Genomic DNA, 144,179 nt, shown 5'->3' on the forward strand with positions numbered 1-144,179 from the left:
CCATCTGTGGTCTGATGACAATTTAGCTTTTTATTTATATTTATATACAGATACCTGCATGTAAGTGCAGCTAACAGTTTGTTCTTAGACGCTGTATCACAACTCCAACTCTTTTCTTGTTCTCAAGTTACTAGCTGGACTGTAAACAATGCAGCACACAGAAAAGGTCTTTATCACTAACTGCTGGCTACACTGGCAGCCTTGAAAAGTTGGCTGTCGCTCCCAGAAGCTACAATGCTAGATGATAGCGATGTAGCTTCTTCCAAAAGTGTTTAGCTGTGCCAAAACTGGCTAAACACCAACATGCTAGTGCTGTCATTTACCATATTCACACACTGGCCTTTTTCCTCAGATGTAATGCTCATGGTGGGAAGCTCAAATGCTATTATAATGTAATACTGCTGGTATCCAGGTTCTAAATAGTATGAGTTAAGGGTATCTGACTATTGTTATCATTTAACCACTTCTCGATTTAACTGTAAGTAAAGGAAAAAATCTGGAGGGAACTTTTGCCATGTCGCAAGAAAACAACACATTTGAAACTATTAGAACAGTTAGACAACAGCTAACGTTAGCATTCAGCAACTTGTTAGCTTACATTAGCCTACCATCACCTAGGAAGCAGTCATTTCAAGAGTCATTTGATAACCCATTACAACGGTGAGATAACAGCTAACGTTAGCATTCAGCAACTTATTAGCTTATATTAGCCTACCATCACCTAGGAAGCAGTCATTTCAAGAGTCATTTGATAACCCATTACAATGGTCAGATAACAGCTAACGTTAGCATTCAGCAACTTTTTAGCTTATATTAGCCTACCATCACCTAGGAAGCAGTCATTTCAAGAGTTATTTGATAGCCCACTAGAACGGTCAGACAACAGCTAACGTTAGCATTCAGCAGCTTGCTAGTAAGGGGTTATTGTAACCCGCCCAGGCATCCCTCCAGATATTCAATGTGTTACCTGAAGCTGTGATGACAAATGCCAGATACCCTTCATTTATAGGCTAAAACTTATAACCTGAAGCACAGCAGTACAACATTATAGCAACATTTGAGCTTCCCACTTCGATTGTAAGGTCAGAGGAAAATGGCCCTGGTCTGAAAAACTGTTATAATGTGTTATTGTGTTACAAGTATTTTTGCAATGTGTCCCTTTTCAGTCTAGGTAGTTCAATTAACTGGCTCCGAATAGCTATGTAAAGCTTAGAATCCCCTCACATATCAATGTCATTTGTAAGCTAAAATACATTAAATGCTGCCATACTTCATCAGTCATTTGACACTCCTGCTCAGTGGTCATAACTTGTGCGCAGACCTTTGCTACACCCAGTTTCCATGGTTACACCTTGCTGTGCATTGCTCTTGGCAGTCAGAAAGACATCCGAGAACTACACATGCATCATTTTTTAAGCTGACAGACAGGTGAGGCAAGGTGAGGCTTACACACACGCCATTAAAAGAAGAAAGAACAGAGGGATTTATATAGAGCTTAGTGAAAATGCTCTGCCTCCAGGACCACATGTCCTTGGCGTTCACTCTCTCCTCCTCATTAGTTGACAGTACAGACAGACATTTGCACACCAACATGTTATTTGTGAATAAGAATAGGATGGGGACAGTAAAACCACGTGCATTCACGAGCATGAGATCCTGTCTTTGAACTATACATCTGTTGAGCCCCTCTGCTGACCCCTGGGATGCAGCAGCCTCTCTCTCAGCATCTCTGGCCCTCTCCTCTATGGGTAGCCTGTTCCCCACTGGCTCAACCTCAGAGCAGATGCTGAGCTTATATGTCCCAGAGGTTAAATGTCCTCTGCTTTTCACAAGGTCAGGTTTACTGCAACAGCTTCAAAGGACAGTGTGGTTTAGAGGACAGTTTAGTATTTGTGGTAGAAAGAGGAAGATAGTCTCAGCACATGATTTTAAATGCACTGGGGGAAAATATAAAGGATGATGCCCTCTTTCATGGAAACAGATAAAGGTTCACAGGATGAGAGGACCTGGTCACATTTGACTGCAGGTGTGTATCTTCTCTGGGGAACATGAGCTAGAAGAAAGAGAAAAAAACGATCCCCGGGGCCGTGTGACATCAAAACGCGTTACCGCTGATGACCTAGAAATGGAGCGTGCGTATAAGTGCGTAAGCAACAGTGGGCTTTTGTGGCACATGGCTCAGGCAGCTGCTTACGTTGTTGATTGCGTATCAAAAAAAGCATTGCAATTGGATCGATATTTGCTCAAACGCCCGCGCGACTCATACTTTAGGAATTAATTAAATGTCAAACAGTCGAGTAGATGAAATAAATGAATGGTAGCTCCTCGCGCTCATTCACCGTTTCATTGTCTCGAGTCACAATGCGCGCTCAAGCACGACGATAAATCCATGAACAAGACAAATATCCTGCTTTCATCACCGTGTGAAAGGACAACTGCATTTCCAACATGTCAAAAGCAGCAGGCACGACCTTTTTTAACCGACCGGCGATATTAAACGATTAAAAAGGCGCGTGCCAAATAGAGGGGAGCTCTCGTGTCCCTGCGCGCGCGCGCTGGCCTCGCAAAATCCACACAATAATAATTTGATTGGAGTCGCCGTGCGTGCGGTAGGCGGGACCCGGACACTCTTTGCATCCCACTTTTGAGAAGATTACGGGGACAATTTAGTGTGAAACACATGACATTACGGCTGTGTGGAGGGAAGGCGGACGGACGAAGAGGGACAGAGGCAGGACGAAGCGACGCGGGTCGAGGCAAAGACAAGCACCGAGAGGAGGGAAGATCTGTGTGGAGATATTTGGAGTTGGATGAGGACTCTGATAACGTCACTTCTCTGGTAAGGCTTTCAAAGGCTGCTGTGTGTTTGACATCTTACCCTTAAAGCGTATTTAAACTTGTTAACGAGCATGTTTATCCCACACATGGGGATATTAGAATTAATGTAGCTTAAACACTAAACAACGCTCTTTGTGCGCATATTCAGCAACAACAACCTGCTTGTTAAGTCCGCGTGCGACATTGAGGGACCAAACGGGAGTTAAATGCCAAGTGAATTCTAGTCATTTAAGCGGCATTCAAGGTCCCCTCGGTCGCCAGATAACCAGCCGTAGACAGAGGTGACATTACAAACGTGCTACACTTGATCCTCATGTGTAGCTGGGTTGCATAGCTACACTATGGAGATTCACTTCTCCCTTCTGGACCACACAGACTTCCTTTGTGGGTACTCCTACTTGGGGCTCATCTAAGAATCTATAGGAATGCTATACTACACAAATGTATCTGTGGGGATAACAGTTGAGAGTGAAACCTCTGATTAAAGCAGTTATCCCAGTGTCATCCTCTAACTGTCATGCTCAAGTGGCTTAGTGAAATCTAACCAAGCTGTGCATTGGAGATAGGCGCTGAAAGCTCGACCAAGACCATGTACATTCCCCTTTCATTTTTATTTCATGCCTCTAGTCCAAGAACACTTCAAACTGAATTATTTTCTCATTTAATTGCGTGGCTGACTAGATATGATGTGTTTTCAGCAATGCATGTTTCAAAGCATTCAATAACTGACATGCTACAAGGTTACATCTCCTGCAAATGCATCACACATTTTAAAGCTTCATTTTTGAATTGCTGCTTCTGTTTTCCTTTTTAATTTCATTTTAAGGTCTGCTAGTAAAGCCTCAATATCCGGCTGACACCAGGTCACAGTTTGCAACAGGTGTCATTCTATTATCATGTTGGGGATGTTGCCTTTTCTGAGGGCTGTAAAGCAGCTTTCAAGTTATGCTATACTTATTGTACAGATGAATATGTCTGATGTAGTTGGTAGTAGAAAATTCTGCTTTTAAGAATTACACAACTTGCTTACAGTCAACCATATTTCTCATAAAGATGGTAAGCATGTATTAAATGCCTTTCAGCAAATGTATCTATCCAGCTACCCTCGCAAAGCATCCCTCAGACTGGATAAAACTCTACCGCCAGTGTGGTTTCTGGAGTCACCTGCAGCAAGCATGGTGCCCTGTCAGTCACTCCTCCATGATGAGTCACTTCCAGGGCCTGTGGGCAGCTGGTGAGAGTGTGACTGCCGGACTTGACTGGCCAGAGCTGACGAGAGCTCATGTCTGGCCCGCTTGGCCTCTGTAGTTATAATTGACTGACTGGCTGGTCTTTGGGACCATGTGCTGCTTCTCTACTCCATACCAGAATGAAATCGCCGTGTGAGCAGACTGATCCAGCCTCAGCCGGTACTGGCCGTGCAGGGCTTTTTATGTGGTGTGCTATTTAACCCTGCATTTGAGACTGTATTTTTGTACAGTATTTGAATGGAAATGTATATGTTTAAAAAATGAATGGTTAAGAATATATTGTGATATAAATTAATCGGCCTCTCTGATTACAAAATGTATAGATTGATAGAAAAGTGGGGGAAAGTTTGCTGTAGTATCTGTATTAAAATCACAGCTCTTTCCAGTCTGTAGCCCTCACATGTAGCCAACAGAAAAGACGCTTTATTAAATTTTCTTCTCTTTTAATCTCAGTTTAGTGAAGGAGAAAAGTCCTTGGCTCCTTCTCCTGCGTCTTCTCCTCTTCACTATTGGAGGAGACGTAGACTCACAGACCCTCTTAACTTTCTATTTAATTTGATCAAAGCTCTGTGTCCATGTGAAATATCCTGCAGCAGTGTTGGTGTACCTCTGCAGGAATGAAAAGAAAACATGAAGGGATTGTTCGGTCTTAGACAGCAATGTAGTTCACTGTGAGAAGAAAGGGACACCCTGCTGGGACTTTGTCGTTGGTATTAAACTATGAAAGGACATCAGCTTCTGTCTGGCCTTGAGGTTTCACTGAGATTTGATTTAGGTCTTTTCAAAGGCACACAGAAGTCTTTTCTAATGTATTTTGTCTAAATACAAAGAGGCAATGTTGTATTTGCAGAGTCAAAATTTAATTTTCTTCGTCTTAAGTACTTTATGTTCTATAAAGACTATGGATAGAACATTTTAGGCCCTGGAAAAAAAGGAAAACTATTTTAAACAGTCGTATCACAATATTTCAACCTTTCTAAGTTCAGAATGGTTTATGAAAGACGGCACAAGAAGCAGATAAAGGCTAGATGAACTGAAGCATGAATAGGGTCATGCCACTTACAATAAATGAAAGCCTGTTGGCTAGGAGGAGCTCCAAGTAGGAGAAAATGATTGTATCCTCAACACTGTGCTGTCCACTAATCAGAAGCAGATTGAGAAGAGTCTCCAGTCCGTGTCTAAGGGGAACAGCTGCCTGATATCATTGAAAGTTCTTATTGGCTGAAAAATGTACAAGCACAATCTTATCTAACAGTGCATAATACCATTGCTACAATAGTGCAGTAGTTAGTTCAATTTGACCTGAATAGATAACACTATACTGTCATGTCAAATAGGAAAGATTACCAAAAGTACACAGAATTCTGTAAAGCAAGGTTTATTATTCCCAGTACCCAGGTTGGGAACCACTTGCCATTGGCCCTTTCTGATGGTCCCTCCACATAAGGAAGTCATCTACATCTACACCAGCCATAACATTATGACCACTGACGGGTGAAGTCAATAACATTGATTATCACGTAACAATGGCACCTGGCAGTAGAGGTCTTCACAGGTCTACCGGAGCCCAAGGACCCAGGACAGGTCGGGTTCGGCTCCACACATTACATGAGCAAACGGGTCCGGGTTGGTACTCGTTCTATAACCCCCGGTTCCGGGTCTGTTCAATATTATGTGTAATACCAGAGTGGATCTGGGAAGACCCGGCCGTGATTAGAAAGTGTTGGTCATGATTAAAGGTCTGTTTTTTCCGGTAATTTCTCGGTTCTGCACGGGTCTGGGTCCCAGCTTTCAAATAATAGACCAGTCTGGTTCGGTTCCGGGTCGCATATTTCCGGGTCTCTTTGAGTTCGTGGCACAAAATTTTGGACCAGTGAAGACCACTACCTGTCAGTGGGTGGGATATGTGCAGCAAGTGAACATTTTGTCCTCGAAGTTGATGAGTTGGAAGCAGGAAAAGTGGGCAAATGTAAGAATGTGAGTGACGAGGGCCAAATTGTGATGGCTGGACAACTGGGTCAGAGCATCTCTAAAACTGCAGCTCTTGCAGGAAAGAAAGAAAACCAGTTTACCGGTGACAGGGTCATGGGCGGTTGATGCACATGGGGAGTGAAGGCTGGCTCGTGTGGTCAGATCCTACAGAAGAGCTACTGAAGCTCAAACTGCTGAAAAAGTGAATGCTGGTTCTGATAGAAAGGTGTCAGAACAGAACTTGGATTGAATTGCCAAAGACCCATCAGAGAGACAGATAGAGGATGGTCTTCCCCTTTGACCATCTGACACACCCTGAACTCTGAATCCAATCTTCTGAACCTCAGCCACAGCTTTTTGCTCATTATCCATCGCTGGTCTGTTATACAATTCTCCGTTCTATAGAGGATTTGATACTTAAGCTGTACAATGATCAGCTTACAGTCGGTTCCTGCTGTGCTTGGGAGTTCTCTGTCAGTGGATTGGGATTTGGACTTCCATGGTGCTGCGGCATGTGACAGAGTCAGCAGTGCAGCATCCACCACGGTGGTCACACACTGCGTGAGTTGTACTTCCAGCCCAATGAATGCATCGGTCCTCATGATGCACTCCTTTCTTTTCTTTCGCTCTCCTCCCATGTGATGAGGAGGAAGCAGGAGGGAGACGGGTGGCAGATGCCAGGAGAGGATGGTACTTTGTTTGAGGGCGCATGATTGAGAGAAGACAGAGCTGGCATTGAACCGTTTGGTGTTGAGGGAGGACTGAGTGGACGGATGGCCCATTAACTGATTGTTCTGACTAATATACAGCTGGCATACGGTTTCCTCAATGAGGCCATGTCCTGAACTGTGTCACGGCAGTTCTTTATGATCAGTCCCGAGACAACCTGCTTTTGAACCTTGTGACAAAATGACTAGAGAAGTTCTGATATCAAATTTTAGACTCTGGCTATTGGCTGATTATTGCGATATAAATATATATCTATATTTTTGGGAAAACACTGATTTATGACATTTTGCTAGCTTTGGCTAACATTACACTCTCTAACAGCTCTACAATGTTGTTTGTTCCATTGAAAACCCAATAAATTACCTGAAACCAGGAGATTTTGGGGGCTTATTAGTTATGGTATTGGATCATTGAATTGACTAGTGTACTCACCAATTCACGCTTTCGCATTATAGGCAGTATCAGTATCAGGTCCACCACCAGGAAGTGACTAATATGCTGTCTTTTTTATACCCAGGAAAAACTGCTTGTAGCAGGCAGAGCCTCAAAAGTTCCTCGATCAATCAATGAAAAGAAAACAAATCCGCAACTCTCTCGATACTCATTTGACAATTGAAGTAATTTTAAAGCAAAACAGTCAAACATTTGATGATTGAAGTTAAAGAACATTTGATTCAATCTGATCTTGAATAGATTGACTCTATAACAGCCTTGCAGTGACACAAAACACGGGTCGGGTTGGACGCTGGTTTCTTGTTTACACATTGCTGACTTTAATTTGTCAGCAATTTCTCCACCACACAGCTCGTTACACTCCAAGAGTACAAAGTAAAGCAAGGACTGATTGTAGTCCTGAAAAAAGCAGATTAATGTTGGAGAAGTGGATTAAGTGGATTTTACGCTTCAGGAGCGGATTAAAGTGAAAAGGGTGTGCTAAGTTAAAAAAACAGATTGAAAGGAATGTAAAATATGTTTATCTCTGTTTTGGGATGATATTAATATTAACCAATTAATACTGGTCAATACATCATTGTCAATTTTTTAAAACACTCACTGTTTTTTGTCGTAAATCTTGATTGTCGTGGGAATCCATTTAAATTGGTGCAGGATTCATAAGTAGAAGTATTCCATACCAAACCATACATTTTCATGCGAGAAATTTTTGGTAGTATTCCCTTAAAGGAGCATCAATTGTTTTTTGGCCACAAGAGGGCAGAAAAACACCAAAACAAGCTTCATGACACAGTCGGCGTAATATACCATTGGTAACACCTTTCAAAAGGGACTTGAATGACTTACTTAACAATGGTTCTCAACCCTGATTACATGCTTAACGCGTTGCTTCCAGCTGTTGGACCAGATAACAGAGTTTTGAATATTATACCCAACATTTTTTTCATTTTAAGTGGAGCATCAAACATAAGGGTGTATTGTTCTTTATATGCGAGGTGTGTGGAGTGCATTGGTGCAGCCTCTTTGTTATGACAGTAGAGACACTTAAAAACCTCCATTTTGAAGGAACAGCTCTGAAAAGACAAAAATGGCATTTCCACCAGAGGATCTGTTTGCATCTTCAGCTTTCTAATCCACCTTAACTAATCAGGCAAATTGACTGACTAGTAACAAGCTCTTTCTTTAGCAACCACAGCCTGGGGTGCCTGCAGATAGCTGGTTGTTTGGAGGCTGCACACACATGGGAAGCTTGAACAGCATAATCCTACATTTATTCATCCAGCCACCTTTAAATATACATGTTTCCATTTGTGCCATGATGTTGTGTTTACCATTGACTGTCTGAGCCTGGTTTCCATTAGTATCACTGAGGAGCTGGCAAGATAGTACAAATATAGTTTTATTTGGTACGTTCATTAAAAGGACAGGCTTGCCAGCTAAACTTGTTAAAATGTTTGCACACATCATTCACAGTCAGTCCATCGTCACCTGCTGTGTGTCAGCAGCGTCAAGTGCTAGCTTGTTTTTCTCAGATATTTTTGGTTAACATTCATACAGCCTTACTAAAAACATCATGTTCGGAAGAGTGTGCAAATCTTGTCTGCTCTCAGCATGACTTGCAAGCTTCTTCTTCTTCTTCTGGCAGAGACTGTACCGCGCTGGCATTTGCTTCCAGTGCTGTCTTTGACAGCAGTAAGAGAAGAGGCCAAATTTGATTTGACATTAGCATGCCAGCGTTGTGTTACTGTTTAAGGCCAGAGCTCATCGCCATCATTTGATTCATTCAGATAAAATGAATGTGTGTAAATACATGGCCTCTTCTGGGAAAACACAAAATGCTGCTACGTTCAACAATCAGTCAGGCATCTTGTATTGAAACACCTTGTTTTTTTCACATGGATAGTGTACTGCATGTTAAATGTTTTAAGCTTTGCTTGTTAGCTAGCTCGGTGTTACAGTGTTCAGCGCAGAGGTGATGCAGACAGCTCGTGAGCCAGGCTCCAACATGGCTGACATCACATTCAAATCAAGTGAATAATTTGTTACTCATGCTCACTGTGCTGTTAGAACAGATGTCGGGCCGCACACAATCTTCATGACCTTTCACATATGAAGCATCTTATCACCTCAAGAGCAACATTTGACATCTTTGCTATAAACAGTAGTATTTGAATCCAAACCAGTGAATGCACTTTTATCTGCTGTAAGGTTACTAGTGTCATACATTAACTGCAATTTTAGTGGCTAATTATGTGCATTCTGCACCTTGAGGAGCTTTTGTGTTTAACATCAAACATGCTGACGGCCTGGAGCTGCAGTTTGACTGTAATTCAAGAGGAATGCAGATGTGTTAATGAAGGATTGTGCGAATAAGAGGAGGGAGGCTGCTTGATTACAGTCTCTGCTGAATTTTAAAACCTTCACACAGTTTGCAAGGACCAGTTTAGATTTGAAAACTCTCCAGACAGTTGTGCTCGGAGCTGTACTGTTTAAATCAATACTTTATATTTTATAGCTCCAAACAAAACATTTACATCCTCTCCATTGTATTCTTTGTCTGCATTGACCTCATCCTGTCCTCTAGTTGTCTTGTCTTCGGTGTGTGTAGCCATGTTAGTCGTTCTTTTTGTCAGCAGCTTGTTTAATGATTCTAGTTGCATTGTTTTTTTGTTTTCTTACAGTAATTAATTTGCACCCTGAAGCCCATCCTGCGTACTGTTTAACCATCACATCCTTCACTGTTTTAAAACTCCACAGAGGTGTGCTTCCTTTGCTGCTCTGCCGTCCCTTCCTGTCTGAGAGGTGTCCCGTGTTAGAGTTGAGCAAGAGTGACAGAAAGTGTCGCTTGATTCTATAAATAAATCATATTTTCAGTGAGTCACCAGGCTGCCGCTGCCACGTGGGCGTGTCACAAGACTCTTAAGACAATCCACGCTGCCTCCTGCCCCGCTCCTCTGTGGGTCCAGCCCAGCTTTGTAGTGAAGACATCCATCAGCCCCGAGCTTCAGAGCGGCAGTCAGACCAGGAGAGGAAAGTTTTCACAGAGATTACGCACAAATTTGAGTCATAGCTGAACAAACAATGTAGTCTTAAAGAGGAGATATATGAAATTGGATTTTGACGCCTACTCCTTTCTCACTCTGAATGTGCCTATCTGTCATGTGTTGCAAATACGGGCATGATTTCCTATCCATTTCCTTATGATGGCTGATGCTGCCGGTGTGTGGCTGTTGATAATTGCATAATTACATTCTGGGCTTCGTGGCTGACAGGAGAAAACATGCCAGTGTGGGCTAACGTTACCTTAATTATTTTTTATTTTAACTGCAGCTTAATACATTAAATGTAAAGATAGCTGCGTAACTCCTATACCAGTCTTTACGAGTCTCATGGTTACCTGTAAGACGTTTATTTTAAGGCCTGTCTTTGTCGTCAGTGATGTGAAAACATGAGATTTGCACACAGTCAGACAGACCGTGTGCTTCCTGCTCACATTCAGTTATAAAATCCCTGCGCTTCATGGAGCGTCTCTCCTGCCAGGCTGCTGACAGCGCTGTCAGCCCAAGAGTCAATCACTGTAAGAAGCACCAGAGCAGGTTGCAATGTAAAGAAAAGTAACCCCCATGTGAAAACTGAAAGTCACTGAGCGGAGACGTCGGAGCAGCAGACAGGCTGGAGTCCTGCTGCCATGCCGTACGCTGTCCGACGTCACGCTGACGCATTTTCGATTCCATCACAGTTATTTCAGTTTGGGGTCGTTTTTGAGATTGTGTTGGTAAAGTTGTCACGTTCAGAGATTCTACTGAGTGTAGCTGTTAACTCAGGTCACAGTTAGCATCTTTTTAAGCAATGCTATTTTATGTTCTTCAACAGTCAAACAGACATCAGTGGAGCAGCAACCAAAGCTTTTGCTGAGTTATAAAAAAATAGAAAAGTTAAATTTTTCACATATTTTCACGTCTTTTTTTCTGCATCAAATTACAGTATGTAGTATATATGTATATGGCATTTTTGCCTCTTTGGACAGTTGATAGTGTGGAGCCAGACAGGAATATTTAGTAGGAAAAAACAGATATAAGATAGAACCAAAGTCTCCTGCTGGAAAGGGGGACATACTGTAGGTGTCTATTAGAAAGATGTATCATTTATTTACACTCACGCAGTGTGTGATTTAGCCCTATAAATAGCAGCCAATCAAAAAATCCCCCAGGGAACTTTGAGACAAATAAATAACCCAACCTGTGCATCAGAGATCTCATCTATTATTGTATTAACTTAGATGATATTTATATTCTATTATATTAACAATTCCAGGTGTGTTGTTTGTATGAAGGACTATTAACAGCCCTGTTTTTATGAGCAAATATCTGATTTAAGAAGATACAGAGCTTCAGCATCCATCAATTTGTAAAGAAATGTAGGTTACCGAGTTATAAAACAAGATCGGAGAGCCAGTGATTGCAATTTTTTCTACCTTTTAAAAATCCAGAATAATCCAGATTACCGACTCTGTCTGAAACTGACTTGCTGTAGGATAATACCTTCCACCTCAGAGCGGATATTTAAATACACTGGCAAGCATGGAGCACATCCTACATCATTGTATGGTCTCTGACATAAGTATCTCACAGCCGCTTATAGAAACCCTGTAGATGAGGAGCATCTCAGAAGCTGACATAAAAAATCTCTTAGTCAGAAGTTAATCTCTTATTCTCCCTGCTGGGTAATCACTGTGGTACTCGGGGGGCCTGCAGCAGGGACAGAGAGAGAGAGAGAGGGAGGGACAGAGAGAGATGGAGAGATGGCAGGGAAACACTGTAGGGAAAGGATAGAAGAGGATACAGAGGCAAGTAGCAGACAGTCTAATAAGAGACCCCAAAACACGGTCAATAGTAAATGTTATAAAAAAGTTTTTGTAAAGGGTAAAACTCTAGCCAGCCTTAGCTCTTCTTACGGTCCAGTAAACCCACACAGGTGATTTTAATTACCTTAGTTGATTAGACCTCTTCTCTGTGTAGATGTGCAAACAGCTTCATTGACATTTTTCCTACCGTCCTGTAAACTTTTGTTAAGGAGAAATTATTATCCTGCTTTCCTTATCCCCTGTATAAAGTCGACAGGATATAATGAGAGACCTGGTGCGCGACGTGCAACAAATGTCCTCAGTCTCACTTGCTAATGTTTATTTGATGCACTTCATAGTTAGTGTCTTTAATCCCTGAGGCAACCCTGCCTTATCCCCTGTGTAGCTCTGCACAGCACAGCACAGGTGTAATTAGTGAGAATGATTGAAAACACCTGTGTGGGTCTGCAGAGCCTTAAATCACATCTGTCACACATCACACCAGGTTTAATTAAAGTGGTATTACCATGCTAACTTTGTCTGTGGACTTGAGGCCTGACATTATGTCCTTCACTCTGATACTCAGTGTTTCTTTACCTGTTGTTAATGCTGACCATGTTTACTGTTATCACAAAGGACTCCCTAAAACACAGCACTTCAGGGGCGGCGCCTCACGTCCTGCGTCACAACAAACAGTGCTGTGTGCATTATGCGCATTCTTGTTGGCTCACATTCGGTCATCATGTCACTTTTAGACAAGCTAGCAGACAAGTTTCCTCTACTAAGTTCTTTATTAACTACATTTTTGCCTTAACCCCCAAAAATAAACCTCCAGGAGAGCTCATGGCTAATTAAAACTTTAAACGGAGATCATACCCTAATCAATCCCTCCAGGAAGTTGCAAAGTTTGCCAGTGAATTCACGCAAATTCAGCCAATCCCTGCGACTTTTCGCGACCTTGCCATTTTTCGCCAATCTCCACAACTTTTCCGCAAATTTGACTGATGAACTTTCCCCCACAGGCATCACCAAACATTGATCTTCAAAGGTCTGTATTGTTGTATAAACGTCGGAGAGTATCGCTTACTCTGTCTTTAATATCTCCAGAACACTGTATGCTAGACTTACTTTTTTTTGCTGTCAGCCGAAAGCTGCGCCACTCTTATGAGGCTCCGATGCAATGTTAGCCATCGACTTAGCCACTTCCTGGTGCCTTTAACTTTCCACCAACCAGAGGCTCTGTCACAAATGTCAGTGTTGATCTCGAAGAGTGAGACAGTAATCACCGTCTCTTACACAGAAAATGCTGTGAAATCCTGGAGGGACTGCCTCATACTTGAAAATATATACCGTATGTAAATGGTGCTAAAATATATATTGACATTTAGATGGACTAAATTATGTCCGACAACAAAGATCTACCCAGATGGGATGATCTGTATTCTGATTTCAATGGCCTATAGATTTAGTTATAGGCACTATTTTAGCTTAAACTATGATCTTTTCTTGAACACAAACATAAAGTCATTATGGTGCCCAAACCAAACCAAACTCAGGTTGAGGAAATGATCCTGGATTTGGCTAAAATAACACATCACAGTTGTATGTTGGTGTCACAGGGCGATCAGAGGGCACTGTCTTACCTGAGACTGTCATGAGCTTAACGAAGCGTGCCCTTCGACATGTAGTAAAACCCTGCCAGTTAAATGAAGTGTTTCCTATCCTCAAGAACTCATCCAGGGTTACTCCCACTATTATTATCTGATAAGTTGCATTTTGCATTTTAAGTGCTTGTTGAATTCTCCTAAGAGTTGTAGATGTTAGTAAAAGTGTACTAACATGGAGGAAACAGCACCAGCACGTAGCATCTCCGTTATCTTCCTGTGGAACATTTTACAAACACTGTAATTCAACACTCATCTTCGTCACACATTTTGGTACTGATGATGGGTCCTTCCTCTGCCTGTGGCTGTTTGGCACGTTTCATCCATTCGACAAAAGCTCAACGTTTTCCCTTAATTGCACTGCATATGTCATTGTGTGTACGTGTGTGTGTCATCATGAGTATTTATGTGCATGTTCACCCGTGTGTGAAGAACCAGAATACAGACAGATGGTAGTTGGAAGCGTTTGCTGAGTGTTTACTGCTTACATGAGGCAGCTGCTGTGTTCAGTGGGACATACAGCAGCGGCAGCACTTAAACACAGCTTTGAGTGTGACATGATGTGGGGTTACAACCAGGCTTTTCACTCCTCTGCGGCTATTTTTAAACAGCAGCATGGCTGCACGGACTGACCCGAGCGGTTTGATCTTGATTTCCCGCGTGAGCGAGATGGACCCTAATCTGATCTATTCAATCATCCCCACTGTCAGAGGTCCAAAGACTTAACCCAGTGTTTCACAATATACCGTTCTATGATAGATCTATTAGCTGCTCATCAGTGAGATTGTGGGCTATGTATAATCTCTTAATCTGGAGGAAATCTCTTCCTGTTCATGAACAGAAAGGGATGATGAGGAATATGTTTTAAATGCTGTCTATCTTCTTCTCAGTAAAGGAACTATTAAAGAAAAGGCAAGAGACGTTTGGCAGCCAAAATGTAGGATATGGTGTTCGACAAAGGGCAAACATGCTGCAGTGACCCAAAAGATTTCATTAGGAGATAAAAATGGTCCAAAACAAATACAACAATGAAAATGGCCTGAAAATTTTTTGCAAAAACCCAAAACAAATGTGTTCACAATAAATGTGCTGCAAATACAAAAAATGTAACCAAAAAAAACAGGATTTCAACACTGAAATTTGGTCGAAAACAGGGTGAAATCGGGTCTGAACGTCTATTTCAACCATTTTTCAACCGGCTAAAAAAAGGTTACGACATCTACTTGTCACAAAACACATAATTTGTTCATTTAAGCTTGAATGGGTGACGAAAGTGACGATTGTTGCGTCATTTCTCCAAAATCATTTTGCAGCGGTGGGTTAAATCCCGTCTGCTTGAAGACGTAATTTTAAAACATTTTATTTTTCATACAAAAATCATGGCACATTATGGGCTGTGCGATGTTAACATGAAGGTTCAGAGACACCGTAAAGGTAGAAGTTTTTAAACATTCCCCACAGAAGAAGACTGCGCATGCCCTGGTACTTCGCTGACGTAGTTCATTAATACCTGACGGAAAGTCATTACCTCAGGTGATGAGTGCTGGGTTTGGGTGCAGGTGTCCACCCATGTATGCCAAGCATGGTGACTGTGATGCACTGCTCACAATCATTTTAGCTGCTATGCGACTTGAAAATTGCAGTCAATCTATGTGTGTGAACATGTGATGAATCTTGTGACAGAAGCAGGTGAAATCTGGTCGAAACATAAATGAGTCAAATAAAGAGAAAGCTATTTAAAAAGAAGATTTTGGGCCGCTAGAAGGACAACGTTTTCAGGCCTGTGGGGAAGACGCGGCCGGGCCCAGCAGAGGTCAGTTTGATGACGGGGGAATATAGCGAGGTGGGTTTCCTGCCAGGTTTTTCTCCTAGCACACCTGGGTTGACCTTGCCGATACAGGTCTCCGTAGATCAGCTCAAAGTGATCTCAGACATCTTTTTCAATCCTCTCCCATCCCTTTAATTTTGCCCCTTTCTCCTAATGGAAATCTTTTAGGCCGTTGCAGCACATTTGCCCTTGCCGGCCACTGTAATAATGCTAATGCTAACTCTTTAGCAAGTGATTTTTGGGGACATGGTTTGTTGTCTTTTTAAAGCATCTCCATGCTGTTATACTGCATGCATGGACCTGAGTATGAGTAAAAAAGAGGGAATGAAGCTCAGTGATTGTCCACATGCACTTCAGCAGATTAAGACTGTTTGAAAATTACACTTGAGTCTCAATTAAGAAAGCTTATGCCACCAGAGGCCTATGACAAAGTCATCAAGCAGTGACAGAGGAGGCAGTATTACAGTCAGAGATTACCCACTGTATAAACTACACACACTTAAAGCCGCACATGTAATTAAACACCAACAGAGCGAGCTGCAAACCCAAACGCACACACACGCAAAGCAAAAGAAAGCGGGTGAATCAGTATGCACAGGGTTGTTTGGTTCAGGTATCAGTCTAGGAATAACAATCAGCGATTGCCTCCTTGTGGGATGACGTCTCTCGGCAGAGTTGCTCACGTCAGACCCGGCGGACTGAGGCGCACACACTCGCTGTGTGTTGGCAAACTGAGGTGATGTTTTGGACGAGGGCTTGAATAAACATAGCCTCTGCTGTTGCTGTGAAAAGACTCATTTACTCCCACCAAGAGAAACACAATGTAGCTTTAACTCTTTCAGAGGGTTCGGAAGTTTGAGATCAGTGGGGATTTGAAGTGATAATCTTTTTTCCATGTGGCCCTGCTGCTTTTCATTCTTATTTACTTTTCTCCAATACTAATAATTCAGATTTTTTTCACATAATCTTTGTAAATATGTGCTGCTGCTTCTGAGAGGCGGGGTTTATTGGATTCTTTTGTGACAGATGGCACAATTAAACTGTAGAGGAAGATTGATTATCATCCTGTCGGCAGTGATGCTTTTGAAACAAGACAGTTGAGCAATGTTTCTTCTATGGACACAAGATGTATTGCTGTCTGAGTAAACTGTTTTCGCTCATGTACATAGTTGCACATGTGTTTTGGGATGACACAGTGTCTACAGACTACAGAACAGCACAGTTTTGGCTGAGCATTTCCTCGTGGATGGACAGTTCTTCCTCTGTTTCTTACCACAATGGTGCTCTGCTGACTGCTGTTCAAGCCTGGGGGGAACTGGACACCATTGTTTTGTGTGTTTGTTCTCATTTTCTTAGAAGGATTCTTTTTCATGCGGCTGGTGTTATTTAGATTTTTGTCAGTGCTTCAGTTTGACTCAATGTTTATACAATATTATGGCATAAACAGCATGTCGACAAATAAATGTTTGTGGGTTGTCCGTCCGTCCCATTCTTGTGAATGCCATGGCCGAGTTTCTTCAAATCTGGCACAATTGTCCACTTGGACTCAAGGATGAACTGATTATATTTTGGGGGTTAAAGGTCAAAGGTCAAGGTCACAGTGACCTCAAGTCCGTTCTATTCTTGTGAACGCGATATCTTAGGAACCCCTGGAGGGAATTTCTTAAGATTTTGCACAACTGGTCACTTGGAGTCAAGGATGAACTGATAAGATTTTGGTGCTCAAAGGTCAAGGCCACTGTGACCTCACAAAACACGTTTCTGGTTATAACTCAAGAATTCATACGCTAATTATAAGTTTCTAATAGCTTTAAAATGATAAAGTGTTGACATTTTATACCCAAAAGATGAAGACGGTCAAATTCACTATGCTTCATCACTCCAATCCAATTCTTATTGATTTACACCCCAAGGTATGAATCCACCCTTTTCACGTCCTCTCACTGGATGACAAACAGGACAGGGGGCCTCCTGTTCCTCTGGTAATCCACAACAAGCTCTTTGATCCAGCTAATATTGAACTTAAGGTGATGATAATTGCATCATGTGTCAAAGCTCTTTAACAGTACTCTTTCCTCCTCTGGAAACATAGTCTCTAAGTGAGGGCAGCATATTTCTCACTGGAAACTATACACTGGAATCATACATGTCGCTATAGTATTAACTTCCATTTCGCCAAAACATACACCTTTTGGTTAATAACTCCAACATCTAGAGTCCACACAGACAGAAATGTAACTTCATCTTGACTAGTTGGTGGAGGCATTCAACCGCAAGTTGGTGATTCTAGTTTCTTCCAATTGCTCCTTCAAATCCATCTGTATCATTTCAGGACAATTATCTTTATTTAGCAAACAATGCCTCTCCTCAGAATTAGAATTTCTGCTGCCAAAAACGTGTCCTACTTCTGAAAGAGCATTTCCCCCAAAGCGTCTGCAGCTACCTCCATCTCAGCCCAATTTGCTTCAAACTTGGAGAACAAGCTTTCTAAAAATACAATCTCTGACTGTGTTATTCTGTTTGCACTCAACTATGTCCAAGGATGTCATGTATTTCCTTTGTTATTGAACATAATGATTGTAGAACTCTGTCCAATCCGCTCTGCTGTTTCAGGCTCTGCTGCTCGAGGCCATTGAAGAGGCACCCTTGTGGCCGGACAGCCCATCGTGTATTGTCCTTGAATGGCTCCCTCCAACCTCTTCGTGATTTGTAGACTATCTGAGTGGCAGTGTGGTTCTGTGCGGTGATTTGTCCCACGAGATGGGGCCCTGCCTCTGCCATTGCTACCGTCAGCAACTCTGCTACAACTGTGCATGCATACAGGATACTGGCATTTGCTGAATTCAAGGTGGCGTCTTTTCAATTAGAGCCCAGTGAAATACCTTTTCAGCCCCTCGAGTGGCCTGGCGAACTACAGCCAAAGGGGGCCCCGGCTGTATAATGATGCCTGGCACAATAGCACCACTGTTCTCCAACCCGTTCCCAGGAAACCGCACAACATGTGCCATTGTGCACTGTGCTTTGCTGGCCAACCACGTTGCCTGGCTTTAGCCAGAGACACCGAGAGGCCTGGCCGTGCAGCGAAGCCCACAGCAGCGTGGTTGGTAGGTTCAGAGGGCTGCAAGATGAAGAGCAGGGTTTATTCACCTCACACTCGTTTGGCGTGTTAAAATAATATCGCACAAAGCTACTTTTAAAAGGGCGGGCTGTGAAGCGGAAGCAGCCTGAGGGAAAAGGGTCAGCTGAGTGGTTGCCAGGAATGGTAGTACAGAAACCCTGGGCATTGTTGCTCTGTTGAACCCTCCACAATAAAAGAGGAAACTAAGAGAAAAGTGACAAGCAGAAAAATGGAGGCACAAAGACGGCGAGAACTGGTTCTTAGCTGGTCCTAGCTGGTTCTTCCCTATTTATCTCAATGCTCAATCATTTGAATGTGTTTCTCCTCTGTGGCCCCCAATGTGCTCTCCATTATAGCCTCCAGTGCTGTTTATGCTGAAGAGCAAAGGAGGTCATTCAGAGCCAGCCAGATAGGGGGGCTTTGGTCGGAGGCATCCAGGAGATACATGTCATGGAGGGCCTCTCTGGGCCCCATAAGCCAGCTGGTCTGCTAAGGCACCACAACGGGAGACCCAGGAAATTGAGGCCTGACGCAAAGCCCAGTGTGTCACGGCGAACTGAAAGCTCTGCTTCCTCTGAGCGTAGACCTGTCAGCTGATGTGTCAATTATTGACGGAGTTTGCCAAAACATCAACACAATGTCAGCTCTATGTTTTGACAGAGTAGGAGTTGTTTTTTTCTGCTTTAGGTCTCTTTGGGCTTTTTGTTTCATCCAGTCAGATTTAAAGCAACAGGGTTTTATGACAAACAATTTTAATGTCCAATATTTCTCAAATTTTTCCGCTTCATCTTGACATCTCTGTTGTCATCTTCTCTGTCAGCACTCATAGAAGTGATTTGGAGTTCAGTCACGTCCCTGTTGGACCTAAAGGAAGACACAGACTCGCTTGATGCCCTCAGGGTGGCCTCCTTTATCTGACCACGTGGCTCCTACTGTTGGGGGAATATTGCTGGTGCCATTGCACTAATCTGTCTGTTTCTGATTGAGTTTGACTTCCTATTATTATTCAGAAAGGCCATTTTAATGGCTTTTCTATAAATCCATGTATCTCCAAAATATCAAGTTGCTAACGAGGATATGAATCACTTACATTTTGCGTCGACTAATGAATTTCACAGCTCTGCAGCCAGTGCTAGCTGCACTTTAAAACACAGTCACTACATGAGTCATGAAATAGGATATCCAAGATGATGCCCAGAGTTTGTTCCTGTGCTTTACTTGCACTGTGCGATCAGGGAAGTGCATTTAAAATGACAAAGGTTCTCCTTTCTTTTCTTCCACAGATCCCAGCATTGAATTAAAACCTTCACTCTCACAACGCTGACTTAACCTCAAGACATTAACACGTTCAAACAGACTGATTACTACTTACGAACCGAGGCACCAGAGCAGATATGAGTGAAGACAAACCAGCCGAGTCCGTGGAAACCGCTCCGGCCGAGTCCAACGCTATTCCTAACGGGAAAGGCCACGAGCCCGGGGAGGAGATCACAGCATCGGCAAAAACACCGCCTGCAGAGGACGGTGAAAAGTGAGTATACTCCTACATCAACAGTTAGTACTTATATGCTGTATAATTACCCTAATAATCCGACTGAGTACTGTGGTGTTTCCTAGCTTGAATTTAGGCCACAGGAATCTTAGCAGTTGTGAATTTAGGTAGAAATGTCGGTGAGTCTCGGGTCTCAAAAGCTCTCCAAAAAACAAACGATTGTTTTGGATGTACATGCAGTGACCTTTTCATTCATTCCAACAGGAGAACCCTAAATCAGAGATAAACAACCTGTCTGTTTAAGAATCTCTTTGATTTGAACATCGTGTCCTCCATTATAAGCCTGCTGACACTGTTTAAAACGCTGATTTGATTCAGCGGGTGCTTTTCCTTGTCGTCTTAACGTGTCACTTTCAGGAGCTCTCACATGTCCTCTCTCATGTATCACATCAAATTACACGCTGCGTGTTCATGTTCAGTAGGTGTCATGTGTAGCTTGCTTGTTCCTGTTTACTAATCAAGAGGAAAGCTCCATCCTAAACCTCACTGATCGAGGCGAGACTTGATGCGCTACATCAGTGAAAATGTTGGGAAGACCTCAATTCTTTAGGGAGGCGCCGTTTTGTGTTGTTATGAAACTGATAATCTCGCCCAGCTGCTGCCAGCTGAGCCCTGACACTAGATGCTCTTTCATAACTGCAGGTTTGTACCCACAATCCCTCCAAAACACTTTTGTTTGTGCTTAATAATGTAGCAAGCTTCATTGCCTAATTATCATGTCAGTGGTTGTCTAGCAATATTTTCGTGTCCTCGTTCCGCGTTATAGATGGTTTCATTAAAATGTCTCTCTCCCGGGTTCAGATGATCATTTATAGATGCTCCCGTCTCTGTTTTATTTGCCTTATTATGTTATGACTGAGGGTGTTGTTTTTCCACTTTGTGCTCTCGTTGGGTGATGGATGGCGTCTCTCTACGCTGCTTGTAGGGAAACTGTACCAAATAGTGCCCAGAATGCTAGGTACGTATGCCATAATGATGAACAGCTTGCTGTGCTATCTGTCACTGAGCCTGCTCTATAAAAAAAAAAGAATGGCATAGTTTGTGTTATTTGTTTTAGTTCTTTGACAGCATTTCTTTCCATTAGTCCACACAGAACTGAGAATGCAGAGGCCAACCTCCCGGAGAGCCAGGAGTTCTTATCGGGCGTGGAGGACAAGAAGACCCCGCGCTTTACAGATGTAAGCTCACACACCGACAGCACGATCTGAATTGCATCATATGTATAATGTCAACATGCACTGCTTCCAGGTACTGCTAGATGAACTTTATTTTTCCCTCTACTTTCATGCATCTTGACTAGTTTGAAGGGAAAACCTCATTCGGGATGTCCGTCTTCAACCTGGGCAATGCAATCATGGGAAGTGGAATCCTCGGGCTGGCCTACGCCATGGCCAACACGGGCGTCGTCCTGTTTCTGTAAGTCATTTTCTGCCACAGTTAATGTGTAACTCCGTGATCGGAAAAACCTCAGAATGAATGAACCTAGCTCACAGATGCGGTCTGACTCATTTTCTTCCCCTATTAAGTGTTTCTAGTGGAGGTCTGAGTCACACATGAACAGCACATCATTGTATTGTAATTGTCTTATATTAAGCAGGCAGCGGTCCATGTGTATAACAGAGACGCAGGGCGCATTCGTTTGATAAATAAAGGCTCAAATTATCACCATACTGGAAATGATTCATGTTCTTTAAAAGACTATTTCAATCACAGATAATTGTCTGCCTTGCACCAGTGGGTGTACGAACTGTTACATGTAACTTAACATTAAAAGCAGCTGCTGCAGCAGCGTCTATCAGGATACTGACGTCATAGCAGACTGCAGCTTACAGCTTGATCACTTGAATTTTTATGCAGTTGTTTTTACACCTGATTTAGATGCAATGGGAGCCTTCATACCTTGACTATCCATAAAATGACAGTGAAGCAGATTAGTCAAGCAAATGCTCTGTTAAACCCTGAAAGATAGTGTAGCCTTGTTTGGGATGCTGACGTGGATTATCAAGATCTTTTCTTCAAAGCAGTTAAAGATGGTCCCCAAATCATGCAGATATGTAGTTTCATTTTTTCATCAACAGTTTAACTAATAATCCTGGAACAGCTGGGCACTGTGTTTCTGAACAAACATTACGTAAACTGGCCTAAATAGTGTTTTTGTTTCGGGACTGTTTTCTGCAGTGGATTAACACACATTTGGTGCTTAAGTATTTATGGCACCAGGAGGGTGTACGCGGAAGTGACTTTACATAGTTATTAACAACAATGGAGCCCAATGGCAAAGAGAAACTTCGCCTACACAGACTAAACTTGTAGCATTAAAACAAGAGTTACGGATGTAACTACGGTTCTATGAATTCTGGATGACCACAAATGAAACACTGTTTTCTGGTCTTGTAATGGTTATTGTTGACAATAATAAAAACAAGAGTGATCCTTTTAACATTTCACTGGCAGTACCATTTATTCGTACGACTGTCATGTATTTAAGTGGCTTCATCATGGCCAGTTTTGGTGACCATCCGATTATTCACAGACTTTTCGTGCCTGAATCTGCTGCCATCAGTGAGAGAAGATCTAGTGTGCTAGATATTACTCACATCTCCTCCCATGATGGCAAACAGTGGTGAAAGCTTTGATTTATGTCGGCTGGATTCTGCACAAACGTGATGAAACTCCGGGGTGGAACAGACTGTGTGGTGGCCTAATGTTGGACTGACATGCTGTCAAAGCTTTACATGCTAATTTTAGTCGCACATGCATGTATATATTTCTTTGTTTTCCACGAACTGTAAGTCTGTTTTTTTTTGTTGTGGATTTCTCAAAAATGATCCGGGCGATGTTTCCAGGGGGTTATCTCACACCGCATTGCACCGGCAAAATCAACACTTCCTTCCTTGAGCTGCTTTGACACCTCTTCCTGACAGTGCTAGATTGCAAGGCAGCTGGTGCTGAAGCTGAGCAAAGTATTTTTCTGTGCAAGATTAAAGGACATTGCTGTAACCGCCAGAATCGTTTGTTAGTTTTTTTTATGGAACAAAAGGCAGCGTTGTTTATTTAACAAAGCATCCCCCAATAAAATGACATTGCAGAGCCTTGCAGTGAGAGGTGAAGGGAAGCTTTGGATGTTTTAGTGGGCTTGTAGCCGTAGTGGAACAATTAGATGTTCTCCCGCTTTGTAGGCCCGAGGCGGTTTGTTGACTTAACAGCAAACTGTACGGTAGAGTTGTGACAGCATATTAACATAAGAGTTCGAGATTGAAATCAACGGGAGAGAAGTATGAAGCTAGTTTTTGCTTGAGATGTTTTCATGTCTGCAGGATTTTCCCGTGTGTTGGAGAAAGCTTCTTAATGTGAGCTGAGTTGTGTGACTGCGGTTTTTCTGCTGTCTGGACTTGTTGAACAAAGCGTCACCGAACACCGAGGTCTTTGACACTTGGCTAGACAGGAGACGAAACGAACTCCAGCTGATTAGTCTACATTTCACTTTGATGAATGCACGCAATCGCGTGCAAATTAATATTACGTGACTGACCACAACAAAGAGCGAGTATGGAGATGAAAGGCCGTGTCATTGTGAGCATATCTGCACCATCTTGTTTCAAACAATAGAGCAGCGGCTGAGAAGTACAGGCAGGGGCAGTGGGACATATTTGGCAGAGGAAAAGTGGCATTTTTTTTCTGCGTTCCACATTAGACTCCAGAGATGGTGATCGCCTCAAAAAATATTTAATCTTTTTTCCTGGCAATGTGCAGCGTCTTTCTGAACCTGAGGTCCTGCTCCTGAAGGGGACAGGAGACCTGGAAATGCAGCGAGCATGTTCGCTCAAATAAGGGGAAGACAAAATAAATGACAGCAAGAAAAAGGTCTGTAGCTGCTCGTCCACTTCAACCTGCATGCTGATGTGGCGCCAGATTTATTTACACCTTTTTTAATAATAAATTATCTGTTCATTGATACCTGTAGTTATATAATTAAGAACCACTTATGATTCTTAGTCATATGGGATTTAAGTTCTGCGCTGATATTCTATCGTCTGGCCCGTGGAGATTTCCACCTCTACCAGTTAAGGTATTATATTTAATACTTCTTTGTGAATGTCCCGTGTTTCTGTGTCCCTTACAGCCCCATGATTCATATCACACAGATTTTAGTTGGCGGGTGCAGAGGCTTCAGCGGGTCAGTGGCCCCAGCCCGGGTAGGAATGCAGCGGGGTGGAAAGCTGAGAGCAGAGCTACAGTGACCCAAGTGTGTCAGTCTGTCTGACTGTCAGCAGATCTGTCCTCCCACTGCCACTTGACTGACTAAATCCTCCACAGCAAGTCAGCCCAGCATTCCTCCACATGCTCTGAAAAAAAGCCAAACGAGGAAGCAAAAAAAAAGAAAAGAAAAACCTTGCCAACAGTTGAAGTCAGGATGAAAGACGTGCAGCCTGGCTGTCCCTGAAAGGAGCGAATGGAGAGAGTGTGTGTGAGAGAGAAAGTTAGTGTCGCCAGCAGCAACGACAAAAGAGGAAGAAAATAGGAAATAGTTGGAATGAGGTGGAGTGGGTCAGGGAAAGTTAGTGGACCAGGGACTCATTCACAAATGTCCTACTGATGATACAAACAAATTACATATAAAATAAAAAAAATATATATAATAAATATCCTGCAGCTTGCATGCAGATAAGACAGCCTTAGTGTACATAGGAGCTTTCCCCAGTGGTCGTACAAATACAGAATTTCCACCACATCATTTGTGGATCTCAAATATTTGTTTGTTAAATGAAGCAATAAGAGCTCTTAGAGTCGTGCCTGCAGTGCCTGCATGTACCAGGATTCAGTTTGGTGGCAGTCACAGCCTCAGCCGCAGCCCATCTCCGATCAGGGGCGCTGGAAGTCACTCATAGCTGGAGGTGCTGAGAGAAAGTCAGTCTATATGATGATGTAATACATGTATGCTGCGCAGTTGTTGTTTTTTTTGCATCAGTTGAAATATCAAAGATTATTTATTTACAGCATTTTAAACTGAATCTTCCAGCGTTTTTTATTCTGCAACACATCAAACTTGACTGTGTATCAAAGCATGAACAAAAACAACAACAAACAACAACAAAAACAGAAGAATACTGCACAGAGAAGATCAGGGAGTGATAGAGAGTTTACACAGATGAGGCCTGTTCCTCATTCAGTATACAGCGCATGTATATAGTACAGTAGTACACATAGTACAGTGTGTCATTCCATACAGGAGACGAGTGACATGCAGACAGATGCAAATTCAGACCATGGTGAAGCCGTTCTCATATTAAATGAACTCCCAAAGGTCAACATTTGAAAGTAACGATTAGTTACTCTCCTTTACTGTGTAACTCACAGCCATAACCCCGTCACACATCCTGTTACACAGTGTCCATGTAAAGCTGCAGTGATTGAACTCACTGCTGTCTTCTTCTTATTTTCAGTTAAAAACTCTCTGAAACACATAAATGTTGCAAAGCTCTGCAGGAAGTATCATAAACTATTTAGATACTAGTGATAGCTAACAGATAAAAACCACACGCTCAGAGTTACGTCACCGTTTTATTAGCTGATGGTTTTTTATGTCTTCTGGTTGTAGGGGCTGCAGCACCCTCAGCACCATACCTCCTGTGCCCATGTCTCTGGTATATACTGCTGACCATCTCAGACAAACCCTGTAAATGTTTTCTCCTTTGAGCATCCTCTGCACTTTTCATTGTGTATTTTTGTAGCTAGTTTGTGATGCAAGAAAAGTGGGAGACTGGAAATCCAAGCTTAAATAGGCTGTCGTTCTTTTATGTCACTGATGAAGTAAATGACTGCGACGGTGACGAAAGAAGAACCGCGCCCCGAAGACACAGACAACATCAATACAACTGCTGACATGTTTTTTACTGAATACTTAACTTAGACTGCGGGACATAAGGTTGAAAATTGATGGAGTTTCCCTTTAAATAGTAGAAACTACCTGATCAGTGTATCAACAGGTCCAAGAAAGTGTCTAGTCGTAAAGCATATCGTGAACTCTTAATGTTAATTTGAAAAAATACCACATCCTCACCGACAATAACATTACTGATTAGCCTGCAGAGTTCCTTATAGGTTCTCATTTAGTCTACGGTTAATAATGAGGTCCTTCTTGGTGTAATATATAATTGACAGTGTCAGTAAATGCTTCTGATCTGTATTTTCAGAATGATTGGGAGTATTGCCCCAGGTTACTTCACTCAGGCCTCCCCAGATGTTTGCTCATATCCTCATCTTGACTGATTTTAATGAGAGATTTCGTAGAGGATTACAAACAGAGAAATCCGATGATGAGATAAAATAGATAGACGCTTGTTAAAACTGAACATGAGTCAGCAGAGAGCGAGAGAGAGAGAGCGTGATTGGAGGAGCTTTTACATAAAGTGTTGTTGTGAGTGAAGTGGGTTATTCCAGCACGGAGGAACAAAGACGAAGAAGATTAATGTGTGCAAAGGATTTTCCTCATTCTGTCAATCTCAGCACTGCGTTGGAAACGTTTCTTTTGAGAGTGTCCATCTGGTGTGCCTGTGATTACTTAGTGTGTCGGAGGGCAGGGGTGCTGACAGGGCAGCCTCCTCGGCTCAGCTTGAGTAACAATTGAGGGTAAAGAAGAGCCACAGGGACTCTGTTCGTCCAACACAATCTATGTACTGGCATGTAGAAAATGTATTCCTGTGCTGCAGCTGCATAAACAGCCTGCAGGGTGATGTAGAGTTCAAAAATGTACTTTACATGTCTGTCTTTGTGTGTCTGTTTCAGGGTACTTCTAACAGTGGTGGCGGTCCTCTCGTCATATTCCATCCATTTACTGCTAAAGTCATCTGGTATTGTAGGTGAGTATGTGCCTGACAATGTGCATCTTCTGATTCAAAGACGTCACCAGTACATGTCAATGTGGTGGAAAACGTAGGGTTACAATATTAACAAGTACGGATTGAAATAGGATGGATATGGAAAGCTCCATGTCATTGGCTTCCTGTGACCTGAAAAGTGGTGTCATCTGCAAAGAAGCAAAACTTCGGTTGCTCGGTGCAAAACGAAAACTCGCTAGTTTCTTGTTTCCCACCACTAATCCACAGGAAAATTCAGTCTATTTTCACATTAGTGCAGCTCTTCAACACAGACGAGGTCGGCGGGATGATCGAGGCGCTCCGTTACCCAAGGTGACTTATAAGTGAGACGACCTGGCACCTCGCCCCGGTGCTGGTTAATGCTGATCACGCTGATTACACCAACATTTCAACACCGTTAGAAATGACAGACACACTGTATAAATAACACAACTGCAGCCCACAAGTCTATTTGTATTTATGTTATAAAGAAACGTGTCGCTCCACCTGAACACTCTCTACTTGTTTATGTGGGTGTCAGAGTCTCTGAACCAAAAGTGATAAAAGTAGGAGAAGGGTTTTGTTTTGTTAGAAGAAAATAGACTTCACAGTCCCAAATAATAAATGATGAAACACATACATTCATCTGGTGCAATTCCCTGTATTTTTTAAAATCGCAATAAATATCACAAAACAAAACAATATCGCAATGTTGCTTTTTCCAGTATCGTGCCGCAAAAAGTCTTTGAACTGTGGTCATGTATACGCTTTATTATCTTTACAGTTTCTTTACAGTCCTCGACCTTGTTAAAACACATTTCACTCTGCTGTGTGTGACTCAGGTATTCGTGCGTATGAGCAGCTCGGTTACAGGGCCTTTGGGACCCCGGGGAAGATGGCGGCAGGTATCGCCATCACGCTGCAGAACATCGGAGGTGAGGTCACACCGACATCCGTCCTCACACTTACACATGTTTTTGCACACTGAGTTCTGGGACAACACGGTGCCATTTGTTGCTTGGGATTAACATGTGTATGTGTGAGGGTGCTTACATTGTAAAACTGTTCATAAGCCTCTTTGTAGTTACATTGATAAAAAAAAACTTGCTTGATCTATTCAAAATAAATTGAGGCAACTCACTCACTGGTTCGTTTCTATCTCCTTTCCACAGCCATGTCCAGTTACCTGTACATCGTCAAGTACGAGTTCCCCTTGGTCATCCAGGCCTTTCTGAAGGTGGACAAACCTGCAGGGTGAGTGGTCAATGCATGAGAGAAGAGTTTTCCATCATACCATGAGGTGACAAATGAGTGCCTTCAGTTCGAGGGAACATACACAGATCAGCCATAACATTACGACCACTGACAGGACAAGTAGATAACATTGTTTATCTCATTACAATGGCACCTGTCAGTGGGTGGGGTATGTTCGGCAGCAAGTGAACACTTTGTCCTCGATGTTGATGTGTTGGAAGCAGGAAAAATGGGCAACATAAGGATGTGAGAGACTTTGACAAGGGCCAAATTGTGATGGCTAGAAACTGCAGCTCTTGTGGGGTGTTTCCGGTCTGCAGGGAAACCTACAGATGCCATTCATGTGGATGTTGACACGTACCACCTTCCTAATCATTGTTGCACACCAAGTACACCCCTTCATGGAAACCGTATGCACCCTGCCTCACTGCAGAATGATTCAGGAAGGGTTTGAGGTAGTTCACGGTGTTGACTTGGCCTCTAAATCCCCCCAGATCTCAATCCAGTGGAGCATCCGTGGGATGTGCTGGACAAACAAGTCCGATCCATGGAGGCCCCACCTCACAACTTACAGGACTTAGAGGATCTGCTGCTAACGTCTTGGTGCCAGATACCTCAGCACACCTTCAGAGATCTAGTAGAGTCCTCTATGCCTTAATGGGTTAAGGCCTGTTTCTGCAGCAAAAGGGGGTCCTACACAATATTAGGCAGGTGGTCATATTGTTATGGCCAAATTGAGGCGGTACAAGTCTGATTTGTTTTTAAGAGGCTGTTGCTGAAAAAAAAAGCAGATTATGAATAGTAAAACTGTAATGGTGATTATTTTAGCACTTAAAATTGTACTGATGACTGTTGCGAAACACCTTAGAGTTGCCTGTGCGACACTAAATTCACCTATATACACAGAACTATCAGATCTTTTTATAATGAGAAGCGTGTTTCACCCTCCATATAAGAGTTGTGTTGGGCTGTGCCAGTTGGCGTTCCTGCTGCTGCTCTGGATGTTCGGAGCAGCTGGCGTGAGAACAGCTGTGATAGTGACCCTGGAGGAGGAGAGCAGCGCGGCCACAGAGAAACGCACACATCAAAACACAGCGAGACTCCATGGCCCAAAACGTAAACCATGGGATATCACTGGCCGGCGCAGGTGGCCTCAGAGACAAACAACACTCACTTCCTTGGGTGGGATTTGGAGTGTGTATTACCCCCTCACACCTTAACCCTTACCCCAGTTAGACTCTTTCCTCACCTACTCATCCGGTTTGAGAGATGTGAGTGAGTTACACAGCTCTGTGTCAACAGGCTGAGGTTTCATGGATTGAAATGACACTGCCACCATGTGTGCTCTTAAATTCAGACTGATAGAGTCCATACAGTCTATATAGAAGTGATATATTGTGACATCCACATTGTTTTCTGGTGCCACCTCTGTTTTCTGTGTGTAGCCATGCTTGGTGCTCTTGGCCGCGGTCAACAATCACAGTTGATTTGAAAGGACAGATAAGATTGTCCCGGTGGCTTTTCATCTCGTCAGTGGGCGTGTGTTTATTGCTAAACTGTACAGAGGGCGGACAAAATAACAGACAAATTACAATCCCATTCAATAGACTACATAGTTCGACAAGAAGTGCTACTTTGTTATAGAATTTAATGGTAATGTAATGATAGAACTGAATTACAGCTTAACTTGTGCAGTTTTCGATGGATCTATGGATCATTATTTTTGGATTTTATTAAGAAAGACATTAATCTAATCTTAATGTTCAAGCAATCTAAACCCAGACGAGAAAGCCTTCATATACAGGTGAAAATGAAATATTAGTGTAATTATTATTTGGCGCCAGTGTAGCTCAGCGGTTAAAAAATACAGAGGCTATAGTCGTCGATGCGGCGGCCCCGGGTGCAACTTCCACCCTCGGCCCTTTGCCGCATGTCATGCCCCCATTCTCTGTTCCCACTTTGTGATGTCACAAAGTGCAGCCTCAGCAGGCTTCGGAGAGCTGGCCAAGAAAGAAGAAGGAAGTGGGCTTGTAGGGGCTTGTAGAGGAAAAATGATGGATTTTTTTTTACTGCAAATTATGCTAAGCTACTGCACAGGTATCACATAGTGAAATATGAAGCTTGGAATTGGCATCATACCCCTCCCCCATTAATAAAGGCATAAAAGGCCAAAAAATTATCTTAAAAAAGTCTAATTATTAGAATTGACCTGATTTTTTTTAAATGTATATTTTTATGTGATTAAAAAGTAGAAAAATGTCACTGTCAGACTTGTACTGGCACAATGACAAAGGATAAACAAAACCTGAACATTTGAACCTTTACATTGATCGTTGTTGCTCGGCTCTCGTATTTTGATATATGTGTAATGTTCCTGTTTACTTCCCCACCCTCTTCTTGTGCACATGCATGGTTGTGTGTCAGTTTGTCTCTGCATGTGTGTTGTTTTTAACAAACACCACTCTGGTCTGCTCACACGCACAATCAATGAACACCTGAAGCTGCGTTTGTGTGCGTGCTTGTTCCACCAGTCAACTTATCAGAGGTCTAGTGTTGTGAGGAGAGTAACAACTGTTATCAAGTTTGTGTCACTCTTAGTGATTTTTGGTGATTTTCCAATTATGTGTTTGTGGAACACTCTACGTTTGTGTGTATCTGTGTGTATTTGTGTGCGTGTGTTGATGAGATATTGTGACCGTGGTCCAGATGGCCGGAGGGCAGGATGACAACGGGATAGAGTCTTTTTTGAGATGTGTGTGTTTGCGTGTGAGTGTGTGTGCGTGTGTATCCAGCAGATGTTGCATCTCTGCAGTGTCTCCCACCTGACAGAGGGCAAGAAATTAATCACCCCCACTGTGTTGATCTAAAAATAGCACATAGAGGTTTGCTTTGTATTCACGGCTGTGCATCAGACATTAACATATGGTGTGATGTTTCAGGGAAGACTTTGTTATACGTTTCATAAATTCTTGTAGTTCAGTCAAAATGGTGATTTGTGTAACTACGCAGCCTGTGCACGATGTTTACGTTGCGTGTCCTTCCTCTGCCCATGCTGGTTTCCTCTGGGTGCTCTGCTTTACTCCAGCAGTCTGAACACATTAGGTTGATTGGTGACTCTGGCTTACCTGTAGGTGTGAATGTGAAAGTGACCTGTGATTGGCTCATGACCTGCCCAGGGTGAACCCCGCCTCTCGCTGGGAATGTCTCCATCCCTGCCACGAGCCTTTAGAGTAGGTTAGTATTAGGGATGCACGATATTATCAGCAGGTTATCGGTATCGACCAACACGCCGATATCCGCCGATATAACTAGCCGATAAAATAATGGGCTGCTGCATACTTGATTACATGCCCGACCTTGGCGCAATGTCCCCGGCGCGAAGAAGACCTGTGCGGCGCAGCGTGATGACGTCACTGGTGCCTACCTGCAGCATGAGAGAGTTAGAAGCCAAAATGTCAGTGGTGTGGAAGTTTTTCAAAGTGTCTGAAATAGATAGCAAAACTGTTATTTGCCATGACTGCTCAGTTTCGGTGATGGGAGGAGGAGCCAAGGCAAAGTCTTTCAACACTACAAACTTGATTAACCATCTCAAGACCCGTCACCCCGACCGTTGTGACAGATGTGATAAGAGTATCACCATTATACTGTACGCTAATTCCAATACAGAAGAGAGTTGATGATCTCTGCAATTAGGTGTGCGGGAAAAAAATATCGGTATCGGTGAACGGCTAAATGAGTTGTAAAATATCGGCATATCGGATATCGGCAAAAAATCCAATATCGTGCATCCCTAGTTAGTATAGATCATGATGAGTAGTTGTATAATGTCAATTCTGGCAAAGCTTCAAATCAGTGACACTGATTGAAGACAGTGTTAGATTTTCATACAATTTAGGTGTCATTGTGATTAAGTACCCTGATTTATTAGGCAATTGTTTAGCCGAAAACATGTAATTATATCTGGTCATGTCCAGAAAATCAACTTTATTGTAACTCTTAATGTATAAAGGGTGGGTGTGGCTCAGAGGTACAGTGGGTTGACCTCCAATCTGAAGGCAGTTCAGCTCCTCCAGTCTACATGTCATAGTATCCTTGGGAATTGAAATGTATATGACTTGAGTGGTCCAGAGACTAGAAAGGCGCTATGTAAGGGTTAATTTACCATTTACTATGTAATTCATTGAAACTGCCATTAATTAACAGCGTATATGTATGCTTCAGTAGTACCGTCCACCATTCCGTTCATTATGATGCAAAGTTCCTCTCCAATACATTTTTGAATAAATGTCATCAAAAAAAGTCTTAAAAAATATTTAATATTTAAATTGTAACCAATAATTGTAATTTTATTTTTTTCATTTTACCACTCAGTTGGGTTTGATACTATCCCAAAGTTGAGTGTCAGTGCTGTTTTAATGTCTTCTTCACAATGCCACATTTCAAATACAAAGACACTATTCAATTAAAGAGGGGGTATGATGCTGTTTCACATTTTAAAACATATATATAATGTTGCAATGTTGGATGTCCAGACTAAACATGGGTGAAGTTTCAAATCTGTAGGTAAAAGTATGTTGGAGTAATCCCCAGGCTTCTCAGCTCAGTCTGCAGGCTGCTGTGAACGCCAGGTTTCTTACTTTTTTCGACACGCTGCATTTTGTGATGTCACAAAGTGCAGCCCTCAGAGAGCTGGCCAATCAGAAGAAAGTGGGATTGTAGGGGCGGGGTTTCTTAAAGGGACAGAGCTGACTGAGTCGTTTCAGGCAGAGGCTGTATGAGGGCCTGCATAGCACCAGTGTGAGAAAAAAAATTAAATTATGCTAAGCTACTCCACAGGTATCACAGAGTGACATATTAAGCTTGATATTAGCATAATACCCCCTCCTTTTACAATATTTTTTACTGTCACATCTAAAAAAGCAAACCACCATGTTTAATCTCAGTGCAATATTGACTTTTCTATGAACACTACAGAGAACATGCCCTCTGTGTGTCTGAGCTGAAGTCACAGTTCTCCGTGTCCAGAGGTACAGGGAGGAAATAGGCTTATTATTCCCCCTTGAGATATTTGATTTCGTGGCTTCCAGTTAAGTTTTGTTTTATTTCTTTTTGCTTTAAAAGAACTATTCAGCACAGTCTTAATAGGTTTAAATTAATCCTCAATCAGCACCTGTGCTTGTAAGCCTTATTTGTGTGAACCTCATTTTCTAGCTGTTCACACACTTTTCTCGCATTTCTTCCAAATCAATATCTGACTCGGTGCAAACGCTTAGCAGAATGGAGATCGAGGGGAGTGTTTGAGCAGAGCACTTCCAAATCAATACATTTAATTATCTGTATCTCTCTGCCTCTCTTTGCAGTGAATGGTACCTGAATGGAAATTACCTCGTGATCATAGTATCCATCGCGGTCATATTACCACTGGCTCTGATGAAACAGCTGGGTGAGTATGTGATGTCATGTCCCTCTGACAGTGGGTTACCCATGTCATTATTGTTCAAGTCTGGGTTTACTTCAGAAGCCTGCGTTGTGTTGTGTTTTGTTTTCCTTGATTTAATTAAAATGAAAGTATAATTTATATTTACCTTAAGTTTGCCTCATTAGCTAACATGCGAGGCTGCAGCAGCAAACCAACTGAGTGTGCTCGATGAAGCAGTGTGAATTAGCTTAATTCAATTTGAAGATAAAATGTGTTATTTGTTCTCTGAAAAATAACAAGCTGTAGCTTTTCTAAAAGATTTTCTTTGCTTGCCAACTTGCTCTTTCAAAAACGCTTGAATCATGAAAGGAGCTCGCAGGTTTTTTTACCTTGCAACTTGCTCAAGGACACTCGATACAAGAGGGATATTTTTCACCATCACAGCTTTAACCTTGGACTTGAATTCCCATTTGTTGAAGCACCCCTCAAACTTTGATGACCTCCTTAACACCTTCTCAATTTGAACTTTTGCCATACACTGTATTAAGATAAATTCAGGGGGGTATTGCAAAGATTATAGACGCACACATGGATTCTTTAGTGATTATTTTTTAACTCTAATAAGAACAAACTCCTACGCATAACGCAAACTGCCTCCAAAATAATTGGCCTCCTCACCCCGGACCTCACAGACCTCAACAGCAAAGCCATAACACACACAGAGCCCATGTCATTGCACATGACCCTTAACACCCCCTCAATTCAGCCTTCACACTGCTTCCATCAGGTCGCAGATATACTGTAGGTAAAAGGGCATGCTACGGCAGGAGCTTTGTTCCCTCCGCCATAGCATCATTAAACGCCACCTGGTAACTGAAGGGAGGGAAAATGCTGTTACAGTATGTGTATATGTGTCATGTTGTTATGTTACGTTCCTTTTGTATGTGTTATTTATGTCACCTATGTGTACAGACTGTAGCAACACATTTCCTGGATAGGAATATAAAGAATCTAATTTAAGGGCTTGTTAATTCCCACGTTGATATGCGCCTTTGTTTCGTTATGGTATAGAGAGGGTTTTCAGAGCTGGGCGAGCCTACTCCGTCTTCCTCATCCCCTCCTTTCTTTTTTGTCAGTGACAATTCCCTTTGTTGTCCTCCTGAGATGTCCCTGTATGCAATTGCGTAGTTATGTCCGTAAATTGTCAGCGCACTAAATTAACAAGACGTCGCTCACTTTTCGTTTTTGGCTCTTGTGACACAATTTAAATGCAATGTGTTTCACGAGGTTGCTTCGGTGTCTGCCTGCATCGCAGCACTTCAAACGAGCGAGTATGTGAAACAAGACAGATGGAAAGAAGAAGAAAAAGCAGGGAAAGCCAGTTTGAAAGTGAGAAAAGGAGGCGTATTGGCTGACCTCTTGTAAGAGTTCAGTCTCCTGCCGAGACATCAAAGACAAGTCGACCAAAGGCTTAGAGAACATGCAGCTGAAGAAAATGCTGCTTTCCCTCACTAGTGATTAGTTATTAGAGTAAAGCAGAGAGGGGGGATATTTTACACAGCTTACATTAGCATTTTCTCCATGTTAGCCCTGCAGTTATATATTTCAGAGAAATGCTAATGTGGCCTTTGTCTTTTAGGATACCTGGGATACACCAGTGGCTTCTCCCTGAGCTGCATGGTTTTCTTCCTCATTTCGGTATGTGTACCTACACAGACATGCTAACTACACATCGTTATCCTGCTTTTTTATTCTTGTCTGTTGGCAGAAACATCAATGCATAAAATTAAAATGCACTGGGATCAGTGTGGAACGAGATTTTCTTCCCACCTTCCCACCACCTCTTTAGTATTCCCTACTCTCTCCCCTCACTGCCACGGACTAATGTTTGCACGCTGCGGTTCCAGGCTGTGTTGGTTCTCTGTCTTTCTCTGACCTAGTTTTGCCTGTATGAGCTGTAATCCACACATTGCTCCCTCTCTCTCTCTTACTCTGCCCTCTCAGTGCTGTATTTTCTGCGTGCCTGTTAGCCTACTGTGTCCCACAGCCTTTGTTTCTACTTAACCACCTCTCCTCTGCACTGTACAGGTCATCTACAAGAAGTTCAATATCCCTTGTCCATTTGTGGACTTTGCGTTTAACAGCACCGCCAGCGTGCTGAATGTCACGGATCCTGGAGGCGAGCCCGATCCTGCCTGTATTCCCAAAATGGCCAACCTCAACTCGCAAGTAGGTTTATGCATGTCACTCAGTCTGCAAATCCACCTCCACTGCAATGAGCACTGACACACACCCACTTATGTCATAGTTATCCTCAGCATGTTGCCAGCGACAGCTCACAATCCAAGCATGGGAATCTCACTTGGTCTGAAGCACTCAGTTGCACTCAGGATGAGATTGTGGCGCTTGTCAAGCTGTTAATAAAAGAAAACAGTGTGCAGTTAATGTACGGCTCAGAGACGGACGGTGACCTCCGACCTGTCTGCCTCTGTAACAAGAACTATAAAAGTTGCTGTGGCATTTTCTTGATTTCAGTCAGACCATCTCGTTGCCCTTTGCGGGCTAAAGAGCTGGCTGATTGAAATGGGAACGACTTGACATTTCTTTAAGTAGCCTTATTTTTCACACACAGTGCATACTTACACAACAGGAGAGGACTCCTTAAAGACTCTTAATCACAGCTAGCTCACAGCCAGCTGCTTTAATCTGTTTGATTGTTTCAATAATATAAGTTATGTAATGTTAGTTTTCTCCAGAGCGTTCCTGTTTTTTATAAAATCTTATAGAGTCTTTATAAGCATCCCTCAAAGATGTATGAGACCATTCCTAAACCAGGCTAGTAAGACCAACCCCGGCTGCTTAGCAGCTCATAAGTAAGGCATTCTAAATAGGCTAAAGCTGGGCCGCAGCCAGCCCAAGTTAATCACAGCTAAACAATTAGGTCTCTGTAATGTGTCAGAGGGAGTAATGGGCAGTAAAGTGCGAGGTTGGTGGTAAAACGTCTGGGATGGCGCTGCTGTATCTATGGTGACCTGTTGGGGTTCATTTTCAGACGGCCTACACCATCCCCATCCTGGCGTTCGCCTTTGTGTGCCACCCCGAGGTCCTGCCCATCTACACAGAGCTGCGCAAGTATGTTCTTACGCTGGAGAGCTCCTGCTAACTTTTGGACGAGAGGAAAATGGTTGCATAACAGGAGAGAACAGCTACTATGTCTGATTTGTGCTTGGCTCATCATGACCTAGTCACGTGCACCGCTTTCACTTTATTTTGAAATGAGTTGGCCCCTGCTTGTACGATGTAGCATGTTGTAAGTTTAAATTTGTCATCCTGCTTTGAAGCCCTGTTGCTTGTTTTCCTAAGATGAACTGTGATGTGCTTTTTAAATCTTTGAGAAATATTCCCGCGGCAGACGTAGCCCCACAGCTGGAGATGATATTTAACAATAACTGGGCTACATGCTTTCTTATACGGGCCGATACGGTAAATTGTGTGTGTTTATGTTTGTTTGTGTGTGTGACATCACACGGCAATATCTTCTGATTTCAGTCCCACCAAGAAAAAGATGCAGCATGTGGCCAACATCTCCATTGCAGTCATGTACAGCATGTACTTCCTGGCTGCCCTTTTTGGATACCTAACTTTCTATGGTGAGGCCTGGTCCTCCTCCCAACGCAAAATATCTCTCTCTCTCTCTCTCTCTCTGTGTCTCTCTCTCTCTCTCTCTCTCTCTCCATCTATCTGTCTGTCTCTGTCTCTCTATCTATGCCACACTGCCTAATTTTGCTTCTTTGTTTCTTATTCATGCTTTTAATTAGTTAATTGTAGCAATGTCATGTATTTGTTTGTTTTCATATCAGCACATTATTTAGTCACAATAATCCTGGAGGCTGAAGCATCATGATGCATCTGCCCCCTCTAGTGGTCAGATCTTACAAACACCATTTATACTGTAAACATAATATACTGCCCTGAAAGTTCCCATCAGTTATACATTAAAAAAACATAAAGTAGTAAATTACAAAGTTATTTTTACGTTAATAAATAATACATATAATAAAGTATGTTAATAAATTAAAATGTCTGTTTTTGTTGTGATTTATACCAGATAATATCAATATTTAAATTGTGTTATAATTATATCCTTGCTTAATCTTAGTGCTAAAAACGATGTGTTGCAGAGGAGTTCTTAAACCTTCTCTATTTCCCTCTCAGGTGAAGTGGAAGCAGAGCTTCTTCACACCTACAGCCGCATCGACCCGTATGACACTCTGATTTTGTGTGTGCGTGTCGCTGTGCTCACTGCGGTCACACTCACCGTACCCATTGTCCTGTTCCCTGTGAGTATGGTTTTAGCACCTTAAGTTTACACTTTGGCTCGATCTGTGGATGACAGATATTTTTTAATACACCTTGTTGTTTTAAAATATGATGAAACGTTTTTTTAAATTATGATTAAAAGGTACGGAGAGCGATCCAGCAGATGATGTTTCCCAACAAGACCTTTAACTGGCCTCGTCACATCGCCATTGCTGTCGTTCTGCTCACGTTCATCAACCTTCTGGTCATCTTTGCCCCCAATATCCTGGGCATCTTTGGGATCATTGGTAGGTTAGAGCAACCCCGGGATAAGAGGGGTTTTGACACATGAAGAATAAACATTAAGACAGACTGAACTTCAATATGGCGAGACATGCAAAACTTGTATATAAAAAAGGAATTGATATTTTTAAAAGGTCTTTTTTAGGGTCCCTGGTCATTTTTGTTTCCATATAGTCGGTACAGTGCAATCAGACTGGCAGCAGCACTTGAAGAGGGACTTATAATTCATGGGGAATCAGATTCATGAATAATTTTGTGTTTTTTGTCTGCTTTCCAGGTGCCACATCTGCCCCCTGTCTCATCTTCATCTTCCCTGCAGTCTTCTACATTCGTATTGTTCCCAAAGAAGAGGAGCCGCTCCGCTCGGCCCCCAAAATCATGGTGAGCATCTCTGAGAACAACAGATAAATATTTTTAATTTTATACCCCTTTCCCACCTAAATTTAGCGTGGTGACACAGGTGTTTCAGACCAGCTTATAGATGCCGATTGTCTTCTTTCCCATTGCCAGTGGAGTGTACACCTGTTGGTCTCTTTTCTGCGGCGTCACAAACGCGCCCGCAACAGGGTTAGTAAACAGTGAAGATGTTACGATGGTTAGGTCTTTATAGTCTGTTTATTAAACTTGGCGTGAAAAATTTGGAACGATGTTCGCGCGCCGTTTGGACGGAGACGGGCGGATTTTGTAGCTGAGATGACGAGGAGTTGCAGAAGTTACTGACGGAGCATAGCATTGCGCCGGAAAGGGGTATGAGATTAGCGTGTTGACAGAGCCGAGGCGATAATTACCCGGGTCTACTGCAGAGTCATTCGACCCGGGTCTGAATGCCGATTGTGGCCTTTCCCATTAAGCAAAAAAGCCGGATGGTAGTGGGTGTTAGTCGGTTTTTTGACCCTAAGGAAAACGGCTTTAGTTAGATTTATTCAAGGTGAATTGAAGTTAATCTGTCTGAAAATGTGGCAGAAATATACCGTCAAAGGGCTGAGGAAGAAGCTCTGTGGATTGAAAATGACTCACAAGAAACAAAACAATTTTAAATAGATGCCGACAGCCAGACTGAAAATCTTTCTTCATGTTTTTTTTTCCAAGTCTGTTAACCTCTGACCACACCTAGCTTCACTGATGCTGGTGTGGGTGTCGGCTGGTCGTGGTCAGAAGTGTGCACCTGTAACCAGACCCAACAGTGAGGTCAAATAGTACTGAAACACCCTAGAGTTCACTGCTGCATCAATAGAACTAGTTCAAAAATGAAATTGGCCTTCAACAATATACCAGGAAAAAAGTTACTCTTATCTAAAAAAAAAATGTAATTCTCAAATATCAACATCTGTGTAATTCTCAAAATAACATTATAAAACAGTTAGTTCTAAACAAGCAATTTGATTGGACAAGAGCAATTCATGTGAGTGCTGATATAGAGTATAGCAGCACTGGGACTTTACTACTTTACTTATCAATCCCCTCAGGTGTTATATAATGTCACATAATGAACGTTACAGAAAACAGTCTTTGTTTTCATTAATCAAACACACAGGCTAACAAAGCACCTGTTGTAAGGACTCTTATTTCACTTTTTGCATGAGAATTTAAAACATACAGCTAAATGTACATAATAAAAGGTAGATGGTCTGCAGTAGAATGTATGTTCAAACTAACTAAACATTATTATCTGTTGTATCTTGTTACTATTTCCTATTTTATGCTGCTTATAGAACTGTATAAAAGTAATATCACACCTGAGGGTGTGCTGTTGTACTGAATATCAGCATGGCTGCGATTATCTTCGGCCATAAGTGATATGAATTATTATATTATTATAGTCCTATAAAATAATCACAGACGTGATATTCAGTACAACAGCACTCCTTCTCGTGTGGTCTTGTTTTATTAGGGAATTTCCCCTTATAGGAAGTAAGTCATTCATATATTCTTTGATATGCTAAGGAAGTTTCTGTTAAGATGTCATGATCTGAAAAAGATGCATCCAGTTAGTGTTCCTACATTGGTCTCTTTATCTGCTGTTCTCTCTCGCTCTATTTAACTCACTCCTTCTCTCCTCTAGGCTGCCTGTTTTGCTGGGATAGGCTTCCTGTTTATGATAATGAGTCTCAGCTTTATCATCATTGACTGGACATCAGGCAACAGCAAAGCCAGCAGTGGTCACTAGGCACCACCTTCCATTTCTTTTGGGGTTTTATACTGTAGAGTTAGACCTGTGTTGTAATGTTACGGTTTTTACTTTGAATCATGTTCTGTGTTCAAGATGCCCATTTCCATTAGAGAATATTGGCCACAGAGGAGCAGTGTGGAGTTTGGGTCTCTATTTCTCTGCAAAAAGCCACTTCCTGCCAAACAGTGACTGCAGATCCAGGCCAGTAGAGTGTGTTTGGAAAGCTGATAGATAATTTACTAAATAGGCCAGGTGCAAAGTTTGAAGTTGATACTGGAGGCTGTGCCTTGTGTGATGGATGTAAAAAAGAGAAAAGCAACTATTTAGAACGCTGCTGTCTTTATATCCCGTCCCTGTGTGGATTGAGCATCTCTGCCAACCCTTAATGATCTATCTGTAAACTTTGAGGCATCCTTCTTTTAATTGTTGAATGCCAGAAATGTTTTAATCATAGAAAATTATGTTATGATTTTTATTTCTATCATTATCATTATTATTATTATTATTCTAAGTTATTTTAATAACTGCGTCTTTGCAATTCTGTGCAAATACAGGGGAAAGCGGTAGCCGCACGGAAAGATAAGTTAAAGGAGTAGTTTAACATATTTGGAAACATTCTTCCTTACCTTGTTGCACAGAGTTAGATGAGAAGATTGATACCAATATTGTCTGTACAATAAACTTAAAGCCACAGCTAGCAGATGATTAGCTTAGTTTAGCTTAGCTTAGCTTAAAGACATGTTGAACTAAAGTGTTAAATGAGAAGATAAATATCACTATTGTCTGTACAATACATTTGAAGCTCCAGCTAGCAAATGCTTAGCTTAGCTTAGCATAAAGACATGTTAACAAAAGTGTTGAACTATTCCTTTAAGTTGTGCAGCCTTTAGCTCCTATTCCACTGAATCATGCTGCTGCTGTGAGGAGTTAACATCCTCACCTGCGACAGAGCAAGGGTGCAAAACCGCAGTCAGTATGTGGTATAGTGTTGTTTGCACATTTATCATAACATTCCTAAACAATATGACCTAGATGTATATTTTTATTATTAATCACTACCTGATGAAAACCTCAGAAGATGCAGTATGGACTGATGACATCATCCTCAGCTAGGTCTATCAGAGGCAGGAACAGTTTAAAAATGGTTCCTGGCTAGATCACTACACGAAGGACTGCCTGTATTATTCAGAGTTTTTTTTATTCAGTATCACTGTGCAAATGGCCGTGATAAATGGTACTGATGACCTCATTAGTTGGATTGTACAGATGAAAGTGATAAGTGAAAAGAGAAAAGCTACCGCACAGTGTTCTTAATCATCATGCAGGGATGATTTTTACCTGAAGATTTGATGTGTTGTTTCTGAACATTCACTGGAAGTAATCAGAGATAACCAAAACATGTATAAAAAGACAACAGGGTCACTTCGTTCAGTTGTTAGAAACAGTTTTGATGTCTGTAAATATGTCTGTGTCCAGCACAAGCTTGATCCCTAACAAGAACCACAGACATGGGATTACTGTCTTCTTTAACAATCTTGAATCTTGGTGGTTAGCAATAGCACTTTCCTTTGATAAGCACAACCTCTCGTAGCTCTGACTCAGTTGAAATGCAAGCAAATGATATCTGGAAAATTCACATATTTTATAGATGTGATTTAAGGGCATGTCCCTGTTGTATAACAAAGTCCTTGATAAATGGATCGGTCTAATGTAGATTATGAGAAATTAGCGATGTATTGATGGTAACATATGGATGTCTTCGCAAACACTACTTGAAATAATGTCAAAGTTGGCTTTCCTGTGAGCCTCTCCGATCATGCCTCCTCTGGTCCTTTCTGTAGATAAAACAAATAACTATTTGGATGTACTGTTGGAGGTTATTAAAGTGTCCATGTTTAACAAAAGAAAATACTGTATTTGAACTATAGTACCTATATGCATTTGTGTTGTTAAAGCGGGACCTGTACTCTGATGAGAAGAATAATATTCGTGTCCTACCATCCATGGATTAACAGTTTAAACTTCATGTTTAATGTTTATTCGGGCGTATCAGTTGAATCTGATTCAGTGATGGAAAACAGGTTGAAAAACCTGTGCATTTTTGTTTGTTTGTTATATTTGTCTGTTAAAGTCAGTGGTTTGTCATCAGTGGTATAGTTTGGTTCAATGCTGACTTCCTCGCTGCTTTGCAGCAGACTGTAACATACTAACTTGGACTTGAGCTGGTGTTCTTGCCTACATTTCATTATTTTTTAAATGACAACCTCCATTACACCAGACTACAGTATTGTCCTGTCAAGTAGTTACACAACAAACCTCTTTTGACCCCCATTTGTTTTTGTTATAACTAGATATATGATTGTTTTATGTGTCTGTATGCAGAGGGAATAATCTGGATCAGCCACTGGGGCATAACTTAGTGTTTGATGTTGTTTAACCAATGCAAGGGTTATATATACTGTATATCCCCCACTTCCTGTTCCTAGTGAAGTTATTGACTGTATGTTGATGAGTCATTTGGTAAATGAAATGAGTGTTTTTAACGGTGCACAATACAGAAACTTTTAAAAATCTCACAAAATGCAAAAAACGAAAAATAAGAGGCAACAAAGCGAGGGGATGTGTTGTAAGTGGCTGATGGAAGATGATCTCTGAGGACCTCTATTTAGATCTGACTGTCGTTAGTCTCCCTCTGTGTGATTTATTGAAGTGTGTATGATTGAAAAGTAACATATTAAATATTGACATCGGCCAGCATTTATAAATAATGTATATAAATGTATACCCTTTATATTCTATATGCATATCTAGTTTGTACAATGTAAATAGAATTAAAGTTTTAGTCCGATTAAAAATATAAATGTAATCATTTTCAAAGTGCTTTTAAACCTTGTCCTTCTATTCATGTCTATTTTCTTGTATCTCTATATATTTTAATATGTTGCTGGCAGTTATTGTACTGTAAACAATGTTGCAATAAAGATAATGAGGTAACAAAACTTTGATCTTCCATCATCTGTCAGATATCTGATATTTCTCCCCTCTTTCACACCATTCAGGGGGTCTATTGTAATCTGTTTTGCAGATTATGAGAGTGAATAAGAAGAATAAACAGCTTTAAATGGACCACTATGGCTGGGTGACCTGTAGGCAGTATGACCTGAAATTTTAAGCAAGTATATTTTGGTGATAAGAAGAAACACATGAAGTTGTATTTCATGCATCTCAATCCAACAATGTTTTCACAAATGTACTCTAATTCTTATTCATCAACGTTAAATAAGTAGCATATATCTCCTTGGCCCCCCCAAAAAGCGTAATAACATAAGATTTTGAGGAACAAAAACAATAAAATGAAAGGGCTTTTTCTCTTGAGGGTTAGGAGTTAGTCCACAAGGTGGCACTAAAAACCTGTGGTATGCCCAAGTTGTGGAGCTATGTCTCAATGTAACAATGTTTTATGTAGCAAAGCAGTTCTAAAAGTGTTATTTATCTAGTTTGTATTAAGCTTATTTTAAATCTTAGTTATAGTTCAATACCTATGTATAATCTTTACGGTCCAAAACCGCCGCCATTCTATTATATTGATTTTTTTTACAGTAGCCAAATGACAGTCTGCGGAGTCCATTTGTGGCGCAATACAGTGGTGGACAGTTAGTAAGGACATTTAATAATTAACTGTGGGCGTAAGTACAGTACTTGTACTTGACTTACTTAGATTTGATGCAGCTTGATTGTGCAATACTACAATGTGCTTTCATTTGGTTACATCATCATAATGCTACATGTAAATATCTATATCAATACAACATTTTCAGAGGGACTGTCCTGTATAGTGAGTACCATACTCTTTTGGTTGGCTACTTCAAATACACAATGAGAATACTCTTGTAGCCACCTCTCGTTGGCCTTAGTAAGATTTTTAATACAGTAGCATACTTTTAATTTGAATTATGTATTTTCAACATGGTAGGACGCTTCTACTTTTACCCAGGTAAACGTTTTAATTATGCCCCCCCCCCCCCCCCCCCCCCACACACACACACACTTTCTGTTCTTTTAAAATGAATAATTTGTTATTAAAATCTACAAAAGGCCTGTACCGTATATTAGTGCTAAATATTAGCCAGAAATGTAGGCTATTAAAATATAAGCAAACAAAAACATTTTATCTCTCTTCTCTTCAACTGAGGTATCCCAAATTTTTTCACTTGGGTCAGTAAATCATACGAATTGGCACAGCACAAAAGCAGGGAAATACTATCTTCAACGGTTTTTAAAGTAAGCAGTTGACTACATTTCCCATGAAGCACTGCGGGTGGGCGGTTTATTCCTTCTTCTGAAGGTTGGCTCTGCTGCTGTTGAGCTGGGAGGTGACGGCGCTGTCTGTCTCGCTGTTTGTCGGACGGAGGGGAACTTCACGGCGGCTACGGGTGTGGCTTCAAACGTGATAAATCTCAACGCGGGGGAAATAATGCGTAGCGGCAATTAGGACTAAAACAAACAAACAAAATATATGAAATACCAGAGACAGATAGCCTCGTAAAAGTGTTTGTGTGTGTCCGGTAGCCTGACTGGCAGGAATCCGTGTGCTCGGTTTTCAACAGCTGGAATACTTTTTTTTTTTGCTAACTTCGTGGCCCGTTTTCGTGTGTTTAACTTGCTCTTCGTGGGAACTGTAGCTTAAAGTCAACTCAAAGTTGCTTTAGCTTTTTTTCGGTCGCTGGACAACTTCTCCACTCTCATAAGAAAGCACCAATGCTGCTGGCCGATTGACTGTGAGTCTTTGGGAATTTCATACGTGAGAAAAACCAACTTCTCACCTCAGAAGGAAATCGTTTGTTTCTATGAGTTTCTTTCCCTCTCGCGGATGAACGGACTCCGTCACGTTTTTCGCCACTCAACAAAAAGTCTCCTTACTCAACTTAAACCCTTATTTTGTTAAATAAGGGTTTTTTTGCCACTCGGCCGTTAATTATTTTTTCCCAGGTGATATTTTCCCACTAAGCAGCAGTCCTGAAGCGCGCACTAGGAACCATGGGTTGTACGGTCAGTCAGGAAGATAAAGCGGCGGCCGAGAGGTCTAAAATGATTGATAAAAACCTGCGTGAGGATGGAGAGAAGGCGGCGAGAGAAGTGAAACTGCTCCTGCTGGGTGAGTAGTCTGGCTCCACAATGTTCCTTAGTTGCAAAATGTCCACATTGGTGGTTGCAGACGAATTGTGCAACAGCATGAAACACTTGAACGGACATGACACATGAGTAAAATAGGAAAAAAGTTCACTAATGCTATTAATAGTAACATTTTTGTGCCTTTAAAAATGTGGCCTTCATTCAAATCCTTCCCATTGTTGAGGTATTTTTGTAGCTGCACCATAACTTTAGTTTGTTAGTTAGTGACACTGCCACATGTTAAAAAGCAGCATGACCTTATTTAGCCCTACGCTTTTATCATTAAATAAGTTGTGGGAAGTTGAACCAGCACCCTGGAGAACATGTCCCCTCCAGCAAGGATGTGAGGGAATTTGTGAAATGCTAAACCCTGGATGTTGAGTGACATATCAGACCAGAGTGTTTTTTTTTCTTTATTTAGACAGTACAGCCAAAATAGGCAGTCTTAGGTTTGAGTGGTTTCCTCCCAGCGGGGCTGAACTTCGGGGTCTGCTTGATAATGAGTGGGCTACTGTTTGGACAGAGATGGTGAACTGTTCCCAGCACTGGATGAATAGAATTCACACACAAACTTATACATGCAACAACTGATTGAAAGTACTCCTCGGTAGCAAAGACAGAATTTCCCATGTCTCCTTTGTTATTTAACTTTCCGTTTGAGGGATTGAGTTATTCTGCTGCTCACATTCCTTTTAGGTGGTCCTACACCTTGTTCTATGCCTGCTTTCTCACGCAACAGGGCTCCTCTGAACTTTAAACCTCACTTCAAATGCAGCTCAGAGAAGAAAAAGAAAGTAAGCAGCAACGCTCACGTCTGCCGAAGGAATAGATTGCATGAATGAAATCAGTGAATTCCTGCATTGATGATGCGTCTCATCTCGTGCTCATTACACTCCTGGGGTTACTCCTGTTGATGCCTCAAAGGAATCGATGCAATTTCCCGAACGCGCAGTGTGTAATTTTCTGTGAATAGACAGTGATTTTATATTATTCATGACACCTTGCTGAAATTTGGCAACTTGGAGTCCTTTTTCTTCAGATGTTTGTTTATATGTCTTCAAAAATATGAGGAAAATTGACAATATGAAAGCGTTCTCTGTGTAAGTGGAACCTTTAGTTTCTCTTTTTGCAACATCTCAAATATACTTTCTTTTCTTTCTATAACTTGTTTAAATCTGAAATAATTTGGGTGATTTCGGTACATCCCGTGCAGTTTGTAACGAGTGACTGGTCATCTCCTCTCCTGACAGAAAGCCGAACATTGTGCTTGAATTGACAGTAAACACACAGAGAGTGTTTCTCTCCTGGCTCTTTGAAGAGACGGCTGGTTGTTAAGTTGTGCCCCTGGTTAGAAGGCTAATTACACACTCGGCTCTGTACAGCAGGTTGCATATCAGTAATTACCATCCACCGCCGTGCTTGGGGGTTGAAAGGAATTATAGGAGAGGTCTGAATATGAACCCAGGGTTCACGAATCTGTGCGTAAGTAAGAGCTGTACACTTTGAATTACCTGTAACAGCATGTGAAGGCTGCTTCTAGAGCTAAACCTGGTATGTATGGTTAAGGTTTCCTTTTATATGCAGTTGTTCATTAAAAAATATCGTATTTGGATACTTGATTTTACACTCCTTCTTTGAGGATGTAACCCATTGTCGAAAGGGTGCATTGTTACAGTTTGTAGCTGAAATCAAAATCCATCTATTGAATCCCAGAATGTGTGACAGAGGTGTGACATCCTTCCAGAGGTGCGACATCACGCCTCCAGCGATGCTTTCAGCACTCACATCTGCTGCCATGGTATCTGATGGAACAGCTGAGGAAAGCTTCCCTGCTTACTAAATAGACACACATGAAAAAGCAGTCTGTCCTGTGTGTCCATTGAAGCCTATCTTGTGTCGCTCCCAAAGCAAACAGGAGAGACTCTGAGATGAGGTTTAGGTTGAAAGATGAGCCTCGTTTCAGAGTCGTGAATGACGGATCTCCTTTTGAATCAGCTTTGAAGCACACACTTCCTGTAGCAAGCCGAGGAAGTCTCACACAAAACTGCATCAAAATCTAAGTGCTAAATATTTTACCTGCTTTAAACGAACAAATCCAGCAAGGAAATTCCACGGTAACAACTTTTCTCTAATAATGCCTCCCCAAAAAAAAGATGTCTACTCTGTATTAGATTGTTGTGTCTTGTTCGGCGTCCCCAGAGAAATCCATTAGTTAATGTAGCAGAGAGGACTTAAGCTTTCATTAACAGGAAGCACTCATTCACGGGCCTCCCTGCTGATTCTGCTCTTTGATTTACATTTAATCTCCTCCCCTTCGACAACAAAAAAATTGCTGCTCACTTCAGTTGATTTTCTCCTTTCTTTTGCTTACCAGCCCTTTTTCCCCCCGCTTAGCTCGAATGAAAAGTTTCTTCTTGGAAGCATGCTCTGCTTAGAGCAGCAGCCTGGTAGTAGGAAATATCTCTACATGATTCACACACACACACACGCACACACACACACACTTCAGTGTTAGTTGAACACATTTCGCTCAGAGGCATGACAGGCAGTGATGTTATGTAAATACATTGGCACACTCAATACATGCATGCAGCCTGTGGGCACAGTTTACTGGGACATTTACTTCTTACACGCTTATACGGACACAGATTTGACTAAAATATCTTGATGTGTGCACATTAAACTGCAGCACATACGTGTTTATATGTAGGGGAAAATGATTCTTAGAGGAGACACGACTTTATTTCAAGTCTTTACTGCAGCTGATATGGTGACATTGTGATTAATTCCCTTTTCTTTTATCGCTTGATATACAAGCATGCACTGCAGCACACGTGATAGACTCAGTTTATGACTTGGTCGATGCTACAGCGCAGAGTTGGCTTGGATTTCATTACACAGCTCCTCGTAGTCACCGCAGTGAGCCTGCCACATGTAACAATGTAAGGCTGACATACTGTGCAGCCTGCAGGCAGTTATACTCATGATCAAAGAATCAAACCGTTAATGTAAACCGAAGGAGGCCTCCATGTGACATTGCTCGCACCACGGGAAGGGAGATGTGCTGTTAATATTTCCTGGCTAAGAATATATCATGTCAGTGTAGACAGGGGATGTAAAGAGAGGCTTGTGTAACTCTTAACATGCTAAGAAGACGTGTTTTTTTCCACAGACAAGAGAGAAATAACCCACATGACATAAGACCAAGAGTCATTCTCTCTTCCTCCTTTATGTCTGGTTTCTGCAGTGTGCATGAGGATGCTCATGCTCATACATCTGCAGATTTTGCTAATGCTGTGGTCAGGATGGGGAAGTGGTATTCAAGTGAACATTACAGCAGTTATTGGGTGGTAAGAGCTTCAGCTAGAAATCCTGGTAGATACACTGTACCTGAAATAGTGGATTTATAAAAGTCAATCTTTTTTTTCTGCTGGGAAATTCACTCACAAAACACTTTAAACTTCACAAAGGAAGTGCCATACAGATCCCCAGAAGATCACAAGGTGGTTGGCAATGTAACACCTGCTTCTGATGCTATCGGGGAAACGCTTCCTGTTCGTTAAACACAAGTTATATGCTGTTTGTGGTAGCAACACGAGGTGTTTGTAGCAGTAAGAAAATGGCACAGGAAACAGAAACTTTTTGATCTCAACGCCACTCTTGGAGAAGTCTGTCTCGTCTTTAGCCAGCTTGTCTTTCTCTTACTCTATTATTTAACCAATACCCACATTTGTAATCACATGATATTGGGGAAATTGGTTATGTAGTCTGGTGGAGGTTTTCCAGGGCCCGTTGGAGAAGCGGATAGCGTCCTCTAAAGGCACAGAGCGAAACTGCATTTTTTTCCTACCATAATGGCATTAGCTCCCCGTAATAGCATGATAGGACTGAGGTTGAAAATTGGCGAACTGGCCCTTTAAGGGTCCGATACTGTGTTTGTGTTTGTATGATCTCACATTAAGCGCTATTTGCTGCTTCAAATGACAATCACTGTCACTCTGTAGCTTCCTGTTTTTGAAGGAAATGTTTACATAGCTCTCTGCTCGCCGTTCCATTGAGAATTTAAATTCACACATTGTTTCTTTTATGTCAAATGTTATGTAGTTATGAACTACCAGGTGTATCTAATGTAAACATTTATCCCGGGCAGATAACTGTGGGATTGAAGCCTGCCCATTTGCGTCACAAATGGATTTTCCTGGAAGTGTTTATCTTGTCTTGCAGTCGGTGTCACATCACCTGCACCGAGGTTTGACCACAGCCCCCATCAGATAAACTTCTGGTATGAAAATCATTGGAGGTTATCTTTTATACCCTTCTTTCATGTTATTCTACAGAGCTCCATTAAAGATGCATTCATTATTCTGTAAATTATAGACTTAAAACCATTAGATAGATTTATGTTTGTATTGTTAAATTTAATTTCCCTGTTGCAATAAAAGGCAGCTGCCAAACACTCCAGGGTATGAGTTAAGCTCACCTAGTTTTATTAGTTTGTAACTGCTGTCACACGTTTTAAAGGCAGTTTGTGGGCAGGAGAGCAAACGCCCACCTTTTTCACATTTCTCTTGCATGCTTTGATTAGAAACTTTCTCAAGGCTTAGCATTGCAGACATACTATTGATCAAAGAGAGAGAGAGAGCCTATCGACTAGCTCAGCCACTGCTGCTGTTTGTAAAAAGACATCAATCTTACATGTTGAGCTGAGCAGGAAACCTGAGCTAAAGCTACTGCAACAGTCGAGAGGCAGGGACCTCGGGCCTCCGACTCCGGTCTGATCCTGTTATTATCTTATTCTCGTTAGTGATTAGAGATGATTGACTGGTCTGAAAAATTCTGGATAGTTGCCCAAATCATTTCAATTGACTCTCATACCTGTCCATGATAAATAGGTGTGACAAAAGAGGAGTTAAACCTTTCAAATGAGGCTGCAGTACAACCTTAAAAACGGTTACATCGCTAAGCGTTTTCATAACACACAGGCGAATGTGTGCTGAATGAAAGACTAACCTTTGGGCTACAGCACGCTGCTAAAAAGCACAGTCATGTATTTACTGTAGATGCTCCTGTTTGATGTCAACACAAGGTGTTCTACTGCTGGTCAGCTGATGTGGTCAGTTGCTGCACAGACACCCAGTTCCCCCCTCCTATTAAAGTCAGTGTCTGACTTTTAGCGGGCGCCAGGTGTGATTACAGTCAGCTGATAATAGAGACGTGAGTTTCCCAGGCTGAACCGAGCCAGACTGATCTTTTTCCACAGGTAGAAACAGCTCTACCTCTGAGAGGACACTCGCAGCTCCAGGAGAAACCTCATCTCATCAGCTACTCTGGAACCGATCTTAACAACAAGCCCTTTTGGCAAAAATGTGCCAGTTCCATGAGATGTATCAAACGAGCTGCTGCCCTGTGTTTTAGGGTGATTTGGCTGTGTTTACTCAACAGTCTGCACCACACTGCTGCCCAATTAGCTGTATGACGCACTGGATGGCAGATCTGTGAGTGTGTATGTGAAGCAGCAGAATATCCTGCAATTACAGGGAGAGCTGTAAGATAAAAACCCGCTCCTGCAGACTGTGTGTCTCAGTGCGAGCCCTCTGGGACGAGGCTGCACTACTCTCTCCGCTCTGGAGATACTGATAGCTCAGAAAATCGGCTTCAGTCCCTAACTCTACAGACAGCTCATATCTTTATGTTTTATCCACTTTACTCCTGATGTGTCAAGAGACTCTAAACTAGCTCAGAGTTAGGTATTCTACTTATGAGAAAGTTAGTTTGTGGCTTTTTTTGTGTGTGTGTCTCGGTTTCCCAACGTGTCTTTTGCAGCCCTCTGTTCGGGTCACCACAGGGTGTGAAGATGCTTGACACAGGGACAGATCGAGAGTGATTCTCCGTGCACGCCCTCTGCCTCTGATAATGTGTGGGAAGGGGAAGTAGATACTGCAGCATGTGGGCCTGCAGACATGCACAGGAACTGTTGCAAAATGCAGAGCTGTGTGATTTAAGACAGAAGGATGACAACCAAGATTTTTTAAGAGTTTAGAAACTTAGATCTTATCCACTGAGGTTTGTACGGCCAAAATACATTGTTGACTGTCAACAAGGGCGGTAAGATCTCAGATGAGATCTACTGGACGTTGTTTGTGGATAGACATGCGGCCGAGGAGCTTTTTATGACGTGTTATTTATGGTGTTTTTCAGTGATGTGAGCACTGTAAATAACGTTATATCACCACCATTGCAAAAGAACTTTCAGTATTAGAGATGTAAGGATACCTGTTTAAATAAACCAAATGTATCCGCATGAGTAGAAACCATTAAGGGTAAGGGAGAGGACATGAACTGACTTACTCGAGCACATCACTCAGTAGTTTATCATGTCTTTCTTCCATGTTTCGCCCCAGGGCCAGAAAAGCCTTTATGCGCCAGTTTGAACACAAACGTGATTGACATCATTCTGTCCTGAAAAAACACAATTCACACCCTGAGTTCATGACCCCCCCCCACGCACACACACACACACACACACACACACACACTCACACTCACACTTTCCAAAGCACCACTAGAAAAGTCAAAGTTCCCCTCTTTATATTTCTTACATTTACAAGTGCCTTTGGGGACTTTGGCCTGGAGCTGGTGGGTGGTTGGGGCTTTCTTTGTCTGACCATGTCATTAAACACACATACAGCAAACCATTATCCCCTCTCTCCCCTCCCACTGTCCATTTCCCTGTTCTTGCTATTATAGGAAATGAGCTCACTTCACTTCCCCTCCATCCTCATCCCGTTATCCTGTCATTTTTTTCTGCCGTGGAAGGTCTAGTTCTCTAGGGGCTTCCCCCGGAGGCCGGCCTGCACTCTTGGCTTTGTGCATGTGAATATGTTGCAACCAGCTAAAGTGCACTGAGACATCCGGATGTTGAAATGTTACCAGCAGAATGAGTAATGGCTGAATGGGTACAATGAGAGACTTAATCTGTGACAAATAATGTGTAACTAAGTATGGAAGCAGAGGATGGCTTCACTAAACCACTAATATGCGGAGTCCGACAGATATATCGGTTGGCAGAGTTTATCGGGCCGATATGAGCCTTTCACCAGATATATCTGTATGAACTGTTTTCAGGTAAGTGCTGATTTGTACGTTTTTTTTTTTCAGAACTGCAGGAAACAGTTCTTGTTGTGACCCTGAAATGGCGTCATCGCTCTATTGTTTACAATATTTTCCGCTCTATCTGCAGCAGATCCAGCACAGCTGTCTGCTCAGCACTAGAATGTGCCAATTTGCCAGCCCAAACTTGATCTTAACAAAAGACATCATGATATCAGCTGCTGTATCGGTAACTGGTGAATTTTAGATCTAATATTGCTGTCACTGTCAAGCGTCCCATATCGGTCGCTTTTGCTCTCGTTCGCGGTGCAGTGATGGTTTGATCCACACAGTCTTTTCATTCCTCTGTTAGCATAGCAGCTGCTCAAATGTGTTCGAGGTGTATCCCTGTATCCACCTGTTTCTCTGTGTTTAGTAGCTCTTGGTAAGCAAACAGCAGAGGAACAGAAAGAAATGATCTCCCATATGTGCCCGTTCTCTCTTCCCCCTGTTCGCCCTTCTTCACATCTCTGAAGTCCTCCAGTATCATATTTAGCTTTATCTGGGACCTGGCTTGATGATCTGTCAACACCACCGGCTTTCAGCTGCTGCTGGCTCCTGCTGACGCTCATGTGAGTTGCATGCTGAGGAGAAAGTGCATCGAGTGAGGTGCCTGACATAACACGAGCAGCAGGGGCCCTTGTGAAGGTGATAGATGGTGGGAATAGTTTAGATGTCGCACTGGGTGAGCTGGTATGTTTGTTCCCCCCCGGGGACCCTGGGGTGATAATGTTATGACAGCTGCACTGTCAAGCCCGTAATTCAAAGGTCAATTTGTTACAGTTGTACTGCCTGTCGTCATCTCCTCTTTCTGATAACTGAACACAAACTTCATTGTCATCTCTGATCCCTATTTAGAGCTTTTGCCTGTAACTGGATGAGTCTCCTCCAATCATATTATCTCTGTGGAGCTCAAGATAAAGCCTTTTTCCACACAGTATCTGATTTACTAAACAACAAGACTGAAAAACACTTAATAAGGTGCCCTGGCATCATGCAATCGTTGGCTAAGTTCTCCCGACAAAAAAAAAAAGCTCAAAGCCTGGACAGGGTTTGTGCTTGTTGAGTTAAATCCCTTTAACAAAATCTTCTGAATACTGAGAGGTATTTTGTAGGCTCGTTTTGCTTTTAGCACTTCTTTCTCCTGGTTTTTAGCTGTATTTGCTGACACTTTCCCCCACATTTTTTTTCACGTCACATTCAATATCATAATGGGCCTTGGACAAGTGTTGCCACAGGTTTTTCAGACCTGGGAAGAGCCGCTATTAAATGCTGATCGTCTCTTTTCCCATTGCCAGTGAAGTATACTTCTTTCGGTCTCTTTTCTGCTGCGTCACCGTCTGACGTCACAAACGCGCCTGAAACAGGGTAAGTAAACAGTGAAGATGTTACAGTGGTTAGGTCATTATTGTATCTATCACTCTTTCAGTCTGTGTATCAAACTTGGCGCCGACAAATTTGGAACGATGTTCGAGCGCTGCTCGGACGGAGACGGCCAGAATTTGTAGCCGAGATGACAAGGAGTCGCAGAAGTTACCGACGGAGCATAGCATCGCGCTGGAAATGGGTAGGAGAGTGTACAGCAGTTAACAAAATAAGAAATATCTAATAAAAAATGTCTTAACTATTGCTTAAACGCATAATAGAATATTTATTCCAGGAACAATGCATTATTAATACATTTTTAAACGCTCAAATGACCCTGCGCTTGCCGTACTCTAAAATAATGCTGGTAGCCCGATTTGAGAAACACTGCAACAAGTCGCTGAGATGAAACCATACTGTTGCTTCTCCCATGTGGTTTGGTTTGTTTCAGCTAAACAATATAGTTCACCGGATCACTGCTGTACCATCACAGCCTTTTATAATGACCGTATTCATCAGAGGCAGTGTTCTGTTACACCCCGACAAGCAGTCGTAACTCGCATCGCATTCATGACCTTTCCAGACCCGTCTCAACAGGCAGTTGTCGGTGCTGTGGAGCCTGACGAGCTCAATGTATTTTTCTTATTGCTCCGGTTACATTTGCAGCTGCACGACCTCAGCTTTAATAACAACACCAAACGACTCAAGTTGGTGTTGCTGTGAAATCGATTCATGCCAAGAAATTACACTCGGGGGGTTTTTTGTAGGAAATGTAGGATTTCTTTTTTGACAAATGACGGTACAAAAAAAGCACTGTGTTCAATTTCCAAAACCAATCAGAGCTTCCTTCTGCTCTGCGAGTGATCCTCTGTGGGTACAAGCCATTTCACGGCCTCACAAATGAGAACAGCACGCAGAACATAGCCATCTCTTTTAAGCTCAGTTTAATCCTTACATTTCACCATATTCTGTCAATAAGGTTGGTTTCACTTCACACACTCTTAAATAAGTCACTATTAGGGTTGAGACGTCACTTTTAACTACCGTTTCCCCTTATTTTAAGGTCGTCTTATATCTTTTACCATTTTTGATCAGGATTGTTAACTGTGTGGCAGATGGAATTGATGTCATTTCCTGTTTCATCCCCCGCCTCCCTCCCCCTTCATCTCACACTTCCTTTTTCAGCTGGCTGCCTGTAAAAGGGAAGTAGATGCGGGTCTTTTGTTCAGCTGGTTGAGGAAACCAGCACACCCATCCTGTGTCAGTCGCTTGGTTCTGATCCTCACACTGTAGCCTCCACTGTCTGTCTCACACTCAACGCAACAATGAAGCCGTTAAACAAATCTGATTTAAAGCTTTTTCTTCTATCAACACCCTGCGCATATATCAAAGGAAAGCGGCCACCCTTCCTCTACTTTTTTGTCTCCTAAAAATGACAGCAGAGTTAACAATCCTCGTGTCAGTTTCACAGTGCAAGTAAGGGGAAATAAAGCACGAAAGTGACACACATACACACCCCTTATTCGGGTCAATAGCATGCTGTGTCTGCCTTCAATAACTAGAATTAAAAAAAGTGTTAGCTGGGAAACTCTGGGACTGTTATCCTCTGCACATAATACTCAGTCAGTATTATTATTTCCCTGAACACACCCCTCAAGCTCTAGAAGGATCTTTGGAAAGTACGAACTGGAGCCATAAAAAATGTTTGTACTTTAGTGTGTTGTTTTGTTTTCCACCCCATTAAAAAAAAAAAACTCCTCTTAAAGTTGCAGGGTACAGTGGAGAAATGTGTGTGTGTGTGAGACCCCATACCAAGCTCTCCAACTTTCAGGAAAACAAACCCATGGCAACGCAGGCTGGGTTGTGCCCCTTGTAATTTATGTGTGTGCGCATGTGTTGGTGTGGTGTATAATTTGGCATGTGGGAGGCGGGCTGACGCTCCTTCACATACGACACACGAGCGAGTTTTCGACTTAAAATCAGTTCAAAAGGCCTCTCCCATGAGGGGATTATGATTAGAAGGCACAGGGTTTAAAATAAAGCACATATTAAAATGCACAGTAGACGCCGGACATGAACAATAGAAGCATTTACTTCTTAATAGCCTCTGAGATTACGCTGTCGGTAGCCGTGACAGAATAATTGTCCCTTAGATGAAAAGTGAGTTATTAGTTTTGCATGCTCCCCCCTGCAAGGACTCGTCATGCACAGAATATAGAACACGTACCGGTGCATCTATTAAAAGCATGAGGTCTGAATGGTCCTGTATGAAACCTAAAGTGAACAACCAAAGCAGCACACACAGCGAGTAAAAACTCCATCACGTGTTTGAACTGCAGCCCAGAATCAGGGAGGTTTTTCTTCACAGGCAACTCTGCTCATAATCTCGTTGCTAACGTCAGCACAATCATATTTTTAGTGAACAGTTTGTGATGTTTGCTGCCACAGAACTATTTCTTTCCACAACACATACGCACACACACACGTACGCTAACACCAGGCTGTTAAAGGCCAATTTGTTAAGGAAGTGAGTTAGATAGGGAAGAAAGGCAGTTTGCTTTTATCACCTGTGTTTTCATGTTCGAGGCAACGAGGAAGAAAAACCCCTGACTCAGCTCCTGCCTCTCTCATTGACGGGGATTATGTCCTCCAGGAAGACTTTAATCAGACCTGCTGCCAACGTGGGTGCTGTTTTCACTTTGCTTCTGCTGCTGCGGGAGTGTGTTCCAGTATGTGTGTGTGTGTAGCTCATCTAACAGCTTTTTCTTTATGGTCACGGCAGTGCATTTTCAAGCCTATCATGTCTACATACACTAATTTGCATACATATGTGCTTATAGCGGGAAGGAAAGCACCTTATTAACTACATCCTGATTGGGTACCACCCTGGTTCCCTCTGTGCTTCTGTTCAGTGTTCAGCTGCAGACTTATGCTCAACACCAGCAATGACTTGGAGGTACAGAGCTTATAACTGTGGGAAATTCCCATGGGAAATGAGTTTATTGGATCCTTTAAAACAGGGTGTGTTTCCCTGAAATGATCTTCGTAGTAATTTTAAACACTTTGTTAACATGCCAGCTGAAAGAGGAATTCTTTTCTCCCTCAGTTCTGATAAACCAGCCTGCAGTAAGGTACTTGGACTATGTCCATAGCAGCTCAAGAATCTGAGTCTAAAAATGCTTTGGGCTCGAAATCATCATTCCTTATTTGAGGTTAACTCTGCGTATATCACTACGTATAGAGGAGTTTAGAGCGCTCCATAGTCAGCCTGAGGTCAGAAAATGTAATAAATGGAGCATATGATGGTCTCATCCACATTATTAAGAATTCCTTCCCACGGACAAGAGAGTTCATTGTGGTTCAAATGATACTTGTGTTTCCTGTAATCAGAGTAATTACACTCCGACAAAAGGAAACTAACTACAACAGCCAAGTCGATGAAGCAAAGACGGGAGCAAGAGAGAGAAAATGAGCAATAAACAATGTTTGACATCGAGTCACAGTTTAACTAGTGCCAAACGAGATATGGCCTGAAGCACGTAATCATAAAAATCACTGTCCGCTTTTATGAGCCTCCATTTTCACTGTTTGACCTTTGAACCTTTGGAGAAAAAACAAAAGCTTGTGCTACAGTGGTGACTGTATGACCGGATGATTATTGGTCGGTAACAGGACACAGAAGGAGAAAATAAAAACGGAAGTTACAATTTTGTCTAGTTTTTGTCTGTCTTTGTGAATTTAGTGAGAAGGATTGTGTTTTGTTTTTGGCTGACCGCCGGAGTCAGCCCTACACACGGGTCTGTATGTGACTGACTGAGTGACTGAGTGACGGTACTTTTAGAGCCATAGAGAGAGAGAGTTGCGACATCGCAATGGCGGATCATCGAGCATATTGGACCTCCACTGACGCGACTCCCTGTCTATATGGTTCCGGATACTTTGTTCGGGGAGTAGGCGGGGCTGCTCCTCCACTGCTTGTCCGCTATCCTCACCAATGTCCACAGGGCGCACCTGCCTTCAACACGTTGTCATCGGCCTCATAAGGACAGTCCTTGTAACAGCGCACATTGACCTGATGCTGTCAGCCACATACTAGGTTTTGACCTGGTCTTATTACTTTAGTGCCTGGTGTGGAGGTGGAAATAAGCTGTCTCTTCACTTAAAAAAGTAACTTAATTTATACAACAGGGGTCCTCCTATGACCTACAATCTTTACATAGTTCTTCCATGTTATAAAACTCTGAAGGGATCGTTTTCCTGAGTGAGCACTTCATTTTTTCCCCCATAATTAAATTTAAAATGTTTTGAAAACATGACTCGACGTCTGACCTACTTCATAAACAGTGCAGGCAAATCCAAATACATGCAGCATCCAGAAAATACAGGTTTTGTTACATTTTTGCATAGTTGTATCAAGTCGTGTAGTTCCCATGCATGTGTCCTTTCATTGGTTTTTCCGTGTGTCGGGTGTACAAGTCAAAGTCAGTCCTGCCCTCGGCTCCGTTTCTCTCTAATGATGGCAGTTTTGTCCGAGTGGCTCCCTGTTAAGGTGACCCTGATGTCAGACCACCGCCGATGCCCTGTAGGAATAATGGAACCATAATTGCATTTTAACTCGCAGGAGATTTGCCCCATATACTCGAGTGCGGCTTAATGATTGGCTCAGATTTGTTTGCTCAAAGCTGCAGCTTTAGCTCTGTATTAGACTGTAGTATTAGGCCTTTATTGCTTTGGCAGCAATCCTTCGCTAATAAAATCACAAATCTGCATTTCTGTTCAGCTCTTGCTCAGAAAGTAAACTTCTGATTCGCTCTGTATTAATGTGTAGTGAAAGTGATATCACTTTAACGTCCGTAGATGTGTCTCTCTGCCAGAGAGGCCCGTAGTGTCTAAGGTGACCGGGACAGGGGGGGAAGATTAAGATTTACAGCAGGGACAAGAGAAGGAGAGAGTGTTTAGGAGGGAGGGAACGAGGGGTTAGCAGACTGAAAGAAAGTGTTGGAGGAAGGCGGGGGCCGTGTAGCTGTATGCAAAAGCCTGGAGTTGGAGCGGAGCAGGGTGCAGCTGAGCCTCTGGCGGGGACACAGCACTGAGGGCTTTATTGTGATTTGTAATTATGTGGTTTTCTGTGGGGCCTCAGTTTGGTGCGCTCCCACACTGAGGCTCTTTTTAGCCGGGGAATACTGAGTAGGAGAACAGAGAGAGGGTGGGGCCGGGGTCACTGTTAACTATTTCTGTTAAACTAAGACATGGCTGGCAGCTCACTGGAGCGCAGAACTGGGGCAGTGACTCGGGTTTATATTTAAATCCAGACTTAACTTGTTGGAAAAATCTCCCATTTGAACACAAATCACGTTAAACTGTGGTGGGCTGAAATATCTTCATTCATGTTTTCCCTTGTTGTTGTTGTGAGATTACAACAAGCTGGTGGAGTTTGAAGAGCTGTCAGCCAGTCGTGCCTCCTCGCATGAGTGATGGTCTGTTCTGTAGTGGCGTCGTGTACAGACTGAGACCTGAATCTTTATTCCTGGCGGCCTCCGGAGACCGACAGAGAATCCCTTTTATAAAAATGCGGAACGGACAAATAGGGCGGCGGAGAGTGGAACAAATAAACAAAATAAAAAACAGTGGAAAAAGAGACGGGAAGTCGCAAAATGAGGTGTCGTCTAAGTGAACGTGGATAAAAATAAAGGGACTGATGGACGGGGCGGTGAAGGCAGAGGCTCGAGGGGAGAGCGGAGGTGATAACAAAGTGTAAGAGTGTTGAATTGCTGTTCTGCATGTTTGGCTGTCAGTCGGTGAAGTTGACGAGAGCAGACAGCTGGACTGAGATGAGTCTGGAAACAGGGCGGGAGGAGGACGCCTTCGTCGGAAGCCTCCCTCCCCTGCGCTCTGCCCACATGATGCCACTTTAATTGTAGAGCCTGCAGAGCCAGACGTTTATTACTGTAGGCTGCGTTTCTGAAATAGCCTACAAAGTCTGTTGTGATTTACTGAAGGCTGCGTGTTTTTAAGCAGTGAGTCTGAAAAGTTTTTAAATGCAGTTTACAGACAGTGAGTCACAGACGATTCTTTGTGTCTGTGTATCGATCAGTCTGCTCACAGTCACAGCTCTTTTAAAGCCGACCATGCATCGACTCAACTCTGCCCACAAAGTCTGCCAGCTGCAGCTCGTTGATTTCCTGTTTTTCTTCCTTTTTTTCAGCCCCTGTGAAACACTGCGCACATTTAGACGTGCCCTTCTCTGTGCATCCACACACAGAAATATGAGGTCAGATAAAGAGATAAATGTTGGTTAAATTCCGCCTGCTCTGTTATCTTTGATTCATACTTTATCACTTTATCTGGTAAAGTGAATTCACATTCTTTAACATTTTCAATGGCAGACTGAGGCCTGTGGTGAAAAATGGCCTGCCCTTTCCTCTCCAGTTTGATTAAAGACTGTGGGGGAAATGAGGCATTGAGACAATGGAGGATTCTGGGCTGCGGCGGCGTGGGGGAAGGGCCTCTTAACTATCTCTAGGGAACCCTAAATACAGCTTTTTTTTTTTCTCTTCAGCCTTTACAGGAAAACTGTTTAGTTAACATCACCACTTCTCAATTACAGCCCAGCTCAGCACAGGCGCATGTGTAATCCTGCAGTTTTCCAGGCTCTGCTTCTCAGCGTTTTCGTTGGCTCGGCCTCATATTGTGGTTCACGAGCTGAGACGAGGTAGTTTGGATCCGCAGTTTGTGGAGCGCTCGGCAGTCCCGAGCTCGTTACGAGCTGTTAAGTCTTTATATTCAATGTTTTTATGAAGGATGAAGTTTGTTCACCCTGTATCCACCCAGTGTAACGCGATGTTACCTAGATGAGTCGGTGATGTTTGAATTACTCTAAAGACGGGAAGAAAAAGGCATCTACTGGGGTAAACTGTGCTTGCGTGTGTGAGTGTTCGGGGAACAGGAAGGGCAGGGCGAGGGCTGTGCAGTGTGTTTCCTGTGAGGCAGGAAGTGAGCAGGGTCAGACCACGGAGCTCTGTGAGTTATTGCTCTGAGCCGCTGCTGCCAAAATCCAAAATAAACAATCCATTGGAGCCTCACTCTTCCTCTGATTTACTACTTTTGTTCTGATTAAGCTACGCGTTGGATGCTACAGGGAGAAACTGACTGACTGGTTCCTCATGAGGACGGATCGGACAGCTACAACAACCCCTTGTGTCTGATGTCTACCTGGAGTCTTGTATCATTCTGTCTTGTCAGATAGAAAACTGCAAAGGAATCCCTGTGGTCCCAATGCCTGGAAACACCTGTTGCTTTAGCCTCAGAATGTGTCATAAGGTCACACCAATAGAAAAGGGCTAATAGTATCAGTAATGCAGTATGAGGGAGGATGGCAGGCCAACATTTGCGAGGATCAAACTGTGACCTTTCACATGAAAAGAGAGGAGAATTAAAGCGGCGAAGAGGCCGATGGCTCTGCCTAGTCTCTTTAAGCTGAATTAAGTCCTGGATTAGATATGTGTCCCAATCTTCCCTCTTTCATAACATGCATACACATTTAAACACAAAGGCGTTAACACAGTTAGGAGTCTGTTGGAAGAGCAAACATTGAATACATTTTCACTTTTATATTATCAATTGACTAATGTACCAGCCTGCATGAACACACCACACCAACTTTGCAATGGGATTTCCTATTCTTAGAAATACACAACCAAAGTAAACACTCCCCGCATTGTTACGGAGTTGTGTAATGTTCTTTTATACCAAGCTTTGTCTAACTTCCCCTTTTGAAAACGTGATGCACTGATAAGCAAAAAAACAGTGTTTATTTGTTTGTTTTTTTAACAAAATATAGGTCACACTTTTCTGCATATATATGGTTTGACAAATGTAATCCTTTGGTTTGTGGATAAACCAAGAGAGGGCTGCTCTAGCAGTCCAGCTTTCCTCTGCTTGTTCTAAATTAGCATTGGAGTCCAAGACAAATTTCCTTAAGGGGACAATAAAGTGTATCGTATCGTAAATCACGTTTTACAATGTTCTGGCAAGGGCATGAATTTTGCATAAATATGGATATTCAGACATGTAAGCCCTTAGTTTGCAGGTTATTTCGGCCTTAATAACCATAATATTGCAAAAATTTGTAGGCAGTAAGCCCTGGGTCAGGTGTTTGCTACAGTGCCATTGAAAGGTTAAATGTAGGGCAATATATTGATACCCTTGAGACAAACCCTCTTGAGCAGAGCCTTCTTTTCTGTGCCAAGAGAACATTGCTGTGAGATTTTTTTTTTAACAACTTAGCAAACAGCCTACAGCTAGAGAAAATGTGGTATGACAGACCTATTGCAGAAAGCGTAAACCCCAGAAAACCACAGCATCAATAAAAATAAAAACGGCCCTTCAGGGTCAAGGAAGGGGCTTGGGTATGAGTGGAAGATGGATATAAAATAGAAAATATCAGCTTCTGCTTCTGTAAGTCTGCCGTTTCCAACTGAGAAAGAATGAAAAACATCTTTGTTGTATAAATGATTTATTTGCAGCCATGCAGTGCATGTGTACTGTCATTTTCAGTACAGTTAAGATGTCACAGTTAAAAATAATGCTGAGAATATAGTGTCTGTAAACAAGGTAACTTTTGGTTCTCCCTCTACTCTTACATCACCATAAACTTGTAATGCACACCGTTCTTGCAAGATCACAAGTGATGCAAAGAATGAGTATTCAGTAGAGAATCCCTTTGTTTTAAAGGTCAGTATATATGTATACACCTACATTAGGGTTTCTGTCAGAAACTGAATGTGAGCTGTCTTAATACACTCCTCTTGAACTCTGAACGGCCCCGGAATCAAAACTCTTAAGCTTAATACGAAAGCACATTTTCTCTATCTGCTTTGGTAGAGTGAAGAGAGTCAATGCAAAGCATGTGTCAGACCTGCATCAGATTTTACAGCAGAGGCCGGACAGTAAATTGCAGGCTGTTATCATTTATCACTGGCATTCCTTAAAACATTCTTCTCCTCCACTTCTCTTTCCAAGGTGTGCATTGCTTTAATGTTGAGCAGTGTTTGTGCTTGTTAGAAAGTACATAGAACCTAAGTTGTAATCTAGTTATTAGCTAGCTTTAGTTAGCTAGTTGTCATTTAGCTTTAGCTTGTAACTGGGACATATTAAGGAAAGAAGAAGAAAATACTGGGCACATGGCAGGTGATGAAAAAGCAGTCTGTCTTTTCCTGGTGCAAACGTCATACACCAAATGTGACGACACCCACAATTTGCTCCAGACCAGCATTTATTGCCTAACACAGGTCTAAGCCACAGACACTAGAACTGTGACAAAACCACCTGCAGAAATACATTTAGGTCGCAACTCCACCCTTTTCTGTATTTAACGATTGATGCTGCATTTGCATCAGCAGGAAGATCCTTTGCATTACACTCAAAGCTGCATCAACATCTGAGAGGAAGGCATTACACCGCAGAATGTGTGCAGGAAGCGTGAGCAGAAGCAAAAGACATCTTACTTAGGTGATGGAGACAAAGGGGGAACAAGGGGAACGAAAAAGAGGAACAACAACATTTAAAGTAATGAGTTGTAATCAAGGAAACCCGGATGGTGATTCTGAAACACCTTATCTTTCTGCTTCCTCTTGACCTGTCTGACATCCTGTAGACTGTCAGACAGAGGAAGGAGTTTAGCAGTATTGAGTCATTTCAAAGATGTTTTCTCTTCTTGCATTTGACACCAACTTATTTAGTCTTTTCTCATTAAGCTTGAAGGTCCATGAATGACTGTAAATGTAAGTTACATAAAAGTACTTTATGTAATAGTGAAACTAACGCGCATTTACAGACTGAAAGACAGTTGTGATTGAGAGGTTGTTAGAGATCTGGGCAGGGAAGTGAAAAAGCCACACTTGTATTTATGGAGGTGCCCTTGAGCAAGACCCCTGACTTCCCCACTGGTGCTCAGTGGGTCTTAGGTCAGACTGCAAAAGAGCGTCCATGCTCAGTGAAGCTCCACTGGATAAATACGGGTCAAAAACGGAAGAAAAAGTTATATGCACACATAAGAGATCTTATCATCTGCTTTTTGTGATGTCATCCCCCAGACACATCCAGAGGGCCCTGTCACCACGCTGCGTCATCAAGGAAATGTTTTCGCTGCTCCAGGTCGCGTCTCAGGCTTTGCTCCCAGCGCTGCAGTGTTAATGAGTTAATCTGCTGCGTCTGCTCATCTTTGACCCCGCGTTTGATGGCAGGTCCGCGCGCGTTGGCTTCAGCGAGCTATTGTTAACGTGAGAAAAAGGTCCGGACAGCTCGGGGTTTCAGCTCTCTGGTGGTTACTATGGTGATTATCACCGGAGCAGAGTGTGTTTTGAAAGCAAACAGGTCTGTTTTGGCACTAAAACCGGCCGGGTGGATGTCACTGACAGCAGTGAAGGTGACTGTGTGGTGGTGTCTTCATGTCTTTTACTCTCCTGCTTTCAGCCATTATTCCTGTCTGTTATAACAATGAAGGGATGGGGCATAAGTTATGATTTATGATCATGACTATTAGTTTGTAGTTTGTAGTGGCGCAAACTTTCCAGACCCTGGATGCGAATGTCATTAAACGCATTTACCGGATTCTCTAAAGGGCAGTTTGTCCCATTGGATAAGAATAGAAACACAAATGAACTTTTAAGTAGTGGTCAAATGTTCCCAACAGATAAAGTTTTAACATGCCTTTTCATTCTGAACTTTCTCGTAAATATTTAAGCATCTTTGTGCAAAAACGTGTGTGTTTATTTCAACCCCTTAACCTTTGCTGAGATAGAGCAGCTGCTGTAGTCCCTCTGATAGCTAGCTAGCAACAAACGCTGCCATAAATAGACTGTTTAGCAAAGAGAGGACTGATAAAAACTTGTTTGTGCTTGTTGGCACTTCCTGGTTTGAGACACCTGTGTGACTTAAACTTTGTATGTTAACCCTTGCGCTATCCTAAACCAGATCCTCCTCTGGCTTACATACATGGCAACCCACCAAATGCACAGAAAAAATCAGCTACAAAACCAACTTTATTTATCATCTGGCTCTCGCTCCTTGTCTGTCTTCCTGTCTGTCTGACCGTCTTTCCCTCAACAAGCCTCTTCCGCTCCCTCCTTTCGGAGCCCGGGGGTCTATCGCTCTGGTCAGCTGCAGAGAGAGGAACCTGAAAGGAAGTGGAATAAACAAAAGCAAAGACACACAAAGCTGAGACGATGCTTCGGTGGACTTGCTGGTTCAGGGGCAGTGTGCGCCCACAAAGAGCTCTCTGTGAGAGCGGTGGTGCTCCGTATTCCTGTGGAGTACTCACTCAGTCACACACATGCACACACACTACAATCACAGACACAGCAACAATCCACAGAGATAGCTAACCTTCAGCGTAACGACTCTTTTTGTGAACACGAATATGTGTCCATCAACAGTTCTTTCAGCCCCAAAGTGGAATTCATTCAAGCTGTGTTAGAGTTAAACCTTTAAACCCTCTGATGATTGTGGCTTTTTTTGTTCTTTTCAACTAAGTATCAAGGCTTCTGAACATGCTTGTGTTGGATAGACTTAGAGTGTCACACTGAATGCTTTCCTAAACTTTGGCCACGTTGGGCAGTGGTCTGTATCATAATGGTAGAAAAGGGATCAGCACCAGCGATGTTTAGTGAAGTGTGGGTTGGTGCATCGCTCTGTCTCTGCTAATGTGTTTTGTTGATTGCTTAAAGTGCAACCTGCAGGCCTGCATTGTGTCTCATGCAAGTAATGGAATACCAGGAATATCAAAGACAAATTTAAAGAGAAATCAATGACAGAGAAAGTGATCTTATTCTTTGACCTTACACTGCGTAGTATAATCATAACATCACATTTTTCTAAAAGCATCAATTGCCTTTTTAATAGTGCTGCAGAATCATTGACACCAAACATCTCCTGCACATGCTGCAAAAGGTCAGTTTCACACAGATGGTAGGTTATGCATGTTGTATTCACGTCCAATATACATGCATATCTCATGTAGCCTGTCCCTTATTATGTTGCAGCAATGCATGACTGTAGTGAACCATGAGATGGCCTGACATGCTGTAACAGCCTGAAAAGGTCAGTTACAGCAGTCTTACGACGGTAAGAGTTAACAAGACTGTAAAACAGCAAAGTGTGCAGGAGGTTGGGCCGACATTGTAAAGCAGTATTTATAAAACATTTAAATTACATGCAGAGGAAACAGGTTTACAGTCGCAGCACAATGAGTGTTGAGAAGAGTAAAAGGGTTATTGTGGTTGAGCCTTAAATATGTCAGTGAAATGAAAGTTGTCTTTGTACTGGGAGGCCCATGCTCAGGACTTTGCCCCTATCACTCATTTAACTTTTGTATTTTTAAGTTTAATGGCACTTTGTTTTAGAGAGAGTATTTCAAACCAACTTTTGGTTGAATTGGGATTTGAAAGCAAGTTTGATGGAATTGTAGTGGGATAGCAAGCGACAGTTTGACATTTCAGACGGAGAGTGGGGAATAAGAGAAAGAGAAAGAAAAGAACATCTGTCTATCAGCTACTAGGTTTGATTTATTTAGCGAGCAGGGCACATTTAATGAATCTGCAGAGGAGTGAAACTTTTTGCTGGACAGTGTTTTATCATGCCTTACTTGATAACTCAACATATTAATAGTGGACAGCTGACAGGTAGCCTAATGGCCCACAACTAGTGAGGACAACTCAAGGTTGATCATGGACAAGGTTCCTCGAGGCTAACATGTCATTAATGTACTGTCTTTGTGTGCAAGTTTGGATCCAGCCTAAAAAACCCCTTAGGAACAGGATGTTGTCATCTGCAAACTTGAGCACTCTAGTGAAACTAATCAGGCTTTTTGAATGAACTTAGGGTACTTCATGTCGTGTCTCTTTGAGAACCATTGTTGAATGAATACGGTATCTGTGGATAAGGACGGGTTAGCATACTCGGCTCAGTCTCTCAGGTGTGACTGGACCATAATTAAATTTAGGTAATGCACAGGGATAGCTTTTTTTAGATGCATCATGGTGCTGGATATAATCTTAATCCTTTATTGTTGTTTTTTTAATCTTCACCTAGTGTGGTTAATAGGTGGAATATTTGGATTGACTCATAAATCTAAATAAGCTTGTGTGATGTGATGAAAGCTGCTTATCTATGAACATGACAACAGCGGATATATACTTTATCACCTACAGCAGTGAGGACCGGAGGCAGCTGTTCAGTGGCTGGTTCAGGGCCAACAAGGGACTTTTGATTTGTCAAGCTCACTTCTCTACAAATCATTTCCTTGTCTAGAGAAACACATGGATGACTTCACAGAACTTTTGCGGTCAATAAATTGTGCTACTTGTTGGTTAGCTTCCTGAGTTTGTATAATACATTGCAGATGTAAAATATACTGTGTTCTACTGGTGACGTTGTGGCTGCTAAGCCTGTCAATCAGACGGGAGTTGAAACAGGGGGACTTTAACATCGTATGTGAACCAGAATGAAAGAGTTTAATTCACCAGCTACTCAAAACTCATTGTGTTTGTGTCCAGAAAATCTAAAACCATATTTGTAAGAAAGGTGAGATGAGAAACTCATTACACTTCATGACGTGGCAAGTCAATTTGAATTCTTTCATTTAGTTAAAGTGTCAGCACAGCAAGTCTCAGCTTGTACGCTCTAATGGAAATGTATGAACCGTTGAGAAACCTCCCTTTCCACCCCTCCTCTTTTCATTTCCTGTGCTTTTTTTTTTTTCAACATGCAAGTTCAGGTTGCTATAGCGACTCAGCGATGGAATAAACTTCCTGTCTGTTTCCTGTGGTTAATTGCATCTTCTTTTGGCTCCCCCCCCTCCCCCCTTTTTAAATCTATTGCTCACTACAGATGTGTTGATTCACATTATGCATCATGTCATAAAGATAATTATAGCACATGGTATGTTAGCAGATAGTGATGAGAAAACGTAACCATAACCTGGTTTGTGATTATCTTTCAAAAAGTATTTCTTTTCTTTTCTTTTCTTTTTTTTTTACTAAACTTTACCAAAATATAAAAAAATATATAGCTTTTTATCTGATGGGATCATTATCCTGTGGCAAAGTTGAGAAGTTTTAGTGTCATTGCAAACAAATCTTTAAATCTTCCCCAGACATTTAGACATTTTCTCTGAACTGTGTCTCTTAAAAGTCGACTCTTTTTTTGTCAGATAAACTGATAAACAGTTGTAGTTGTATTTGTAGTTTTTAGGTCGCCATAGGCTCATAAAATGCATCAAAGAGGGCTGCACAGTAGGTTGAGATTTTTAAAATTTATCATGAGTAGCTGCACATGATAATTAGTTTCAAAATACATACTGTCCATGAGTTTCACCACTTTCACAAAGTCAATTAAAGGCTAAAAAATTGTTCCATCCCAATTTCTCTCGCTTCAAACTGCTATTTTTGTATTGCAACCAAAGGTCGAAATCTCACAGACTATTCTTTCAACGTCATAAACGAAAAATAGCAGCAAATAATTACGTTGAACTAGTTAATTGTTTCTTTTTCTTTGAAAAGTTGTTCATTTTCAAAATAGTTGGCAATTTAGTTTCTTTCAATCGACTAATCGATTAATCGGCTAACTGTGGGAGCTCTGTTCGTAAGGTAAATCCTAAAAACATTTCCATCCTGTCCTTGAAGCCTTTAGATGCTTTTATTCAGGGCTACTTGCTTGTCCAAACTTTGTCAAATGTAAATAAATATATAACTTTTAAATGTTAAATTCTAAATGTAGTTCCTTTCAATCGACTAATCGATTAATCGGTTAACTGTGGGAGCTCTGTTCTTAAGGTAAATCCTAAAAACATTTCCATCCTTTCCTTGGAGCCTTTAGATACTTTTATTCAGGGCTACTTGCTTTCCAAACTTTGTCACATATAAATAAATATATAAGTTCTAAATGTTAAATTCTAATTGCTTTACTTAATATTGAGCTTCAAAGTTGACGTTGAAAGCGGACAGGTTTTATCTGCGAGTTAAAAAGTCCCTCACAGTGTCATTTAAAACTTGAAATGCTGAGCGACGGTGTTTGCTCTGGCCGTGTCAGGTGCATCGGTCTGCTCGGACCTTTCATGTCTGCAGGCTTCAAGGCCAGACAGCCTCTGATTTTCAGAACTGTGAGAAGGCCAGTCGTCTCAGGCGGCCTTGGTCGCCTCATCTGCTCTTTGATTGATGGCCTTTCAGTTTGGAGTAATTATCCCGGACCAGGCTGGGAGGCTGGTGACTTTGCGGGCTGCCAGGTCCACACGAACGTGCAAAGGCATAAAAAAATTCTTGGATCCACAGAGACTTCAGATTATTTCCAAAGGTCCACTGCCTGAAATTAATACCTCCTTTTGTTGGAAAACCACAACATAGTGCATTAAAGTGTCATCTGGTCTCAGCGAGTTTCAGCTGTTCCTTCACCACTTTCTATTTTTGAGTTTCAATATTTCCAAACATTTGATTTATTTGTGTTGTCAAAATAAACAAGTATACAACAGGGAATTAATCGCAGCTCATAAATGCCACCTGCAGCACAAAGACAGCTGAATAAATCACAATATTTGGGTTAAAAATGGTCCGTCAGGATTCTTTCAATATCATTACAGTTTAATGACTGTTGACTTTATTGGCATTTGAAATAACGCAGAGAAGCTGGAGGCGACTGGAAGTTTTCGACATCACTGATGCATGAGACATAATTGCCTGGAAGCCCTCATGTTTGGGTAACGTTTTCCCTGTCCACATTAAATACAAACACTATCAGATGAAGAGCCAGAAGTTTGAAGAGCTGTGGATGACTTCTCTTTGAGCTTACTTATCCATGTTTGATTGAAAAAATACTATAAAATAGTGACTAATACTTGTTGTAATATCCCAACTACCAAGCTGCTGTTTTCCCCTCACACTCCGGCTTTTCTTACTGAGCATGTTTTCATCCAAATGTTTATACCATGCATCTTCCACAGCTCACCTCCTATATTTTGACGCACCAATCCATAATTCATTGAACCCTTTTCCTCCATCCTCCTGTATGTGAGCCTGTACATGTGAGTGTGTTTGTGTGTCTGAGTACAAAGGTTGGTGCAGGAGGGGGGGGGCTGGTAATGGAGGCATGTATAATGCATCAGCACTGCATTTCCAGGCGTTCACCATGCAGCAGATACCTACACTGTGGTCGGGACCATAACACTCTGAGTCTGGTGATTAAAAAAGGGGTTTTCCTGCCATAATGTGCAGATGTGGAGGATCAGAAGAACAAATCCGTGTTATAAAGTTCATCAGCTGTAGCGCTCCTTAACGTGGGTCAGCTTCATCACCATCAAGAGGCTGCAGCTGTTGTGAATTCGGACTGCTAAGAGACGCTAAGCTCTCGGCTTTGTTCGCCGCTTGAAGTGAGACTGAAGCTCAAATATTGATTGTGTGGTGGAGTGGCTCCTCCTGTGAGTGTGAAGTGGCTTTCTGGGTGACACAGAAAGGGGCAAAGTGAACTATTATTGAGGGCTGAGAGCTGGGCATGGAGCCTGAAACATGCCAACTATTAACAGATATTTGTCAGCGATGTTGTTCAGCTGTTTTAATCGGTGGCAAACTTAGGCCTAGTCATTCATCCTAATCAGCTGTTGACACGTGTGATGGTGCGGATTGCTATATGGCAATTGTTTTGTCTCAAATGTTTGTGTCAGATACAAACTGTTGACTACTGAGTAGCTTAGCATAATTTACAGTAAATCACTGGTGCTCTGTGTAGGCCCTCATACAGCCTCTGCCGCCCCTACAAGCCCACTTTCTTCTGATTGGCCAGCTCTCCGAAGCCTGCTGAGGCTGCACTTTGCGATGTCACAAAGTGCAGCATGTAGAAAAAAGCAGCCTGCAGACTGAGCTGAGAAGCCTGGGGATTACGCCAACATACCTTTACCTACAGATTTGAAACTTCACCCAGGTTTAGTCTGAACATCCAACATAATTGTATATATGTTTTCGAATGTATACATGTCTAAAACAGTATTAGCAGAAACACAGTTTAAAATAAAAGACTTCTTATGTTACATAACATTACATTTATGCAAAGCACAGAACACACACACAAAAACTTAAAGCAAGGAAGGACGTGATGCAAAGAAAAAAGGAAGTGACCCAGAACCCGCAGCCCACATGATGTAAAAAGCACAGGAAATCATGTGACATTACATGTGTCAGTAGCAGGCGAAGGCGCCTTCTTTGTAGTGAAAAAAGCTGCTTCGTCCTTCCAAACAAGTGTTGTGTAAATTCTGCTCATCAACACAGACTGAGGTATTAAATCAGTGCCCTGACCCTGCTTTCGCCCCTGGGGCAGCTGTAGATGAAGTGTTTGTGTATGCAGAGGGATTGTCTTTCAATACAACCTTGACACCATCCCAGGTCTTTGTCTTTAGCGAGGTCGGCAGCGCGGAGTCAGAGGTCACGTAACACAATCCTAAACCTGACCTCGGCAGATGTCTGCAAGATGTAAGCTCTGATTAGATTATGTGGAAGCATGTGTCAACGGGAGCGGGGATGCTGGGACACAAATGCATTACCGCCTGCATTAGATGAATGGATGTAGCAAATCTTCTTTCTAGGCGGATGTACGCAGAGTTGCTCATATGTCATATATTAACTGGCTTGGAAATGATGAGGTTCACTTAAATAGCTGATATACAGACCATTTACCTGTTATCAGCTGCCAACACCTGTGTTAGAGGGAACAAACTTAATTTGAAAGGAATAAAGAAAAGTCTTATCAGTGTAGATCAGAGCTTGCTGGATGCTTTAAAGAAACAAAAAATGTGTTCAAATGAGCAGCTAAGTTTTCCACTTTAATGCAGTTTGCTGATTCCAAACATTTTGTCCTTCTAAAACCCCTGACCCCCAGCGACTACAGTATGTTAATCATCACAGTGCTTGAAGGTCATTCAGTATCGGGAAATCGGCTTGTTTATTTGCCTTCTAGTAGCAAAGTAAGGCCGAGGAGGCCCGCTCCAGATGTTACAAAAAGCTCCTAAGGCCGCACACTTTCAGCACCCCTCTCCTAGACGCCCCTTCATCACTGCAAACAGTTCAAAGATCGACATCAATTATGAATTCAGTCCATCTGGCGGGGCTGTGATTACGGCTCCTGGCCCTGTTACGGGCCTGATAGCCTGTCCTGCTCACAGCTCTGTCGAATGTTTTCACTCGTGGAATCCAGAGCTGATGAACTAAAGCAGGAGACACTTGGAGCGAAGCCAAGAGAGAAATAAGAGCGGGGGAGACTGCACATTACCTGTTTAGTTCCTCATCAGCAGTTTAAAGGAGCGTGATTGGGCCGTTTGTTATCAGTATTGACTCGCATTTATGAGCCATTGATTGGAGCGTCCCTGTTACATGTAGTTTCTGATATTTACTCGTCTTCTCGTCTTTGTTGTGAATTATGTCCCATCAGGGTCTTTAAATTCCATCTCTCTTCCTCTTCTTCTCTCCTCAGCTGAGCCCGTCCACTGTCTGCTACGATTAATGCTCAGCTCAGTCTCCCAGCATCGTCTTTGAGAACCCTCCCACTCTCGCTTCTCTTGACTTTGTTTCCCTCTTCACCTTCCTGCTACACTCCTGACTTCTCCTTTTGTGTCCGTAGACCGGATAGCAGGTGGTTTCGAGAGATATTACCTGCTCTACATCCCGTTTCTTCCCATCTATCCAATTAGTGAAGCATGTCATTTCTAAATTGGTTTATCAGACCTGTTTGTGTGCTTGCAGGCTGCGTGTGTAGAAAGGCCTCTAAGAGAGAAACTGTTGCAAGGGGAGTTGGCAAAGTTGATTCAAGACAGAGAAACTGAAATCTTCTCTCTTTGACTCTGCGAAGAAGATAGACAGAAGTTTGTCAGGTAATGGGGGTCCTGATCGCCTGTTTGATCACCTGTCAGGGTTTGCAAAAGTAAGACAGCACCTGCAGAGGGGATTGGAAGTGTAGAGAACACTAGCAAGAAGCTGTCAGTCTATCAAACAACCAGCTGCTGCTTCCGTCTTCTCTAAATCCCTCGGTGCAGGTGACAGAAGACATTTCGTTCCAGAGGTCCCAGTTGCGCTTTTACGTCTCGTCGACTTTCAAGACGAGTTCCTCAGACATATTTCAACATGATACGCCAGAGTTATTGCCCTCGCTTGTATTTGCGTTTCATCTTTCAGCATCCCTGTGTTTCAGTCTATTGACAGAGGGAGGATGTCTGTGCAGCATCCTGCCCTTCAAGGAAGACAGTGTGCTGCTAGTTTGTGTCTAACCTGTGTAATTATTCAATGTCTAAGGTCTGGAACCTGATACCAGTATAATACAGATACACACACAGAGAAAACCTACTTTTATTATTTCTAATTTATCACTAAATTGAGTTTTAATCTATGTTTTCTTATCAGTATCCTCCCTCCTTCTTCTCCCTCTTTTCTCCTCCTCATTTTCTGATATGAATTGGCTAATCTAGCTCGGGCTGGATGCGCGACACGTTGCGACTTCGCATATTGAAGCTGTGTGTTCTGGTCCGTGTAACTCTTCGTCTACCCACGCAATAAGGGTTGCTTTTCCTCAGAGGACAAACGTGCATTGTGTGTTGCAGAAGCTTTTAATGGTCATGCATGAATGAGTGTTTCTGTGGCTGATGATTGGTTGAGATAATTTGCACCTTCACTTACCAAATAGGAAGTGAATAAAATGTTCTACTCTTCTTAGAGGTGTCGGTTACGAGTTTCGTCACGATACAATATTATAAAGATTATGTGGACAAATGCACAATATTTGCTCTGCCTGCTCTAACCTTTGCCAGCCCTGTCTCACATTCCCTCCACATACATAGAGGAAGTAGATTTGGCCTTGTTGCCTCTCGTCGCTCTTCGCCTTGGCAGCAGTTGTCAGTGTGCCGTCCAGACTTGCTCTTTGCCTGAGGCATGGTAGCCATCTGTTGAAGGAGACTGTATCTCTCTGTCCCCGTCTTTAAAACCGAAATAAACGCTTATGTGTGTGTATGTCTGTGTGTGTTTTTTTTCCTTCTCGAGTGTACACATGTTCATGCAAGATGCTCCCGTTTTTCTCCTTGATTGGATCTCAGAATAGGAAGTGGCACATGTGTCTCTCGGAGGGCCTCTGGTCTCCAGTCTGGATTGGCACATTTCTTGACACGTAGCTGAGAAGAACAGGCGGCGTCGGGCCGCCTCCCGGCTGGTGTGTAGGCGGCCGAGGACAGCGGGAGGAAGGGTTTGAGAAATGATGGAAATTGAAATTAATTAGATTATAGAATAAAGAGAGAGCGCGGCATTGGAGAGATAAAGATGTGATTTATTATACTACATTATGTTGCACGTGAGATATCTTTGTGTGGCAGAAAGTTCAGCCTAATCTCTCTGGATCTCGCTGCAGGCTACAGTTGCCGACTCAGCACTTTTGTTGCTGCGTCTCTTCACACCTCTGTTTCCTTCAAATTCCATAGCTCCTTAACCACTTTCGTTACTCGTCTTGGCATGAAGACAAGCTGCCTCATCACTTTCCCCCTGTTTCCTTAGTTTACTTTTTAATAGAGGGAAGATCGTAAGAGTTCAAGCTTCTCTTTGTGTTATTTGCTCGAGTCTCGATGCGCCTCAGGCTGCTGAAAGTGAGAAAAGAGACTGCGAGAAGTCTCACTTCAGTGTCTGACACTGAGATGAGCCTCTCCTGCACTGTGACCAATATTTATCAGCTCACTAAGGAAGCAGGAGAAATCAAGTTAAAGTGAGCGAAACACTGTTCCCTTTCAGTTTCTATAAGTAAATATTGATTCGAAGCCTCGTGATACCCAATGTTTGCCTCTGCTGTCCTCAGAGTTGAGCTTTAAGGGCGGGTCAACCTGTCACCGAGGGGTCAGGTATTGATTAATTCAACAGGGAGGGAGGGACAGGAAGGAGCAGAGGGACATCACATTACAAACTAAGTGAACTGAGCCTTACTTTAAAGAAAATGTTCTCCATTTTTTAATTCAATGTTCTCCTTGTTTGTGAGGTAACTTTCTCCACATTCAGCAGCATAACAATCAGTCAATTAGAAGTCTCATTAAAGCGCCTGACGTTCATTTTTCACACAGCAGAGATGCTTTATTAATTTTTCAGTAAATTGTCGGCGTGCCTGAAGGTTCAGTGCTAATGGCTGCCACAATTACAACAGAGCACCTCAGTAATTACACAAAGGCTGCCAATCTAGCTTGTAAAAGTGTGTTAAAAAGAGGTCTGAAAATCGTATAATGAACACCTACAATTTGTTTACTTGTTTAATGTTTACTGTGAAAATGGCTCTGCTTTGTGAAGCCTTTAATGTTCTATTGTTTTTTTATTTTAATGCACTGGTTTTAATGTTATTATGCCCACACTCAGCAACAGTTTAGCCTAATGAGGGTGACAGTAGTCTGGAACAAAGCGCTGACAAATTGCCTCATCTTTTATTGTTTCTGTATAGTTTTCAAATGAATTTTTATTTACTTTTAACATCAAAATGTATCTTTTGAAAAGCTTGACCGATATCAGGTTTTCTAGACCAGTGCCGATTTTAGAGGGGAAAACTTTCAATCAGCAATTTTGCCACCTTTTCTATGAGGACTGTGACCTGATTTTGCACCCATATCACACGCCAGAGGCACTCAGAAGAAGGGGTCGGACATAATATTCATACGGCGATATATCAAACCCCAACTCGTGCAATACAATTATAATTTTGTTTTTAAATATAAGGCGCTCTAAACAGATTTCCCTGCAATTCTGACTCACTGCGTCACTACTTCATGTGCGGTGGTGCTTATGACGTGATTGAGGGTACGTTAGCGGAGAGTAATTGCCCGAAGAAGTTTATAAGATATATCAATATATGATTGTCTTGCGATATATATAAATTATCGCAGAATCGCTGTATCGTGATATTATCATTATCGCGGGCCGTGTATCGTTAGTTAACCTACGATTCCCATCATAAACATAATCAACCAATTGTATTGCAAACCTCTGTCTGCTCCGCTAAACTATGGAGAATGAGCTTTCTCTGCTGCACAAACTATGCAATGACATTAATTCCTAATCACTCTTAGCGTTGTTTTTTCCGTTATATGTTCTGTAAAAGAGAAGCGTCATTCGAGGCATGTTGGAAAACATATTTGCTGCTACTGATTTATCGGTAATAGGCCCCTATCGGCCCCGATATCGGCCGACGGATATATTAGTCAGGTTCTAGTCTTTTGTCATAGATTTTTCAATTACACTAATTACCAGTCATTTTCCTCTTCAAAGGAACAAGCCCTTACAGCCCTCATAACATCATCATAATAGTGTGAGGAAAGTTTGGAGTTGCTTCTCTGCTTCTTTTAAGTGGTTACCACCTCAACTAATTTTATGTTCCTCTCATCAGCAGTGAGATTTAACTTCAATCATCTCCCTTTCAAGCCGCCTCTCTCGCTAGAGTCCATAAAACGATTAGCTGTATCTGGCGAGGGCAGTTGTCTTGCTGACTGAAGGAGGCGGAGTCCTGTGAGTAACTGCTGCGAGCTGCAGCGCCGATTGGAACAGTCCAGCCGTAAACATCAACAGCGGGCCTGTGTTCTCAGCTCGCATGGACCCACACTGCTGCCTTTGTGTCCCGCTCCCAGTCCCCACCGGGATGGGTCACACTTGCTCCAAACACATGCACATTCATCCACACTCCGAGTAAAAGCACTAATGCCACAGGAGGCAGCCCTTTGAAACAGTTCACATATAAGGTTTAATGAAGCCGTGGCTGCAGGATGCTGATGCAACACACGTGCACTGTAAGAAGATAAAGAAATAATTTGACTGTATGAAGATGTTAATTCTAAGTCTCGACACAGAACAGTGGGAAGCACTCTTCATCTCTCCTCCTTTTATGTCTGGACTTGTCAGTTTCATCATGCTTCACTGAGTAACGAAACTCTAGAGACGGTGCGAGCATGCCAGGAATTCTCACAGAAGATCTGGCTGGCACACTTCTCCCTCTCATCCAGTCTCATCGCTGTTTAAATGTGAGAGTCAATCAAACATTGTCGGCTCTTTTCTCAGGTCCTTTTTCTGCTAAAGAATTTCCTTAATAGGTTGTAGGTTTTACGGTTAAACCTAAAAAATGCAAGAAATTAGAATTGGTGATCCTTTTTTCCAGCCCTCAGCAGATGTTTTGCTTTATTCTTGTGACCTCCAGTTAGTCAAAAAGCTTTATAGTGCTGATTTCCGGGAGCATGTGATATCTGAAGACCAAATACTAAGCCTAAAGTCAAGAAAATTCTAAGCAACCCTTTGAAATATAGCAACAAAGTTTGTAGAAATTGTAGAATAAAGAAATGTAGAATATGTAGGCGGGGATGTGGATTTTAGGGACGGCAAGTTTCCATTTGAACTACATTTAAGTGCATGTAGCAAGGATTAGCTGATTGGTCAGGTGAGTTAAATGTTCCCAGTAGAGATAGACCGATATGGTTTTTTCAGGGCCGATACCGATACCGATTATTAGTAGTCAAGAAGTCCGATAACCGATATTTGAAGCCGATATTCATTTGCAGTAAAAGTGAAAATATTGGCGTCAAAATTTTGAATAATACAAACTCTAACACTTAACTTTGTTTAAATGCCTTTAAGCATATGCATCAGAGCCAAAATAACCCAGTTTTAAATTGATCTCTTATCGGCCGTCGGATTAAAAAATAAAAAAATAATTAAAATTAAAAATGGCCGATGCCGATATGCGTCAAAATGCTGAATATCGGCACCGATAATCGGCCCGGCCGATAATGTGCTGATTCAGTGTAAATTAAGTTATGGAAGCAGTGTGGCATTGAAACACTAGCTATACATGTTTATAATGTTGGATTTGCAGCCTGTTACCTATGCTTGATAATTATACATTTGTCCTTAAACCGTGTTTGCACACAGTGGGAACAGGCTGATTTCGTCTCGTATAATAATGTTAATTGTATTTAATTCCCATGTGGCTGTAAGCTGCTCCCTGCTTATCTGCAAACAGAGGTAGATACCCAATTACACGTGTACTCATTTGAGTCCTAATGAAGTAGCAAACACTAAATTAGTGAGTCCAATGTTGTCTATAGGTACAAATGGTAGTAATCTCCTTATCAGCTTTCTAACAATTAAATAAATGAAACCATCGTGCACCGCAGGGGAGAACTGTCTTTGTGTTATTATGCTATCTAACCCAGAGGGATTCATGTGTTCTCTCCTGTTGTTGCAATTAGCAGAGGTTTGTTTTCCTTTGTATCCACATGGGACTCGATGAGAGCTGTCACTGTTTTTATGTGCACAGGGAATGCATCCAAAAAAGGTCTTCCTCTCTTACTGTGACACTGTCAATGACGACCTCCCCCCCCCCACCTGTGTGAACACAGTCCTTCCATCTTGGGTCAGGCCCAGGTTCTGTCCTTTTACCAGCTGGAGCCCTGTTAATCCCGCGCTGGGCTCCCTGGCACAGCTTCTCCTGGCACCCACCTCTGTGTTGGTTCTGACGCTCTGCCAGTCACATTGTAACCCATCGGTAATCAGGCAATTTCCTGAGTCTTGCTGGGAGAATTACAAACTCCCTGCTGCTTTCTCCCAGTGCTACATATCTTCATGCTAATACCTCCCTCATCCGCAACACACAAGCAGACAGATGAGCTGTTAGCATGCGCACCCTCTCTACATCTTTATTTGTAGTAGTCAGGGAGGAGGAATCGTCAGACATCAGAAGTTAATTCATCATATAATTAAGCAATATCACACTAAAGGGAGTGATGCTGTACTGAATGTCATCACAGCTGTGATCCGGTTAATAACAGCTGTGCTGATATTCAGTACAACATCGCTCCCTTTAGTGTGATTATACATTTATAAAGTTAAACAAGCAGGAAATTGTCGTAAACCGTAATAACCAACAACTGATTAATTTTTGCTTCACCAACCAAACTAGTTCCACAACTGAAACTGGACTTTTGTTGCCAAGCAACCCAAACATTCTCCTGCACTCTGTAGCTGTAGCTTTCGAAGGATGGGTCTACGGGGGATGCGTCATTCATAGCCCGCCCTACGTAAACCGTTAAAGCCGAACTACAATGAGACGGTCTGGTCCACGAAGGATTTCCTGTTTGCGTCACCAGCTGTTCTCGCCCTTACCCTTGCATTGCCAAACGCTGCTTCTGTTGCTTAGCAACAAGTAGCTAGTGGGCTAACTTGCTAGCATAACTAACATCACGTAACTTAACCTATTATTTTAAAGATAATTTGTTTTGATGGTCCTTTCGTTTTCTTAAACGTGTAAAGCTAACTATCCGATTGAAGTTGAAACCAAAAACGTTTACATTTAAAAGTTTATTCTTCGGCTGCGAAAGAGTCGCCATGTCGTTTGATTTGGCACACAGTGAACTTCAGGATATGTTGGGTGGCAAAGGGTGCACCCGATGGATCCTTGGTGGCCCGGGAAAAGAAGGACACATTTCTTGGCTGCATCTGAAGGAGGCTTCGAATTGGAACAGCCTTTGACACGTCGCTGTGACGCAATCAGCCTTCAAATACGACCCGGATTTGGACACAGCTACAGAGTGACAAGTCCCAGTGATGTTGTACTGTATATCAGCACTCATGGAATGTCTCGTGTCCAATCAGATTACTTGGATGGAACTAGCTGTTGTATAAAATGAATTTCGAGTCTGACCTGGCAGGCCTATTTTTCCCCACTCTGCCTTTTTTTCTCCACATTTTCCACAATGACTCAAACACAACCACAACTGTCGTACATGTTGCTCAGTTGCTAGGCAGTGGACTCTATTTATTTTCCTGCAAAGTCAACTTTTCTTCACCCCCCTGCTTTGCACAAACAGTCTGATTCTGCTCTCATTTCGTCAAATAGTTTTAGTTCACTTCATCTTCCTGACAGTTCAGTTTGTTTTTAGAGCAGATGGGCTCAAACTAAGTTTAGTTTGTTAGTCACCGAGTCCATCAGGTAGAGCTCAGTGTACAGAGAAGCTGTGCTGAGTCACACATTTTTTCCAAACAATCTTTGGAAAGCACCAGCATGAATAGGCCATGTGGCGATGACATGGTGTGTGTGTGTGTCCTGAGCCTCCATGTTCCAAAGGGAGATTTGGTGATAATACAACATCACCCACAGATCAGACAAAGTGTGTTGTGTAATAGCAACAGGATCAGTGGTTTATCAATCCAACCGTCCCTGCCACAGCTTCCCCCCCCACATCACCACCACTAACACATGCTTACTTACTGCCCGCATCTTTCCACTCGCGTCACGTCAGCTTCCTCTGTGAACGACCAGCAGTCCCAGCTGTCCTACTAAAAGTGTGTGTTTGTTTTATTCACTTCAGTTTTTATTAGTGGAGACAAAGTGTGTCCAGTCCTGTAGGAATTCTGCAAACCTTCTTATTAAAGCACACATGCTTGTAGGGTTGGTTGCAGCCTTTTTCTGCCAGCTGGCTGACATGAAATATTAAAGCAGAACAGGGCAGTGCAGGACTAACTTCCCTCTGCATATGCGTGTGTACAGTGTGATCGCTCAATTATAAATAATTGAGATTACAGTAAATTGTTCATCTTTTTTTGGGGTGTACATAAACCGCACTCCGATCAATCCAGCTTTCAGTTACGCACATTAACACCGCTGTGACGTATAATGAGAAGCAGACAGTATTTCAGAGGTGTAGTGTATTTGTGTTGTTTATATTGTACAGTTCAGAGAGCTGCTACTTATTTGTTAAGCAAAGCAGCAGTGGCACCGAAATGTGCGCCAGACTCCACCGCTCATTTCTAACTGCGAGCAGCCTCAGTTTCACTGGACAAACTCCAAAGGGCATGTTTACTACTCTCAGGAAAGTGTGTGTGTTTGATGAGAGAGAGGCCCACGAGGTCAGCCCAGGCCAGGCTTATCAGACTTTCTGGACCTGTGAGTCATTTTGTCATTTTGTCAGTGCAAAATGTTACAAATGTTACATTATTAGTTTCCTTTATTAGCGCTTAAACCTAAGAGGCTGTCTTATAATACAGTTACTGTGTGAAGGTTTAAGTGACCATTTTGTTTGCTGTTTGACTTGAAACCAATGTTGTTTTTTAGACAGATTTAATGCAACAAAGCTGGTTTTAAATGGCACAGAGGATGTAATCACGGCTCTCTGTTCCTTTCTCATTCTGACGAGATAACTTGCACACGCAGTTTTCCACTGAATCCTCATCTTAGTCATTTCCCGTTCTTCAGCTTGGAATCTGTTTACAGATTTCATGTCACACTAAGGTATGTAGCGAGCCAGAAGCCCAGTTCTACGCTGCCAGTTCAAGGTGGGATTCAAAGTGCCAGTTCGGGGCGAGGTCGTTCTGCCTCTGAGCCGGCATCTGAGGAAGTAACTGGGGATGCAGGGATATTATCTGCACGTTATCGGTATCTGCAGATAATGGCCTTGAAAATGACATATCGGCATCGACAGATATGTAATATTTCTGCCGATATTTTCTGCCGATAAAACAACGCTTTTCAATTCTAATTTTGCCTAAATGCTCGATGATTCCCTAAAAAAAGAAAAGAAACTGTACCAAACAAATATATATTGTATATTGCAAAACCTAAACGCGTGTGTGTGTGCGTGCGTGCGTGCGTGCGTGTGTGTGTATATGAAGCACACCCTGTCTGTTTACACCTTGCGCACGTTTACCTTCTGCAACGCCAAAATGCCATGTAAAAACACACACTGTGGCGCCTTTACGCCAGCGTTGCTTGGTCCAATGTTAAATAGCAAAGGTGGAATTGCAATGTGAGGGCTACTGGGAGCATTTCTTTCCTCTCTTTTCCTCCTACTTCACAATACGGCCTGCAGACTGTGCAGCAGATGGACGGGAGCTTCATCACAGTGTGATTTTTCCTATTGACTTGGTGGGGACTTCGGACAATATCAGCGTGTTTTGTTTGAACACACACTATTTTGGTCTTTGCATTTTCATTCCCATATTCAGCCTTAGCAGAAGGTCCATGAGGAGGAGACACCGTTATAACTCTCAAAATGTGTTTGATTTATGAAAACCTTCAAGGCAAACTGCACGTTCTGCTCCATTAGCCAGTCTGTGCATCTACACCACAGAGGAGAATTAGCTGACAGCTGTCTGTGGAAACTATCTTCAGCCATTCCCACCCAGGGGCGTCGCTGTGCATGTGCATGCTGGGTAGTAGTGTATTTTGAGGGTCATCCCTGAAAGACTTCACCCCGAGCGAGTATGATTGGAGATGTACTGACAGGCACCCCTGGGTGTCTGTGTGTGTGTACTGTTGGATTCCTTGTGGCAGATGAGCTCTCTCCGGTCGCCGCGGGTTGTGAGAATAAACATAGCAGTGGATAAGAAAAGCCCACATCCTGTCAGTGCGAGACGTTTCCATTAAAATGTTAACCAAGATAAAGTGACTCGTCCTGAAATAAAAAGAGAGGAATATGATGGCGGGTGGTTTCTGTCGCTTTGCGGCCGGGTTGTTCCCGCTGTGAAATTAAACACACCGCTTTAACACCACCTGACTGCAGATAGAGCTGCTCCCTGTAGGTGCACAGTGAGAGAAAACAGGAGACGGGTCCAGGATGAAAATGAGAGCTGAGATCTGTTTCCTAGCTGAAGCCAAAGCTGGGAGGTGAAGGGAAGGGGAGGGGGTGAAACGAGGGTCCAGATGTGAGACAGCCACACTGGCTGCCTGTTTACATTTCTCAGCTAACCGGAGTGTATTTTTAACCTCTGTCTGTTTTTGTTCTCTCTGCAGGTGCTGGAGAGTCGGGGAAGAGTACCATTGTGAAGCAGATGAAGTGAGTAGCTGCTCATTGTTTTGCTTTTCCTCACATCATCATCACACACACATTGATTCAGCATTAGTATTAATCCAATAACATCATATAAAGGTATAACACTTGTAAGAACTCCTTTACTGCATAATACTTAATCTTAAGGTATACTAAGTAGGATGTTTCCCTGCATTTTGTCAACAACACATCCAAACTGGGCCCCTCCTCCTGGCAGAGAACACGCCCACCCTGCCGAGCTAACACCGACAGCATCACGGTTACCTTTGTGCTAGCATTCTAACTGCTGGTTAGCCTGTCCTACCCAGTTTTAGGCACCTACCTGTCTCTCACAGAAAGAAGGCCAACTCTGCATCACTCTTTCACCATGTTCGCCGGTCTGAATGGGGCCTAGTTGCTAATTTGAACCACTCCCACACTCACCTTTACGCTGTGATTGGCTCAGGGAACCACAACAGTGCCCCTCCTGACAACATCCTGTGCAAAGCAAAACAACAGAATAGATGCAGAGGGAAGGGTCTCACAAGGGTCTGCACACACACTGACCAACACACGTGTATAGAGGCCCATAAGTGATGATTTATATTTTATTATATTTGTATATTTGTATATTTGATTTTCCTAGGAAAATCCTACTTATTATACCTTTACAGGTTTAAAAGCAGAACTTTAACTTGTACTGGAGTATTGTCACAGTGTAGTTTTAGTACTTTAATAGGTGAAGAATCTGAATCCTTCCTCCGTCACTACCCTCCTCTGATTAATGCAGTCGTCACGCCTGCTGATAATGTGAGTAATAAACAGAGTTTGCCCCAGTTAGCTTAGCACGCCTTGGATCAGAGCCATCGGCCCTAATATAGGTCATCAACAGGCACCAACCATCAGCATTTATCAGCAGCTGTATGAAGGCGGGACACGATCATTGTGATTGATCAAACCGATTGGGGAGTCGAGTCACAGATGCAGATAACTTTGCTACCTGTACTGCATCCTTCTGTGCCACACATAGATCACAGCAGGAACCAGGGTGTCACATGTTGGGTACATCTCATTCAGTGAAAATGCTTCCTGTCCAGTTTTGTATGTGCGCAATCCACAATTAACCTCCTAAAGAAAACCCACCGTTAGTTCTGTTTGACTATAAGCAAACTTACATGAAGTAAGACAGACATATTTTTATTCAGTCTCTACAAAATATGATTGACAGTATTCCTCTTCAATTTCCTGCACCTAGTTGGTCTAATCCATCCCACTAGACTGAACAGTTTTTGCTTTAGATTAAAGAAATGGAATAACACGGAAGCTGTTCTTGAATGTATTTGCTGCATCGTGGTTCCTTTTATCATCACCATGGAAGCTGTGTCTCTTGCTTTAATGATTGTTCCTGCTTCCAGCCATGGGTCGAACTGATTCTCAAAGGACAAAAAGTTTGTATGAAAAAACATTAAAGATTTAGTGACGATAAAGTGAAAAGCTCAGTGTGTTAAAGCTGATGTAATAAGAATAGGTTCATAAATAGTTTTGTTGAATACGAAGAGGAGGAGTCGAGCACTAGTTTTCATTGTCCCCGTACAGGCGTGGCTCTGATTACTGTGTATTAAAGCATAAATGGAACTGCTGGTTTCCCGGCTGTGTCTTTCAGCCTCCCTGAAACCCTCCCTACTTTTCCTGAAATAAGGGTTAAGGAAATGATCCTCTCAAACCTCTCAAATCTCTGAAGTCAGATGAATGAACATGTACTGGATACTTTAGACATGTCATTACCAAAAGCACCTGTCCACTCCTCAACATGTACCGTATGTAAATACTCTAAATGGAAAGATTACGTCTCTGCATACATTTTCGACAAGTTCTCGAGCCCTTTGAACTGAACAGAAGAGAGCACAACACCGATATCTTCTCTTCAGTCTTAGAGGAGTGGGAGTAAATTCTTTCTGCTGCCTAAAAATAGATACAAACATAACTCAAATGTAACTCCTTATTCCCACACTAGACTCCGAGTCATAAAGGCAGCATTTCACTTTGAAATCTATCAGCTGGAATTTATTTATTCATAATCCTGCCGACCAATGATGGCCTTTGATTTAATCTAGTGTTGGATTTGTTCAGAATGTTTCCCCCTGAATGACACTTGACTTACATGTTTTGATAAAAAATAGCATAATTGGGGTGCTGGTTTAGCTCAGTTTGTAGAGCAGGCGCCCCGTGTACAGAGGCAACAGTCCTCCACACACTGATCGCTGGCTTGTCTCCCAGGCTGCCATTTGGTGCATGTCATCCCCCGCTCTCTACCCCCCATATTTCCTGTCTCTCTTCAGCTGTACTATCAAATAAAGGCAAAAAGCCGAAACAATTAAAATACCATAATTCTGTTTTCCAAATTTGTGACATCAACTAGAAATCTTGGGATTTCAATTTAATCCACTTTCTGAGTTGACATATCCCCCTTTCAAGCCGGAGACATGCAGGTTCATTTTAACACAGAAGTAAATAGTTTGATTTGAAGGAAGCACTTTAAAGCACTAGTTCTCACCTGGTCTAGCCTCAGGACCCACCACCACCACCTTAATGACAAATCACGACCCAAATGTCTGAAATCTTTTAACCACTCAAATTTATTTAATAAAAAATGGTGCAGTTTGGATTAAACAGAAATAAAGTGCAACATAAATGCAACTACTGTAGGGCTAATGTAAATGTAGCTGTAGTCAGTGGATACATGGATTCTGAATAATCTACACTACTACTGCATGCACATGAAACCCGTGTCCTTCAAAATAAAAGCACAGCATAGACTTTTTGCCACAACTTCTTTTTTTGAAAAAGCACAACATTAGTGACCCACTGAAAACAGCTCTGCGACCCACTTTTGGGTCCCCACCCACCAGTTGAGAAGCTTTAAAGGATATCTGCAAAGTACTGAACAGATGATAGTATAATGTGATGTGAAGTTAGGCCTAGAAACGGATGACTTGTTTTTAGGGTTGAACAGTTCGTCCCCAGTTTTTAAGTATTATCCAGAACTCTATTTTCTATCATTACTAGAATATATTTGAAAGGTTTGTGCCTTTGGGAGGAATAAGCTCTGTGAGTGTTTTTTTACTCTTCTTAAAATGTGTAAACAGTTCATCTCTGTTAAATGTTGACGGAGACTCTACAGTTAAATTTGCATACAAACACTGATCGGATTCCCAAAGCAAGAGTTAGGCGACGCTTTGTGCCCGCATGATGTGAGATTACAATAAAATTACTACACAATATTTCAAGAAAATATAAATAAATAACTGACTATTCAGCTATGTTTCAAGTTTGCTTCACAATCCAGTCGATCAAAAGTGATTTTTATGGAATTAGCAGACTTATTGTTTGGCTGGAGGGGAAACACTGTGTGCTTTCAGTCCTCCTGCCTGTGACTCGCAGTGTTTCACAGCGGGCTCACTTGCATTTTAATGAGGTCCCATTCAGCACATCACACGTCCGCCGAGCATTCTGGCTGTGTGACTCTGTGTCTCTGTGCTGTGAGAGGCCAGGGGAGACGCTTCTGTTTGGTCTCTTACCCAGCAGCTCCTCTCTGAACCGCATGCCTTTCTTTCTCAGCAGCTCCAAAAGCAAGCAAATATTTGTTTATGTGTCCCTCAGCTGAGATACACAAATGACTGAATCCTTCCTGTAACAGAACTCGGTGTGGTCAGATACAAGCAGGACAGGCTTTATACACCACTAAATACATCAACATAGACCAGGTTTTAAGATGTATTCACGACCTGAAAAATGTGTATAGGTGTGATTTGTAGACATTCAGCTTGAGTCTTCTCTTCCCGTCCCTGCCTCTGTTTTCAGGATTATCCACGAGGATGGATACTCAGAAGAAGAGTGTAAGCAGTACAGAGCAGTCGTCTACAGCAACACCATCCAGTCCATCATGGCCATCATCAAAGCCATGGCCAACCTGAAGATCGACTACGAGGAAGCTACTAGAGCGGTAGGTGTCTGATGAAAACGTGTAACAAAAGCATTGACAGCCTGAGAGCTCCATCCAACTAAATGTGCCTGTTTTTCCTCCGTATAGATCATAAACCATGTATGAGCCTGATAGACAAACAATACAGACAGAGCTTTAAGTGCCGGATTGTTTCCGTGCCGATGAAACCTGTTGATAATAATAGAGAGCTGGTAGAGGAAGTAACAAAACCATCTGGGAACCGTTTAAAGTAAAGTGTAATATGGCTGCACTCAGGTTGGTGATTTCATCTCTACCCATCACCACCAAAGCCTCCACACTTCCTCCGTCCTCACCGCCAGATCTATCCTGGAGGATTTGAGGCTGCAGAAATTGTGCAGCTGAAGAATTTCTCTGGAGTGCAGTGAGACAGTTTGGACTTCAAATCAACTCTGGGTAGCAGATGCTTAGGACGGACTCCTGCAGTGCTGTGGATTTTCTGTCCCTGCCTGTTTGTGTGTGTGTGTGTGTGTGTGAGTGTGTGTGCTGTTAAAAGAAACAGTAAAGAGCTGCCTTTCAGCAGGGACCGCCCGGGGAGACGATAAGATCACAGAAATAAAATTCAGGCATTACTCACGCAAGGAGAAAATTATATTCCTCTTTTCTGTGGCGCATCTCGCAAATGTGATTCATATATTCTATTTCCACAAACCATTTGAAAGGAAACGTCTCGGTATGTTTAGTAACGAATGAATCGATCTGTCAACTGTTACATCAAAGGGAATTTGAAAGGCTGATGTTTGAATTGAGAGTCTTTTTACATCATTCTATTTAATGCAACATATTCCAACTCCACACTCGCTGCTATACGAGTGGACAAGGTTATTCTACAATGCAGCAATTAAAATGCAACAAGTAGTGTGACCTTCGTTCCACAGCTGTTGGATAAACCTGGTTTAATGTAAAAAGAGCGTTTTGACAGCCTGGTATATGTCAGGATTGGCGATGAGTTAGTTTATTTGTGTTGCACCCTCCTTCACACCCTGCAGAGAGCTTCAACTATCCTGGAACGATTTGCAGATTTCAATTAAAAAGACAATTTTCGTGTCACAGCCAGAAGGATGTGCAGCATCCAGCAATATTCTGAACTCAGCGTGTGCCTGAAATGTTTTGTCTCTTGGTTTATACTTATGGAATAAGCTGCTTTCATTGTTTGCCATCCGTTAAGTGTCCTTGGTACAATTAATATTTCTACAGACTATGAAACTCATTTCTCAGGACTGTAGCATTAAAAAATGTTGATTCTTTTTGAGCTGAACTGAGCCGATTCACGGCCAACATGGTGCATGTAAGCATGTAACTCCTTTAACCGAAAGCAAGGCCTGCATGGGTGTGCGAGTAGTGTAACGTTCCTAGAATAATGATGTCAGTAATGAATACTCGAGTATTCGTCCCCATCCCTAGTCTCCATCTGCTCTTGAAAATTGAGCCCAAAATGCCCCCGAGGCGGGCGCTGCCATCTTTCGCTGGTGACGTCATTTGGAGCCAGAGCTGCGCAGTAGAGATCAGCAGGTGGAGCCGCTGTAGCCACTTCTGGTAACCCAAACAGACACTTAACTTACCGGGGAAAAAAACGGCAAAGCAGAACAGCTTCTTGTGTTGGTCTGAAGCAGACGTTCACAGATATGGAAATGTCAACGACTGTAGTGATCGTTTTAGTTACGTTTCCTCTCACTGTTCCGCCTCTACTCTGCTTATCCAGAGCAGGAGCCAGATTTGTCAACAGAGCTGTCAATCATCCTTTTTACGGCATCAAATAACTAATTAAAACTTAACTTGAATGAAACTAAAAAATGAACACGACTAGAACTAACTATAATGACAGAAACCATGATTAAAAAATGTATTTGGCAACTACCACATGGCACACAGTCAGAGCTGCTAGAGTGGAGGGTCAGACAATGGTTAACTACTATATGAAAGTGTGCTGTCAATAGCTAACATCAAAAGTTTATGTAAAACCTTGTCTTGTGTCAAACTCCATGGAGGTGATGTAAGCGGTGGGTGATGCCCCTTACACAGACATCCACCACCACCAGTTGCCTGTATGCTTGGTGGCTTCCTGTCTCAGTCTGATGCCATTGTTGAACAATGTTCCCGCTGCTTGTAACTTTTATCTGCAACAAATTCAAAGCTAAACAGATGAAGATGTTTTTAAAGAGACAAGTTGAGCCATGTGGAATAAATAAAGCCCTGCAGTGTCTGATTTGCTTTGTGTAGTGAAAAGAAAATAATGAGGGTTAAATATGACGTCATGTTTAAAGAGACCTTCTCCATCTGACGTGTCTTTTCTTGACAGGATGATTCCCGCCAACTGTTTGCCCTGTCTGCAGCAGCAGAGGAGCAGGGCATCCTGCCAGAAGATCTGTCCAACGTCATCCAGCGACTGTGGTCTGACGGTGGCGTCCAGAGCTGCTTCACACGGGCCCGAGAGTACCAGCTCAACGACTCCGCTGCTTAGTGAGTGCATTAGTAGCATGAAGTAACATTAAGGCTATCATGTGACTATCACTACCTATCAGGTTGCCAACTTGCCAACGGCGACAGTGCTATCGTTTTGATCTTGATGTTTCCCTGTATGTCACCGCTCCTTTTAACTTCCTTCTCTCTGTACCTATTACACCAACACCACACACTTTTCTGCTCTAACAGTTAAACACAGAGCAGCCACTGTCGCGTTGCTAATCAGCAACATCACAGCAACCTCAGCCTCTGTCCGCGGGCCTTGATTACCTCAATTACCCTCATCTCTGAGTGTTCTGCTTGTTTGCCTCATCGTCATGCTGTTCCAAGGAGAGCATGAGGTAATGGTGAGAGGCTGCTGGTAGTAGGTGAGAGGTGGTTATCACAGTGACCCTCTGGGGGCGGGGGGGATGCACTGCTGGAATGGGCATCTAGAGAAAACAGAGCCCCTCAGAAACCAGGAATTAACCGCTCTGGTTTCTGTTTAACACACGCGCCGTTTGATAAGCTGTGACACCTCCACACTGTGCTGCAAACCGCCAGAGGAGTGTTAAGTGTTTCACAAATGATTGCCTTGCAGTCAAGGTAGCATTTAACTTCCAGGGGGAGTGATATTGTCCTGTGTTTGTGTTGGCCAGTGTAATCATAACTCCTCCACCTCTGCTAATGTTAAAGCTGAGGGGACCTGGAGACTAACGCCGCCTCGACGTTAGCCGCCGGGGAGAGGAGACAATGCTTCATCACGGCTTTGTACAGCGCCGAGATAGTCAGCTGCTATAAGAGACGGCTAAATGAGTCTGGCACTAGACCATAATCCATGTCTGAGCACCTGCTGAGAGCCAGAGAGAGAGAGAGGGAAGGAGAAAGAAAGACCTCCCTCTTCTCTCTCTCTGCTCTGATAGAAAGGGACATGTTCCGTACACTCTGAAATAACGCATCCTGCTGCTGTTATTGCGCCGTAATTGTCCCGTGTGCAGCAATATTTGCTGGCTTTAGGCTGCACAGGTTTATTATAGTTCCACTCTGGGCCCGTGGTAATCTTTCACACACCAGCGACAGGAACAAACATTTTGGGAAGGGTTTAAAATCCGCTGCGTAAAAATGACCGCTGACGATCCTCCGTCACACGACAGCAGAGAGCCTTTTCATATTGTAGTGTAAGCTCCACCAAATTCAATTAATCTTCAAGGCTTATAAACTCAACGGCCAACCCGGCGGTGTTACGATATCTGATGTGTGGACTACAAAAGCAGGCTCCAACCTCTGTGGGGAGCTGGATTATGATTAAACTGTCAGGCACGTGGCGTGAAGTAGTGCCGCGGAGGCTCCAGTATCTACACCCGGGCTGTGCTTTGTATAGGATTACTAACACTTCTGTCTGTTTTAATGCAGCTGAATGTTGTGATGAAAGACTGGCAGCCTTTGTGTGTCTCCTATTGTAACATTATGTGTGTGAACGTTGATCGTGGTCTCATATTTAGTGCTTGTATCATATAAATAAAAAGCAAAATGTCAACACAGATAAAATATTCTTTTATCGCAGTACATCAAAGGGTTTGAATAAAAGAGCCTGTTTGTTGTGTTTGTGCATGTGGATATAAAAAGACTCCCTTTGCAGGATTACGTGTTTCGTCACCGACCATAAAACACTTTTTAGATCACAAGAAGATTTAATCAGAAAAACATTTACTGGAACCTTTCCTTTCTAATCTTGTCCTTTTCATGTTGCAACTGGTGTTTAGAGGAAGCTTTCACACATTCTCTGTATGTATTATCTTTGCTGCATGTCACAAGGTCAGCGTGAGCCTGCTCTGTTCCTCTCATGTCTGTGTGAAGGAGCAGATGAGCCCTTTCTTTCTGATAACTGTCTAATAACCTCACACAGAGGAAGTTTCTCAGGCCGAGCTCGACGTAATGCCTGTGCCTGTGTCTCATCAGCTACCTGAACGACCTGGAGAGGATAGCCAAGCCAGATTACATCCCCACACAGCAAGACGTGCTGCGGACCCGAGTGAAGACCACCGGCATCGTGGAGACACATTTCACCTTCAAGGACCTGCATTTCAAGTGAGACGTCGCACCACCCCGACGCTTTCTCTTTCTCAGATATATTTAATGAAACACCTTTAAAGTTAAATCACCACATTGTTTATATTGTGCAGCTGCAGACGGCCCCTGAGTGCCCCTTTAGCCCATCACGTGGTGGACCTTCTACCTTCTCTGCTAACACATTTCCACGATCTAAAAATATCGGCGCCGATATTCGGCATTTTGATGCATATCGGAATCGGCCGTTCATTTCTTTGCTAATTTTATATAACTTTGTTTTATTTACTTAATAAGAAAGTAAGTAAACTTTATTTATATAGCACTTTTCGCAGATAAAATCACAAAGTTTATAAAACTTTAGGAAGTTATTTATTTATTTATTAAATTTTCAGTTAACTTTATAAGAGATGCTGCTGACCCTGGGAACTCCCTGCGCTTTTTGTTTGTTTGTTCCAATATTTTAACTTTTACTGCAAATGAATATCGGCTCCAAATATCGGTTATCGGCCTCCTTGACTACTACTAATCGGTATCGGCCCTGAAAAAAACATATCGGTCTATCTCTAATCACAATATGAAACCTTATGAATTACAAACAGCCGTCTTTCAACCATAACGATAGGAAAGTGTTAACTGAGATAAACTCACCTGCTTGTGAGTCACACATTTGTGTGTCATGTGAGATTGAGAGCACACGATGTTTCCCCTTTTTTAGTTTACAGAAAGGAACACGTGTTTTACTGCTTTGCGTAGTTGTAGTGGAGAAGCTGTCTCATCTCAGAAACTAAACTCAGGATATCTCTAACCTAAACAGCTCGCCCGCCTCCGTAATGTTACAGTGGGGACTCCTCACATCGGAAACAGCAGAGGGGAAAACCTTCAGTCAAGTGTAGAGAGATACTTTTACAAGCCCACACAAACTGTATACATGTGTGTGGGATATAACAGCTGGATGTTTATCATCCATACTTGTTATGAAAAAATGTAGGAAGGAAATCCGACTAATCGTTTCCTGTAGGTTGTCTCTGTTTTCAGCTTCTCAGAAACTCTTGTTTCTATGTAAATGTTCAGCCTTTGTGTTTGTGCACTCTGATGATGGTGTTTTCCTCTTGCAGATAATGAAGTGTGAGTTTGTAGTCGCCCTTGAAAACACACACAAACACATTATTCTTGATATGTGATGGAGGCATTAGTCACTGCTAACGCTCTGGAAGCAACAAAATATCACTGATTGAAACACAGACCTCCGCTGCTTCATCGCAGCAGTGAACGTGAAGAAGTAGCTCCTCTTCAGCGCCTGCTTTGCGTCCTTGTGTCACATTCACGTCTCATGTTTAAAGTCCTGATATTTATTTCTTCTGGAGAGACGAATCCAAGCAGCACATGTTTACCTTCAGAACCTCCTCCGTGCTGCTCTGCAGTGATATATTTAGCTTATGTAAGCAGCGCCGGAGATGAGCGCACTGTTGAAGTAAACAGTGTAAAGCGTGTCACTGTTATAATGAGCTCTGCTTACTCAGCCTAAAGCCGGCCGCGTTCTGCTCTAATGAACGCAATGCTGCAAAGTGAAAACTGCTTAGCGGGAGGAACGAGGTGTCGGGTGTAAAGTGTGTCACTCTGAGGTGACACACCGAGAAATCATCCTCTTAACAGTCCACACAGACTGCCCTCCATCATCAGTCTAAGTGAAGTCTAAGTGAAAGGCCTGCTGCCACCATGCAAACTTTAACTTTTTGTGTTGAACTTGCTGAGTTTATTGACAAATTGGCATTTTAGCACAGCTACACGGGATGAGTAAACTGCAAATATAAAGACAATGGAAGTGCTGGGAGTTTAAAAATAATCATCCTCTCCGCAAAATGCACTGCTGTCATTAAAGGAGCAGTTCTCCCCTGGAAAAAGCCACCATCAGTCAAAGCTGGTGTTCTCTGTAATCGTTAGAAGCAATAATATTTGAAATTAGGCGCCATAGCTGTGGAGAAAGTTGTACAAACAGCTCGTGGTTTCGCCCATTCTACATTCCTACAACACCCAGCGTGCATTGCGCACCTCCCTCTGAAAGGAACGGCCCAGCGAGAGACGCTGGAGTGAAATACTACCGTTTCGCTGCAGGCGATGGCTCAGAGCGGTACAGAATCAGAAATATGATGAGAATATACCGGAGGATCGTCTAAAACATATTCAGGTCTGCAGTCTACATTTCAAACCTGATGATTTTGAACGAGACATGACATCGGAGGCGGCGTCCTAGATTGAGGAAGTGTTGCTTAGCGAGCTCCCTGGCCTTTTTCAAGGGCCCATTGGAGAAGCGGATAGCGTCCTCCAAAGGCACAGAGCGAAAATTCATTTTTTTCCTACCATAATGGCATAAGCTCTACATAACAGCATGATAGGACTGAGGTTGAAAATTGGCGAACTGGCCCTTTAAAAGTAGTGCGCTAACAGCATTAAGGTAAGTAGCAGGATGGTTTAAATGTGGACTCTTTCAGTCGTGCAGTCTGGAGAGAGAGCAGGATGTGTACTGGAGCAGACAAAGCCTCACCTCATTTTAAGGCCACCCTGTTACCACAGCAACTGCACTGCACTAAAATGCCAACAAATGCCAGGAAAATGACAAGGCCTGTGCAGCGAAACACCCTGAAGAGAGAGGACGCGGCACACGTGTATTCAGTGGAAAGAAGGAGAGAGGCGCACACGCAGAGCGAGACCTTGAATCTTGCTCCGCTTGTCTGTCAGTGTGATAAAATGTTTTTTCTCCCGCACTCGGCCCCGCTCGCTCTCCATCAAAACAGCACGTTTACTCTGTGTGTGTCTGTGCAGGATGTTTGATGTGGGAGGCCAGCGGTCAGAGAGGAAGAAGTGGATCCACTGCTTCGAGGGAGTCACAGCCATCATCTTCTGCGTGGCCATGAGCGCTTACGACCTGGTGCTGGCCGAGGACGAGGAGATGGTGCGTTAAGCTCACATTCCCGGGATGGTTTGAAATGAGGAGGAGGGAGGCGGGGCGGGGTGGGGGTGTCAGGAATTCATTTCCTTTATGTGCCCTAGTTGTGTTCTCTAATAATCTCTTTATCTCCACATTTGTGCCCCGTCCTGCCCAGAACCGGATGCACGAGAGCATGAAGCTGTTTGACTCCATCTGCAACAACAAGTGGTTCACAGAGACGTCCATCATCCTCTTCCTCAACAAGAAGGACCTGTTCGAGGAGAAGATCGCCCACAGCCCTCTGACCATCTGCTTCCCCGAGTACAGCGGTACAGTTCCATCGTCTCAGTACACACACAGGAAACACTTGAGCCTCAGATTATGTGTTTTAGACGTTTTTGTAGCTGTTTGATTGATTAAAAATGCAGTTCAGCCTCAGATTAAACCTTGAAGTCAAAAAACATCCTGTCAATAGGATGTGACATGTAGTTAAGTTGTACTTTTTTATTACTGGAACAGAAAAATCATACAAGGCAAAATCCAGCTTCAGTTTGTGCCTCTTATGTTTCACCTTCACATTCATGTCAGAGACGAGCTGTGTTTTCTGTAAAAAATGATTTCCCAGCAGCCTCTGAAAAACAACATTAAGCACTTTTCAGGAAGTATTTCAGAAACTCTTAAAAACTAATCGAACCATCTTGATAAAATTGTCAAGGTGCCCTTGAGCAAGGCACCGAATCCCCCACTGCTCGGGGCGCATGTCCATGTGTAATGCATGTCTATAGAGTCCTGTTTGTGCATGTGTGTAGCACGTTTGTAAAAACAGAGTGAAAAGATTGAATTTCCCCTCAGGGATTAATAAAGTATATATTATTATGATTATTGTTATTATCATAATGCGATGTGAAAATAAAAAAATAATAAATATATAAATATAACTAGAGGGGGAACAAAGTATCGATAAGGCAGTATATCGTCGTCCTGGCTTGTGTAATACAATTATTGATAAGCTGGCACCAAGTATCAATATTTTCATGTAAGAGATGGCGCTCTGTGAGGGTAACGTGAACGGAAATTAATTGGCTGTGCAGTGAAAGCAGTGAAAAGAAGTTAAGAGATGCACCAGCCACTTTTCAAATCCAAAGTCTGAATTTGTTCAGTAGTTCTGTAAATTTAAAAACGTACGTTGTTTCATTTCAGTTTGTGTCAAACGCTGAGAAATTGACACCAAATTTCAGTGAATAAACACTTTAATCCTGCATTTGACCTTTTTAGGGACCTTTTGTACGTGATGTATCGTTATAGGATTGTCTTGCAATATATCAATTAGCGTGATCGTTATTGTGGGCCAGGCATCGCGTTTTATATTAAATCGTGAGTTACCCTGCGATTCCCAGCCCTACATAGAGTCAGAAACACAGAAGATGTGTCTTAATGTTCTTGTTTGGAAACAAGCTGGAAGAAAGTATATATAACCTAAGAAGGCTGAAAGCCTTTGAGGAATTTTGTATGCTTATATTTACACATACATATTTTATTGTCGTTACGTTTATTTTTCCTTTTATACATTTCGATCTTCTATAGTTAGTGTAGACTTATTTATCCTGTGCTGTGCCGATGTACCCCGAGCTTCCTTCCTTCCTTCTTTCTGGCTCTGTCAAACCTTGCTGGGAAGCTATTCTGCAGACATACAAATCCTTATCTTGTGACTCAAATGTAATGGTAACAAAATTACCATGATAAAGAAAATGACACATCATTAAAGGACCTGCTGAAACGAGTCCATACTGAGGTGTATTAAGTAAAACTGCCCGCACAGTCTCAGCATGCTCTCGCTCTCTCCCTCCCTCCTCAGGCCCCAACAAGTACGAGGAGGCTCAGGCGTACATCCAGACCAAATTCGAGGACCTGAACAAGAAGAAGGACACCAAGGAAATCTACACCCACTTCACCTGCGCCACCGACACCAAGAACGTGCAGTTTGTGTTCGATGCCGTCACTGACGTCATCATCAAGAACAACCTGAAGGACTGCGGCCTCTTCTAAAGAAAAGGCATTTGAGAGAGAGTCAAGGTGAGTTCAGGCGCAGGAAGTGATTCAGCTCTCTGATGCGTCACAATACGAAGTTTAAAATGTGTGTTTGTGTTTTATTAGATTACTTGAACAGTTCCGGTGACCACACAGAGAGAGAGAGAGAGAGAGAGGAGGATACACACACATCATGAATGACTGCACTGGCCCACCACCATATCTGCTTTGATCTGCTTTTTATAAAGACACCTAAGAGACTGAAACCTGACGAGCCTTGTGGAATTTCAACGATTGCTGATCCAGTCACTCGTGTTGTTAACTCTTTGGGCTATGACCACAAAAATCAACATTTATTATTGTATTTGTTTTTCTTTATTTTTGATTACTAGAGGAGGCAAAGGAAACTTTTTTATATAAATGCATTCATTTACTTTTAGAAATTCTGATGTGCAAATTATTCAACTTTTAATCACATGAAGCTTATTTTTTAAGAGATGAAGCACAGGCATGGACTCAAAATATGATCGATAAAGGAAAAGTGCTTTTTTTTTTTAAATAATGTTTACATAAGTTCATCATTCATAGCCAAGCCGTATATTGTTCTGCATGTCTCAACATGGCCAATATTAGCTCTGTAACCCTCACAAACGATCTAACATTCCTATAAAATAAAAATAAAAAAATATTAAAAGGTTAAAAAGAGGAAAAAAAAAAAAAAGCTTCACACGCAGGGGGAAACGATGGAGAAATTCTAACTGATATTTAAAGTCTGTGTTACCTAACACCCTCTCACTTTTTATAGCACCATCTCCATGTCTGTTGCAGTATGTTGTGCCTTGACTTTTGTTTACAACCGATTCCTAGTTATGCTTTCAGTACTGTTTGACCTACTGTGCGCCTATATATTTCTTCCATTTTTCTGCCTAGCACCTATGAATATATATAGTTATGATTAATGAAAGACGAAAATCTAATTCAGAAAAAGGTTAGTGTTTTTGGTAAATATTAAAATGCTTTCAAAGTCCTTTATGATTTAATTTAAATAAAAGTAGAGATCACCTGACTCTTGTACATTGTTTTTTCTCTCCACTTTGTTACGTTTCTTAACAAGCAGAAAACGATTATCCACAATAAAGCTGATTTGCTAGTTTGAAATCATAAAATGAACTACATCAGTGTTATAACGTTGGACAGTTTCAATCACAGAGGCTGTAAAGTTTGCAGGAAATGTCTCATCTTCAAACAGGAAACAGAACCAACATACAAATTAAGATGCTTTGGTGTTTGGCTGCAATAATTTAAAACAACTTGTATTATTGATGAGTAAATAGTTCTGTTTTTATAGTTGGTTGACCTGAGAAGGACACACAGCCCTTAACCTGCACATGAAACAGGTTTGTTTATGTTCTCTTCAACCTAAAAGTGAGACCTGAAGAGCAGCTCTATGACTACTTGTTTCGTGGTGTGGTAGTACAGATTTAACACAAATGTTAATGAAATTAACCAATCAATATATTTATTGTTGGCTAATATTAGCCACTTGAAATTATTGAACATAACAGACCAAGTAAAGCTGAAGCAGCAAAATTCTTATTCCAAAAACGTCATAGAATTACTTAAAGACGCCATTTTCTTTTTGTTATTCCTCGCCTTTATAAACTTTATAACAAACATGTTCGGTGTGATATTGACTCCGTTTAAAGCAAACAAGCACGCACAAAGAGCAACCTAACCACAACTTTAAGCTGCCTGACAGCGCCATCTAGTTGACACTTCTGCTATTACGCCTGCAGAGAAAAAGACCGTCTGTAGAAGCCGTAACACTGTCAACGTGCTCCTGGGTGCAAAAACCCCTCTGGTACTAACTCAGAGGAGCACAGTGATGATGAGTGAATAATACATGTTAACAAATGATGAACAAAGTTTCAACTTATTGATTCCCACCTCCATACCTACTTTTAACAATGACGTATCAACGTTTTCAGTTGTTTTTACAATAATATTAATTTGTATATTAAATTAAGAAGAGTCACGTGTATGGTTAAAAACCTTAGATGACAACCAGTTATTCAACATCAACGTTGCTTCACTGTGGAGTTTAGGTTAAAGTGAAGCTAATCAGAAACTCTGCACGTGTTTCAGAGGGTTTTGATCTCTTCAAATAAAACTCACCACTGGTATGCTTCAACTGGAATCTGTCTCCCAGTTTATTTGAGTCACAGTAAACTGTTTTCTGAGATGTCGAATGTTTCCAAGACAACTTCAGCTTAATCAACCAGGTTCAAAGACAGGATTATCACAGGTCATGAAACTACTGCAACAATCTATCGTAAAATAAAACAGTGTTCATATTCTTACATTCAAATGGAATATAACTAAAATGATCATAAAATAGATACATGTTAAAGATCAAGCCAAAAATTTAAACTCTGCATCCTGTGCAGAAAAAGTGTCTGACAGCAGCCCTTCCACCAGAGGGCGCTCTACTTCCATGTCTGAAAGACTACAAGTCCCACTTTGTCCACAGAGGAATGAAACATCTGGTTTACACCAAACCTTGGAACATTTCATTTATTATGTACCCAACAAAAATGAAAGTCTTTGCTCATGTTCTGTTGTGTTTGGCGTGGTAACGCGTTCAAAGTAATGGTTCATTCCCTAAAGCTCACAAAGGGCTTGATACAATGATGGAGGACATGTTCACATCCTTAATATCACACAAAAGTAAAGGTACTCGATTAAGTAAAATGTGCCTCAGCCTTAATGAACATCAACACTACAGTATTTCTGATTTTAATGTACAAAGAAATCTGACAACGAAACACAATTACATAATTATAAAATGAAGTCTTATAGAGACGGAGAGTAAACTCCTCACCTGTGACATTAATGTGTTCAAGTACCCTCTCCTGGAATGATTACACCCATTAGACTTTCAGAGAAGCAGAGACGCTGACAATGAGGGTCAGTCTGTGTAGGACATTCTAATAATCACATCTCCATTAGCAGCACGCTGTAATTACTTAATGCACAGTGTGGAGTGTGAGGGGCTGATGGAGGGCAGAGCGGGGGCCTTTTGTAGGCCACGTCCTTAATGGTGTTTTTTTTTATTAGAAACATAATGTTGGTTTACCTGAAAGAATGAGTTTTCAGGAACCTGCACTCAGTCAAATTACAATAGCCTATTTAATCTCCAACATGAGGCTGTACTGTAGCTTTTATTGAGCACTGAAGCTTTGTGTGAAAATGGAGGTTTTTTCTTCATTAAAGTGCTTAAAATCTCCCTCAAAGAGTTGGATTTGAACAGACAAGGAAGCTTTAAATGTGACCACCAGTCCATCACAAAGCTTGTGTTTTGCCGGGCAGGGTCATGTTGGTAAAGCAGGTTCGGACATGCCACGAGTACCTGTATGCTAATGCTGAACCTGCTGTGGACACGAATCTGCACTTGAACAGCCGGCCATCAGATCAGGGTTCAGCCTCTAACAGAGCTGAACACATTCATTCCTCTTAATCCGTCAGATTAGCATAAACATCCCCTCACTGAATAGTGTGAATGGATGCTCGAGTGCCAAATGACTGTCAGGGCTACAGGCCCAATTAGGCTGCAGATGATCGCATTTACATTAAGGTATTTTGTTTACACTGTGATTCGGTCGTTTACAGTGAGCCACCAGGAGGACGAGCTTTAAGTAAACTGCTGCTGCTTCTGCAGCCGGAGGACGGGCGCAGGGGCTGGGATTGTTTTTACTGTGTGACTCTAAAACACAAAACTGGCAGGAAATAAAAATATACACACACATGCGTCATAATTGAGCTGAAACAAATCAGCCAGTTCAAGAAAAAAATATTGCTTAAGTCACCTGTTTCCTTTCTAAAAATCTTACACTCTGTGAAATTGTACTTTTATTTAATGCAAAACACTTTATGACACAAATACAATTGTCTTGAAAGCATCTATAGATGATCAGAAACAGGCCAAGAATGATCAAATGTACACAGACTTTGACACTGGTGCTCTTTATTTAACACACAGATCCAAAAACAGATTACAGGAAGATACATACAGCTGTTAAACAACAACAACAAATGCATAAAAATATGTGTTTATATGAATATATACAGTATATATATATATAAAGCAACAATGGACAAGAATATAAAATCTCTTTATGCAAGTGCATTACAAAGATTTGAGCTTAAAGATGCAAAAATTAATTAAACAACATTAATTATCATTTCCTGTTTACTTTCCCCAAAAATAATCGAAACTTGTGTAAGATAATGTATATAATGTCTAAAAAGTCAGATTCAAATACGTCTAAAATACATTTCCTGGGGGTCTCCTGCAATTAAACTGAGCTAATGTCCAATATCGCAGTTGTTTGAGTGTAGACAAGCCCTGAGATTTCCCTGCGCTCTGATTGGCTCGTTCAGACTCGGCTCCCTGTGAGTGGCTGCAGCGCGCGCAGCTGTAAAAGGAGGCTAGCAGGGCTGAGCGTTTCACTCAGCAGCACATCTGCATCTGACTGTTCAGGAGGACGGAGTCTAGAGGAGTCAGGCTGCCTACTGGTGACAGTTTAGCCCGTAACACTTTCGGATTTTAATGAGAGCAGCTTTTTCTTCTTTACGGAGGCCGACACGCTAAAAGTGAGTTTGCTTGTCTTTGCTACTTTGACACGCTGCTGTGATTTCTTATGATTGTGTGGTCTTATTTTGAAAACTTCTTCTTCAATTTCCTTGCAGGGTCTGAGATTTACAGATGAGAGGAGAAAACATGGTGAGTTATCTTCTATTTTATACTTACTTTACTCTTTTGTAAACATTTTTTTACAAAGTCAGGCGTTTTTATTTTAGTTTACAAAATAAAAGCAGCCTAAACGCCAAACTTCATTTGGTAAAACCAGCCTTTTAGCCTTCCAAAATATCAGCCAGTGATGATCAGAAGCCTCTACAGTGTAAATTCAAAAGTTTGCATTGTTGGGGGAAAATAATAATGCAGCATTTCAGTGCGTTTAACAGTTTAACAGACTCTGTTTTTGGTGAGCAGGAAGGCAGTTTCTGATAAAATACCACATCACATACATCACAGCTGGATTTTTCAGATCGCTGTGTTGTTTCATGACTATACGCCTCGGCTTCTTTCTCAAGCTCTTGCAACATCTCGCAGAGTTATGATGAGAACCAAGCAGGGGCAGGAGGTCTTCCTCCAGGGTCAGACGCCTTAATGGACAGTGTAGAGTCAGAGCAGAGGGGTCGCACAGGTTCAGAGGTTAGTGTAGTGAAAGAAGTGTGCTTTATGTTGGATGTGACCTCTATGGAAACATATGAACCTGGATCCTGTGTGTTTCCTCCGCTTGTTGTGCTTACATTTCTCACCTCTCTGTCAGCTCAGTCTCTTATTTTTAAAGGCAGTGTTGCACTTTGCTGGAGGTCTTCATATAGGAAAGCAGTGCTGTGTTATAAACTCATACAGTTGCTAATCTATACTGTGTTTACAAAGAATATGGGGCCTCATCTTTTTACTTTTGCTCTAAGTCCTCTCTTAAACTCTCACACACTCCGTCACATGATCTCTCATACCCTGTTTGAGTTTGAGAGTGAGCCACCGCAGCTCACTGGCTGATTCCGACCAATCAGCACGCTGAGTCAGAGAGGAAACACGAGTATTATATCCCTCAGCGTGTCACTGGTGAATTTCATATTCAGGCATGCTGCACCCTTAAAGAGACAGGACCCCTGTAGCCAAATCCAGAGCCAGGTTACTCCTTGATATACTGCAGATGTTTTTACTCTGCTGCTGCTGGAGTTTGTAGACGAGTGGTTGGGGTTAGACATTAGTGCAGCTCTTTCTGTAATAACATCTGTCTGGCTGTTAGGCTGAATCATGCCTGAGTCAATGATTAAGGGCGTTCACTTTTGGCGTTGGTGTGGTCGAGAAAATTAACGGACAAATGAGTTTGCTTTTTGTTTCCATTGATGAAGCATGTTCTTTGATGTGCGGGTTTGTCCTTAAGGATTACAATAAGAGTAAATGTGTTCTTTTAATAGTCTCCTGCAAGTCAGAGCGTGCCCACAGAGCAGCTCCTGGGATGTTCTGTGTTTACTCAACTCTTGTTATTAGACGATAAAAGGCATTTGTGTTTGCTGGACCTCTAATTTCTTCTCTTTTGTCTCCTCAGCTCTGCCTACGTGACTCAAGCGACTGCTTGCGGGAGCAGATGCACTACATGATGAGGTCACTGCAGGACCTGAAACAACTGCGGAGAACGTGCCCCGCAGCCAGACGCCCCCTCTCTCCCATCAGCACCCAGCTCCCAGCTTTGGTGCGTCACTCTGCGTTAGCTCGTGCTTGTCAGCAGCGAGCACTGCAGCGAGAGCAGCGAACACGTCTGCGGATGTCTGACGCCAGCACGGCAAGTACGGCCAGTACCTACGACTCGGCTTGCTGCCTGTCGAGTCCACTGGAGGAGGAGGAGGACGAGGAGGAGGATGAAGACTCAGGCAGCCGGCTGGGCCTGAGCCTCAGGCTGGGCTTTGGCTCCCCTACTAGCCGGAAAAGTTTGGACTTGGACTCAGGCTACTCTGAGGCGTCATGGCAGGATGAAGCGGTGGTTCTGAGGAGGACGAGGAATGTGCGGGTGTCATCGTCAGCCTGCCTCCGCACAAACAGAGCTCCAAGCGGACGCATTCGACCCAAATCCACCTCTGACGCCTGCCTGGAGAGGTGGACATCCTTTGAGGTCAGCGACCCAGAGGACTGGACGAACTCTTTACTGACCAGAGGACGCAACCGCCAGCCTCTGGTGCTTGGCGACAACAGCTTTGCAGACCTCATACAGAACTGGATGGACTTGCCAGATTGTCCCGAGCCGGCTGAGCTGAAGCCGAATCAAAAACTTAGAACGGGGAGAGGTTTCTTTGTCAACATGAGGAGGAAACTGGCCGGGTTTTCTAAGAGCGTGGAGGACAGAGTGAGGATGAGATCTACAGACTCTGCTCATGTTAACAGAGCTGCAAACGCTCCTAAACGTCTGTCCTGTCCGGTTGTGGCGACGCAGCCCAAAGTGCCTTTTTTCCACCAGTCTCACTCGGGCATCAATGAGCTGGAGTCTGACTTTTACCACTTTGCAGCCCTGATGAAGTCAGGCAGCCGGCAGCCCATCATCTGCAAAGATATCATCGGTTACGTCTGACGCTGCAGACTTAGCCATGTACAGAGCGGACAATCATCAGAGTCACTTTATTTTTATAAGCTTGTTTTTTCACTTTTTATATGCTGTGCTTAAGCTAATGGAAATAAAGACCTTCTCATAAACTAAACTCTTCTTTATATCAATGTCTTGCATGTGACACAGGATATGTGGTTGGCTGAGTTTGTATCCGCAGGGTTGGTGTAAAAAAAGATAAACTGATGACATGATAATATCTCAGATGTGCAGGCTTGGAGTTGTTCCAGGACTAATAAGGACACTTAAAGTTTAAGATATTTTGCAGCACATTCATTCCCAATGGACAAAAAGGTTCTGTTCTTACTAAACAAAAAGTTGAGAGACTTTAAGCGGGACGACCGAGCTATTTACAGGCCAAAACCAGAGGCTGTATCAACACCGCGCTGTGTGCCCGATGAGGTCATTCCCCATGTGTCCGTGCAGGAAGAGGTGAAGAGAGGCGAAGCAGCTGGCTGCGGACGGAGCAGGAGTTTACTCTCCCCTCTGCTTTATGAAGCAGAACGTCTCACTAACAGCCCGCTGCCTCATTTAACTCAGACCCTGCTCTTATTGTGCGCTCGCACCAACTCAACCACAAACATTGGTTAATGGGACTATTAGTTCAAGGCCCACTGAGGAAAGGTATACATTAAAAGCACTGATACAAACGAGCACATGCACCAAGTTTACACAGATGCGTATTCCTCTAATAGGAAGATAAATAGCACCATGCGTTATAAAGATAAAGAATTCTCCAAAAAAGGTGTTTCCCATGCTCCCTGCTGCAGCCGGCCCCACCAATCATGTGTGCTATCAGGGCCACAGCAGTTCACAGAAGAGAGATGGTTCTTACTCGGTGTCGTTTATCTCGGGCCCTTAGTAGAAATGTCACTGCGCTCAGCTGGGATATAATGAACCCTTATCAGGACACAGCTGTAACTTTCACACTGCAGTGGAAGTTTGTCAAAGCGAGCGACAAGCCGTGATGGAAGAATGGAAAATCTCTGAACTTGGAGCACATAATGTTGATTTTCTTGAGCTGTCTCCAGCTTTTCTTCTTCTGATTTTCCTTTTTAGCACACGCCAGCTCCCAGCGCGCTGCAGCTGGATAAGAGCATCAATACATCACTTTCCCCAGCTGAGTCATTCAGGGAGAGGGGATGAGAGGAGAAGAGAGAGAGGAAGCAATGGATCCAAACCATTACTCATCTCAACAGTCTCCAGAGCATGGTCAGCAATGTGTCTCTGCAAGCTGGAGTGTCTGTCATGTTCTTTAAGTATTAAGAGCAGTGGACGAAAAGAAAGATTAATGGTTGGAAATTGATTCCTCACTACTGTAAACACATTTTACACAAATGTAAATCAAAATTATCAATCGCCTTAAGTGAACAGATGAAAATGCAAGATGCAAAGTCATAGCATTTATTGAAATTAGAATTAATCACCAAAATTCTGGAGACTGAGAAAATGACACCGATTCAGAGTTAGCTTTGATCCTGTGGTTGAAACTTGCGTCAGTGATTTGGACAGATGCAAGATGTTCTCAAGCTAACAAGCTAACATGCTAACAATGGATCAGTTTTAGGCTGGTGTGCACACTCACAAGTTGTTCAACCTTAAAGCCTTTAGACAACAGCTGCAGACAATTCAGTGATCCATTAAAGAGCCACTAAAAGCAATAAATATCATGCCTGCCCGTCAGGTTAAGTTTTATTTTATTTTTTCCTCATGTGTCTTGTCTGGTACTTCCTGTTTTATTTTGAAATCACTCACCACTGTCTCTGTTTCAGGTCTGTGCCCTCCCCTCCCCCGTCGTGTGCTCACCTGCTCCTGATTGTGCTCTCCCCAGCTGTGTCTCATCACCCTCATTACCTCATGTATTTTACCCCCTGTCTTCCCCTGTCTCGTTGCCAGTTCGTTTGTACCCTAGTGTCGCGTTCCAGCATTTTTGTTCCTAGCTCTCGTGTATGACCTCTGGTTCTGACCCTGTTTTGCCTTTTTACCTTGCCTTTTGCCTCACGTCTTTTGGATACCTTAACTTGATTTTGACTGCCTATTTTGTGTACCGAACCTTGCCCGGCATTAAATCTCTGAAATCTGTCCACTGGTCTGAATTTGCAATTGAGTCATTCTTGGTCCCCGGTTCATGACAATAAAAAGCTGTTAAATAAAGTTGTGGACCCAAATCAAGAACCCCTCTGTCCCAAATATTCTTGTAATAAAAATATTAAATATACAGACAGAGACATCAATCTGGCTGATATCCAGTAGAAAAGTTACTATAGTCATATTTTTTTTAATGTAACGCTCCAGTGACACGGGTGATGATGACCGTTGAACTTTGCTGCTTGTGCAGTTTGATTGCTGGATTTGCCGGCTATCAATTCATATGTGGTTGAATGTCTTGGACAGCGTAAACATGAAGTATGTTACCTTAACAGTTTCTAGTCCAGCAGTTAGTAAAAGAGTCAAATCTTTTCTGTGAAATACAACAAGTTTGCACTGATCAGCTGCTGGATCGCGATATATTTGTTAAACTGAGAGGAATGAATGTTGACGGTGGCATTGATCACATGCAATGAGGATGCTAATTGCTAACGTGGTAGATAACTGGGGGATATTGTGCACAATGAAGAGGACTGTTTGAATGAGCTGCATTAATACTGTAAGCAAGTGATGTGAGCTAAAAGTAAGCTACTTCTGTCACGTACTGTGTGTTTGGCTAACGTTAGCTAAAGTAGTGTGTGTCATGCTCACCGTTGAAAATGCTGCAGTTTAATGGAAGTAGCTATCTAGCTAACGTAACATACTCCACTTTCTACTTACTTTGTGGAAAGTTTCAAAGGATAAACCAATAAATAAGATAGTTTTGACCTTTTGCGTTAAGTTCGAGTTTAGCTAGCTGGCATTAGATAGCTAGTGTGAACATTTTTATCCTGTGATCCTGTCACCTTTACTTTGTTAGTGGGTCTCAAACACCCTTTAAAGGAAAACTGTTAAGAAGACAGAGAGGTAAGAAAGCTCCAGGAAGATTTCTCAGTGTGCTCTCCATCACAGATTTAAAAATTGACAAGGCCTAATCTTACCAACCATAAAGCAAAAAACGAGAGCTGCCACCCACAATTTGACTAAAGCACGTGAGACTCTGGCAGATATCAGTACCTGTTGCCATAAACAGTGTTCAAGACTCACACAGGATGATCTGCAGCAGATCTGCCGAGGCATCGCACGCTTTCAGGGTGGTCCAGTCGGGTGTGGTGGACACACAACAAATCTCCTGTTAATTACTGGACAGATTTTATTTCTCCTGCTCCTCTCTGACAGTTCTGCGTACCACTGTGGGCATGAGCTCATCCTCATTATTCCCCCTCTCCCAACACCCCATGTTGTAGTTATCCCCTCAGTAAATGGAGGAAAAGATGGGCCATGTGTTTGGGTTTGGCAAACTCTAGTGAATCTTGTGTGTTGGTAGAAACAAGCTTAAGTCAGGATTTTGCATTGTGTAGATTTCAGGTTATTTCTCTGCTTCAGTAGGATTTACTTTATGTTGATCTTGCAGTGGTATAAAACGTCTTCACTGCACTCATATAACGGTAAGGAACAATGTGAACAGAGCTACAGTGTATTTTGGTTTATGAGCTCAATGTTCTTCCAGGGGAACAAGAAGTTACATAAAGTCTTCAGATGTGAATGTGAGGGGAGCCACAAAGATCCGAGACTGAGACGCTATGAAGCCCGGTTAAAGGTAAATCACACAATTTGGTTATTTTGCTATTTTGCTGGAGCTCTGCATCATGTCATGTTTCCAGGGAAAGCAGGTTTCCATTTGAGAGAAGGAAACTGCAGGAGTGTGGTTGAAACTATGGCTGGAAAAAGTTCTTAAACGTTACACTGCGGTTCAATCTTGACACCAAGTAATGAGATATGGGCTGACGCATAACAAAATATATATATATGGTTTACTCTGAGTTCTGGATGAGATCCAGTTGGCCGATCAGCCAAGTTGCTTGCATAACATAGAAATTCCATTTTGCAGAAAGAGCATTAGGGCCTGTGTCCATTAATGCGCTGGCAGCGCCCACAACCTCAATTTCTTACTGTTGCTTACTGGACTAGGTTATGAAATTTGTCTGGCAGCATTTCCGCTTTCCTTGATAGTGACCGTTAAGTCCGAAATTGCTCTGTCTGAAATTTTACAAAGAAAACATAAACACAATGTAAAGGAATGTAAAGGAATCATGTCCTGGCATTTGCAGCAGCACTACACCCTTACACTATATTCAACTGTGTCCTCACGGTAACAGGAGGTGTAACGACATTTAGGAGTAGCTTTAGTAAACAAACATGCACGTGCATGAAGCTTTAAAATAGTTGAGTTATGCGTTGGGCAGATGCCCTGCAGGGTTTGGCTTCCATATTTATCCCATAAGCAAAAAAAAAGCTGGCAGCTGAACAGTCAATAAAATGCTCCATCCCAGAGAAGAGAATCCAGTTATCTCTGCATGTATAGTCTTTACAGGCTGAGGCACGCACACACACGAAGGCTAACTCTGTTTACCCATCAACTAGCAGAGAGTTGGACAGGAAGTGAAGTGCAGGGGGTGTTTATATCCTGCAGTCTGGTGAAGAATGAGTTTGATTAATGTCATTTTCTGTTTTCTCTTTTGGTTTTTTCTCTTTTTCTTTGGCTGACATGAGTGGGTAAAACTCCCACATTATAACCTGGAGAGTATTAAAAACTCATTTCCGGAGTCATTAATTCACTGCCCTCCCTGGTCTGATTCTCATACGGTTTAATTTAGTACAGACCAGAACTTCAAATTTCACATGAAGCTCTTCCTAAGTATAACCTTTCAAAATAAAACAGATAGAAATCCATTGTATCTAACTACCTATTATTAATTTCCTTTTCTAATGTCTAACGCACGTAAACATATGTCCAGTATCTAACATGGGAACATCCTCCTGAGCAGACGTGATTAAAGGGGAATCAGGAAATCCTCACACGAGCTTTATTTAGAAAGTGCACAGCTGCCTTCTTCTTCTGCTGACTATAAACCGGACCGAGAGGTTCATGGGAATCATAACAGACGGGATGACAAGGCCGAAGTATCCCAGAGGACTTTGCTTTGGTTCTCATGGCCAAACAGGGCCTCTGAGGTCAGATCCTACTTCCTCTGTGCAGTACAACACACAGATTTACAAGCAACGCCACAGCCCCGTAGTGTAAATAAACTGCCTCATTAGAGGCCAGAACAGCAGACGGATATGTGCTTATGGGCTTAATTGGTTGTTTGATTAATGTCATCAATGCTAAATCACTAAAGGCTTTAATACATGCACATTGAACCATTTGCTTGCTGCAAAATCAGCATACTTTTGCATCAATTTGGCTCCTTTCACTGCACAAAATCAACCCTTATCATATGCAGAGTAATAGTAATACTCGCTATGATCCCCCGTGTGCAACCACCACGTAATAACTCATCGTATGCAATTAGGGTTAACAGAAGTTTTCTTCCTGCTATGAAGCGATTTCTCAATCCCAGGGTCATTCCCAGGCTTGCAGATTTCTAAGCTTCAATAAACAACCACCATCTCTGGTATGCACTGCTATTCTTTGCCATCTATTTTTTTTTTTAATGGGAGTTATCCAAACGTGAGCGCAGACCTGCACCGTGTCATGTCCCAGTTCACCCACATTTGGCTCAGTCAGTGACACGAGCGCGGGGCCTCTGCCCGAGCCCGCAGGCTGCTGCAAACGTGATGTTTCCACACTCTGCAGAAAAAAAACAGCACAGTTAAGAGAACGGAAAAAACATTAGCAACTCTGGACACGATTAATGTTTTTTCTGTTTCTTGCAGGGAATCATGTTTCAGCACTAAAAAAAACTAGTGCACTGGGGGAAAGCTTTGTTTGAGACAATGAGAAAGAGGCGCTTATTTGTTTTTGTTTTTACAGATATATGAGGATTTAAATTTGACATAATGCAGCTCCACCTCACTTTGCAGAGCCAAAACTGCAACAAATACCACAAAGAAGGCCGAACAAAGCCTGTAGAAGATGCCAAAACCGCACACTCAACACAGTTTCAGGCCCCTGCTGTGGGAGGACGCAAGAATCAAAGTGTCTCTGGGCCTTCAGAGTCCATTCGCGACCACACGGCCCAGCGTGTGTTTATAGTCTCACAGGCCAAGCATCGGCTAAGTCAAACACACACTTTCACTGCCAAACACAAATATTCACACTCCCATACACACAAACATTGTCACTCTGTTTACCTTGATACAACAGACACAGAGGGTTACAGTCAATAAACCGGAATCTGCTCCGAGGAACTCGCCTGAACCCTGAAAACAGGAAGAGAACATGTTTCTAAAGATGCATTTACGCACACACACATATTTCAAACGTCTTCTGATTTAAGGGCATAATGGGGCCTTTTTCAAGCAAGCAAATGACCTTTAAATTGCTGATAAAACCTGACCATATTTGCATCATTCTTGGCTGAGACAAGCTCATGTGATTGACATTCAAAGCACGGGGAGGTAACCTCTATCTTGCCCAAGTATCGCAGACGCAGGAAGCATCACAGACTCCAGCAGTGTGGGAGAGCGGCTCGCCTGGCTAAAAGTCGGATGAACTCAAGGTGCGGAGAGATAAGAAGAGTAAGAGAGAAGAGATATAAATCGTGCAGCACGAGGAGGAGAGGGCGGGGGAGGAGCAAATGCAGAAGAGGAGAGGGATCAGAATGCGAGGCTGCGAGCTGCTCGGTCACACAATTGGTGATTCTGGTGGGCAGGAAACGGAGGTCAGAAGAGTGACCTTGATAAGTTGTCTTCCCGTGGTGCTCCACAGCAGGGTTGCGCCGCTAACTGTCCCTCTCCGCGGCTCCGGACAGAAACCCCCTCGCAGGACGGACGCACAATAGAGTCCTTCTCCAGTGTGAGATGGGCTGCGGACAGAAAGCAGACATTGTGTGGTCTCAAAGATCTCTCAGTCTCCCGCGTCCTCCAACTGACATTTTCACTTCCTGCCCCCTCTTCCCATCACTATCTTATGATGTCATTTCAATTCAGTGCAATCAAACTCATAAACTGTTTGCAGTATCACTTTGTCTTCGCTAAAAAGACCCCTGCAGGCTTTTGTCGGGGAAGATGCTCCGTTTGTCTGAGCAGACTTTGCTTTATCGCGCTGTCGAGCCGGTTGGTCACGGCCGACTTGCTCTCACACTGCGTCTGGCTATGGATCATTTGTTATGACGGCCGAGCTTGTTAAAGTGACCTCTTGTCCTGATGTGTGCCAGAGCAGGCTGAGAGTAAATAGAAATGTAGAGAAAAATGAGAGGAAACGTCAATGGAGGCCGTGAAGTCGCACACAAATTACATTCATAATGATGCTCGGCAGGATGTTTGTTTACTTTCTCACAGATTTATTTCTCACAGACTCTGCGACTGTGGCTCCAAATATTCACCCGACCGTCGGCCATCTTGGACCAGTTTAACCAACATGTAGAAATCTCTATTAAAAACACATGTGCATGCAGGCAGTGATTAAGCAATGTCTTTGAAACCCCTCCACCATTGTTTAATAAGCGCTTCATTTTTCAAGGAGACGGCCGCCGACTCAGAGCACAAGTTAAAAAGCCTCTTTCTTGTATAACCACAATCACATCACATGTCGCAGAGAATCATCGGGGTTGACGGAGGGTATAAGGGCATGTCGTCATGTGGGAACAGAGAGGGTCAGAGTGTGAAGTTATACGATCATGTGAGAGACCTGATGCCTCCATCCCAGAAGGCAACATCCCAGACGGGGAAATAAAACCAAAGCAGACGTGAGGCTGGGTCAACGCCCAGATTAAATACTCAACTTTACTGCAGAACATTGTTTGATATTTAATTGGAAAAATAAACATGTTTACTGCCTGGGACAAAAAAATAATTTCCAATCCCCGACAACTGTTAGACGGATCAATTTCAGCATTAGAGGGGTGCTGGTTTAGCTCTGTTGGTAGAGCAGGCGCCCCATGTGTAGAAGCTACAGTCCTTGTTGCACTGATTGCAGGTTCAATTCCCGGTCTGCTGGGCTACTTGGTGCATGTCATCCCCCACTCTCTACTCCTCACATTCCCTGTCTCTCTTCATCTGTCCTATGTAATACAGACAAAAAGCTGAAAGAAGTATTATCATATTTAAGCTTGCAGCATTGTATATCTGAGGCATGGCTGCTTTGAGTGACAGGTGAATGCCGCGAGCTGTCTTCTAGGCTTCACCTGAGCTAATTACAGTCATGGAACTTAAAGGTATACTAAGTAGGACTTTTCCTTGCATTTTGTCAACACCACATTCAAACTGAGCTCACTCTCTCTCTCTCGTGTGAGAACACGCCCACCCCGCCGAGCTAACACCGACAGCATCACGGTTACCTTTGAGCTAGCATGGTAACCGCCGGTTAGCTTGTCCTACCCGGTTTGAGGCACCTACCTGTCCAACAGAAAGAAGGCCGACTCTGCATCGCTCTTTCGCCATGTTCGCCGGTCTGAATGGGGCCCAGTTGCTAATTTGAATGACTCCCTCACTCACCTATACGCTGTGATTGGCTCAGGGAAGCACAACAGCGCCCCTCCTGAAATCGTCCCGTGCAAAGCAAAACAACAGAATAGACGCAGAGGGAAGGGTCTCACAAGGGTCTGTACACACACTCACCAACACACATGTATAGAGGCCCATACTTGATGATTTATATTATATTTGTAAAAGTCTATATTTTATTTTTCTAGGAAAATCCTACTTATTAAACTACAGCACAAACACTGCTGAGAGGTTGTCTTTTGGACACACACCGATCAGCCATAACATTATGACCACTGCCAGGAGAAGTGAATAACATTGATTATCTCGTTACAATGATACCTCAGCACACCTTCAGAGGTCTAGTGGAGTCCATGCCTCGACGATTCAGGGCTGTTTTGGCGACAAAAGGGGACCTACACAATATTAGACAGGTGGTCATAATGTTATGGCTGTTTGGTGTATATGGCTTACTGTGTTATTTAACAGGACATTGAAAGGGTCTGTGCCCTGCTTTTTCAGTGAGTGAAATTCTAATAGTATTTCTCACATATGTAAGCACCTATTAGGAGGTAGTGGTGTCTGAGGTGAACATACCAGCACTGGAGTCAGGACTGATGTTGGCTTTTCCTCTCAAAAGATGGCTGTTGTTGTAGGAGATCGGTTCTTTTAAGTGACCTGGTTTGTTGTGTTAGCCTGCCGCTCACTCTTCCACCTGGGACTTAGGCAAGTGAGCGTCTGTTTAACCCTTGCAAGATGGCGGCAGTCACAATGCCGAACGTGTGGCTTTAAAATGACAATCCAAAAACCAATGGATGCCGTTCCAGCAGCTCCTTCCACTTTATAAATAAAGCATGTTTCATTCTCAGCCAAGTTCACTGACAATATCATGAGAATGTGAGGAAACCAGGTGAAAGTGCAGGAAACGGTATCCTAACTTGGTCAATTACCAAATGCTTTTTACCTACATACCTAAGATGTTTAAAGCTCATGTGAATGTAAAGTACAGATATCAGTGACCAAATCTCCCAGCACAGCAGTTTTTTAACAGAGGTAAAGCTCCTGGCTGGCAGAGGCCGGCCTTTCTCCTGGCCTCTGTGTCAACAAACCCCCCAGTGGAGGTGGGTAACTACAGGCACCAGATGGCCGTCTGCCACACCTGGACTACTGTTGATTTTAAACAAAGCCGTCAGTTTTAATGCAGGACGCCTGACTGAGCGATCGCCTCTGTACCACTGATGGAGTCAAATATTAAACTTAGAGTAGGCCCCCATCAACCGCGTGAAGCTGACATACACTAGTTTTACAGCCCATGTTTTGTCCCACAAAAAGTCTGAAATAGAATAATTGAATTCAAAATTATATAAATAATTGGAAAACTTCCAATAAGACACAGATTGACAGATAATGGTGGTAGTTATAAATGAGTAAGTCAGAGTGAAACTAAACAACAACCTTTACGGTTACATAACCAGAATTACAGGCCTTTATTCAGCCTTTGACTTTTGTTGTTATCGGTTACCTGAGTCAACTGTTCACAAGACAGGGAGACAGGTTGGGTGACTTGTTACAAAAACACTTAATTGTACAGATTACTCATTCTGTGTCGGAACAGTTACTCCAACCGAGCGATCACTTTCATTTCACGATAACTCGACTCTTCCAGGCAGTGATCATTTTTTAAAGCAGGCACTTGAATGAGAGTCACACGTTTGTGTTGAGGAGGGCGGGAGAAGACAGACAGATGGACGGCAGCATGCGGTCATGTGGTTACTATTGTCTCTGATTGTTGACGTGCGACTACAGTATTTGAGAACTGATCAGGTTAACTCTGCCTGGCAGCAGTGAGCCTGTCACAAGACCAGACTTGTTCCCATACATTCAAACAGACAAAGACACATGAACATGACAGCAGTAATGGAGTGTTTCCACCACTGTTGGGGACAATAGCACTGTGCCACTGAGTTCATTACAGTTTAGTTGTTGTCTCCCTGCACGTGTTGGCGGAAAATTCAGCAACGTTGGCCTCATTGGCAGCAAGCCCTCTGAACCAAACTGCCACAGCAGATCAGTCCTAAAATAACCGGCTGTCACTCCTCTACCTGCCGCCACGCCCTCTGTCCCTTTGCGTGGATGTGAATGGCAGGATAAGAAGATTTGATTTGGATGATGAGTCAGGAAACGGGATGGATCACTACAACACCCAAGGCAGAGCAGTGTGGGAACTCGGATCACTGTAGACCGGCTGAACCAGCCTGTTAACAAGGGGAAATGTCTGGAGGATACAGCGTTGGAAATGTGTGACTGGTATCACTGTCACTCCTCTCTTGGATGCCAGCTGAAAGATCTGTGCTTAGAAAGAAATTTCCCCCAGAGTCCTGATGGATTAATTCAGTGTAGGAAGAGATTTTGCGATGCTAGCTGCATGGCTCTGGGAAGGGCAGTACAGGTCAGACAGCTCAACAACTAAACGGATCGCCATGAAACTAACATCCATGTTCCCCTTCATCCATGTTGAACTGTTGAGCTAGCATCATCATCAAGTCTACATTTCAGTACTCATTAAAAAGACGTAAGCATGCTAACATGCTATCAACATTTAACCTGCTAAAAATCAGCCTTACAGCATTGTCAACAGCGCGTCTTAGCATGCTAATGTTAGCATTCATTTCAAAGTACAGCTTTCCAAAATACAGCCACAGCTAGCATGGCGTGCTCGCGTGGCAAAAGATGTGACACGTGTGAACAACACCGTCAACACCACACACAACGTTCCACCTGCTTTCTCGTCAATACTGCTCTGCTACTAACAATCCTGCTGGATCAATGGCAGAACATCATCCTCCTGTTTTGATAATAGGAAATTTAGCCAATCATATAGCTGTGTCTCAATTCAGGGGCTGCATCCATCTACGAAGGATGCGTCGTATGCCTGCGTAGACCGCTAAGGCCAATCTGAAATGAGACGATCTGATCCACGGAGGATTTCCTGTTTGCGTTACCAGCTGTTCCTGCCCTTAACCTTGCGTCACCAAACGCGGCTCCTGTCGCCTAGCAACAGGTAGCTAGCGGGCTAACTAGCTATCATAACTAACATCAAGTAACTTCTATTATTTTAAACATTTGTATCGCTACCTATTCGAGTGAGTTGAAACGAAGGACTTTTACATTTAAAAGTGTACTCTTAGGCCGTTTAAGAGTTGGCCATCTTGTTTGAATTGGTGCGCAATGAACCTTGGGATACGTTGCATCGACTCCCTTCAAATACAGCCTTCGAAGGAAGCAGCCCCTGGATTGGGACACAGCATATATTTCCTAATATATAGTTTATGCAGTTAAAGCTAACATTTTCCTTTCTACAGTTTCAAAAATGGATTTGCAATGGTAGAATTATGAACACATTTTTTTTGGTATAGTCTTAAATTGGCACTATTGATGTCAGTGGTATGTTGCAATAATGTGGAATAACCATAAAGAGTTGAAATATCTTCTTTTATACATTTATAAAACCTGTTTTGGTGTGTTACATTATCACACTGGAGCCCCGAATTATTTTGGACTGCAATTTCTGCAAGCATCAGAACAACCTTCATTTGTCCAAAATTGGAGTGACCTGATTCTGACTTGAGCACGTGATCTATGACACAGAGACAAAGGAATACACACACAGGCACCCACACAATAACACACACACACACATTGAGTAATAAGCTTGTATTGTCGACCACTTTACGGCGGCTGCAGCCGCGCTGACCTGTGGCACCGCGGTGTCTGTGTAGCTGCAGGGCCGAACAGTACAGCAGCTTTTACATCTGACAACACAGACTGACCACTGTGCTGCTAATTACTCTGCTGTGGAGCTCTGTCACCTCTGTGCCCCCTTGTGACTTGTCACCACCCACCCAACACACAGTCATCAACCCTCCCCCAAACACAGAGTCTGACCCACGACAAAAGTGAAAGCCAGCTGAAGTCTGACTCAGAGCTGCGGCATGATGAAATATTCAGGAAAACCCTCTTACTTTTCGTTAAAGGACATATGACTGCTGAGTCTCCCTCTGCTGTCTCCTCGTCTCTATATCAGCTCACATTACAGCCCTCGTTGACCCTGCGGCATCTTATCAGCGCTATTAATCACATACACACAGTCTGATCTAATCAGGAGTCCATTTCTGTTCCATTTTGTTATCTGCGCTGCCTTTTCACCTTCTGTATTTGAATACAAACACATACATCAGCCACACTAGAGCAAATAAACCTCTGGCATTGCTCATGTTTACACAGTGAAGTCAGGCCGTGCTCTTGGCAGCATTTCAGTCATGTGTCGCTCTGCAAGGCGGAGTAATGCATGTCGCTTGGTACAGATCAAATACACTGCGGCAATTAACATCCACATTCCTACCGAGCGGTTAACCCACAGGCACGCTGTGATTGATTTTTTTACTGCGAGATCAGCTGAATCAGGCCAGGAATGGGTTTTCCTCTCCGTTCCAGATGAGATTCTTATTTTCCAGCTTTCAATCAAACTTGTTTTCTCAGGGTGGGGTGTTGGGTTAGGCTGACTGCTGCAGTTTGACAATGACTCCTGTGTTTCTTCAAAGGGATAGTACTAAATTTAGGGAAACACGAGGAGCAAAGATCTATTGCAGTCTCATGACAGTACGGTAAATATGATCGTACAGCTAGCAGACGGTTAGCTTAGCGTAAATCTGGCTCATAACCCTTCATAAAACCATAAATAGATCTTTGAATGGACTTCATAAACAAAATATAATAATATAATAATATAAATAATAATATATAAGATATTTTTGTAGGTGTGAGCTGGATTTTGTTCAAGCTGTCTACTATTGCTAACCGGCTGCAAGCAATAGCTTTATGTTTAGCATATAGACATGAGAGTAGTATTAGGGCCTGTGCCCACTAACGGTGCTTTTTGCGCTGGCAGCGCCCACGACCCCAATTTCGGAGCGCTTCTCACCGGCGCTTACTGTTGCTAGGTTACGCAAGTTGTCTGGTGGAACTTCCGCTTGCCTTGGTAGTGACCGTTAACTGTGTTGGTGTAAGTGTGTTCCTATTCAAGGAAATATGACAATGAAAACATAAAATAATTTAAAGGAATCGTGTCTTGCTATTAACAGCAGCTCGAGACCTGGAAAAAAACAAAAGGATTAGCTTCTCCTCCGCCATTGTTGTTGACAAAGTTGATATCGTAAGTCCCGCGATTTTCCAAAAGTTGAACTATCTTCTGAGAGCGCAGCGACAAAAAACGGCTGACACTGAGGGCGTTTTTGCGCTGAGGACACTGAGCGCTGAAAACGCTGAACTGCGCTGAACTGCGCTGGTTTTATATAGAAAATAGGCACTGCCAGCACAATAAGCGCCGCTAGTGGACACAGGCCCTAAATCTTCTCATCTTACTCTCTTTAAAAGAAAGAAATAAAAGTATTTTCCGAATTGTCCGACTTTTTAACAGCACATTTGCTGATGATAAGTGTACAGTGTGAGGTGTTGCGTCCTCCCCAGTAAGGCACAAGATTTGTTGTGTTTTCTTAAGCTAGTGTGAATGCTTAGTAAGTCACACTCCAACCTCCAGCTAAAGCTGAAAGGCAGAGGTGTTGATTGACAATTATCTTAAAATGAGGATATCAACTTGGGAATTGCCATCAATGTAAAGTCAGCAGGCCTTTCCCTCATTGGCCTGTAACAAAAAGGGTTTTATTTCCAGAGTAGGCCCTTCTTTTTTCCAAATCATGATGACAAAGAGTCAAATACCAGAGATGATGCTTCCTGTTTACCGCTCTGCCTCATTTCCTCCATTAGTCAAATAAGAAACCACGCCATCATCACAAGTATTAATGCGCATCATCTGCAGAGGAAGTGCTCCGTCTGAACTGATGCCTTTGATTACATGCTAATGTCATTATCACACTGGCATTTGAAACAGTCCTCTATCAGACCAAAGAAGTGAACACTGGGCTCCTTTGTTTGCAGCTGCTTTTCTCCACACGCTCTCTCCTAATAGGGTTGATGTGATCCCATTAGACAACAAACAAACACACACACACACACACACACACACACACACACACACGACCACAACTCTGCAACCACGTCCAGCCTCTGTTCAACTTTCAATTCATATGATCAGACCGCACCACCAGACTATACTTTCTTTCTCACATCCTCAGTGCACAGCTATTTCTGTCTCTCACTTTCTTTACCTTTCTCCGTCTCTGCTCTCCGACCCTCGGGGGACTTTCCACCGACCACAACAAACACAACGCTGACCCACAGAACGTCACAGAACCTCCAAAATAACTCCAAAATGAGCTGTATGTAATGGATCCTGACAGCAAAATTATGGGTGAACCGCATGTTTTGTGCTATCCTCGTCCTCGGACTGTTTTTGGAGAATTACCTTCACAAAGTTCATGAAATGTTTAGGTCTTAAAAATATTAACCAGTTACATTTTGACAGAGATTTTCCTCATTTAAGGTTTAGTCTTGTCAAGACCGTGCACGACATCACAATATTGTACATATTGTCATTTATAGATCTAACATGGGAATAAGTTTTCACATGGTCCATCACTTTATAATACACTGTACACATAAGTCTTCTAATGGGGTTGTTCTAATTGAAACCATAGCAGGAATGTCCGATACCTGGACGGATCCTTTCATTTGCACGAGTGCTTTACGTTAGCCGCTGACTTCTAAACCTTCCTCATGGGCCCATCAGTCTTCAGGTCACTTTTCAGTGACAGACTGCACCGAGGACTCTGTCAGGTGAAACATCTGGTTTGGGGTGATGCTCTTTGGTCTTTAATGGCCTCTGCGAGAGGCCACATCAATGGCAGGGATGATAAATCTGAACAATGGGAGAGCCAGTAAAGCAGACAGCAGGGGTTCCACGGCCGGGCTACAGGAAGTGTGGCTCCTCTTGACCCCTGACCCCTGAGGTGATGTGTGCCCTTCAGTCTGGGCTTAGATATCTGATGCCCATTTGTTCTACAGTACAGATGATGGGCTGCACTCAGTCATTTCTAATAGTTACCCAGCTAACCCAGTCAGCTATGGGCTAACAACTATCCACAATCTGACCCAGGAATAACCATGTGAAACACCTTAAACACTTAAACACATGAGATTTATTAAAGGACAATTAAACAACCAAATCATTAACAGAAAACCAACAAAATCACCAACGCGAAATCCCTGTATGAGAGGCAGAATCACAGCAGTCCCCACTCCAGAAGCATCTCTTCAGATCTCATGACTGGGGATTTTAAGCATCTAAGACCAGGGCAACCTCGTTGAGCACTCACCTGGGAAGAGCTGTGAAGACACAACAGGAGGGGGACAGGGACAAACAGAACAGGGAGCACATACAGCCCTAACAGAAGGTGGATGCAACTCTTACATCTGTACAGTAAACAAGTAGAGAGAGATATCCAGCTAACAGTTAGCCTAGCTTAACTAAGCTTAGCAAAAGTGAGTAAATAGAGTAAACTGAGTAAATAGTGCTGTACATGCAGGGCCGCCCATAAGGGAGTAAAAAGAGGAAAGCTAAGCATTGATAACTTATTCTTAATTTGAACAGAAATAAAAATGTAACATCCAACTTTCAAACAGCTTAGGAAGCTGCTCCTATAGCCCGGCTTTAGAGACAAACTATAGCCAGGAGGCTAACACTACAGCTAATCTGACTGGAGGTAGCTAGCGCCCGTGAGGCAGTTCACTACCACGCCTTCCTCTCAGAAAGGAGATGAGGTGGATCATTTCAATAATAGCAAAGACTTTATTCATCTTACCTTGGCTCTAATTTAGACCTGCTGTCTCTTCTGTGAATGATATTGGTGCCCCTGCCTGTGTAGCCACTATAACTTAGCAAGTCCCTCTCAGTTCATATGTGTTTAAACAGGAGAGAGCATGTCCAGATAGTGTGTGCATTCATTGATATGAAGACCTTTTCTGGAGCTCAGCCATTTCTGTGGGCGGGCCTGTGTACATGACCTGTGACAGCTTTCAGCTGTCGATGCTAAGCTAAATGGCTGCTGGCTCCAGCTACATAGGCTATTAAATAGACAGATATGAAAGTAGTATCAGTCTTCTTATCTAACTCTCAGCAAGAAAGCACAATGAGCGCATTTCCCCAAATTCTTGTTTTAAGAGTTAAAAAAACTCTTTATAGAGTCCTCCATAAGAAAAGATAAGGCCCAGTCACCCGATGAATCTTTATATTAAAATAAGAATAATTCACTTATTCTTTTATCTTGACTTCTTTTTGTACCTGTCTGGTGCCGGTCAGTAAACGACACAGACTTGTTAACACCATTGAGAGAATTAGTTTTACAACACTCGGGCACTATAATGGCTGACAGTCGTACACATGAAACTTCTCTCAATTAGTGCTGAGCAGATGTCGCAGTAGCTGGAGAAGATCAATAGGGTCAGTTGTGACAGACTGCTCCTTAGTTGGGCCTTGCATTTTACAACACCGTCTTCTCCAGACCACTGGGAGTTTAGCAGCTAATAACATGAGGAGGAAGTGTGGCAGGAGCAAGAACAGAGGGACTCTCACAAAGACAAAAGGGTCCAGATGAGCGAAGCTAAGGCGCCTGCAGCCACTGACCTCCTGGACCCTGAACGCTGCCCTGTCAGAGAGGTTCACTGTCCGCGGCTCTGCAGGAAACGAGACACTGCGGGTGGACAAAGGGATGATGTAAGCCTATATAAGGAGAGGGCTGAAGAAGCACTAAAAGCTGCTGAGTTTAAACAGTTAAACTCTGCTGGTCGTCCCTATGGGCAGACGTTTACAGCAACTTGTCCAAACAACAGCAAGTGAGGCGGATGTGGAGAGGAAACGTTTCGCTTTATGTATCCAATTCTATATTTGGATGGAGGTGACAGCTGGGGCTTATCACGCTGTGTAGGGTAAAGTGAACGTGCACCATAAGCAAGTCAGTGGAGATTTGAAGCAACATAAGCATCCTTTCCTAAACTGTTGCATGAAGCAGCTTTAAGTCTCCCACATACTCCTAGCCTCGTGCTGCAGGACGATGTACTTCTTGTTCCCAGATATAATTGAGCGGTTAACCCTGCTGCCTCTTGTATGCTTGTACACGGCCCAAATTAAATCTGGCCTCGACTCAACCTTCTGCGTGTCCAGCGCCATTCTTCAACATGAATGCTGCTGCCCCTCCGAGGAAGTAACACATCCCAAACATTTGTTTTCACTGCAGTCCTCCTTGTTAAACCTGGCTCATCAGGGAAATGAGACTTTTGAACATGTTTTGTAAAAGAATCAGATTTCCTTCAGTCTGGCGGTGAAGAAACTCTAATTTGGTTGAGTGAACCACAGCTGGACTACACCACTAAGAAAGCTCCCTGTTCCCCCCTCACTTCCCATCTCTTATTTCAGGTTTTGCATGTGGTCCGACACCTGATGGTGTGTGGTTTGGTGCGGGGATGTAATCACCGTCGCACAGCAGGCCGAGTCCAATCAATGTAATTGGCAGCAGACTGCAAGCTACAAAGGAAGGGCTGAGCTTTGGGGTTTTCCTTCTTTGCTCTTGAGTGTGTTTCTTAGCGGACAGCCCAGGAGAGAATGTGCTGGCATCCATTAGATGAACCCTGTGCTACCCTCATGAACGTTTATTCACAGCCTTATAACTCTGTTATTTCTGCAGCTCCGTTTACATCTTTCTTCACTTCTTCAGAAGTCGGGCAGGGCCTTTCACTGGTGGCCACAAACTGACCTCAGAAAGCTGCTGATTCAATAAAAGGCAAGCCGGGGCATTTGTAAATGTCATCAGCGGATGGATGTGGCTGGAATGTGTCCAAAAAGATATTAAACATCAGCAGTTCAGGCTGCTACATGCTCATGTTGGGATCAAAGCACCGATCATGTGAAACCCTCTTTCTGAGGAATAAGGGAACATTTCGGGAATTTGGCTCTCTTGTTTGGAGGTAAGGTGAAATGATCCACCCTTATTTTTTTTGTGCTTAATAGAAAAATATGAAAACTTTCCCCGCGTTGCAAGACTCTTTAATTACACCAAGACATAGTCCCAATATTTTATTCCCTATAAAATCTCTTATTTGTTGTTTCAGTTGACATAGATTAACCATGTGAGATATATTGTGTGAGCCCTTTTTCAGCTCGGGAAGATCCGCTAATAAATACTCATTGTCTGTTTTCCCACTGCCAGTGGACTAAACTCCTTTCAGTCTCTTTTCTGCTGCGTCACAGTCTGCCGTCACAAACGGGCCGGAAACCTGTCGCCTTATTTCTTCGTCCCCTTGGATCAGAAGAAGCTCTCTCGCCTCGCTGTCTTGCTGCCTGTTGCACGAAACAAAAAACAAATTCACCGTTGTATGTGGTTCTTCTGTATTTACGCGACAGCTGCCGGAACTCCAATGCCCATCATAGCGTCACGCCGGAAAGGGGGCGGAGATTAGCGCGTCGACCCGGGGTTTTGTGTTTCCATGAATGCTGATCGGAGCTGAGGTGATAATTACAAGGGTCTACTGCAGAGTTATTTGACCCGGGTCTGAATGCCGATTGTAACCTTTCCCACCAAGGTAAAAAGCCAGGTGTTAGCGGAAGTTAGCTGGTTTTTTGACCAGTGGAAAAGGGGCTTTAGAGGAGCTGGTCGTCTTTTCTCCCCTCTGTTTCCGAATTCCTTTAGGCTTTTCATGCTAAGCTATGCTAAAGCTTTAGCTTCCCGTTCAGCGTACAGGGCATAGACTGTATAAAAAGATGGACGACATGACAGCTCCCTAAAGTAAAGCCAAAACATCTCTATCGCCCCCTGCTGACTGGCTGCAGTATAGGTCATAAAGCCCGCCTCCTCCATGTTAACAGATGGGACATGAGTCGAACTATAAAATCTAAATACATATTTTTCTCAAACATGGTTTCTGTCATTTTAATTAGTTCTTATTATGCTGATTTACGTCCAAAAGTTCAGTTTATTTTTAATTAGTTACTCAGCGCCTATCACGGTGGTATGTTGGCATCAATTTTGTACATTGAGAGCAGATGGAGACGCATTGTCCATCTATATATACAGCTTATACAGCTTTGATAACAGCTTCTGATTAAACAAATAAAATAGATTTGTATGCTGAATCCCTTCAGGTTCAGTGTGCTCTGAATCCAGCTGGTGATCAGTTCATTAAAGCTGTTAATAGTGCTGCACAGAGCTGAGCAGCAGCCGCCCCTCCCCTGACACCCAGGTGTGAAAAGCTTTTTGAGTGCAGTGGGGGACTGGGCCAGTCTCTCTGGAAGCAGGCCCATAAAAAAAATCACAACCATCTGCACTTTCAGGCTCGCACAGGGAGGACGAGCCCCGACGAGACAGCAGCGATAAGGAGATGGGAATACGAGATAGAAAGCGTGCGGAATGAAAATAGGAAATACAGTTGAAACAAAGCGGGAGACTCCTGCTCCTGCAGCTCGGTCGCTTTTGCTTAAAATAACTGACATGTTTTGCATACATTTGCGCTGCTATTTTAAACAGATGAATGTTATTTACAGAGGCCTCCTTATCTTATACAAATGCATCAGGGTCACCGTGTTGTTCTCGATAAAGGACAATGACATGTGTTCTTTTTTTATCGAGCAAAACCAGGTCACATTGGACAGAGTGGCAGTAAGATAATAGTTCTCATCGTGCTGTGACCACAGAGCAGTTTGGGGATCCTAAGAGAGATCCAATCTGCTCAGCTGCTCTCCTGCTGCTCTCCCTGTATTTAATCCTCATGCAGCCACGTCAAGGGAAGCCTCCCAATCTAAACCATGAGCGCAGCGTCTGGTTTACCACAGCGGAGCTTCTTATGTTCGAATATAGACGAGAGCAGAGGCACAAAATGACACAGAGAGCACATTCTTTCCCAGCCGAAGGTTTCAGCACACACCCTGAAGCCTCGTACGAAACGTCAACATGATGTTTGGCAGCGTGGGACTGCTGCGAATAAAATATGATGAAAAGAAAACCTCGCTCCCACAAACCTCCATGGCTGCATGTTTGGGGCTTTGTGAACACACTCGCCCTCGGCCACAAGAGAGACGGGGAGGCCTTTCCTTTCCAAAACCAGCAGATGCTCCCTCTCTTGCTGCGCGGGGCTGATGTCAGGATCGGGCTGTAATTAGAGCGTGGATGCAGTTATGGCATTGTGGGAAAACAGAATGCAACAGGAGAGTTGTTTTGAATGATTTAAGCACAAGGGATGGAGTCCGTACTGTGCAACCACATCTGCAGCTGCTCCCCGAGCCACAGCCCCCTGCCAGGACACCTACGGCTCATTGAGAACACCTGGGAAGGTAAGATGATGCTCGGCCCACCAGCACGGCAGGACAAAAGATGTGAAGTCAGCCAAATCATCAGCACACAGCGGGAGAGACGAGGACTGAAGGGTAAGAGAAGGATCCTATAGAGATGAGGATTAGTGAGAGAGGATACGACAATAGAAGGAGAAGGTGGGAAGTCTTTAGGGACTGAACACAGCAGCAGCAACATTAAACACAAACATGTTTGCATTTTGTTTCCTGTCTTAAAAATGTATTCGGGTGCCAGTTTAGTATGCGCCCTCGATCACCATGGCAACGATCGAAGTTTCATTTGGATCAGCCCTACTACCTAGAGTGACCCAGGGTAACTTCTAGGGGCAAGGGACATTTAATGCGTCATTACTGCAGATTGCAGGTTATGTAAACCAAACTGGCTCAGCAACTGTGCAGTGTTTCCCCCCCGGCCAGTTTCGGAGTATTGGCTGATGTGAAAAGCTCAGCCTCTGTGGGACCCTTTATTAGAGAGAGTGTTAGAGGCGCCCAATATACTGGTTAGTTTTCATCTTAAAAACATGTTAGAAATACACACAATAAAGCATAACTCTAAATCTTTGGCTTGTCAAAGTATGTAAGCTTTCATAAAGGATGATGTGAGTTCTGATGGGCACGCTGACCTTTTGCCTGTAGCGGCAGCACCTTTAACCGCAGTCTTTTAGCTTGATGATAATGGATAAAGCAATCAAAGGGAAAGATTCCTTTACAGACTTCTCTGTTTTAATTGTTTGATTGTTAAGCAGATTTTTCTCCATTATAAATATAATCCCAGTAGACTGAAACTCTCAGTACTTTCAGCCTATAATAGCTGCACTGTAAGCACGATCCTCTGGACAAACGTCTTCCAATATCTTCCCCCCAAAGAGCCTGCAACAGGAGACATTACTGCCGACTCCTCGTTTGAGTTTATGTTCTGCTCGGCCCATTCGGCCACTTAAGATGACATGAGGTAAACAATAGTCTCCTGAGAGGTAACAGCGCGGCTCCTCAGGGACCCTGCCTGCAGCGTGGGGGGTCCCGCCCCCGGCACACTTCCCTTGACCTCTGGGTTATCACCATGGTAATCCTGGCTACAGCACCCAGGAGGGATGATGGTGGCTACTGGGTGATACCTGGACACACTTAAGCAGCTGCTGCTCTGGTGTTTGTGGCGCTCACTGAGGAGCTGGCGATGTAAACACTCTTTGACTCTCATGGTCTTTCAGTGTTGTATAAGCGTGTGTCCATGTTCCTGCGTGTGTATAATCTCCACACGTGTCTCCACATGCAGCAAACAGCGGGACACACTGTTTGGGTTGAGTCCAGGGTCAGTTGGTTTCTCCTGACAGTTTTATACACCCGTAAGATGACAGGCTGCCCGCACTGCGGCGCTCGCGTTAGCTTCCACTGTGTGAGCGTGCCGTGCTGCTGTGCTGCGCGTTCTATGTATGTTGCTGTTCGATCCCACCAGGCCTCTGCGTGGACCCTCACCGTGCCGCCGAGTCCGGGTTAACTCCTCCGCCCGGGCCGGCTCCTGTGTGTTGACATTTGAAAAAAAACAAAATAGCACTCAGCAGTGAAACACGAGCCCGAGCACGAGGAGGAGAGGGCGGCAGTTTGGTGAGGAGAGTGAAAGAAAGAGAGAAAATATGTGGTCGTAAAAAAACAGTATAAATAATGAAGAAAACACTCCCTGTGAGATGAGGGAGATGAGTTTCAAAGCTGCCCGCTCCCCTCCCCTCCATTCCTGCCTCCTTCTTCTGTGCGCAGGCTGCTGCAGCTGAGAGTGGTTTCAGCCGGGCTTCGGCTCAAATCATCCGTCAGAGCAAATCTGTTTCCAATACGAGCGTTTCCTGTGCATGCAGGAAACGGCCCTCCACACAAAGCAGAGCCTGTGAGGAGTCAGCGTGGAGCTACGGCACTTCTCTCTCTCTCTCTCTGTCCGCTCTGAGGCCTGCACGATTCAGTTTCTATCAGCTATGAAAGCTAATAGAAGTCAGTGGGCAGGTAGACGGATGCCAAATCCTTTATCAACTGCAATCCAAAGTCTTTAACAAGGATCTATTTACTTCTGAATAAGGCTCAGTAGAAGCCTTTGTCTTCAGATGATGAAAGGTTAAAGCTTGCAGTATTATCTCTATGTTATCCCACCACCCCTTTTACTGGTTTATTGATCATTAATGTGTGTGTTAAAATAACTACACCTCACAGAGTAGGCTATTAGTGATAGTAGGCCAGAGACACCGAAGAGTACGCCTTCTGTCTTAATAAACAGGCCTCCAATACAGTCTGTATGCTTTACTGTTCGGTAATCCACTTCTTATAAAAGGAAGAGAAGTGTTTGTTAATATTTCAAATGTGGTGACAAAATGCATGGTGCTGACATTTTAGCTATTTATTTAATGCAACAAACAAAATACTAAGGCCAGAGATGTACTCACTTTGTAACTTTGCGTTCGTGTACACAACCAGCTGCGTCATGAACGCAATTGTCCGCATACTTGTCTTTGCACTACGCGTGACACTGGAGGAGGGCACACCGGAGAGCTCAGGCTGTATGAAACTACCGTATGTGCGGGATGTAAACAATAGACATGACACTTGAGGAGGTTACTATCTTGTTAATTAGATTAGCTATTGTGTGCTCGGTGGACACAATGACTGTATATATAGATGGACGACGCGTCTCCATGTGCTCCCATTGTATGAAATTGATGCCAAAATAGCCCCTGTGATAGGCGCTGCCATCTTGCGATGGTGATGTCGTTTGGAGCCAGAGACTGCGCAGTAGAGATCGGCGAGTGAAGCGGCCGTAGCCACTTCCGCTAACCCAAACACACACTTAACTTACCGAAAAAACAGCAAGGATCCTGCAGGCCGGTGTGTTTAACAGCAGAACAGCTTCTCTGTGTTGGTCTGAGGTTAAAGTTCCCAGGTACGGAAACTTCAATGACTGTAGTGATTGTTTTAGTGACGTCTCCTCTCGCCGATCGTCCTCTACTCTGCTAATCAGGAACTGAACGTAAATCAGCATAATAAGAACTAACTATAATGGCAGACACCATGTTTGAGAAAAATTTATTTGCCGTGTATTTTGATTTCATAGTTTGACTCATGTCCCATCTGTTAACATGGAGGAGGCGGGCTTTATGACCTATACTGCAGCCAGTCAACAGGGGGCGATAGAGATGATTTGGCTTCACTTTTAGGGAGCTGTCATGTCGTCCATCTTTTTATACAGTCTATGGGTTTGACAGAACACATCGGCACCGTCCCCACTCTGTTTCTCCAACAGACTGTTTCCATTTAGGTTTGCAGGTTTCCACGTCAACTTCTAAAATAAAACTTATCAGTTGCTCGCTGTTTAGACAGGCATGTTTGACGCTGTGCAGTGGCAATGACACATCGTACAGATGTGGATAATTGCAGACTATCAGCTTGTCTTCAGAACTGTCTGCTATTGTTGTCCTGTATTATTCACGTGCATACTGCAGCTCACGTACACATAGCGTTAACTTTTGAGGACGTGCACAGCCGACGGTCCTAACAGACACAGGGAACGTATGGCATCCATCATGCAGTGAAAAGCAAGTATATCTCGGAGGCAGGGATGTATGAGGGAGTAAAGTATTTTTACATCTCTCTTTCAACACATGACGAAGAGGATTATCATCCCGATGTGACATCAATACTCCTCTTAAAACCCGCTGCCTTATCCACAAATCCTTACACCAGTGTATCCTGAATCCCATTTCTGATGTGAAAAGCAGCAGTGTAACACAATCTTTCCCAGGGGGCACGCCGTCATCGCACCCACCACATACCACAACAGGCCTCAGGGCTCCGGGTTCAGCCCAGAGGATGTGACAGGAATCAAAGAGGATTTTCCTGCTTTTTAAATCAGCTGCTTCAATTCTTTCCTACTTGTGCAGACACTCAGACCCGCTGCTAGCCAGGATCTGCCTTCAGAGGCCAAGGTCGGATTACTTGACTGTTTTTACAGATAAAAAAGGGGCTCCTTAGAAGCTACTGCAAGTAATATAAAGACTGCTGTTATAGAGCTTTAACTCTTAGCAGCTTCAAAATCCACAAGAGGAAACCTGATGCTGCTTTTATTTGAGCTGATCAAACTAATTGTTGTATGACAGCTGGATCTGCTGAACCTTCATCCTGTTCCACATGTGACATAATGAGACAGAGAAGGAAGCATCTTCAGCGGAGACACGCACATTAACACCACAAACGTCCCGCCTCAACATCGAGTGCTCTCATCAATGACCCTTTTCTCTCACGTTTAGCTTTATGACTTACAGCACTTTGCAGAGTAGTTAACCCCTGAGGTCAGGACCCCCGAGGGCCAACGTGACCCGGCTCCATACAGCTACATATTCAATTAAGTTCAACGTGTATCGGCGACGTTCACATGAATAACTTTAGTTTCTTGCTCCTCTTGGTCAGTTACATTATGTCTCAACAGATTTTTGATGATGGGGACTGAAAGGCCTCTTATGACACGGTTTAGGTCATGTATCACACTCTCCTTGAGGTGTAGAGAGTGCTGTAAAAAAGGACTGTCACTGAAAAGTGAAAAATACGGACTTGTGTTCCAAAATGACTCAAGTAAAAGTAAAAAGTAGTTCACTTAAAAAGTACTCAAAGTAAAAGTTACTTAGTTACTTTCCCATCCCGCTGAAACTAAAATGAAACTTTGTTATCTTCAAACCTGGGCTCTTTGTTGACTTTGTTGTTTTTGGTATCTTTATGTTTGGTTTGTTCTGAGTCATGCTTAGTCTGTAACTGTTCTATATGCATACAATTCATAATTGTAATGGCAAGACTGTTTTTGAATAAAGATATGACACAAAAAAAAACGTGTTAGGCATGTAACGAGGCAGCGGTAGAGCGGTGTCCTTTGAGGTAAAATGTTTTTGATAATGGAGTCTGGTGGGTTTGAAGAGAGCGATCTGACGGCTGTTTCTGGTTAAACAACAAGCTTCCTTCAGTATGTGTCAGAGGTGGTGTTTCATCTCTTCTGTCCCATTCATGGTTCAGTAACGTTGTGCGTCTGTACGTAGATGCAGCTCTCCTTCTTCGCTTTGGACTCAGTGAAAATCAACCATCACTGCTGTTTTGTGTTGATGTGTGACACTTTGATCTGATTGGCCTGTTTTTAATGCGATGCATTTGATTGGTGTCTGATCCGAGTTACTTCATTTAATTTAAAACATGCTAAAGTAAAAGTAAAATCACTGACTTTGGACAAGTACACGAAAAAGCTACTCAATTACAGCTCTTACCTCTGCTGTCTACTCGTCAAAGTTCTCCAATCTACAAAAAGAAGTCGCGTGAGCACTCAGTGACCCAGTTATTCTGGGCACAGGATCAGATACAGAAAGTAAACATGTTGTCTGTGGCACTATGGCACAACTTTGTTTTCATAGCACCCGCCTCTGTCTCATAGTGCCCTTCTTTAGAAAGGATATAACAAATATTTACACACGTGCAGCATCCATCCAGTGAGGCTTAAGCCCCACCGCGTGCACTGTTTGGACACATTTGATGATGTAGGGAGTGTTTGGTTTGTGTTGAATGTTCTGGGGATGAGTGATTTTAAGGCGGGTCACACTGTCCGGGTGTGTAAACTGAGAGCTGTTAGAGTGTAATGGTGCTGCTTTGCTTCTCAGATCATTAAGCTGGTGAACATCGGGCGGGCAGCCTTGAGAGAGGGAGCAGAAACACTGTGAGGAATAACTTTACACAGTGTGGCAGGTTAGAGTGTGCTCTATCACTCAATGTGGAGGCTCATTAACATCAGGCTGATATCACATGAACACGTACTCCCTTGCAACACTTTCCAACATGGAAAAAAGAGCCTTTTTTCCCCCAATTGGCTGAGATGCTCAGATGTGCTCACGTGTGCATGTGTGTGTGCTGTTTGTATGTAACTGTGATCCTCATGACCATTCCTATTCATACGTGTCGGGCCTCCATCTGGATCCTGCCCTCTGAACACATGTCAGGTAAGTCAGCGCCGAGTAACTGAATACAGGCACAGATGATGAGCCTCTACATGGAGCTAACCTGTCGTGTATCTGATTCTCCACACCAGGTCAGGCTGAGGCAGCAGGGTCATACACGCAGCGACTTCCTGCTGGAGAAAGAATAAACAGACTGTCACGTGTATTAAATTACATACATGAAGAGTTTCCTGATCAGACATGAGAATAAAACCAGCTTCACTATCTAACTTTAGATAGAAAGATGGCCGCCCATGAGAGGAGTGTTTTGATTGATAAGTAATGAAAACCAGGTGAGTATCAGTCACCCGCTCGAATCCCGACACAAGGTCACCAGAGGTCGGAGAGAGGGGTCACTCCACCTCAGGGGGCTGATGGGGGGGCAGAAGAAGCCGAAACTCCAGGAGTCGGTTTTCAATTAAGTCACAGCTCAAAGTGTCACGAGGATATATGAACAGCTCGCCGGTTCTCCTTCAGATGAAACTCCTCGTTCATCTTTCCATCAAACATGGCCGTGACTCTCCCACAGTCTTCATCACTCTGAGACGTGCGTGCTCTCCCTCTCTGATCACAGGATGCAGCCTGATCGCTGCTTTGCCTCCAAATTCTCGCATATGGTTCATAAATGTTACACTTTTCATCACATCTCTTCACACTTAGTCAAATTTAAATGAATGAAAGAAAGTCGTGCTGTGTGTGAGGAATGCTCTCTAACTCTGGTTTGCATTATTGCTCTTTGTTAACCCCAGGAAATGAACTTTTCACCCTCAGTCTCTGCGCTACATTCAATCTGCTCATCTGATCAGTTTTATGTGTTCCTGTGTATGTAGAGTGACAGAGAAAGAGCAGAGATCCACAAAGAGGTCCTTAAATACAGGAAAGAAGGGGTAAAAAACTCGGGAGACTTCTTTCTCATTGATGGATGTCTTCATCTCTGAAAGTCAAACATGTGAACCAGATGGTGGACGGGTTTAGAAACAGGCCTCTGCTGATGAATAGGATGACAGGGTGGTTCAGAGAGCGGTCCATCATATTCGCCTTTATTGATTTCTTTTCCCTCTTAAAGATCTTTTTTTGTCTTTATTTGGCAGGATAGTGAAGAGAGTGGGTTGAGCCCACAGCCGAGGCTTCAAGGACTTTGCTCTACCAACTGAGCTAAACCGTCGCCCCCCACTGACTCCTTCTTCTACAACTGCTGTTTCTGATTTGCTGTTGTGCTGTTTTGGTCCCTCATTGGTCTTTATTAATTTGTTTGTTTGTCTTTTAATATATCCAATAGTTTTAGCTGTTTAAAGGCGTTTTCTGTTATAATTAGGGCGAGTTTGTGTAAACACCACCTTACGAAAACATTCATCAACTTCTTTTCTTCAGATATGAAGAGGCCCCCTTTACATTACACATTAATTCCTCTGCAAAGGTATAACTCGTGCTGGCCAATTAAGCCGTTTTCCCACTGGTAAAAAACCCGCTAACACCCGCTAACATCCCGCTTTTTAGCTTAGTGGGAAAGGCTACAATCAGCATTCAGACCCGCGCCGAGTTTGATAAATATGAGTAAAAGATACAATAAAGACCTAACCATCGTAACATCCTCACTGTTTATACTAACCCTGTCTCCGGCGCGTTTGTGACGTCAGATGATGACGCAGCAGAAAAGTGACCGACAGGAGTATACTCCACTGGCAATGGGAACAGAGACAATCGGCATCTGTAAGCGAGTCTTCCCGGGTCTAAAAAAACCCACGTCAATGTGCTAAATTTAGGTGGGAAAGGGGTATAAGTGAAAGAAATCCTGTGACCATCAGTCAGCTGGTGGAGGATGGCTTTAATGTGCATGATATGACTTTGTTTAATCTCAGAGGTCACTCACTGGACACAGGACGAAGCAGAATCACTTTAAAGTCAAACTGCAGCTACCCAGAAAGTTTGAAATAGTCTGTTACACTGCTGATATGAGGATGAACCATCGGGAAAAGACATGGGAACTGCTTTCATCCTGCTTTAATGAAGTCATCATTTTGGCACCATGTAAATCAGGTCATGGTCCGTGAAGAGCAGATCCAAACACGACATTGATTCATCAACAGTACACAGATCAGGTCTTCGTCCCCTCGTCTCCCCCAGAAATCAATGCTGGCTGCAGCTTTGCAGGCGTAGGAGAGCAGACAGGACAGAAAGACTCAGGGCGTTCATAAAGACCGACTTTTTTGTGGTTCTTTCTATTAACCCTGACTAATCTCTGTGCATCATGGAGGCCTTGTGACTTAGCAGAAACTTAGCCCCAAACTGTGGTTGAAACTCCAAGAAGATTAGAGGATGAATTTCATCATCATATACTCATGAAAGGTCAATTTAGCTGCACAAAAATACATTGCACAATAAATTCATGAACCATTTTACAAAAAGAGGGCTGACTCCTGCTCTCTAACAACCAGATTCTGCTCCAGGACTCAGGGTACGTCTGCGTCTGGAGCGGGGGATGCGGAGGATGTGGGGTGAGGGGGGTGAAGGGGAGACTGTACACACTGCAGAGAAGTTAGACGGGTTGTCAGCTGAGTCTGCAGCAGGGCTTTGGCGCATGGCCCTCCTCTGGGATCTGAAGGAGGAGAGGAGCGCAGGATAGGGGAGCGTGTGAGCTGTGCATGAGGGGTCGAGACACGGTTTCCTGTGTGTATTTCCTGTGTGTTTAATGTGGAGCTCAGGGCCAGCGCCTGTTTCCTGTGTGTGATGGGTGCCAGGCCCAGGAGCCCGACACAAAGACACGCCACGAGAGCCCACCAATGTTAGTAACAGGCCCGGCAGCCGGTACACACATCAGGACAGTTTCACAGGCTTCTATATACAGACGCAGAGCCTCAGAGTTTACATGATGTAGAGCCGCCTCTCTGTGTCTGTCTCTCTGTCTTCTGATTACATCTGATGGGCCGAGATCCCAAGGCCTCTGCCTGGAGGGCTCGAAACAATGAGGTGTGCCACAATTATAAAATTACACAGACAGTTACAGGATAAGGCTGATGGTAATCTGTGTTTACTTCCTCAATTTAATTCAATTTAGAGGTTTTATATTGGCACGGGTTTCAACAACAATTTTGCCAAAACATCAAAGTACATAATAATGAAAAAAAAATCAAATTATAATAATAGCAACACTGAAACATTTAAAATACCATGAAAAGACCAAAACTTGTTGTGATACTTTTATATCCACACCCCAAACCTTTAAAAGAGATTTAAAAAGGGTAAAATGTTCTTTTATTCAAAGGCTTGGTGATTTCCTTTTGCTAATAATACTTTAAAAATTAGTTTGTAACTACTTTAAGTCAAGGATAAATACACATTTACATACAGTGTACTTAAAGCAACAGGTCAGGATTGTGTCCATGTACATTCTGAACAAAGGAACATAAGAACAGTGGTGTGTCTGATTAATGCGTTTTTGTTCATATTCAATTCACCAAATTCACACAGTGGACATTTCCCTCTAATGTCGCACTCATGGTGAGAAGCTAGAGCACCTTCATGATTGAATGTTATAATGTAGCCTGCTGCTGTGCTCTAGGCTTGCAAATCCTATAAGCGAAGGGAATCTGACAAATCGTTATGAACAAATGTCAGACAAAAGCTAATGTAGCATGAAACCACTTCCTAGAACAATAAGCAAAACAAAAGTCTTAAATCAGTCTTAAATAAAGAATTATAGTTTATCCTTGCTAACGGTATCGTTAGCTAACTAACAGCGGTGTTAGGAATTGCCTCAATGTTATGTTAGCTGTTATGCCTGTCAACCTCACAGTGAGAAGTTTGTCATAACTGACAGTTATAATGTACTGCTAAGGTCTGACAAATCGTTATGAGCTAATGTCAGACAAAGCTAATGTAGCATTAAACCACTTTCTAGCAAATATTGTTTGAGAGTAACACAAAAAAACAGTCTTCAATCAGTCTCAACTAAAGACCAAAATATCTAGCTAACGGTGTTAACTAGCTAACAGTGGTGTTAAAAATTGCCTCAATGTTTATGCCTACGTTGTCGGTAGCTAACGGTGATGGTTTTTCCTTAGAATATAGATCTGGAGATGTCTCTCCAGATTTTCACTATATCCATTATCTTTTCAGTTGCTTATCAATTGAGAAGCGGGGAAATTAAAATATTTGTCAAACTCCCTATGATTTGTAAATCTGGAATACATCAGTTATGCCAACATTTGAGCTTCCCATCCTGAGCTTGACGCTGGCTGCAATTCGAAAATGGTTAATGGCGCTCAAAGGTACAAGGAAATAAGCTCCGGCCTTGTCCACATAGGGGAAGGAAATAAGTGGTAAACACATCTAAAATGGTGAACTTGTTAGCAAACAGTTGCTAGCTAACGCAAGAAGCAGCTACGTGGCAACGTTAGCATATTTGTCCACATTTCTGTCCTCCTGATGAATGTAAATACAATATTTTATTTTAGCTCTGTGTTACTTTCCACTAACTCTGTAATGAATTATTACCTGCTAACTTCTTCTTATGTTCACCATCTGGTTGCTAACTTTGTCAGCTGTTAGGTGATGGACAGGTAGTGTACTCAGCCAAGAGGTGAGGAAAAATATAATCTGGTGATAATTTTCTGTATGTTCATCATTGAAACTAACTTTTTCTACATAGAAGTCACCATGTAATCCTTTATTACTACAGAAATATAGCCACTTTAAACTTTTAAGTTGTCTGGACAAACACGGTGTCTGAGCCTGTTTGAAATATGTGTTTGGACATGTGCTGGAGTGTGTGCGCGAGGTCAGGCCAAGAACCCTAACAAAAGTGACAAAACCTCACTCAAGAAAATGGAGCATGTTTGTGCAGTAAGAGAAGCCTAAAACACACAAGCAACACAAACAGAGACATATGGGACGACGGGCAGAAGGAAAACAGAGAATAGAGAAAGCAGAAAGAGCGAGTGGGAGAGGAAGGTGGGGATGAAGCGACTGAAGCTGCTAATTCGCCTCAGACAAGCACAGACACACACACTGAAACTGTGACGCACTAAGTGACTCTTCCTGGAATTCTGCACTTTGTGTGTGTAAATGTGCGGTGGAGATAATCTGCGCATGCACATCCACGGCCCTGACGTTTCACTGTTGTGACTGTCTGCTGACTGATCTGTTGATTTCTCCACAACATCGCCTCAGGACAGATTTATAAAGCTAAACACAAATACACACGAATACACAGAAATGCAGCATGAATCTAGCACACAGTGATTTATATGTGTGTGTGGTGGTCAGCCAAGAGCCAGGGTTAGATGAGTCTATCAGACACACACAAATAGGTTAGCTCCAGAGGGAAGACATCAGGCCTGAAAGAGGCTGCCAGTCCTCCTTCATCATGTGCAGTCAGGAATAAACACTTGGATGCAGCCTGAGACTCTTCATCTGTACTGGAAGATGTCAGAAAAAAGGTAAGACACAGAAGTTTCAATGTAAGTCGATGAGGGTGAGGAGGAAAGCCGGCTGCTGAACATCAACATACTGCAAATAATGTGTTTCTCTTCAGATTTCCACAGCACTTTTTAACTGTAATGTTATTGCATTATAACCAACTATTGTCATAAGAGGGGTGCCAGTATAGCTCAGCGTTAAAGGCATATTACTTGACGTAGCGGCCCCGGGTTCGTCTTTGACTCTCAGCCCTTTGCTGCACGTCATCCCCACTCTCTCTTTCTACATTTCCGACTCTATCCAATCTAATACAAGGCCAAAGAAAAAAGAAGAAAAAAAAGAAATTATTGTCATGAGATACAAATTAAAACCAGTCACATTGCCCAGACTGTTTTTGTGCATGTTTGAAATTTGTATTTTCCCAACTGGGCCCTTAAAAATAGAAATAAAGACTAATTAGAGGAAAAATAATTCACTCAAATAGGGTGATAAATCTGTGTTGGGCAGATCCTTGGTATATTAGCTGTCACAATAACCGGGAACAGGCCGATTGTACCAGACACACCTTCCACAAACATGAGTCAGTTGTAACATCTTGAAAACATGACTGCAATTAGAGCGCATTAAAAGTAGCTGGCAAGTGTGCAGAACAGTTGAAGTGTTTGCAAGAAATGGCATCCAAGACAACAAACCTTTAAACGCATGATCAGAATTAAGTTTTGCATCAGAAAATATCAATAAGCATTTTTTAATTGATACAGCCCTTATTAAAGGTGTTGAATATTCTCATGTTTACACAAATGAACACATTTTGCATGTAACAGGTGGTGTCCATTAGGGTGCTTGAGCTTAGTTGCATGAACATCAGACAATAATGGCTGGAAATCTGCGTTTAAACTGATAATTTATAACAGAAAAAATGATGGGTTAGGTATGAGCTTAAATGCAACCTGCCCTACACACTGAAATCTTTACTTCAGGGTGCTTAACAGGTAACAGGATAATACCACAACCCTTCAGCTCCCCATCACGTCCATAAATCCTGAGCAGGTATCAGAGCCTCCGATTTAAACCTCATCACAGATTCCCCTCAAGCTATAAGTCTCTCATCACTCCGCTCTCTACTCTTTTATGGACATCGGTCCACCCTGCAGCTCACTGAGGGAGGAAAGCTGCCATTCAATGAAATGTCTATGTGTGTGTGTCTAACAGGGCTGAAAGGACTGCAGGGGGACGTCTGTGTGAGACGAGGCTGGAGTCCATTCAAAAGGCTCTTGAGGATAGAAAAGACCTCTCACCCATTACGAGGAATCCCCAAAGCCTTTTTTATATTTTCCTCATGCATGCTTGTGTGCTCTTTACGGCAGAGCTCATTTATCACGGAGGACTGAAAGGAGCACATCTCAATGGCTGTGTGTGTGAGTTATTACTCTGCGCAAGAAAAATGGCTTCATCTATTCATCTCCTCCATAACTAGTATGACTGATAAAAGCGCAGCAGTGGTTTAGCGACCAGCTGTGTGTGCCTGTCAACACGCAGCCGAATAAAAGTGCATCAATAAGTCATTAGACTGGATTTCACAAACACGTCGGGATGGGCGGGAACGGGGACTTAATCCACGACGTGCCCAGTATTATTGCTCCACTTTCTGCGGAGTCACAAACTGACAGGTCTGAACATGAAGGTGGCAACTCTGGGCGCAAGCCAGGAGGGTGAGAACAAGGAAGCTGAGGCTAGAAAATGCATTCAAATAAAAGCCTATTAGATGTTCAAAGATCATTATAACTGACTCATTCTTTGACCAGAAGAAAACTGTTGTTGGCCAAACAATGAGACAACACTCCTCACACCTCAGCCGATGGGACTACTTTTTTCTTCTGGATTTACACCAAAGGTCAAAGAGACTCGGCTTTAGTCGCCTTGTTGTGGAACAAAAGACTCTGCTTAACGTCTCTAAATCCTCTGAGTAAACTGAACTTTGACATTTACTGCATGACTTTTTCTCTCAGTTTGGCTCTTGTTGTTTTCCTTATGTTATATATGTAACCATTCTTTATTGTTAACCACAAATTGTTTGATATAAGACAAGGCCATGTCAGGACAATTTTGAGTGGATCTATAGTCTCTGCTGCTCTCTGGGGACAACTTCAATAAATCACTTGATTTAAAATATCACTCTACTTTAATCTCTTAATCTGTGTCTGCAGCCACCCTGACTTCCTATAACAGGATAACTCTCTGTTAATTACACCCAAGTCATAAATCAGACAAACACTGTACTTTCCTAAACAGCCCTGTGTTTAGTCAGACTGCAAATAAAACAAACTCTTATTGTCTTGTGTCTCCCTCTACTGGTGGAGCAGCATATTGCACCACAGGCTACACAACGTCAGGAGCATTCAAAAACCATTGACCTCTACAGCTTACACAGGCCTTTCAGTGCGTATGTGATTCTGCTAACGCAAACTAATATTCAAGTTCAATAGTGCACTCACTGACTTTTGGACAGCTTAATATTTGTATGTAGTCTGCGCTTGGAGAAGCTCTTAAACTCACTCATCATACACTGATAACAGGCCAGTAAGCTTCAATCCTTTTATTATGAATTATGTACAAGCATCACTATTAAAGTAAAATCATAGCAAACCACTTTCTTCAAAAGTAGAGAGGAGAGGTTAGTTATTATCATCAAAAACAGGAAGTGGCTAATGTTCTCTGATCATCCACTTAAAAATAATTGTACTTGTACTATGAACCACTAGAGGGCCTCAGAGAGTTGTTTTCTTTGTCCATTGGCTCTAACCCAGATCCTTTAGGCTAAATTGAGACAGATGTGTTTGTTAGAAACCACTGAAAAGTCCGTTTGAGACAGAACATCGTTTGGCGTTTCTTAGTCATCTGTCTGTAATATCAAAGGAAGGATTAAACAGTCACTAAACAAACCGCTTAGCCAAACATCAACATTTCCAGCCTGTGACTATCAGCATTAATTTCCTCTCGTGTGTCTGAACAGTATGAACAGACCAGTCGAGGCTATTTTAAGTATCATATATTGACTAACTTAATTTTTTGCCTGTTTTCCACATTTAGCCAACAAGGACTAAGAAAAATAAAACAGCTCCTTTACTGAAGGATTCAGAGGTCCTGTAGAGAGGAGCTGCGAAAGGTAACGGTGATACTTTCACTAGTTGAGAAAAAAACAAGGGGGGTCATAACTTCTGTCAAGGATCTTCTATGAGTGAGCAAAAGTTTCACACATACGTTTTTAATCATTTTCCTTGTATTGGAAAGAGTGACTGTATATCACAACAGGAAATAAGTGAAAGAGGGGGGACATGCATCACGCATAAAAGCTGGTTTTGAACATTGCTTTTTTTTTTTAGGGGTGTCAGCTGTTTCCCTGGCAACTGCTCCAAGCCAACAACTAATCTTGTCTTTTTTAACAATTGGGAACTTTGTCAGCCTAAATAAATGTGATAAGGTGTTAATCGCTTTAGAGGTGCTGCATGTGGATTTTATTACCTTTCAACAGAGCTATGCTAGCTGGTTCCTGCCGTTTCCAGTCTTTATGCTAAGCGAAACTGGCTGAAGCTTTATATACGGTACAGATATGAGAGCAGGTGTTGTAAAAAGTACTCGCATCATGCGTGTAAATAAGGGCAGCATTATGAAGAATGCTCCATTTAGAACATATTATATAATATTATACAGCAGAAAGTTACGATCAAGTAATCTGATTGGACAAGAGGCGTTCCATGAGTGCTGATATAAAGAACAACATCACTGACTTTTCACTCTGTGTATCACTCTGCCTCAGCCAGGTGTTCTGAATACTGTTAATTAACATTACAGCAGACTGTGTCTGTCTACATTGATCGAGCTGGTACCTCTGAATCACACAGCCTCTTCACTCTTTGCTTTATTAATTAAAACATTCAGATAAATGTATGTGTCTGAGTTGCTCGGCAACAACAGTCCAGTTTCAGTTAAATTGTACAATAATCTGTTGTTGATTGTTACTTTTTACTACTATTTGCCGCTAGTATAAACGTATTCAGTACAACATCACAACCTCCAGTGTGATATTGCTTAATTTTTGAATGACAATATATGGGATCAATATAGTTTAATCTTAATCTAAATATGACATAATGCTTAATTTATTGATAAATATGTAGTAATATTAATTTGAATGTACCCAAATAATCAACCAAAAAGGTTTTACGGTAAAAATTATATTTGCTTTAAAAATGTTGAAATTAAAGGATAAAAGCATAAAATGGAAAAAGTACTCAAAGTTAAAGCCTTAAGAACAAGACAAAACTGTAGGAGCAAAAAGGTGGGCTGCAACGCTCATTAGAGGACACAAATGTTTATGGTGAACAGTCAACTGTATGATCAGGTCATCCGTCATCTTAAAGACAGAGATGCTACAAGAAGAGCTGATGTGTATCTGCAGACACACACATACTCTCTCAGTGTCAGGCTCTGTGGTATTTGCAAGTCAACACTGATTTAAAGCCTGTGAACCCTGTTGTTAGAGAGAGTTATGGGACCGCTTGAAAGGTAAAGTGGTATTATCTTAAAAAGTGGGACCACACCCACAGTGTGAAAGTGCGTGCTTCAGGATACATTTGAATAAAATGACGCATATGTGCAGCGCACATTGAAAAATGAGGTTACTTAAAACATTTTTTTTCCTACAGACAGGCTCAGAAATAAAGAGATTAAAAGAGACTGGTGCAGGAAACACTGTGTTAATTTCCATCCTTCCCTTTGAGGATATAAAGACAACTCTCACATGTGTTTATTCCTGATGTTCTGTCTGTAAATCATCTAAAACATGTCAGATCTTCCAGCCAAAAACGATGCTGTGCCCACCAGTGCTATTACTGCGGAAATGAACCAAGCCAAGCTGATGAATCATCAAAGACGCAGCCATTGTCAGGTTGTTCAGACATGTTAGCACTCTGTTATTAGAAACTCTGTATTAACATCAGCTGCAGCTTTCTGTCTGAACCACACAGTGTTTCCACTGCAGGTCAATGAGAACACACCGAGGGCATCGAGTTAAAGTCAAGTTGTTGCAGTAAACGAGCTGTGAGCATCGACCTCTGGGACATTTAGTCTGTAGAGAAACATTTGCTGATGTCTTATCAGTGTTTTGAGGAAACAAAGACATGTCAAAGAGCTATGACAAAAAGCTTGGAAGCGCAAAGTTGTGTTTTGGAAACAGATAAATTAATGTGACACAAAAGTACAATAATTCACATGTACTAGTTTTTTTTTCAATTCAACAATTAGTACACAAATACTCCGACAAGTTATGAGTCCATCTCAAAGTTCTATTGGTATGAACTAAAGCCATTACGTGTATCTGTCTGAATTCTCAAGCTGGCAAGTAGAGATATTTTTGGCTGACCGCCGGGGTCAGCCCTACACATGGGTCTGTATGTGATTGACTGACTGAGTGAGTGAGTGACGGTACTTTCACAGCCGTAGAGAGAGAGAGAGTTGCAACCATCGCAATGGTGGATCATGGAGCATATTGGACCTCCACTGACGCGACTCTCTGTCTATATGGCTCTGGATACTTTGTTCGGGGAGTAGGCGTGGCTCCGCTGTCTCACCTACGTCCGCACCTGCTTTCAAACACGTTGTAAACGGCCTCATGAGGAAAGTCCTTGTAACACATTGCCCACAAAAAGCCCACATTGACCTGATGCGGTCAGCCACACACTAGGTTTTCACCTCGTCTTGTTACAACAAGTTCTTCTGAAATCTGGTGTGTGTAGCAGTGATGTAAGACACTGAGGAGCAGGCTGATAACATAACATAACTTGTTGTAAACCTGTGTGTGTACCCAGGCCTCATGCCAAAAGATTAACATTGATAAACTAAGTGGCTCACCTGTTTAAGTCAGATCAAGGTGTGAGGTTCTTTCATTTCCAGGAGAGGGTCATATCATATAAAAATAAAGAATTAGAAAAGAGAACAAATAACATCTTTAATACATTGTACATGAAGTTATAAAACTATCTACTACTGTTTTTAAAGCTGGGGTCCTAACCTCAACTAGCTTCTGTATGACCTGCTCCTACTATAACACAATACCTGCTGAATAGTGCAATAAAGCCATATTACAAAAAAACAATTACAGCCCCAAAATGAGTACAAGCTGTTCATCAGTGCTAGCATCCACAAAAATAACACAGTGCAGAACAGAAACTTGGCTCGCTGCTCATATTTACTGAGTCAATACTTTTTTTTGAAGTATGTCTTAATATGACTCTTTGGTTTGATGAATGCAGGTTTCAATTACAGCTCTATATTTAGCTCCCTTCTTAGCACGTATCAAAAACACATGTTCAGGATGTCCCACCCAATTGTTCTTTTGCTTCACAGGTTAACACAACGTATTCGATTATTCTCTTCTTGTATGTGCCACATGTGTACTGTGTTTATATCCATATGTGCACGGGGAGTGCAAATATGAAGACATGCTAACAACATATGCTAACCATGGCTACAGAGCACAGAACAACCTCTGAGCGCTCCCTCTCAGCTGTTTCTGGTTTTATTTCTCATTTATGAGATATGTTGTCCCTCTGTAGATCTGAAGACAAATATTGGGCAATTAATGCATTCCTACTGCTTAACTGTGAGGAAAAATTTGGGGAATATGCTTGTTTGCTTTCTTGCTAAGAGTAGCTGAGAAGACTGATACCCCTCACATGTCTGTTTGCTAAGTACAAAGCTACCAACAGAAGCAAGCTAACCTAGCTTAGCCTTCACACTTGAGACAAGCTAGCCTGGCTCTGTCCAACAGTAACATCTACAAACCAAAGCTCATTAAATAACATTTCTCACGTTTGTTCATATCATCCCATAAAAAAAGGGAAAAACAGCATTTCACAGTTTTAGGGGATTAGCATATTTACTACACAATTTTAGCCATGATCAGCGAGCTTTAAGTCACTTCCTGGTCTCTGCTCTGGCCATGGACTGACTTAAAGCCTGAACCAAATCTAATAGTCTCAATTTCTAGTATTAAATCCAACCTGAATATACAGACATTACATCATTAGAATTCTGACTGAAAGGATGGCGTAGAAGACACTAAAGCGAGGCAAAGAATCCAATATGCAGTGCTAGTAAATGTATTTACATTGAAACAACAAATCTGTGCAGCTATAGTTACAGTGCATGCCTGGTAAGAAATAACTGAAGCAAAAAAATGTAATAAACAATAAAATACAAACAGTGAAAACAACAAAGGCCATTCTTGGCTCAACACAATGCCACTCCTTAGCACGAGCTGCTCTTTTTCACTTCAGTGCTGACAACCAGCCAGCCTCCTCTTATATAGCAGTTGGGTGGTACCAAGAGACCATGATTAGCAATTTGTAAGCAAATAAGCCACAGGAGATAAACACCTGATCCACAACAGAACCAAATATATGTAACTGAATTATAAAACATACCAAAACACATTCAAATTAAAAAACAATCTTCAACATGTCATTAAAATAGCATTTGTTTTTTTAACAAGGCTTGACACCCCTCCAACTCAAACACACTTGGCACCTTCCACCAGAAACCCATCCATATTAGCCAGTGTTCAGCTGCTGCTCAGTTTGGCACTTCCTGTTTGCACCAGTGGGGTGAAGGAGCGGCAGAGGGAAACGCAGGTAAAAAAATATTGTGATATGTTTTCTAACTTTCCACAAACGTGTTTAACAAAGAATAAAATGCTTTCAGAACATAGTCCTTGTGTTATTTCCTTTTGAACTACAGCCAGTGTGTTGTTCCTTATACTATAATGAAACACTATTTTGTTAGCTTACCTGCTGACAATACACTCACAGTAACAGTGGCCATGCTAACTCATGCTACGCTTATATTTACTGGCTTGATGTTAAAATAAAGAGAGCAGAAATGTATCGTGTGAGTTCCTACCCCGTGACAAGGACCTTTTACATAATCATATAATCGTGTCCTCAAACAGTATACAATTTAAAGAGACGTTACATGATTTTCTGAGCTGTAATGAAACACATCAAAGCTGGT

At 42.6% G+C, this 144,179-nt stretch overlaps 3 protein-coding genes across 3 annotated transcripts; all 3 read left to right on the top strand.

The window, feature by feature from the left end:
- The first annotated feature begins 2,565 nt into the window (after positions 1-2,565).
- Positions 2,566-43,533, top strand: LOC138605735 (sodium-coupled neutral amino acid transporter 3-like). Its single transcript, XM_069678150.1, has 17 exons — positions 2,566-2,839; positions 19,978-20,225; positions 21,172-21,204; positions 21,331-21,424; positions 21,547-21,662; positions 27,033-27,106; positions 27,946-28,038; positions 28,276-28,357; positions 33,718-33,800; positions 35,416-35,474; positions 35,865-36,005; positions 36,829-36,908; positions 37,326-37,426; positions 37,992-38,116; positions 38,239-38,383; positions 38,656-38,759; positions 40,441-43,533. The coding sequence occupies exons 2-17, from the start codon at positions 20,089-20,091 to the stop codon at positions 40,543-40,545; spliced, it is 1,572 nt and encodes a 523-aa protein (XP_069534251.1). The 5' UTR covers positions 2,566-2,839; positions 19,978-20,088; the 3' UTR covers positions 40,546-43,533.
- Positions 43,534-44,940: 1,407 nt separating this feature from the next.
- LOC138606067 (guanine nucleotide-binding protein G(i) subunit alpha-2-like) lies at positions 44,941-97,618 on the top strand. Its single transcript, XM_069678527.1, has 9 exons — positions 44,941-45,703; positions 83,050-83,092; positions 86,927-87,068; positions 89,386-89,546; positions 91,488-91,616; positions 94,419-94,548; positions 94,700-94,853; positions 96,380-96,597; positions 96,679-97,618. The coding sequence occupies exons 1-8, from the start codon at positions 45,586-45,588 to the stop codon at positions 96,568-96,570; spliced, it is 1,068 nt and encodes a 355-aa protein (XP_069534628.1). The 5' UTR covers positions 44,941-45,585; the 3' UTR covers positions 96,571-96,597; positions 96,679-97,618.
- Positions 97,619-101,092: 3,474 nt separating this feature from the next.
- On the top strand, positions 101,093-103,862 carry LOC138606157 (PAK4-inhibitor inka2-like). Its single transcript, XM_069678622.1, has 3 exons — positions 101,093-101,205; positions 101,302-101,335; positions 102,738-103,862. Exons 2-3 carry the CDS (start codon positions 101,318-101,320, stop codon positions 103,749-103,751), a joined length of 1,032 nt encoding a protein of 343 aa, XP_069534723.1. The 5' UTR covers positions 101,093-101,205; positions 101,302-101,317; the 3' UTR covers positions 103,752-103,862.
- Positions 103,863-144,179: the final 40,317 nt, after the last annotated feature.

This window comes from Semicossyphus pulcher, unplaced genomic scaffold (genome assembly GCF_022749685.1).
Source record: "Semicossyphus pulcher isolate SPU_LCO1_2020_fin unplaced genomic scaffold, fSemPul1.0.p SCAF_3, whole genome shotgun sequence".
Taxonomy (NCBI): Eukaryota; Metazoa; Chordata; class Actinopteri; order Labriformes; family Labridae; genus Semicossyphus; species Semicossyphus pulcher.

Excerpts from the sequence above, each read along its gene's own strand:
- LOC138605735 (XM_069678150.1), top strand. The coding sequence starts at position 20,089 with ATGAGTGAAGACAAACCAGCCGAGTCCGTGGAAACCGCTCCGGCCGAG. Across the intron at positions 28,358-33,717 it reads AAGGTGGACAAACCTGCAGG|TGAATGGTACCTGAATGGAA; the intron begins GTGAGTGGTCAA and ends CTCTCTTTGCAG. Across the intron at positions 37,427-37,991 it reads TGGATACCTAACTTTCTATG|GTGAAGTGGAAGCAGAGCTT; the intron begins GTGAGGCCTGGT and ends TTTCCCTCTCAG.
- LOC138606067 (XM_069678527.1), top strand. The coding sequence starts at position 45,586 with ATGGGTTGTACGGTCAGTCAGGAAGATAAAGCGGCGGCCGAGAGGTCT. Across the intron at positions 94,549-94,699 it reads TGGCCGAGGACGAGGAGATG|AACCGGATGCACGAGAGCAT; the intron begins GTGCGTTAAGCT and ends CGTCCTGCCCAG. Across the intron at positions 94,854-96,379 it reads CTGCTTCCCCGAGTACAGCG|GCCCCAACAAGTACGAGGAG; the intron begins GTACAGTTCCAT and ends CTCCCTCCTCAG.